We start from the raw sequence: 143859 nt of genomic DNA, 5'->3' as shown, positions 1-143859 counted from the left end.
ACCTGACGAGCTGTTGGAGTGTGAGCAGGGTAATATTTAGAGAAGGGATTCAGGGAAACCGGTTATTTTTATACAGCCGGACTTGAGTCCTGGAAATAGGAAGTACAATGCCTGCACTTTAAAGGAGGGGTTTGGGATATTGGCAGTTTGGAGGGATATGTTGTGTATCTTTATACGTATATACTTCTAAACTGTTGTGTTCTGAGCACCTCTGCAAAAACAGTGATTATGTGTGAGTGAGGTGAAAGTGATGAATGATGATGAAAGTATTTTCTTTTTGGGGATTTTCTTTCTTTTTTGGGTCACCCTGCCTCGGTGGGAGACGGCCGACTTGTTGAAAACAAAAAAAAATATCTGTAATTTAGAAAGCAATTATCACATCAATAAATGTGTAAATATTGTAAATATTTTTGACAATTAATATTTGCATATTATGTTTTACACATGGAAACTTGGAAAACATAAATAAATACCAGAAAGATGCAAATAAAAAAATTGACTGCTTTTACTTTGCTTTTACTAATAACAATTAATGTTTTCTAACATGCTAGCCATCTCCCACAGAGGTAGGATGACCCAGAAAAAAAGAAAAAAAAAATTCACCATCATTTATAAAATTGCTGTCATGCCAAAAGTTTGCCAGTATCACAATTTAGAAAGTCCTCTAAAGTGTAACATCCTCACCCCTCCTTCAGGATGTAGGCACTGTAATCACCCCCTCCTGAACTCAAGTCCAGTTAACAAGTTTCCCTGAAACCCTTCAGTAATGTTGCCTTGCTCACATTCTAACAGCATGTCAGGTCACAAACACTGCTTGCCTCCACTCACTCCAATCTAATGTGCTCACACAAGCCTGTTGGCAGTTCAAGCCCTTAGCACTCAATATTATTCTGTAAAACCTCAAGCATTCATATAGCAGTGCAGTCTGGATGACCCATAATGAATTTCAATTTGGGAATAAAAACACAGGTAGCAAAGAATCATTTTAATACAACATTTTGCTTATGGTTGGGCTTTATCGAGTGCAGTACACAGGAATGAGGAAATACACTGCCTTGTAATGCAAATGAGCATCATGAGGTCAGGCTCGGAGAATGGCAGATCACACGAGATCATAAAATGAGAGAGCAGGTCACATGTTAAGTCATTAAATTGTAAGATCAAGCCTGGTGAGATCAAGTATTAGTGTATTCTACTACCAGTGTTTTTATTCCCACTTGTTGGCTTTTATCATTGTATAACTAAATCTTTTCTACAAACAAATAAAAGAGTTACATATCATAGTTGTTTGAACTGAGCAATGAATTAGAGGAATTAAGACTTGGATCCAAATATTCTGTAAAGGGACACTGCCTTATTTTCTTATTATATCATGCATATTACATATTCTTAAGACTACAGTCACTAATGATGGTTATGTAACATTTTCTTTATGTTCTGTTTAAAAACTGAGAGAAGAAATAAATATGAATCTTATAAATTTATCATGAAAGGTGTGGTTTAATTACCTGAGTTAGAATGAGCTCTAGGACTTGATCATTTTCCAGCTGTCTTGTGTCATCCATTTCTTCCTGAGAGGAAAATGGCTGAGTAGATCCTGGTTGGGCTTTAGGCTCTGCATTAAACTGTCTATAATATACTTGTTTGTAGTATGTACCAGGATCTGATAAAATAAAAACCTATATATGTATCTTAATAAATTTGAAACACAATCATGCTGGCATGATACAAAAATGTATAATTACAAATACAACAGTAAATAAGTACCCTCAACACAATTTATTTAGGTTTATCCACACCCATTCTCTATTACTGACAAATTATATTACATTTTAGTGAAACAAAATCTGCATACTGGACATAATGTACTAATTACTGGAAGTAATATAATATCAAGGGTACCCACAAATATGTACTAGTCACTTATGTGTGACTGCATAGGTCGAGTCTTAGCTACTGGTCCTGCCTCTCAATTTGCTGCTTGCCAGATTCACACCCTCCAAGCTTTGTGGGCTCTATCATACCTGCTCCTAAAACTATATATGGGGCCTGTCTCCACCACTTCTTCATCAATATCATTCCTGAAGAAATACTTCCTGACATACCTGTGGCTCATCTGTGTCATTAACTTCCAGCTGTGTTCCCAAGTTCCTGTTTCTCACCTCTCAAATAGCCTGTCCCTGTCTACTCTATTAATTCACCTAACTGTTTTGTATGTTGTTATTATATCTACTCAAAGACAAGACAAAGATTTATTTCAGTATGATACAATGTATGTACAGAGATGGGCGACATTTAGTTGTACATGCAAAAAGCCCATAGTTATGCAAAGCATTTTGGGCAAGCTGCAGATCATTTCTGGTTCTTCTATCCTCCAATGTTGCAAAATTCGCTTCCATTACCCTCTCCTCATAGCACATGCCTCTTGACTCAGGTATGAGCCTTGCTGCATACCTCTGCACATTCTTCAAGTATAATACAGTACAAATTTTAAGGAAGTCTACACACAGACCTACTTGAAGCTATTTATGGTTACTATAATTGAAATTCCAGCAACAGTACGTGGGTACTTATATACAAACCAGGTCGTTTTGGTTGTCCAAGTGCATGATAAGGGAAATTGTGTTTGTTGTCAGAAGAGCTGGTGAAGCACTCAAGGATGAGTTGACCAAGACTGGTGAGGCCTGTGATGCTGCTCACCTCAGGAGGACGCTTTGCTGGAGTTAGTATTACCGTTCTATCCATGCTGCTTCTGGAAGGATATCAAAGCCTAAGATGAAACCTTTTCTCTAAAGATACTTAACACATATGAGGTGCTATGAAAAAGTTCTTGACTCGAATTATTGCATGATTCCTGGATGAAATGAGATGACCATACTGTGCAGTAAACTTGTGTAGAAATGTGGTGAGTTTCAGTATTGTTGGCCATTCCATTGAGGTTAGACAGGCATTTTTCTTGTCTTATTGCATTGTGATTTTTTTTGTGTGTAACAATGAAATTTTGGGTGCGTGTGTGAAATTCTCTTTCAAGCTCGGTAAAAATGACTCGTGAAATTCACTAAATGCTCCAGCAAGAATTTGGCAACAATGCAATGTTCCAGACATAGTGTTTTGAATGGTTTTCTTGATTCAAAACAGGATGAATATCAGTTGAGGATGATGAACACTGGTTGTCCCTCATCAAAAACAGGCGCCAATACTGAAAAAGTAAGGAAGGCGACTCACAGACTCTTCTCAGTGTAACCAGGTCACCACAAGTGATGTGGGAATTTCTCATGGGTCATGTCAAAGTATTTTGGCCGGATATTTCAACACGAGATAAGTGGTTGCGAAATATGCGGCCCTACTTGCAGACTCAAGCCATAAAATACATCATTATCAGGCCAATACAATCAAAGTTTATTCTCTATAAAGATTACAATGTTGAATTTACAGAATTTGGTTGTTGTGTGGTTTACATATAGTTAAATAATGATTACAGAGTGTACCACTAGAATCGGGCAGTCACCTCTCCCCTCCCGTGATAGCACAAGTAACCTAATGGAAATAAGTCACTTTGACTATTTTTTGAGTTATCCTAGGTAATCTACACATATGCTGCTATGTATGATAAGTTATGTAACTATGTGAAAACTTTCTTTCTAGCTGTTTTAACTTTTAAGGTTTAAATAATAAAATATTACAAGGACCCCAATGGAAATCAGTCTGACTTTTTGGGGGGTTATTCTGGGTAATTTACACTATGTATGTTAATTTTTTATTTTATTTAAAACTATGTACAAAATACATATATAGGTATTATAGTAATAAGGTACAATAATACAGGTTATGAACAAAGAATCTTCACTGGCATAACTCCAGTCATTATAATTGTACATATGTGTACCTAAATAAACTTACTTCCTGGGAGACTAACTTTCTGATGTGTCATTCATTACCTTCATTATTTACTGTGCTGTGATTGGCTGGGAGTGCTGCACCACGTGCTTCTCTCACCAAACTAAATGTTTTCATTTTTTTTTATGTGCTGTATAGTCCTTGTGGCTTAGCGCTTCTTTTTGATTATAATAATAATAATAATTCATTTTTTTATATCTCTCTAACCAAATTTTTGCACAAGAAATAATTGTTTCCAGGGTATATATAACGTACGTATTTATATTTTTTTACATTATTAAATAATGAGTGAGTTCTGACCAAGACCTAATCTCAATGTTAGCAATAAGAGTAATAATGATGATGATGATGATGATGATAATAATAATAATAATAATAATAATAATAATAATAATAATAATAATAATAATAATAATAATAATAATAATAATAATAATAATAAGAAGAAGAAGAAGAAGAAGAAGAAGAAGAAGAAGAAACTTTATTTCCGTAATCCAGGAGGCAGATGCTATTGGAAATAAATCATGCTTTTTGCCTTTTTTAAGTTATTCCATTACAAACCTTCAAATTTTAGCAAAACTGTAAACCAAAAAAAGAAAGTAAAAATAATATTTTATATTCTTGAGATTTGCAAATTTTGTAAATATTTATATACAGGGTCGTTGAAGAGTCTTCACTTACAACAATGATTCTGATTGGGACATACTAGCGGAAAATTTGTAACCAGGCTGCTGAATGGTCGATGTGTCCGTTCTCATTTGCTTGGAGGATTTAAAACACTGGAGGAGTGTGTGTCTTAGTTGTAATTAATTGTTTTTTGGAGGTATTTGGCACTACTGTACTTCAGATTTAGTTGATATGTAAAGTAGATTGTCCTGTTTCCTGACAAACCTTACCAAACCAACCACCCAGAGGAGCAGACACAATGTAGATTTACTAGAAGCTGTGTATATATAACAAGTTATTCCCAATTTAAGGAATTATTCGTGATATTATCTTTATTTTTAAAAGTACATGTACAAGGTATACAGGCCTAGCTAACACCAGTGACATACTACTAATTAGTCCAATACGAAGAAGGGTGAAGATAGGAGGAGTTTGAAGTAATCAGTCCCTCAGCTTGGGGTTGATGTGATCAGTCCATTAATCTTGATAAGAATTAAGCATATGCTGTATGGTTTTGAACCATTTATCTACATTTCTGTCAGACACAGCAACATCTTGGGATCTTAATACAGGGAATTACACACTTGCCTAACCTATAGGCATGACCTACTTCCACATGTGGATTTGTCCAAGGTGACACTGCGTATGACTGCTTCACCTCACCCGTCTGCAGTATATAACCCCTTTTTTGCACATATGCTGTATTCAGAGCCAGGTTAAGATTTTATACACCCTTGGGTTACAGGTACTGTAGGGCCCCCTGTGATACTTTCAAAAGGAAAAAAAATAATCACAGCAGTCAGCAGTTCATCATATACATGATGTAATAAGATAAAATAGATAAGATTTTGTTCTGATTTTTAACTCCGGAAGGTTAGTCACCCAGGATAACCCAAGAAAGGCAGTATGTCATTGAGGGGACTTTGTCTTATTTCCATAGGGTCCTCAATCTTGTCCCCTAGGATGTGAACCATGTCAGTTGACTAACACCCAGGTACCTACTTGCTTGCTAAACGAATGGAACAACAGGTGTAATGAAACATGCCAAATGTTTCTACCCTTGCTGGGGATCAAACTACAGACACTCAGTGTGTGAAGTAATAGTGTTGCCTATCAGGCCATGGTGCACATACTATAATTAAAAACTTACAGTAGTAACTGTGAAGACTTTTAACTTAATCTCTGGAGGCCCTGAAGCTGGCAGAGGCCCCTGGGCTGCAACCCCCAAAGCCCATGCTTTAATCCAGCCCTTGCCGTATTCTTATCAAGATTGATGGACTGATTACATTGACTCCAGGATGGGGGACTAATTAGCTCAAGCTCCTTCTGATCTTCACCATTCTTTTTTGTACTGGAATGATGAAGACACTGTGGCAAAAAATTTCCACAATTAAGGTACCAAGTGTTGCACATGTGCTTAATTTATCAGCTTGTTGGTTCTCTGAACCATTTATTTACATTCCTTTCCTTGCATTGAATTGATTACCTCCCAGTCTCCCATTCCCAAGCATGGGTTGAAATGTTGGGCATGTTTCCTTACAGCTGCTGTTCCTGTTCACCTAGCAGGAAGTAGGTACCTGGGCATTAGTTGACTGGTGTGGGTTGCATCCTGGGAGACAGTATTGAAGGACCCCAATGAAGGACACAGTAAGGACACAGTCCTTAATGATGCACTAACTTTCTTGGGTTATCCTGGGTAGCTAAATATCCAAGCAAATCTTATCTTACCCCTTTTGGTTTGCTGCTGCTCCTGTGAGTGTACTGATAATTATAATCCACTGTAACATGAGAATAGTTCCAACTAGTCTTCACAGTATGGAGGAAATAGTTTACCAATATGTTAGGACACACAAGCAATTAATAAAACATTATGGCTATGTTTCATTCTCCAGGAGCTTTGCCAGGCCATAATAAATGTTTCATTAGATTCTCATATGTCTTTTTGCTATCGTGGAAGAAATAACCACCACCATTCAGAACTTAAATGGTACAATGATTGTGGAGGCCCCAGCGGTAATAAATTATAGTACTTGGCTTTTCTTTTAATGCTGTATGTTAAATCTTCAAAATTGCATTCTTATAAATAATATTGTCCTTAATTTGAGCATTAAAAATTTAGGTTATTGTATATGATTGCTCCTCTGCTGATTTCAGCTATTAATTATAATTTGATTGGACAATACGTATTAAGTTTGTTTTACAGCTCAAATATTAGTGTGTTGTGCAAATGGTAAAACTGTAACCTAAGAAAACCCACCTAATTCAACAAAAAATAATCTAACATAACTGATCCATCAGTGGTATTGGCGTATCTTTATCTCTTGTAATAATTCCCCCTTTTGGAAAAAAGCTATACTGTACAGTATTTACTCAATTTTCCTATTTGGAAAATAAATTATAGACCTTAGGTTAAAATGCTTTATTTTTAATATTTTATGAAGCATTGTTGTCTAGATTTTTAAATGAGTGCATTTTGCTGCTTGCACAGAAAGGATGGCTCCACATCAAAAAGATAAAACTGACACATCAAAGATGGGAATTGTAAGGCGCCTTTACAGGAACCTAACACAAGATGTAGCAAAAATGAGAGATCACTTGAAACAGCTAAATAAAAAGATGAGATTTTTGCAAGTTGAAGCCCTTCTTCATCAAGCTCAGCTGTCATTGGAACATCCAGATTTTCGGTATGTGTATCTGTTGTGGCACATAAATGGAATTGTTTGTATAAAATTAACACTTAATTTTTCTTAATCAGTATACCTATTATACTGTATTGATGAAATTTTATGCTGTATATGATGAAATTTTTTAGTGGGTTCTTTATGGAGGGAGGACAAACCATTGAAGATGAGCACATTGTAAGTGGTTTGAATTTGAACAGTGAGAGGAAAGTTTAATGTGATGTTATTTGGAAAAAAACAAATGCATTTCATGTTGTGAAAAAGACACTAATGGTATTTAAGTTCTTTATTGGTATAGCATTTAACCCTTGAATGGGCTTTTTCAAGTACTGTACATGTACAGTAGTTGAAATGTTGTACCAATAAAGAACTTCAAAGATAGCTATCATTGTTCAGTATCTATTGGTACCCATTGTCTTTTTGCTTGTTGTACATCCCATAAATTGAAAAATTACTATAGAATTTAGTTAAAAATGGGCTCTTTCTATATCAATATCAATATTAAGCAAATTAGAACAATAGTTAACAAAATGTGTCAAAAATTATTTAAATTATTTGTTCAAGTAAATTTTCCTATTGATTGCAGTTGCAGAATTCATGTCAGTTCCTGTGAATTAAAGTTGCACTGTACATGAGAGGTGTATAACTTGTTTTATTTGTTTTATCCTGATGACATTAATTAAGCATTATTCAGTAAGATTATGGTGAAATGCCTTTACTAGTCATTCTGTTGAAAGTTTGCACTCAGATGTTGAAGTACTGTACTGCATTGTTGGTTTGTGGATATATACTTAAAAAAAAACTGTAATGTTAAACTATGCAATTAATTTCACTTGCTTGTCCAATATAGAAACTCACAATCCATGCCATAGTAGTGTGTATAAATATGTGTGGATGTACTTTAACTGAATGTTACTGCTAAAGGGTTAATCACTTCTCCATTGGTGTCATTCTCATTACAGTACGTATGTACATGTACATATGTGTATCCATAATCATTACAGTTTCAATATTTTTGCTATTATTATTATTTTGCAGTATTATTATTATTTTACAGTACAGTATTTAGAATCACACTTGACAAATTTTGATTAAATTCACATTCAAGTCTATATTTAACCCTTAAACTGTCCAAACGTAGATCTATGTCTGCGCGCGTAGCGCTGTGACCTTGATTTTCTCGTAAGAAAGAATGTAAAAAAAATGTAGATCTACGTTTGGAGCACTACACAAGTGAATGTAGATCTACGTTTGAACAGTTTAAGGGATAAATAATTTTAATTGTGTGAAAAAAGGCTTCACAAATGATAATACCCTATTTTGTTATTTGTAACCACTGATAACTTGTACAACACGAATGCATTTTTTTTTTTTGTGTATGTGTGTGTGTGTTTAAGAAAACTAAATATAAATTTACATAATATATAGTGATTGTGTTTTTATCATTTAAGTGGCTACACTGATGAAAGTGAGAATAAGAGAACAGAGAACAGTACTTGCAGACAGTCCTGCAGTTGTCAGTCAGTATGTAAATATGTGTACATCTTATGTAGATATAACAGGGCTTGATCATGTCAGTCAAAAGCTAAGAGGTGGCATCGAGAGCAGGAGTATCTCACTATCCCCTCCCTCCATACACTCAAAAAGGCAGTGAAAACAAATTGTTTAATTTTAAGTTGTATTGAATAAAAGCTTTTAAGATCCAGTATATATTGATATGGTATATGATAAGCTATTTCTCAATGTTTACTGTATTACTTTATATCAAATGTTTCAGAACTCTTGGACCCAAGCATAGGAAACTACAGCTTTGCCAAGAACGTATAGAATTATTGCAGAAAAGACGAGAAAATCAGAAATTAGTGTGTCTTGGTACATTAGTGAAAGTGGATGTGGCTATGGAAAGAATAGAGGGCATGGATGAGGGCTTGGAGGATGAAGAACAGGATAAGCAGACAAGCACTGGCCAGATTACTGAGAAAGGTGTTATGAAGCTGTGGTCAGTGGAAGGGACAATTGGAGAACATATCTTTTCCTCAACTTTTTTGGCTAATTACAATGTAAGTTTAGAGCACTTGTGCATATGGCAGGTTTCCCATTTTTACCATTATTTCTGGTTCCCTGAAATGAAATATCCCCATTAATCCTGCAAAATGCAAGCAATATACTTCCCACCTTAAGGATTTAATTTTGCATAACAAATTTTTCTTAACTGCTTCGTAAATGTTACCTCGCTCACATTCCAGCAGTGGGTCACATTCCAAAAACCACTTGTCTCCACTCCATTTTAACCCGTAAACGGTCCAAGCAGATCTACGTTCACATGTGTAGTGCTACAAAAGTAGATCTAAGTTTTTTTACATATTTTCAAATGTAGAAAAACAAAAAGATCTACTTTTTTTACATTCAAATGTTGAAAAAACGTATATATACGTTTGGACCGTTTACGGGTTAATACATTTTCACATGCCTGTTGGGTGGTCATGGCCCAACCACTCAAAATCTCCTTCACCTTCTCTCCCTTCAACCCTTCCTGGAACAATGATTCCTTCTGTCATCCACTCTGGAATTTATATGTGTACTATGTACTTTGTAGACCTGACTGATCAAGATGACGTGGACTGCTTTTTGTTACTTGGCTCAATTATTCAGCTTGTTTCTTGCCTCTGGCAAGACAGTGATGGAGTGAGTGATGATGAAAGTGTTTTTTCTATTTCAAAGTCACCCTGTCTCAGTGGGAAATGGCTGATGTGTTTAAAAAAAATATTTTTTATAATCAGGGGAAAACACTAAATTGGTAAGGGCCATACAATGCCTGGGAAATGTATGGAAATCTGGTTTGATCCAAGGAAGGGTAGGGTAGCTCCAATTCCTTGGTTCAGTGGCTCCTCATCAACACAGTGCCTTATTCCTTCTCGAAGGGTGAGCAATCTGAGGTAGAGAAAATGAGGCTTGGCTGTAATCATAGGACTGAAAAATTAATAATCTGGAATACTCTTATTCCTAAGCATTTCTGTTTGAAGAGGTTTAATTTTGCTTTCATTATTCATGTGAGAAAATAGCCTATTTTCATGATTTGCAGGTTGACAATCCTCGTGGTAAGATAGATAAAGTTGGAAACTTGCTTTTAAGTCCATCAGGTGGTGGTGTTCAGAAAATGATAACACCGGCAAGAGTTTCGCAGCCAAAATTTGTCAATCAATTCATAAGTGACCTTAGTTTCTTTCAGGTAAGTAATATATATGTTCTTACATACTAATTACATAGTCAGATGAATGCTAAATACAAAATTGCTTTTAATTCTTTAGGCTGAAAATCATTCTTTAAAACATAACTTAAGAGATGCTCTCTGGAGTGGATTTTTGTAAAATACAGGGAAACCGGTTATTTTCGTATAGTCGGACTTGAGTCCTGGAAATGGGAAGTACAGTGCCTGCACTTTAAAGGAGGGGTTTGGGATATTGGCAGTTTGGAGGGATATGTTGTGTATCTTTATATGTGTATGCTTCTAAACTGTTGTATTCTGAGCACCTCTGCAAAAACAGTGATAATGTGTGAGTGTGGTGAAAGTGTTGAATGATGATGAAAGTATTTTCTTTTTGGGGAATTTCTTTCTTTTTTGGGTCACCCTGCCTTGGTGGGAGACGGCCGACTTGTTGAAAAAAAAAAAAAAAAAACAAGTGCTGATTCTCCATGGGGAAGTGGAAAAGAATCCTTCCTCTGCAAGTCGTGTGTGTCTTAAGAGGCAACTAAAATGCTGGGAGCAAGGGCTAGTAACCCCTTCTCCTGTATAAATTACTAAGTGTAAAAAGAGGAAAAACTTTCCTTTCTTATTTTTCGGGTCAAGCTGCCTTGGTGGGAGACGGCTGGTGTTAAAAAAGAAAAATCAATGGTGATATTGCTGTTGGTGAGTAATCTGAATTGTGATGTAAGGACCCTTCTGGCAAGCCAACAATTAAATGAATGATGGTGAATGTGTTTCCTTTGGGTTACCCTGCCATGAAGGGAAATATCTGTTGAGGTAATAAGTGCTGAACTTCTGTAGTGTGAATACTGACATTTTTATAGGAAATAGCACTTTTAGGAACAATATATTGAAAAATATATTAAAAATTTAATAACTTTGAGTTAGAGGGTAAGACATTTTCTGAAAAATGATTACAAACCAAGAGAGAGGATGTGAAAATTAATATTTATATTGATCACTGTGAATAATTATGGGATATTTTATCATTGTGGAATGTGATTGGATTAGTGTCAGAAACATTGAACGCTGAGATACAAGGAACCATTTTGACAAAAATGCAAGTAGTAGAATAAAAAGATATGTAAATTTCAGCCTCAGATGTCCTCTTAGCAGATAATCTGTTGAAGAGGATCTCTGTGGTTGGAATATACACTTCTCTGCTGAAGAGGGCCTCTAAGTGAGGCAGAAATATACAGTACAGTGGACCCCCTGTTTACGATATTATTTCATTCCAGAAGTATGTTCAGGTGCCAGTACTGATCGAATTTGTTCCCATAAGGAATACTGTGAATTAGATTAGTCCATTTCTGACCCCCAAACATACACATACAAACTCACTTACATAAATACACTTACATAATTGGTCGCATTGGTAGCTGATCGTAAACCGGGGGTCCACTGTATATCTCTTGTCTATTTCTGGTGACGTGTATGTAAATTAACTAGGATAACCAAAAAAGTCAGGGACTTATTATGTAAATGGGCAAAAACAGTGAATGATTGCTTATTTTACTCCTTTATTTTGGATGAAATAATTTAATTTCATGTTTCTGGATGTTTTCAGATACTTCGTGATGAAAGGGAGGAAACAGTCAGCCATCTTGAATCTGATATCCCTAATCTAGAAATTGAACGCATCTTAGAACCACTGGTGATAAAGTTCCTTCCTACACATGACCATGAAATAAACATCTTGTGGGCCATTGTCTGGGACTCCAGGAATAACAGATTTAAATATAGAATTGCTGTCAACTGTGATGATGAAGGCAAGTCTAAATTTGTATGTATATGCAGCCCTGTATTTGAAATTTTTATTCTAATTACTGTGGTAGTAGACATCATGGAATTATGCTTTTTTTCACTTGACTGTAATCAAAATTTATTACTGTACACATGATAGTTTACACTCTTAATAGAGATTTGAAAACAAAATCAAAGTTCCTGATATAAAAAAAAAAAAAATTACATGACTGGGTAGTATTTTGTGTCTTTGGTTATTTTCACTAACATTATTTGTGATTTTTATGTAGCTGAATTTGGAATAATGAAAGGAGTTGAGAACCAACATTAATTAGATATGTCATAGGGCTTATGATTTCAGTGATTAAATTGTATAAACTGCATAGTATATTGTAGAGTTCATTTTATATGATGTACAAAGCTCTGAAGGAAACCAGTTCATACTTGGCAATGAAAATATATAAAAACTTTACCTTTCATTTATTTTTGCTTGGGTGTCACTTATCTTTTAGGTCATTTTAATTTTTTGGTTTATTTTTAAATAGTACTGTAATTACCTTTTTGTGATTACCTGATTTTTTAATTACTGGAGTTGAGCTATACTTGTGGTATCCCATCTTCATTAATATATTTATCGTATAGCACTTTTAAATTTCCAATGATTGTAGCACCTTTCCCTTTCAATTTATTCCAGTCTTACATTACTATTTGTAAAGAAATTTCCCTGTATCCCTTCGGTTCCATTTTATCTTATGGTAATTTACATCTGTGGCCTCTTGTTATCTCTGTTGAAGTATTGAAAACTTTATTCATTCATATCCTAATACAGTGGACCCTCAACTAACGATATTAATTAACCCTTTGAGGGTTTCGGACGTACTAGTACGGCTTACGACCCAGGGTTTTTGACGTACTAGTACGCCTAAATTCTAGCGCCCTCAAATCTAGTGGGAGAAAGCTGGTAGGCCTTCATATGAAAGAATGGGTCTATGTGGTCAGTGTGCACAGTCTAAAAAAAATCCTGCAGCACACAGTGCATAATGAGAAAAAAAAAACTTTGACCATTTTTTTGGAATAAATCGGTGACTTTGCAGTGTATTTTCGTATGGTATTTATTGTTGTATTCTACTTTTCTTGGTCTCATTTTATAGAATGGAAGACATATTACAGAAATTGAGATGATTTTGACTGGTTTTACAATGAAAGGTACCTTGATTTTGAGCTCAAATTAGCAGAAATGTTCGATTTTTACCAAATTTCAAAAGTAAACAAATCGTGCCAAGCGTGCAATACACGTCAACTGGTGAGTCTAATATTCTTTCACAAGTGCACCAATAATATTTATACCATTTTTTACACTAATGTAGTAGTCTGCATAACAGTAAATCTTATATTTTTTGTGAGAATAAAAATTCAAAGTGGAAAGCAAAAGAATATAAGAGGGGCCTTGAGACGTGACTAATGACTAGAGGAAATGTCATTTTAGTGCCAGGAATGTCTTTCTTGTTTATTCTGGACCCTATTCGGAAATTGGCATCTTTTGAAATTTGTGTGAAATTGGCAAAATTGCTAAATTCTGACCACTGTACTGGATAGTTGAATTTCATAAATGGGTGGTTTCTTGCACCCATTCGATAGAAAAAATGGAGTTCTAGCGAAATAGTCATGTTTTTTGTCGACTAGTACAGTGGAATTGGCCGAAAATGGGGCTTAAAGTGGGCAAAATCGCCGATGCATAAACATCGCCGAGACCGCTAACTTTGCAAGAGCATAATTCCGTAAGTTTTCTATCAAATTTCAAACTTTTGGTGTCTTTATGATCGGGAAAAGATTCTCTATCTTTTCATAAGAGAAAATAATTTTTTTTTTTTTTAAACTTGGCCGACCCTGAGAATGAGTTTCGGAGAGGGCCTGTCGACCCTCTAAGGGTTAATTGGTACCCAAGAATGATTATCGTTAGTCGAGTTTTTTTAACGTTAGTCGAGGCAACATGTTAGCATTAACATGTATCGTTAGTCGAATTTAACGTTAGTCGACGCCATCGTTGGTCGAGGGTCCACTGTATACTGAATGATATTATAAATGGTATACAATATTGATGAATTTTTGAGTAAGAGATGTGCAACACCAAGTTATCATTAGTGTTGAAATGTTTCCCCTGCACTGCAGGCATCCCCTTTAACCTCTTCCTTGAGGAGGGGTCTGAATGGATTTGGGCATTTAAAGAAGATGGAGCAGATTAGGTTGACAAAGAGTACCAGTTACTTTTTGGATGGCATTTGATTGGTTATTAACATACCTGGAGGGTATTCCGGGGATCAACGCTCTGGCGGCCCAGTCCATGACCAGGCCTCCTGGTGGATCAGAGCCTGATCAATCAGGCTGTTACTGCTGGCCACATGTAGTCCAACGTACAGACCACAGCCCGGCTGATCAGGCACCAACTTCATGTATTTGTCCAGCTCTCTCTTGAAGGCAGCCAGGGGCCTATTGGTAATTCCCCTTATGCATGGTGGGAGGCTGTTGAACAATCTTCGGTTCCAGACACTTATGGTGTTTTCTCTTAGTGTACCAATGGTGCCCCCACTTTTCATTGGGGGTATTTTGCACTGCCTGCCCAGTCTTTTACTTTCGTAGAGAGTGATTTCCGTGTGCAGATTCGGGACCGTTCCTTCTAGGATTTTCCAAGTGTAGATTATGGTATCTCTCACCTGCATTCCAATGAGTACAAGTCAAGTGTTTCCAAGCATTCCCAGTAGTTGAGGTGTTTGATGGAACTTATATGTGCAGTAAATGTTCTCTGTACACTCTAGATCAGCAATTTCACCTGCTTTGAATGGGGATGTTAATGTACAGCAGTATTCCAGCCTAGAGAGAATTGATTTGAAAAGGGTCATCATTGGCTTGGCATCTTGTTTTGAACGTTCTCAATATCCATCCTATCATTTTCTTTGCTGTTGTGATTGTGGCACTGTTGTGATCCTTGAAAGTGAGATCCTCAGACATTACCACTTCCAGGTCCCTCACATTATTTTTTCACTCTATTGTATGATCAGAGTTTGTAGTATACTCAGTTCTGCTTATTATCTCCTCCAGTTTTCCATAACAGAGTAGTTGGAATTTGTCTTCATTGAACATCGCATTGTTTTCCATTGCCCAATGAAAAACTTGGTTTATATCTTCTTGGAGGTTAACAGTGTCCTCTATAGATGACAGTCTCACACAGATCCTAGTATCGTCTGCAAAGGATGACACTGTGCTGTGGATTACATCTCTGTCTATATCTGATATGAGGATGAGGAACAGAATGGGGCGAGTGCTGTGCTTTGTGGAACAGAGCTTTTCACTATGGCAGGTTCTGATTTAACTCTTTTTACCACTACTCTTTGTGTTCGATTGGTTAGAAAGTTGAAAATCCATCTCCCCACTTTGCCAGTTATTCCTTTGGCACGTATTTTGTGCGCTATTACGCCACGATCACACTTGTCAGATTATTATTATTATAATCAAAAAGAAGCGCTAAACTACAAGGGCTATACAGTGTACACTTGTCAGAGGGTTTTGCAAAGTCTGTGTATATTACATCTGCATTCTGTTTTCTTCCAGTGCATTCAAGACCATATCATAGTGATCCAGTAGTTGGGAGAGGCAGGAGTGACCTGCTCTGACCCCATGTTGCCCTGGATTGTGCAGATTTTGGGAATCCAAGTGGTTTGCAATCATGCTTCTTACCACCCTTTCAAAGATTTTTATGATGTGGGACGTTAGAGCTTTTGGTCTATAGTTCTCGGCTAATGCTTTGCTGCCACCTTTATTGAGTGGAGCTATATCTATTGTATTTAGTGACTGGAATTTCACCCATGTCTAAGCTCCTTCTCCATACTATACTTGGGCATGCAAAAGGGGTTTCTTGCAGTTCTTAATGAACACAGAGTTCCACGAGTCTGGGCCTGGGGCTGAGTACATGGGCATGTTGTCAATGGCTTTCTCAATGTCTATTGGAGTTAGGGTAATAGAAGAGAAAAGAAAGTGGAGTCCAGGAGGTTGCCTTAAACACCAGTGCTTACTGATAAGAGTACATGAGATGTTATTTATATCTTGGTATATCCCATTAAAGCTTGATGTAATAGGTAATATGGATGATAAAGAACAAGTTAGCAGGTGAAAAGATTATGAGATGTAAAAAGATGTCAGGAAGGCAGAATACAAAAGGGGGGAAAAATAAAGTAAAATGAATGGTTGAAGGAATGCACAAGAAAAGTGAATGATTTAAAATTAAAAGTACATTACAATACAGTACTCTATTATATTATAAATTTACATGTAAATTTTTCTTCCTAACAGTGCCCATACGATACAGCAGCTCAAATGAAGTGTACCCATTCCTAAGTGGACGTAAACAGCTTCGGGAAAGGCAAGAAGTAGTTGAGTTTATTGAAGCATTTTTAGATTTGTAAAGAGTACCAGATATAGTTTTATGCATTTGAAATTGCCATATAGTTTTGTGAAGGAAATGATACATTCTCTCACGTGTAATGCAATAATTTTTATTTACTTATTTTAGGCTCTAATTCGATACCTCTCATATCAAATCGAATTAGGTAATATTATTACCATTATATTCATTGTGGAGGGAGGAAGTGCTAAATCTATAGGGGTCATGCAGCACCTGGAAATATGGAAGGCATTCTGGTTTTATTCAAGTAATTAGATCAAAGTTAAGTACAATAATAGTGGACATGTCTTGAGATTTTTGTGTGTAGCAGAGCTGTGATTTTCTTTAATTTTACTGTTTTTTTTCTCAATTCCTTGCACTTTTTTTAAATTGTTTTGATTTAGTAAATTTTGTATTCTTTCATTTTCTTCAGCAATTTAAAGAAATCAGTCACACAATATAATACCTTTCAGATGTCCATGAAAAGTTCCAGTGAAACTGGTCATTTATTTGTTTTCATTAAACATATCCTATTTCTACAGACCCATGTTTTAATTGAAGATGAATCTCGAGGTAATTTTCCATATTGCCAGTGGTTTATCATACATGGTATTTTTTCACATTGAAATTCATAATCTACTTTGCAGTATAGAGGTGTGCCAAAGTATTAATATCAGTAGGTACTGTATCTGCCAATTTTGATGGTATCTGCCTCTAAGTCACTATAGGTATTGGCAAAAATTCTGGTATCCTCCCATTCCCTATTGCAAAATCTTTCAGCAAACCAGCCGTATCCCACTGAGGCAGGGTGGCCCGAAAGGAAAAAACAAACATTTCTCCTTTTAAATTTAGTAATATATTCAGGAGAAGGGGTTAATAGCCCCTTGCTCTCAGCATTTAGTCACCTCTTATGACACACATGGAAAATATTACAAAATATTATGTATAATTTATCCAAGAACCCCATGCATAACCTTCATACATGTAAATAGCTTCATTCCCTTTCGTAAAAATGGTCTAGTAATTATTTGAGCAAACATTGATCCTTGTGGCACTCCACCGGTCACAGTGCCACAGGATCGTTTCTTTTTTCCTTTTTTTACGGTATATTTTTCTTGCAAGGGGCTAGTAACACCTTCTGTATAAATTACTATATGTAAAAGGAAGAAAAACTTTTGTTTCTTCTTTCTCAAGCCACCTTCCTTGGTGAGAGAGACACGTTTTAAAAAAAAAATTCTTGTAAAAGTTTTTAGCCATTAATAACTACTTTTATTCAGTTTTTAATGTAATTTCCAAATTGTCTTATAAAAAAAAAATCACCTAAGTTAATTATGAAATATTAATATATGTAATATATCCAATTTGGGCTTTTATTTCCTTTCATAATAACAGCATTATAGATTTTTTTTTTCAACAAGTCGGCCGTCTCCCACCGAGGCAGGGTGACCCAAAAAAGAAAGAAAATCCCCAAAAAGAAAATACTTTCATCATCATTTAACACTTTCACCACACTCGCACATTATCACAGTTTTTGCAGAGGTGCTCAGAATACAACAGTTTAGAAGCATATACGTATAAAGATACACAACATATCCCTCCAAACTGCCAATATCATTATAGATATACAAGATTTTATTGCTTTAAACCAGACTGTTTATCACTAGTGTTATTTCACTTAGGGTTATAATATATTTTTAGTAGTTTTCCAATTTTACTGCCACATTGGCTTAAGGTATATTATTATTATTATAATCAAAAAGAAGCGCTAAGCCACAAGGGCTATACAGCGCTGCAGGGTAGGGAAGGAAGCAAGGGAATTGGATGGCAGAAGGGAGGGGAGATGATCAGCAGGTTACAGAAAACAGCGGGGCAGGGGATAGTATGGGGGTAGAGGGTAGCAAGAGATACAAGTAGAAAGGGCTGAAAGTATCAGAATTTGTGAAGTAAGTCAGTCGTTGTCAAAAAGTCAATGAGAGAGTCCGGATGAAAGGTGGGTCCATCAGCGAGAAGGGAAGGTAAAGAGAGAGCAGCGGGGCGAAGACGACGACAGAGGTAAATTCTGCGTGCTCGTTGATAAAGTGGGCAGTCCAACAGAATGTGGCTGACTGATAATGGAGCTTGGCAATTCTCACAGAGAGGAGCAAGACGCCTCTCCATGAGATATCCATGAGTAAGACGAGTATGGCCAATGCGAAGACGGGAGAGAGTAGTCTCCCAACCTCGACACTGGTGATAAGAAGACGGCCAGCTTAAGGTATATAATTTAAGGAATTTTCTGTTTTTAATGTATGTATAACTTTAGCCATTTTTTATTTAATGTATTTGCCAATTTTCCCTCTCACGGAAGATTTAAAGATGAGCCAGAGTGGATAGTAGTTTATTTTTATTACTGTATTGGTAATTATTCATTCATCTAGTTATTAACACTTTCTTCCAGAGCCTTTAGTTTTTAATACACGTACTTCACTGAAATTTTTATTTATTTTTTCGCACAATTTCTCACATAAGGTATTATCATCTAGGGAAATCTGTAAGCTAAGGGTCACACAGTAAATTGGAGGTTATCAGGTTTGATCCAAGGAAAGGGAGGATAGGTTAACTTTTATCAAGGTACTTCCCTGAAGGGAATTGTCATGACTTTAAACTATGTATTTTACTGTTTGCACTTGTTTTTACAAATTTTATTTTGAGGTTAAGGTTTTCATGTTTTCCATATTATAGTCTGATCTTGGCCGACTCGAGGAAAATGTGTACAGGCCCATGTTACCATGCCAACACAAAAATCTCCACCAGATACTAGTCAAATATGAATCTGCTTGACATAAAATTGTTTGATTTTCAATGGTGAAAACTTCAGAAAATGCCCCTTACCTGCAGTCCATTACTTTGTGTTTTCATATGCCTAGCACTGCCTGTTTGATGATGTGCTGTTGGAATGGGAGCAAGTTAACATTTGTGAAGGAATTCAGGGAAACCATTTAGCTGCAGGGGGAAGTACACTGTTTGCATTCTGAAGGAAGGGGAGGGATATTTGCAGTTCAGAGGGGCATCTGAACTCTAGTATTGGTACACCTCTGGCAAGTGTGTGGAGTGAGTGATGGTGTTTCTTCTTTTTTTGGGTAACCCTGCCTTTATAGGAGATGGGTGGTGTGTAAAAAAAATTGCAGGACTGTACATGGGAAATTTTGCAGTATGTCAGGAAATAATGAGAATTATATTATAAATTTTATTATGCATCATAATATATATAAAGAATTATGTTTAAATAGCTATTAGTCTGGTGGAAAGAGTAAAACTTCGTATGACTAGAAATGCATGTAATATGTACAGGTTTGAAATAATTTTTCTATTGGAGGTTGAACATGCATGTAATTTTCCCCCAAACTGTATATTATGATGAGTCATCTCCTAGTGTACAGTACTGGAAACCAACAAGTCTCCACAGGTTATTAATAAATATGTTAGATTAATCCATTTACCAATTAAACAATAGTTTACATAAGCTACTAAAAAAATATGGGTTGAAGAAGATATGATATGACAGGGCTAAATATGCTGTCTATGGAATTTTATTCAAAAAAAAAAAAATTTTTTTTTGTCCAAGGACTACAAATTCACACAGATAAGTCAACAGAAGATATATAGAGAAGCAGTGAGGCACGATGTGAATTTGGATGGGTGATATCTTTTATAATGGGATTTAGTCAGGTGGAATCATTGAAGCTTTAAAATTAGGTTTGGCCAGCAGATTGACTGCAGCTCCTCCATGTAGCTTTTTGTAACAGCACTGTCAAATCTGGTGAGAAATTCAGAATCCATATTTTAGAAACACTGAAACATTGGCCAAATTTATTCTCACCAGACATGATACTACTATTATGTAAAACTAAATGAAGGAATAGTAGTCAACCTATTGGCCCAATCTAATTTTAGTACTCCAGTGATTTCACTCAAAACAACAGACAATGTCTCCCGTTCTACATTTGCCTCACTACTACATACATACTTATTAAAAAAAAAAAAAAAAGTCGGCTGTCTCCCACCGAGGCAGGGTGACCCAAAAAGAAAGAAAATCCCAAAAGAGAAATTATTTTCATCATCATTCAACACTTTCACCTCACTCATACATAATCACTGTTTTTGCAGAGGTGCCCAGAACACAACAGTTTAGAAGTATATACGTATAAAGATACACAACATGTCCCTCCAAACTGCCAATATCCCAAACCCCTTCTTTAAAGTGCAGGCATTGTACTTCCCATTTCCAGTACTCAAGTCCGGCTATATAAAAATAACCGCTTTCCCTGAATCCCTTCACTAAATATTACCGTGCTCACACTCCAACAGCTCGTCAGGTCCCAAATACCATTCACTTCTATCTAACATGCTCATGCATGCTTGCTGAAAGTCCAAGCTTCTCGCCCACAAAACCTCCTTTACCCCCTCCCTCCAACCTTTTCGAGGATGACCCCTACCCCGCCTTCCTTCCCCTACAGATTTATACGCTCTCCATGTCATTCTACTTTGATCCATTCTCTCTAAATGACCAAACCACCTCAACAACCCCTCTTCAGCACTCTGAATAATACTTTTATTAACTCCACACCTTCTCCTAATTATTTTATTTTTTATTTTTTTTTATTATCACACTGGCCGATTCCCACCAAGGCAGGGTGGCCCGAAAAAGAAAAACTTTCACCATCATTCACTCCATCACTGTCTTGCCAGAAGGGTGCTTTACACTACAGTTTTTAAACTGCAACATTAACACCCCTCCTTCTCCTCTGCATAATATTTAAACCACACATTGCCCTTAGACAGGACATCTCCACTGCCTCCAACCGCCTCCTCGCTGCAGCAATTACAACATAAGCTTCACACCCATAAAAGTGTGTTGGTACTACTATACTTTCATACATTCTCTTCTTTGACTCCATAGATAATGTTTTTTGTCTCCACATATACCTCAATGCACCACTCACCTTTTTTCCTTCCTCAATTCTATGGTTAACCTCATCCTTTATACATCCATCCACTGACACGTCAACTCCCAAATATCTGAAAACATTCACTTCTTCCATACTCCTCCTCTCCAATTTGATATGCAATTTTTCTTTATCTAAATCATTTGATACCCTCATCACCTTACTCTTTTCTATGTTCACTTTCAACTTTCTACCTTTACACACACTCCCAACCTCGTCCACTAACCTTTTCAACTTTTCTTTAGAATCTCCCATAAGCACAGTATCATCAGCAAAAAGTAACTGTCAGTTCTCATTCTGTATTTGATTCTCCATAATTTAATCCCACCCCTCTCCCCAACACCCTAGCATTTACCTTTACAACCCCATCTATAAATATATTAAACAACCATGGTGACATTACACATCCCTGTCTAAGACCTACTTTTACCGGGAAGTATTCTCCCTCTCTTCTACACACCCTAACCTGAGCCTCACTATCCTCATAAAAACTCTTTACAGCATTTAGTAACTTACTACCTATTCCATATACTACTTGCAACATCTGCCACATTGCTCCCCTATCCACTCCACCATATGCCTTTTCTAAATCCATAAATGCAATAAAAACTTCCCTACCTTTATCTAAATACTGTTCACATATATGCTTCAATGTAAACACTTGATCTACACATCCCCTACCCACTCTAAAACCTTGCTCATCCGCAATCCTACATTCTGTCTTACCTCTAATTCTTTCAATAATAACCCTACTGTACACTTTTCCTGGTATACTCAGTAAACTAATTCCTCTATAATTTTTACAATCTCTTTTGTCCCCCTTCCCTTTATATAAAGGGACTATATATGCTCTCTGCCAATTCCTAGGTACCTTCCCCTTTCATACATCTGTTAAACAAAAATACCAACCACTCTAACACTATATCCCTCCCTGATTTTAACATTTCTGTCATGATCCCGTCAGTTCCAGCTGCTTCACCCCCTTTCTTTCTATGTAATGCCTCACGCACCTCCCCCCACACTCACATCCTGCTCTTCTTCACTCCTAAAAGATGGTATACCTCCCTGGCCAATGCATGAAATTACTGCCTCCCTTTCTTCGTCAACATTTAAAAGTTCCTCAAAATATTCCCGCCATCTTCCAATACCCCCATCTACTAACTCCCCTACTCTGTTTTTAACCGACAAATCCATTCATTCCCTAGGCTTTCTTAATTTGTTTAACTCACTCCAAAATTTTTTTTTATTTTCATTAAAATTTCTTGACAGTGCCTCTCCCACTCTATCATCTGCTCTCCTTTTACACTCTCACCACTCTCTTCACCTTTCTTTTACTCTCATAAGCTACCTTTTTCTCTTTTATCACACCCTTTGCTTCATCATTCCACCATTCACTCCTCTTTCCTCCTGCACCCACCCTCCTATAACCACAAACATCTGCTCCACATTCTAATACTGCATTTTTTAAACTATTCCAACCCTCTTCAATCCCCCCCACTACTCATACTTGCATTAGCCCACCTTTCTGCCAATAGTTGCTTATATCTCTCCCAAACTTCCTCCTCCCTTAGTTTATACACTTTCACCTTTCTCTTATTTGTTGTTGCCATTTTCTTCTTGTCCCACCTACCTCTTACTCTAACTGTAGCTACAACTAAATAATCCGATATATCAGTTGCCCCTCTATAAACATGTACATCCTGGAGCCTACCCATCAACATTTTATCCACCAATACATATTCTAACAAACTACTTTCATTACATGCTATATCATACCTTGTATATTTATTTATCCTCTTTTTCATAAAATATGTATTACTTATTACCAAACTTCTTTCTACACATAGCTGAATTAAAGGCTCCCCATTTTCATTTCACATATCTTTGTGTGCACTTATCCCTGCTGGATGAAAGATCTTCCCAATGAAATGTCATAAATCACACATTGAGTGTCCTATTCATATACTTGTCGGTATATTTACCACATACGTATACATGATGGGGCTCAATCACATCAATCAAGTGAAGGTCAGCAGGTGGGACCGAGCTGAATTGTAATTCCTTTCCCCTTGTAAATTCTTAATTTGACAATTTAAATTTTTTTTTATAAATGAACAATTTGTTATAACACAACTACAGATGCATTTTGTCATCAGATGCTTATTTAAAAAAAAAAAAAAATATATATTTTTTTTTTTTTTTTTTTTTTTTAAAAAAGTCGGCCGTTTCCCACCGAGGCAGGGTGACCCAAAAAAAAAAAAAAGAAAGAAAATCCCCAAAAAGAAAATACCTTCATCATCATTCAACACTTTCACCACACTCGCACATTATCACTGTTTTTGCAGAGGTCCTCAGAATACAACAGTCCAGAAGCATACACATATAAAGACACACAACATATCCCTCCAAACTGCCAATATCCCAAACCCCTCCTTTAAAGTGCAGGCATTGTACTTCCCATTTCCAGGACTCAAGTTATATATATATATATATATATATATATATATATATATATATATATATATATATATATATATATATATATATATACACACACACACACACACACACACACACACACACACACACACACACACACACACACACACACACACACACACACACACACACACACACACACACACACACACACACACACACACACACACACACGTAAACCTATGTGCATCATGCGGCAGTTATGTTAATCGTTAAGGTGTGAAATAGTTTCAGTATGTATTTGACACACACACACAAACACTTTTGCTAAAAATGATAAGCGATTCCATCAGACTGTTAGAAAAAGACAAAATGCAAACACTGACTTTTCAGTTCTGTGACCATGGTCACTCCAAAATGTGACCAAGGTCCCAGGACCAAAACTTTTCCAGTAAAATATCCTAGTGGTACACTGTCTTTTTTCACCAATACTTGTTGTTCTAATTTCAACAGATATTAAAACTAAAATATCCTCAACCCATTTTGTATAATTGTCTATATCCATTAAAATGTTTCTCTACTAATAATTTATATCACTTGGCACAAAGTTTTGTCAATTAGTATACATGAAGTACACAACAATTTAGGGAAAAACAACACTATATATGATGATAATGATATGGCATTCTGATAAGATTAAATTTTGTAAACATGAAGACCCAATAAAGGATAATAGTGTATTTCAATTACAGCATTCATAAAGAACCTTTTAAGTAAACTATAGATGCTCTTTGACTTGTGATATTTTTTGCTGCATGAAGACAGCAAGTCCATAACTTGTATTCATTTACTCACGTTTCAATACTGCTATTTACTTATTTACAGTAATTGTTTATTTACTTAGTGACATTTATTTATTTATTTAGCACATCATATTCATATTTGACTTACAGTGAGTTTGTCAGAACGTAACCCCATTGTAAGTTTAGGAGCACCTGTACAATGCAATCACATCTTGCCTGAAGGATATCATTTAGCATAGAACTATAATCTGTACACTTCTATAATTCACAAGAAATTTTACAAATACAATGCAGCTACAATTGTCTTAACCTCCCAACTGGCTTAAAGGATCTAAGGTGTTTTTCATCTTTTGCAATTTCATAACCCCATACTTTCAGTGCTCTACGGCAAACTCTCTGGATGCTTTTAACTTCTTCCCAAGGTAGGTCTTGCTGCCAGTGAATTGGAGCTGTCTTAGAGTCACGGAAAGTACTAGAAGTTCCTCCTATCTTTTTTTTTGTATGAGTGTCAAGAAACATTTGCACCAGAGGATGGTAGTTAAGGTGAAAAAAATCAAACAGTTCTTTAGTCTTGTTGTGAGCCTGGAACGAAAGATCCTCATACCGGACAACTCTGTAAAAATGAAAATATGTTTGTATATATACTTGTGTCTGTACATGTATATTGTACAGTATATTATTTACAAAAATTAAAAAAAAAAACTTAAGTAATAATATAACTGTCATTATATTAAACTGCATTTTCATTACATAATTTATCAATGAAAAAGTGCAAAACTCTTTCTGATCATGAAGCTCTGAAATTTGAGTGAATGAGGAAAATTTCACAATTTAAATTAAAGAATATATTAAGGTCTTTTCACCATGGACTGAACTTTGAAGAAAGCTAAGCATATTCCATGGAAACACCCCACCTCAACCGTAAAGGTGACCCAGCTTAGGGTCAAAGGGGAATATTGCTATGCTGTATGACCCTTATGGATTTACACTTAATTATCATTATAATAATATATTTTTAACCTAAGTAGTTGACTGCAGTAGGTTAACCCGTAAACGGTCCAAACGTATATACACGTTTTTTCAACATTTGAAAGTATGTAAAAAAAAGTAGATTTTTTTTTATTTTTTTACATTTGAAAATGTGTAAAAAAACTTTGATCTACTTTTTTTTTTGTTATATTTGAAAATATGTAAAAAACAACGTAGATCTACTTTTGTAGCACTACACACATGTGAACGTAGATCTGCTTGGACCGTTTACAGGTTAAAAGACAGCAACCACCCAAGGAGGTATTACTGTCCTGCCAAGTGAGTGTAAAATGCAAGCCTGTAATTGTTTTACATGGTGGTAGGATTGCTGGTGTGTCTTTCTGTCTCTTAAGCATGCAAAATTTCAGGTACATCTTGCTACTTCTACTTACATTTAGGTCACACTACACATGCATGTACAATTATTTTTTTATTATCACACTGGCCGATTCCCACCAAGGCAGGGTGGCCCGAAAAAGAAAAACTTTCACCATCATTCACTCCATCACTGTCTTGCCAGAAGGGTGCTTTACACTACAGTTTTTAAACTGCAACATTAACACCCCTCCTTCAGAGTGCAGGCACTGTACTTCCCATCTCCAGGACTCAAGTCCGGCCTGCCGGTTTCCCTGAACCCTTTCATAAATGTTACTTTGCTCACACTCCAACAGCACGTCAAGTATTAAAAACCATTTGTCTCCATTCACTCATATCAAACACACTCACGCATGCCTGCTGGAAGTCCAAGCCCCTCGCACACAAAACCTCCTTTACCCCCTCCCTCCAACCTATCCTAGGCCGACCCCTACCCCGCCTTCCTTCCACTACAGACTGATACACTCTTGAAGTCACTCTGTTTCACTCCATTCTCTCTACATGTCCAAACCACCTCAACAACCCTTCCTCAGCCCTCTGGACAACAGTTTTGGTAATCCCGCACCTCCTCCTAACTTCCAAACTACGAATTCTCTGCATTATATTCACACCACACATTGCCCTCAGACATGACATCTCCACTGCCTCCAGCCTTCTCCTCGCTGCAACATTCATCACCCATGCTTCACACCCATATAAGAGCGTTGGTAAAACTATACTCTCATACATTCCCCTCTTTGCCTCCAAGGACAAAGTTCTTTGTCTCCACAGACTCCTAAGTGCACCACTCACCCTTTTCCCCTCATCAATTCTATGATTCATCTCATCTTTCATAGACCCATCCGCTGACACGTCCACTCCCAAATACCTGAATACATTCACCTCCTCCACACACTCTCCCTCCAATCTGATATCCAATCTTTCATCACCTAATCTTTTTGTTATCGTCATAACCTTACTCTTTCCTGTATTCACTTTTAATTTTCTTTTGCACACCCTACCAAATTCATCCACCAATCTCTGCAACTTCTCTTCAGAATCTCCCAAGAGCACAGTGTCATCAGCAAAGAGCAACTGTGACAACTCCCACTTTGTGTGTGATTATCCTTTAACTCCACACCTCTTGCCAAGACCCTCGCATTTACTTCTCTTACAACCCCATCTATAAATATATTAAACAACCACGGTGACATCACACATCCTTGTCTAAGGCCTACTTTTACTGGGAAATAATTTTCCTCTTTCCTACATACTCTAACTTGAGCCTCACTATCCTTGTAAAACCTCTTCACTGCTTTCAGTAACCTACCTGCAACATCTGCCACATTGCCCCCCTATCCACCCTGTCATATGCCTTTTCCAAATCCATAAATGCCACAAAGACCTCTTTAGCCTTATCTAAATACTGTTCACTTATATGTTTCACTGTAAACACCTGGTCCACACACACCCTACCTTTCCTAAAGCCTCCTTGTTCATCTGCTATCCTATTCTCCGTCTTACTCTTAACTCTTTCAATAATAACTCTACCATACACTATACCAGGTATACTCAACAGACTTATCCCCCTATAATTTTTGCACTCTCTTTTGTCCCCTTTGCCTTTATACAAAGGAACTATGCATGCTCTCTGCCAATCGCTAGGTACCTTACCCTCTTCCATACATTTATTAAATAATTGCACCAACCACTCCAAAACTATATCCCCACCTGCTTTTAACATTTCTATCTTTATCCCATCAATCCCGGCTGCCTTACCCCCTTTCATTTTACCTACTGCCTCACGAACTTCCCCCACACTCACAACTGGCTCTTCCTCACTCCTACAAGATGTTATCCCTCCTTGCCCTATACACGAAATCACAGCTTCCCTATCTTCATCAACATTTAACAATTCCTCAAAATATTCCCTCCATCTTCCCAATACCTCTAACTCTCCATTTAATAACTCTCTTCTCCTATTTTTAACTAACAAATCCATTTGTTCTCTAGGCTTCCTTAACTTGTTAATCTCACTCCAAAACTTTTTCTTATTTTCAACAAAATTTGTTGATAACATCTCACCCACTCTCTCATTTGCTCTCTTTTTACATTGCTTCACCACTCTCTTAACACCTCTCTTTTTCTCCATATACTCTTCCCTCCTTGCATCACTTCTACTTTGTAAAAACTTCTCATATGCTAACTTTTTCTCCCTTACTACTCTCTTTACATCATTCCACCAATCGCTCCTCTTCCCTCCCGCACCCACTTTCCTGTAACCACAAACTTCTGCTGAACACTCTAACACTACATTTTTAAACCTACCCCATACCTCTTCGACCCCATTTCCTATGCTCTCATTAGCCCATCTATCCTCCAATAGCTGTGTACATCTTACCCTAACTGCCTCCTCTTTTAGTTTATAAACCTTCACCTCTCTTTTCCCTGATGCTTCTATTCTCCTTGTATCCCATCTACCTTTTACTCTCAGTGTAGCTACAACTAGAAAGTGATCTGATATATCTGTGGCCCCTCTATAAACATGTACATCCTGAAGTCTACTCAACAGTCTTTTATCTACCAATACATAATCCAACAAACTGCTGTCATTTCACCCTACATCATATCTTGTATACTTATTTATCCTCTTTTTCTTAAAATATATATTACCTATAACTAAACCCCTTTCTATACAAAGTTCAATCAAAGGGCTCCCACTATCATTTACACCTGGCACCCCAAACTTACCTACCACACCCTCTCTAAAAGTTTCTCCTACTTTAGCATTCAGATCCCCTACCACAATGACACTCTCACTTGGTTCAAAGGCTCCTATACATTCACTTAACATATCCCAAAATCTCTCTCTCTCCTCTACATTCCTCTCTTCTCCAGGTGCATACACGCTTATTATGACCCACTTTTCGCATCCAACCTTTACTTTAATCCACATAATTCTTGAATTTACACATTCATATTCTCTTTTCTCCTTCCATAACTGATCCTTCAACATTACTGCTACCCCTTCCTTTGCTCTAACTCTCTCAGATACTCCAGATTTAATCCCATTTATTTCCCCCCACCGAAACTCCCCTACCCCCTTCAGCTTTGTTTCGCTTAGGGCCAGGACATCCAATTTCTTTTCATTCATAACATCAGCAATCATCTGTTTCTTGTCATCTGCACTACATCCACACACATTCAAGCATCCCAGTTTTATAAAGTTTTTCTTCTTCTCTTTTTTAGTAAATGTCTACAGGAGAAGGGGTTACTAGCCCATTGCTCCCGGCATTTTAGTCGCCTCATACGACACGCATGGTTTACGGAGGAAAGATTCTTTTCCACTTACCCATGGACAATAGAAGAAATAAGGTAGAACAAGAGCTATTTAGAAAAAGGAGAAAAACCTAGATGTATGTATATATATATATATATATGCATGTGCGTGCCTGTGAAGTGTGACCAAAGTGTAAGTAGGAGTAGCAAGATATCCCTGTTATCTAGAGACGGCCAACTTGTTGAAAAAAAAAAAAAAAAAATATATATATATATATATATATATATATTATTTTTTTTTTTTTTTTTTTTTTTTTCAACAAGTCGGTCGTCTCCCACCGAGGCAGGGTGACCCAAAAAAAAAGAAAGAAAATCCCCAAAAAGAAAATACTTTCATCATCATTCAACACTTTCACCACACTCACACATTATCACTGCTTTTGCAGAGGTGCTCAGAATACAACAGTTTAGAAGCATATACGTATAGAGATACACAACATATCCCTCCAAACTGCCAATATCCCAAATATATATATATATATATATATATATATATATATATATATATATATATATATATATATATATAATCTATATATACACACTATATATATATATACACCCTTCTGGGTTTTCTTCTATTTTTCTTACTAGTTCTTGTTCTTGTTATTTCCACTTATCTCCATGGGGAAGTGGAACATAATTCTTCCTCCATAAGCCATGTGTTTACCTGGAGAGAGTTCCGGGGGTTAATGCCCCCATGGCCCGGTCTGTGACCAGGCCTCCTGGTGGATCAGAGCCTGATCAACCAGGCTGTTACTGCTGGCTGCACGCAATCCAACGTACGAGCCACAGCCCAGCTGGTCAGGTACCGGCTTTAGGTGCCTGTCGTGTGTCGTAAGCGGCGACTAAAATGCCAAGAGCAAGGGGCTAGTAACCCCTTCTGTATATATTACTAAATGTAAAAGGAGAAACTTTTGTTTTTCTTTTTGGGCCACCCTGCCTCGGTAGGATATGGCCGGTGCATTAAAAGAAAGATATATAAATGAATGTTCAAGCTGTTGGAGTGTGAGCAAGGTAATATTTATGAAGGGATTCAGGGAAACCAGTTAGCTGAATTTAATTTCTGGAGGTGAGAAGTACACTGCCTGCATTCTGAAGGAGGGGCAGGGATATTGCAGTTTGGAGGGGCATCTGAGCTGTAATGTTGCCATGCCTCTGTGATGGTGAAAGTGTTTCTTCTTCGTTTTCGGATCAGCCTACCTTGGTAGGAGAGAGCTAGTATGTTAAAAAAAAAATTAACCATTTCAATAAGAATGATTAACCTGAGCCCTGCAAATGTCTGAATATATGCCATACTAACCTGAATGAATGTGGAAACTTTCTTTTGAAAATTTGGGCAGTATTGTAATCACTAACTAGATCATTACAAAGTCTCGCAGGTTCGTCACAATCAGGATTACCAGGGCACCAGTCTCGGTGATGACGGGACTGCATGGTGCCTCGGGGGTCACGAACTAGCAACAGTACCTGCACCCCCAGTCTGAAAAAAACTTTTAGTTTAGGGAAGGGAAAGGGATAATTTTCTTCACTTGTATGTATAAATTTGGCCTACAAAGAGTTGGTTACATTTAATGCAGTACTACATGACCCTTTAGGATTTAGCACTTAACTTGATTATAATACGAGTTTACATTTAATAGTTCCGCACTGATGTATCACTTGTCCTGGCTAAGCTAGAGTATCATTAATTGTGCAAAAACTCTTAAATCATTTATATAAATATAATTTTGTAAATTCATTACTAGTGCAACTTTCTTAGCTAACGAGATATTGAGGCCTAGTCCCTGGTCCCACTGTTTATTCATGACTGCTTCCCAAATCTTACCTCAGTGGAGGTTCCTTGATGCTAATGAAGACCACTAATGAAAGAATTTGATTTTTCTTCCACTTTGCTAGCATCTGATTGTTTCTCATTCCTCAGTGCTAACCCTAAATATAATACTGCCTAATGGATTCTTATTCCACTTCCCCATGGAAGTGGAATAAGAATCTTTCCTCCGTAAGCCATGTGTGTTGTCAACTAAAATGCCAGGAGCAATGGATTAGTATCGTGCATACGTGTGCTTGTGGGTGTATGTACAATCGTGTATGTGCGTGTGTACTCACCTATTTGTGTGTGTGTGTATGACCCAACAATTAACGTTTGCACCGATAACTCGTTACAAGTGTGACTAGGTGTGGATGTGTGAATTGCTCATTACTTTATAATTTGTTCATGATTGTACCCATGTATAAACATAGTAAGTAAATTTACTTACATGATTCATTACCTCTGTAACTTGTTTAGCTATCAAAACTTTGGGGCCCAGTCCCTGGACTCATTATGTACCTCTAATCTGTAAATACCTTTGTAACTTGTCATGATTGTGACTAGATCTACCTGCAGGGCCGGATTAAGAAGTCTCCGGGCCCTAGGCTATTCAGATTGGCGGGGCCCCTTTGAGTTACGGGTAAGCGAAGCGACCCCTTCCAGCTTGGGGGTGGGGGGGGGGGGTCGGTGTGAGCCTGTTTAAGGTCTAATTAAATACATTCTGGCTATTTAGATTAAATTTAATAGGGAAAGTACATCAAGACAACCAAAACCATTTACCAACAGCCATTATAACTATCTTGTTAAATCATGCATTTTAAAGAGAATAAACTCAAGACAGCATAGTATTACTAGATTAGGCTATTAAAGTAGTGACATCATGTACCTATTATATTCAGCATAACCACTACAGCACTATTATTCCCTTTATAAATCACTGACCATTATTGTTATCATTGCATCATGCATAAGACTATCAAATCATATAAACTCAAGAAAGTAAAGAATTGTTTATATTCACAGGCACTTCTTAAATAAACTTTTTTCTCGATTTCATATTGGCAAAATCATCAATTATATTCTGAAAATCAATATTTCTTGTTAGATCAGACTCAATGGTCAACAAGGCTAGGTTACACAATTTGTCTTGGCTCATTGTTGAACGGAGCTGGTTTTTCACTCTTTTCAAAACAGAAAATGAACGTTCTCCTTCACGGTTAGTAGCTGGAAGTGTTAGGTAAAGGCGATACACTATGTCAACATTAGGGAAGGTTTCTGAGATACCTGCATTTCTTAAATGTTTCAAAGCAGCTGAGGGCGCACATTTTTCAGGTGGAGCTTTAATCTGATTCATATACCCAGAAAAATTAACTATTTCTTCAACAAATGTGTCCTGAACATCTGCTGAAAGGTGTTGCTGCAACTTTAATGCAGCTTCTCTCAATTCTGCATCTGGCATAGTAGTAATTTTGAACAGAAATCCAAACTTGTCATTGAGATTCTGGTAGATTTCTTTTCTGTTCACCAATTCTGTAATCAGTGAATCCAGAATGACGAAGTATGTAGCTGTCTTACATTTCTGCCTTGGTAGCAACACAATTTCATTGTCTGGCTGTTCAAAATTGCGTTTCCTCTTCCTTGACCGCTGATGATCAGCCCGGTAACTGTAGTCTTTCACCAGCAGTTTAGCTTTCTCTTCAAACATTTCAAAAGCTTCATCATTGCGAAGTGAGCTTACAAATTCCACTAAGCCTGCATAGAGGTTAGCATAAGTAGCCATTTCAATTTCAATTTTCTGAAGTGTCTTGTTCGTGGCATTTAACCGTTCCAGTATACAGTCCCAAAGCACACAGAGTAAGGCCAATTCAAAATCTTCCAATTTTGATGCTAAGCTGGCTGCTTCGCTTCTTATAGTTGCTGTCTGGTTTTCATCCTCTGCTATTTGGATCAAAGCAGAACGTATTTCAGCAAAGCTGTCTTTCAAAGCATGTGTTGCATCATGCTGCGCTGACCACCTTGTTGTTGATAATGATTTGATGACATCTCCATGAATGGTTGACTTGAGTATACTCCACCGATGCATTGAAGCAGAGAAAAAATTAAAGAGTGCTTGTAAAAGTCCAAAAAATGAAACTGCAGTGACACAACACTCCGCAGCACATGACCCAACAAGATTAAGAGAATGTGCTGAGCAGGGCACATATTCAGCAAGTGGGTTGATTTGCTTGATACGGACTTGCAATCCATTATATTTACCCGACATGTTACTTGCATTGTCGTAGCTCTGGCCACGGCAATCCATAATAGAGAGATCATGTTCAAGCAGAGTATCCAGTACTACACTCATCATTGTTTCTCCATCATGGCCTGAAAGAGGAATGAATTTTATAAAGCGCTCTACAGGCTTACCACTGGAGTCGACAAAGCGAACAATGAATGTCAATTGATCTGTATGTGAAATATCTGGTGTTGAATCTACACTTATTGCAAAGTATTTTGCAGTTTTCACAGCTGCTATGATGTTATTGAGGACCTTCTTAGTCATCAGTTCAATCAATTCATTGCATATAGTAGATGACATGTAAGATACAGTGCCTCTTCCTGCATTCCCAAGGCATGACACATGATTTGCTAAGAATGGATCGAATTGTGCTAACAGTTCTATGATCCCTAGGAAATTGCCATTGTTTTCCAAACCAAAAACCTCATTTTCTCCACGGAAAGCAAGTCCTCTTAGAGCTAAGAATTTTACAACAGCAACAACTCTTTCTAGAACTTTTCTCCAATAAGTGCGCTCTTTTTCAGTTTGATTTTCCAAATGAGAATCCAATAAGCCTTTTTTCTGTGCACGAAATACACTGGCTAAAATGCAGCTCCTGTGAGTGGTGCTGTTTTCATGTTCCTTGAAACGCTTGGAATTTTTCCAGTCATTGAACCCCTGTGTGAAGGTATTTTCTTCGGTAGAAAATAGCTTGCATGCTGAACAGTACACTTTTCCTGAGTTTTCAGAGTATACCATCCATGATCTTTTCAGTTTCTGAATTTGCAAGCTTCCTATAAAACATAGATGACTTTAAACAACAACGACTTCCATCATCATAAATCCTTGCTGATTTCCTAAAGTCAATGTTCAGAGTTTGACTGAAGTTTTCTGCAATGAAAGCATTATGTAGAGAATCTGGGATTACAATTGGCCATGAGGCAGGATCTTTTAAGACAAATCCTGTGGATGAAATGTCCATTGAGACATTGAGAGGAGACACAAAAGAAGTAGATGTTGGCTGAGAAATAATGGAGGAAGGGCTTCCTGTATGATCTGACGTATCTGCAGATTCAACTGTACTGGTAACATCAGAAACTGTTTTCGTGAGCATGTCTGTGATCTTTCTGCAGCTTCCTACATCTTTCTTTTTCTGTTCTTCTTCTTGAATTTTCTTCTTTCTTTTCTGTGACCCACTCGCATAAGAACGTCCAACATCACGTTCACGAGATGCCATAATGAGGATGTATCACTGTCTGTAATCATGCAAATACAGATTTTTCATTATCAATTATTATTAATTTTTTAATAATTAATTTTTTTTTCTGTCAATTGGGGGGATATGGCCCTTGTAGCCCACTTTCCTCTGGCTGCGCATCTAAAAATTCAAAACGTCACCAGAAAGGAGTCATATACAGAACTTTTACCATAGATTAGGTTAGTGATTTGGGCTACGAATATTTTACTAATTCATCCTCCTTGATCTCCAATTTACTTAAATAGAAATCATACTGAGTCCAAGAACAATGCACAATGGTATTTATATTACCATTTTCATAACTAAACATATATACACTGCAATAGAGAAAAAAGAAGTCCCACTTAGGATCTTCATTGACTTACATAAAGCTTTTGATACAGTTGACCATGACTTGCTCCACGTAAAATTGTCACACTATGGTATTAGAGGGCACTCCCTCAACTACCTCAAGTCATACCTCAGCAACAGAAGCCAATATGTGTACGCAAATGGGGCAAGCTCTTCCGCTCAACCAATTACAGTTGGTGTCCCACAGGGAAGTGTCCTTGGCCCTCTTCTCTTTCTCCTGTACATAAATGACCTACCAAATGCTTCGCAATTACTCAAACCCACACTTTTTGCAGATGACACTACATACGTCTTTTCTCACCCGAGCCCAGTCACGCTAGCCAATACTGTAAACACCGAATTACAGAAAATATCTACCTGGATGAGGACTAACAAACTTACACTAAACATTGACAAAACCTACTTCATTCAGTTTGGTAACAGAGCAACAGATGTACCTCTTAACATAACGATAAACAGATCACCTATCACAAAGTTAACAGAGGGAAAATTCTTAGGAATCCACCTTGATAATAGACTCAAATTTCATACACATATACAACAAATTTCTAAGAAAAAATCCAAGACTGTAGGCATACTATCGAAGATATGGTACTATGTTCCACAGTCAGCCCTCCTGGCCCTTTATCACTCTCTTATTCACCCCTATCTCACCTATGGAATTTGTGCATGGGGCTCAACAACAATTAACCATCTCAGACCACTAATTACCCAACAAAAGGCTGCAGTTAGAATGATGATAAATTCTCACTACAGGCAGCACACTCCACCAATATTCAAAACACTCAACCTACTCACCATACAAAACATCCATACTTATTACTGCACCTATTACATACATAGAACACTTAACTCTGATATTAACCCTCCCCTCAAACATCTTGCCAACCTCAACAGAACACATGACCATAACACAAGGCACAGATCACTCTTTGATGTTCCTCGTGTCCATCTCACGCTATGCAAAAACTCAATGCACATAAAAGGCCCTAAAATCTGGAATTCATTACCTGTAAATATAAAAGAAACACTACCTGTTTATAAATTCAAGTCTCTTCTCAAAGATCACTTACTCAAAACCAAATAAATACTGAATAACTGAACCTTATAAATTGTATATCCTATATGTTACTCACAATTATATCACACAAATGTTAAACCTAGGACCCAATCTAACTTTGTTATTTTTTTAAATACACTACCTAACAGAATACTCCATTCGACTGAATGTACAGCAATGCATGCAACCATATGACCTGTCTTTGTAATACTCATTTGTGCTTTATAGTTATCTGTTTACAGTAATGTTTTATCACTGATTTCATCATTGCTTAGTTAATTTTAAGCCAGCCCGTAATGCTATGCATATAAGTGGCTTTGGCATGCTGCTCTTACCTGTATTTTTTTGTACCTCTGTATGTATGCTATAAACTAATCATTATGTTTTGCATGATATATGGCCTACCACCATAGATAAGGACATGAGAATTAAAGAATGCAGGGACAATTTTCAGTTTCACCCAACCAACGATTTTCTGATGTGGCTTATGTGTTTCTGGGGAAACATGTAGTAAATTAATTGATGTTCTACATCACTTCCGTCGCAACTTGAAAACTAAGCATTTGCGACGGAAGTGATGTAGAACATCAATCAATTGAGATCTGTTATTGAAATGATAAAGACTTAAAGACAGGACAAAGTGCTTTTAAAACCTACAAACGGAAGTCAGTTTGCGTTTTTAGGTTTTTCTTTATAGTATTTTTACCAAAAATGCGTCTTTACTGGTCCATGCGTCTTTACTGGTCAAGTAACCCTATCAGGTACCTCCCTTAACATTTAGAGGCGAAAACAAACATTTATCCATACACATCAATGTCTATCAACAACACTTCAGTTAATTTGTCACAGTACAAGTCTAGATAACGTGTAATTACTACAGAAAATTGGAGAGGAATCTCTCATACTCACCCATTAGCGGGTGATGTAAACAAAGGCGTGTTGAGTGTTGCCATCTATGGTTAGGTTTATTTATTTTTATTTTATTTCATTATTTATTTTTGTTTTGATTAATTTTTAAAAATCAATTTTACTCTCCAAACACTTGAACTTTTTAGGTAGGGACCCCTTTGCACTTGCACCATATGCGCAGTCTTGGATGAGCCCCTGAACCCCTTGGACCGCGGGGCCCCCAAATGCACGGGGCCCCCAAATGCGCGGGGCCCTAGGCAAATGCCTAGTTTGCCTATGCGGTAATCCGGCCCTGTCTATCTGGAGTTCATTACCTTTGTAACTTGCTCAGCTATCAAAACTTTGGGGCCCAGTCCATGGACCCATTATGTACCTCTGTAATCTTTTGACTACCACCTACAGGGTGGGTATGGGGTCCATAATAAAGATATTAAACCAACTAAACTTTTCCCACACAGCTTATTAAAAATTAAAAGAAGAAAACCTTTAAGATGGGATGTTAAAATGTGTGTGAATGCCGTGCCGATAATAAGAAAAAGATAATTGTAACTTCCAAACTACGAATTCTCTGCATTATATTCACACCACACATTGCCCTCAGACATGACATCTCCACTGCCTCCAGCCTTCTCCTCGCTGCAACATTCATCACCCATGCTTCACACCCATATAAGAGCGTTGGTAAAACTATACTCTCATACATTCCCCTCTTTGCCTCCAAGGACAAAGTTCTCTGTCTCCACAGACTCCTAAGTGCACCACTCACTCTTTTTCCCTCATCAATTCTATGATTCACCTCATCTTTCATAGACCCATCCGCTGACACGTCCACTCCCAAATATCTGAATACGTTCACCTCCTCCATACTCTCTCCCTCCAATCTGATATTCAATCTTTCTTCACCTAATCTTTTTGTTATCCTCATAACCTTACTCTTTCCTGTATTCACCTTTAATTTTCTTCTTTTGCACACCCTACCAAATTCATCCACCAATCTCTGCAGCTTCTCTTCAGAATCTCCCAAGAGCACAGTGTCATCAGCAAAGAGCAGCTGTGACAACTCCCACCCTGTGTGTGATTCTTTATCTTTTAACTCCACGCCTCTTGCCAAGACCCTCGCATTTACTTCTCTTACAACCCCATCTATAAATATATTAAACAACCACGGTGACATCACACATCCTTGTCTAAGGCCTACTTTTACTGGGAAAAAATTTCCCTCTTTTCTACATACTCTAACTTGAGCCTCACTATCCTCGTAAAAACTCTTCACTGCTTTCAGTAACCTACCTCCTACACCATACACTTGCAACATCTGCCACATTGCCCCCCTATCCACCCTGTCATACGCCTTTTCCAAATCCATAAATGCCACAAAGACCTCTTTAGCCTTATCTAAATACTGTTCACTTATATGTTTCACTGTAAACACCTGGTCCACACACCCCCTACCTTTCCTAAAGCCTCCTTGTTCATCTGCTATCCTATTCTCCGTCTTACTCTTAATTCTTTCAATTATAACTCTACCATACACTTTACCAGGTACACTCAACAGACTTATCCCCCTATAATTTTTGCACTCTCTTTTATCCCCTTTGCCTTTATACAAAGGAACTATGCATGCTCTCTGCCAATCCCTAGGTACCTTACCCTCTTCCATACATTTATTAAATAATTGCACCAACCACTCCAAAACTATATCCCCACCTGCTTTTAACATTTCTATCTTTATCCCATCAATCCCGGCTGCCTTACCCCCTTTCATTTTACCTACTGCCTCACGAACTTCCCCCACACTCACAACTGGCTCTTCCTCACTCCTACAAGATGTTATTCCTCCTTGCCCTATACACGAAATCACAGCTTCCCTATCTTCATCAACATTTAACAATTCCTCAAAATATTCCCTCCATCTTCCCAATACCTCTAACTCTCCATTTAATAACTCTCCTCTCCTATTTTTAACTGACAAATCCATTTGTTCTCTAGGCTTCCTTAACTTGTTAATCTCACTCCAAAACTTTTTCTTATTTTCAACAAAATTTGTTGATAACAGCTCACCCACTCTCTCATTTGCTCTCTTTTTACATTGCTTCACCACTCTCTTAACCTCTCTCTTTTTCTCCATATACTCTTCCCTCCTTGCATCACTTCTACTTTGTAAAAACTTCTCATATGCTAACTTTTTCTCCCTTACTACTCTCTTTACATCATCATTCCACCAATCGCTCCTCTTCCCTCCTGCACCCACTTTCCTGTAACCACAAACTTCTGCTGAACACTCTAACACTACATTTTTAAACCTACCCCATTCCTCTTCGACCCCATTGCCTATGCTCTCATTAGCCCATCTATCCTCCAATAGCTGTTTATATCTTACCCTAACTGCCTCCTCTTTTAGTTTATAAACCTTCACCTCTCTCTTCCCTGATGCTTCTATTCTCCTTGTATCCCATCTACCTTTTACTCTCAGTGTAGCTACAACTAGAAAGTGATCTGATATATCTGTGGCCCCTCGATAAACATGTACATCCTGAAGTCTACTCAACAGTCTTTTATCTACTAATACATAATCCAACAAACTACTGTCATTTCGCCCTACATCATATCGTGTATACTTATTTATCCTCTTTTTCTTAAAATATGTATTACCTATAACTAAACCCCTTTCTATACAAAGTTCAATCAAAGGGCTCCCATTATCATTTACACCTGGCACCCCAAACTTACCTACCACACCCTCTCTAAAAGTTTCTCCTACTTTAGCATTCAGGTCCCCTACCACAATTACTCTCTCACTTGGTTCAAAGGCTCCTATACATTCACTCAACATCTCCCAAAATCTCTCTCTCTCCTCTGCATTCCTCTCTTCTCCAGGTGCATACACGCTTATTATGACCCACTTCTCGCATCCAACCTTTACTTTAATCCACATAATTCTCGAATTTACACATTCATATTCTCTTTTCTCCTTCCATAACTGATCATTTAACATTACTGCTACCCCTTCCTTTGCTCTAACTCTCTCAGATACTCCAGATTTAATCCCATTTATTTCCCCCCACTGAAACTCTCCTACCCCCTTCAGCTTTGTTTCGCTTAGAGCCAGGACATCCAACTTCTTTTCATTCATAACATCAGCAATCATCTGTTTCTTGTCATCCGCACTACATCCACGCACATTTAAACAACCCAGTTTTATAAAGTTTTTCTTCTTCTCTTTTTTAGTAAATGTATACAGGAGAAGGGGTTACTAGCCCATTGCTCCCGGCATTTTAGTCGCCTCATACGACACGCATGGCTTACGGAGGAAAGATTCTTTTCCACTTCCCCATGGACAATAGAAGAAATAAAAAAGAACAAGAGCTATTTAGAATAAGGAGAAAAACCTAGATGTATGTATATATATATATGCATGTGCGTGTCTGTGAAATGTGACCAAAGTGTAAGTAGGAGTAGCAAGATATCCCTGTTATCTAGCGTGTTTATGAGACAGAAAAAGAAAACCAGCAATCCTACCATCATGCAAAACAGTTACAGGTTTTTGTTTCACAGTCATCTGGCAGTACGGTAGTACTTCCCTGGGTGGTTGCTGTCTGGATGTTATAATGAAAAAAGCTGGATGTCCTGGCTTTAAGTGAAACAAAGCTGAAGGGGGAAGGAGAGTTTCAGTGGGGAGAAATAAATGGGATTAGGTCAGGGGTTTCTAATAGAGGTAAGGAAGGAGTAGCAATAATGTTGAAGGATCAGTTATGGCAGGAAAAGAGGGAATATACATGTATAAATCCAAGGATTACGTGGAGTAAAATAAGGGTTGAATGTGAAAAGTTGGTTATAGTAAGTGTGTATGCACCTGATGAAGAAAGAAGTGAAGAGGAGAGGGAGAGCTTTTGTTGAGTAAGTGCATGGGGAGTTTTGACCCAAGTGAGAGAGTACTTGTGGTGGGGGGCCTCAATGCTCAAGTGGGTAAAACTGTTGTGGAGGGAGTAATAGGTAAGTTTGGGATGCCAGGGGTAAATGAAAATGGGGTAGGGGGGTGCTTTAACAGAACTACATACAGAAAAGTTTGGTAATAAGTAATACTGTACATATTTTAAGAAAAAGAGGATAAATAAGTATATAAGACATGATATAACACGTAATGAAAGTACATAGTTTGTTGGGTTATGTATTGGTGAATAAAAGGTTGTTGGATAGACTTCAGGATATGCATGTTTATAGAGGGGCAGCAGATATATGTGATCATTACTTAGTTGTAGTTACAGTTAGAGTAAGAGGTAGATGAGGCAAAAGGAAAATGGCAACAGCAAGTAAGAAACAGGTGAAAGTTTATAAACTAAGGGAAGAGGAAGTTAGAGAGATATAATCAACTATTGGGAGAAAGGTGGACTAGTGCAAGTATGGGTAATGGGGGGGGAGGTTGAAAAGGGGTGCGCTAGTTTTAAAAAGGCAGTGTTAGAATGCGAGGCAGAAGTTTGTGGCTATAGGAGGGTGGGTGCAGGAGGAAGGAGGAGTAATTGGTGGAATGATGAGGTAAAGGGTGTGATAAAAGAGAAAAAGGTCATCTATGAGAGGTTTTTACAAAGCAGAGGTGATATAAGAAGGGTGGAGTATATGGAGAGTAAAAGAGAGATGAGGAGAGTGGTGAAGGAATGCAAATGATAGAGTGGGTGAGGCGCTGTTAACAAATTTTACTGAGAAAAAGAAAAGATTTTGTTGTGAGATCAATAGGTTAAGAAAGCCTAAGGGATGAATGGATTTGACAGCTAAAAAACAGAATAGGGGAGTTAGTAGATGGGGAGTTGGAGGTATTGGGAAGATGGTGCGAATGTTTTGAAGAACTTAAATGTTGATGAAGAGAATGAGGCAGTAATTTCAAACACTGGCCAGGGAGGTATAACATCTTTTAAGAGTGAAAAAGTCAGATGTGAGTGTAGGGAGGTGCATGAGCTCATGCATTAGGTAGAATGAAAGGGGGTAAAGCAGCTGGAACTAATAGGATCATTACAGAAATGTTAAAAGCAGGGGGATATTTATTTTTTTAGTGGTTGGTACTTTGGTTCCTTTATACAAAGGGAAAGGAGACAAAAGAGACTAAAAAAATATAGGGGAATAAGTTTACCGAGTTTTATATCAAATTGGGGAGGAGGAGTATGGAAGAAGTGAATGTTTTCAGAAACTTGGGAGTTGACGTGTCGGCGGATGGATTTATGAAGGATGAGGTTAATCATAGAATTGATGAAGGAAAAAAGGTGAGTGGTGCATTGAGGTATAAGTGGAGTCAAAAAACGTTATCTATGGAGGCAAAGAAGGGAATGTATGAAAGTATAGTAGTACCAACACTCTTATATGGGTGTGAAGCTTGGGTTGTGAATGCAGCAGCGAGGAGGCAGTGGAGATGTCCTGTCTAAGGGCAATGTGTGGTGTAAATATTATGCAGAAAATTCGGAGTGTGGAAATTAGGAGAAGGTGTGGAGTTAATAAAAGTATTAGTCAGAGTTCTGAAGAGGGGTTGTTGAGGTGGTTTGGTCATTTAGAGAGAATGGATCAAAGTAGAATGACAAGGAGAGCATTTAAATCTGTAGAAGGAAGGCGGGGTAGGGGTCGTCCTCGAAAAGGTTGGAAGAAAGGGGTGAGGGAGGTTTTGTGGGCGAAGGGCTTGGACTTCCAGCAGGCGTGCATGAGTGTGTTCGATAGGAGTGAATGGAGACGAATGGTATTTGGGACTTGATCTGCTGGAGTGTGAGCAGGGTAATATTTAGTGAAGGGATTCAGGGAAACCGGTTATTTTTATATAGCCAGACTTGAGTCCTGGAAATGGGAAGTACAATGCCTGCACTCTAAAGGAGGGGTTTTGGGATATTAGCAGTTTGGAGGGATATGTTGTGTATCTTTATACGTATATGCTTCTAAACTGTTATGTTCTGAGCACCTCTGCAAAAACAGTGATTATGTGTGAGTGAGGTGAAAGTGTTGAATGATGAAAGTATTTTCTTTTTGGGGATTTTCTTTCTTTTTGGGTCACCCTGCCTCGGTGGGAGACGGCCGACTTGTTGGAAAAAAAAAAGTTTAATGAGTATACCAGGTAAAATGTATGGTAGGGTTATTATTGAAAGAATTAGAGGCAAAACAGAGAGCATGATTGCAGATGAACAAGGAGGCTTTAGAATGGGTAGGGGATGTGTAGACCAAGTGTTTACATTGAAGCATATAAGTAAATATTTAGATAAAGGAAGGGAAGTTTTCATTGCATTTATGGATTTAAAAAAGGCATATGATAGGGTGGATAGGGAGCAATGTGGCAGATGTTGCAAATTTATGGAATAGGTAGTAAGTTACTAAATGCTGTTTTTATGAGGATAGTGAGGCTCAGGTTCGGGTGTGCAGGAGAGAGGGAGACCACTTCCCAGTAAAAGTAGGTCTTAGACAGGGATGTGTAATGTCACCATGGTTGTTTAATATATTTATAGATGGGGTTGTAAAAAAGTAAATGCTAGGGTGTTGGGGAGAGGGGTGGGATTAAATTATGGGGAATCAAATACAAAATGGGAGTTGACACAGTTACTTTTTGTTGACGATACTGTGCTTTTGAAGATTTTAAAGAAAAGTTACAAGGGTTAGTGGACGAGTTTGGGAGGGTGTGTAAAGGTAGAAAATTGAAAGTGAACATAGATAAGAGTGATGAGGGTATCAAACGAGTTAGGTAAAAAAAAAAACTGGATATCACATTGGAGGGAGGGAGTATAGAAGAAGTGAACGTGTTCAGATATTTGGGAGTTGACTTGTCAGTAGATGGGTTTATGAAGGACGAGGTTAACCATAGAACTGATGAAGGAAAAAAGGCGAGTTGTGCAAAGATGGGAATGTATGAGAGTATAGTGGTACCATTACTCTTATATGGGTGTGAAGCATGGGTTGTAAATGCTGCAGCAAGGAGGCTGGAAGCAGTGGAGATGTCGTGTCTAAGGGCAATGTGTGGTGTAAATATTATGCAGAGAATTCGTAGTGTGGAAACTAGGAGGAGGTGTTTACCTGGAGAGAGTTTCGGGGGTCAACGCCCCCGCGGCCCGGTCTGTGACCAGGCCTCCTGTGTGGAGTTACTTAAGTATTATTCAGAGGGATGAAGAGGGGTTGTTGAAGTGGTTTGGTCATTTAGAGAGGATGGAGCAAAACAAAATAACTTGGAGGGTGTATAACTCTGTAGTGGAGGGGAGTAGGGGTAGGGGTCATCCTAGGAAAGGATGGAGGGAGGGGGGGGTAAAAGAGGTTTTGTGTGCAAGAGGCTTGAACATGCAGCAGGTATGTGTGAGTGTTAGGAGTGAATGGAGACTAGCTGTTGGAGTGTGAGCATAACATTTTGTGAAAGGATTTAGGGAAATGGGTTAGCTGGACTTGAGTCCTGGAGGTGGGAAGTACAGTGTCTGCACTTTAAAGACGGGGGTTGGGATAATGGCTGTTTGGAGTGACATCTAAACCATCGTGTCTGTGTGCCACTGCAAAGGCACTGATTATATGTGAATGGCAGTGTAAGTGTTTCTTTTTTTGGGTCACCCTGCCTCGGTGGGACACGGCCGACGTGTTGATGACAAAAAATAATATGCACTTTCATTAAGCCAGAACTGCAAACTTATACTTAAAAAGCTTACACTCTAATATACTCTAGCGCTTCATTATGATTATAATAATCTAATATATGTACATTTGCCCAGTAAAGGATTTCACTCTTATAATTTGATTTTTCCATAAATGAAGCTTTACTCGTGAACTAACGTTTGTGTTAAGAAAAACCTGTTATTCAATAGCTTACGAAACCATTATCAGCATAAACCTCTACATTTCAAGTGCCATACACACACGGGTCATACAACACCTAGGGAATTTGCAATAATGAGATGACTCAAGAAAAAGAAGGGTAGTTTCAGTAACTCAGGTCAAGTGCCGTTTGCTAGCATCAGGGCACTTCCCTCGAAAAGCTCAAGGCTAATAAAGTACTTTTAATTCTAATCATGGGGACTTGTTAAAACTGTATGGGTCATTCAGTATAAATCTGTAATTAAACAACACTGATATCTAAATCGAAGCAATACTGAAGACAGAACTCACGTTTTATCCTCAAGCAACTCTTTAGTGAGGTTGAGTCTCAATCTCACTGTCTTCACTGACTGAAATGGGAAGAGCCTGCAAAAAGGTGCAAGAAAGTCAGGCTGCCAGCACAACTCCGGGAAAGACGAACAATAATTCCAGAGCCGCTCGTTGTGGGAGAACAACCACGGATGATCTGGCCCAAAGGCTAGATAATGCTCTGAAAATAATGAATTATTATTACATTCATGAAGGAGGGAGGAGCACTAAACCAGTAGGGGGTCTACAGCACCTGAGAGAATGGAAGGCAATCTAGCTTAATCCAATGAATGGGGATTTGTCCAGTTCCTTGAGTCAAGAGAACCTCACTGGAGTTAGATGTTATTGATCTGTGAGGGCATGGAAGTCAGTACTGTAATTTGATGTATGCGAGTATACTGTAACCTGTTCAAGGTAACTTTATAAAACTTACATACACTTCTTTGTATAAATATCAACGCTGTATGATGCTGGTGGGTTTAGCGCTTGGTTTTGATTACAATAATACAAATACAAACTTTATTTCTTTGTATAGTATACAATGTAAAGTTTACATGTTATAAAAGCTGTTAAGCACAAAGAAAGACACTAGAATGCCTGAACATTTCGAGCAGATAATAATAATTTGTGTAAATATAATTATTGTAAACATAGATAGGGTAAATTAAGGTGTGTGGACAGCAAGTTGGCTCCTTAGATGATCCATATTAAAATCACTTCCCTTTCGAACTGTTAAACTTATTTAAAATGTAAGTGTTTTATTATATAAATTACAGAATTATCTAGTTATGTACAGTTTTGAGTTTTATTTATTATGGTTATCAAATGTGCAGAAAGCTAGTGTTCAGCTTGTGTAGGTGCAGGTGACCACTCTCCGCCAGGTCCAGATTAAGGCATGGACTTCAGTAGTTGCAGCTCAGGGGCCTCCGTCAGCCGGAGGGCCTCCTGAGATTAAGTGAACAGTGTTCACGGTTACTGCTAAGTTTATGATTATAGTATGTTATTACATCACGTATATAATCAAATGTTGACTGTTGTGACTATTTTTTTCCCCCTCGACATCACTTGGAGCCTCACAGTACCTATAGCCCAGGGGCCTACAAAATCTTAATCCAGCTCTGCAGTCACAGCACCCACTCTAGTCAATCACAGAGAAAAATTATACTGAGTTAATGTAAGCAAGACTTTTTTTTTAGAATTCATAGGATTGCATCATACCGCAGTAAAACTTAATTTATATTTGTATACTTAATAAATATTAATTAATATTTTATTGTGAATTTATTTACCATTTTTTGAAGTGTTACTTATTTGCATACCCCTATATACTCCCTCAGTATCTGCAAGAGATGCATAACTCATCACTCAATAATAGAATCCTGGGTTTGCAGCCCAAGGGACCCACAACCAAATCCTTTACAAGGTTTGGTACTAGTAATAGTTAAATGAAGGGTCCTAGACCAAGTTTGTGTAATAACCCATATTAAAACATGGGATTGAATAGTACACTATATAACTAGTGTGGGTATAGTTCCCTAGGGAATGAAATGTCAAAAATATGTTTACAGATTTCAAAGAGATCATGCTCGTATTTGCAAACCTACAGCGCATTAAAGATTATGAAATACCAGATTTTTACAGCTTCCCCACAACAAAAATTCAGCACATTTGTACTCTTCATGGGTAAGCGCCTATATCAACTCACCCATGTCAGTGTAGTTGCAAGTGAGAAGATGTTGCAAATTGTGGATTGCTTGTTTTGCATCCTTCCCATACCGCACCTGAGAGATACCGAAGTCCAGAAGTGGCTCATAGTGATAGAAGTTTGCTGGGTGCGACTCTAGTATATCACCTGTGGGTAGAACATTAAGCTATTACTGTGTAGTATATCACCTGAGGGCGAATATTAAGATAATACTGTGTGTAGTTATACAGTGAGGTCTTCTAAAATGAATATGGTTCTTTAATAAAAAAATAACAATGGGTCAAAAAAAAATTATTCCTATATGTGATATATTGCAAATGTATGGAACAAGCGATAAGTTACTAAAAGCACTAAAACAATTTTTATGTGGAGAGTGAGGCTCAGGATAGGGATATATAGGAGAGAGTGAGATTATTTTCCAGTAAAAGTAAGCCTTAGACAGGGGGATGTGATGGCACCATGGTTGTTTAACCATTTATAGACTGGCTGTAAAAGAAGTGAACGCTAGTAATGAGAAGAGGTGGGAGATTAAAGGATAACCAATCTGGTACAAAGTGGGAGTTGTCATAGTTGATTTTTACCGATGACACTATTCTTTTGGGAGATTCTGATGAAGAGTCGCAAAGGTTGATGGAGGAATTTGGGACGGTAAGTAAAAGGGAATTAAAAGTGAACATAGGAAAAAGCAAGGTAATGAAATTACGGGGGGGGGGAGACTGGAGAGAAGGAATATAAAGGAGTAAATACATTCAGATATTTTGGGATAGACTTGGGGGGGGGGGGATGGATGGGGCTATGAAGGTTGAGGTGATCCATGCTGTCGAAGAGGTAAAAAGGTGGGTGCTACATCGAGACATCTGTGGCAAGATTATTATTATCCTAATCAAAAGGGAGCGCTAAACATCTGTGACAAAAAAGTTATTTATATACGGAGGTAAAATATTTAATGTACCAGAGTACGGTGGTGCCAACACATATCTGGTTGTGAAGCATGAGTTGTAAATGTTGCAGAAAGAAAAATCTGGTCTGTTGCTCGTGTGATGGACCATGTTCAAGGGGTCGCGTCTTGGCTGGCCCCAGTGTGTTCTTTGTTCTAAAAACCACTCGTTTTCGTAGTTGCAATTGATATTATATACAGTGTGTATGTGTACAATAAATAACACAGTTGATACCGAGATATAGAGATCCTGGCATATCGTGTGGGTAGACCTACTCAAACACTGACATATGCATTCGTTACACTTTCCAAAGTTTCCTAGCACACTGCAAACTAAAAATAATATTTGCACATACCAATAAATGTTGAGCCAGAGCGCCAGGTTGTGATGACGAGGCTCCTCACAGGACGACCTCCAGACTCCATCGCCAGATCATTCATATTCCTGAACGAACGCCACATCATAGACTAGATTAATTATTTTCTCATTCTTGCATACACACATACGAAGCAATATAATATTTTTATTCTCCTGAACACATGCTACAAAATAAACTACATTATTAATGGTGTTAATGCTGATTTATACTAAAAAGCATTCACCTTCCCTGGATCAAGAGCTTTTCTGGTATCAATACACTTTCCTAGAGGATACCAGTGTTATGCATACTATGCTAACAAACGTAAAAAGTATTGTCAATAGCATTAATAACATCATCAATAACACAAACCCAACTCTAAGGATAGCAGAAATTTGAAAACCCGTTTTGACTTAAGTGGATATAATGTGCCATGGGATAGAAAGAAGTCTGTGGCTTTCTATATTTTCACCTTTATAGACTGAATGACTCCTAAGGATTTCGCGTTCCCCCAATAAATGTACAAGATTTTATAATATATATTTTTATTCGTTAAAATCCATTTTTATATTTTATGGTATCTAGCGTGTTGGCAGTATTGCCATTTTTTAATGCATAACAATATTAAGAATTACATTACTGTAATGTATCTGGTATAATACTGCTGGAAGACTAAAAATACAGATCAGTCGTATAATCATACTTTGCCTTAAGTTTAGGATGGAATTTGTAGCCCTCCATGGCCTGGGTTAAAAGTTCTCGTTCCCTGGTGAGAATGACTTCTATCAAGTTCTCTTCAGTGTAAGATGTCGCAGCTTCCGTCAGTAACTGCTGCCGTAGACCTGGCACAATCTCCGCTTGACCACCAGGATTAAGGTTAGTCTCGTTTTGACTTGTACCAGCTCCTGGCTCATCATATGTGCTTGCTCTAGGGCCTGTGCTTTCCACTTGACCCACATCAAGGCTACTATCCTTCGATAGACCTACTCCATTGCCTGTATTTTTCACTTTATTTGCACCAAGACCTCCAGCCTTCATTAAACCCGCATCAGGGCTTCCATCTTTCGCTAGACCTGCACTAGGGTCTGCATGATCATTTATACCAACGTTCGCCCTGGAGTATGAGCTTGCCAAGTTCCTTGACCCTGTGTCTTCCTCTGGACCTGTGTTTTGCTTTTCTTTCTCTTCCAGTGTTGCATTCTCTCTCGCCTCTCCTTCCACTCCATGGCTTACATTCTCGTCTGAATCTGTTATCATAAAGAATGTGGGTTAGATTACAAAGAGAATTGGTAGACTTGTGGATAGACGGGAAGAGAGAAGTGGTAGGCTTGTGGATAGACGGGAAAAAGAGATTGAATTTTAAAAAAAATCAGTAACTTTGCCAACTGATATAACATTGTACAATGAATAATAACAGGTAAATAAGAGCTAATATAATGAAGAGAGGTTTTAATATGAGCTAAATAATAAAATACAAGTGATGATATTAACAAAATAATTGTAAGTACTGTAACCATGCTGGTGAGGGGCTCACTCAAAGAATAAAAGCTGACATATCAAGTCAATACATTTTTATTGACTTTAGCTATGGTAGCGCAATATAAAAGCTATACTCTGTGCGATTTTGAACATTATATTTTTTTGTATTGCTTTGAAAATGTAATTTGAATAACAATAGTGCTTAAGCCTTGGCGTTGTATAATCCCAACGGGTTTAGCGCTCCCCCATAATAATGATAATTAAACCTTGATGAGATGGCGTGATACAGTCCATGATATTTGACACTGCTGACTCACGAAATCGTAATGACACGATTGCAAACAAACCATACCACGGGCGGGATTGAACCCGCGTGTCATTACGATTTCGTGAGTCATGTTGACGGCATTGAGGGGACTTGAGCTAGAGTTCGTCACGGCCACGCAAGCTGGAGATTCGTCTGCAAAAACTTGCATTTGTGGTCACAGTGGTGCCTATGCTAACCTTTCTATGGTGTAGAAATATACATAGTTGGACGAATCTTATCGTGGCTAGCTGGTCCAGTGGCTAACGCGACGGTCTGGAGTTTTGAGACTGACCGCGGGTTCAATCCCGCCCGTGGTATGGTTTATACTTGACACTGATGCAGGGTTGTTTCTCACCCCACAAAGTACTGGTATGTATCAAGGCTTTTGTGTGTTTTCTAATTCATTCCAGTGTAGACAGATAATGTTGACCCCGTAATATATGTTACAGGTTGATCGTATACAATTATCAATACATGTTCACTTGATGCGAACATGTATTGATCGCATGCATTTATCAATACATGTTCGCATCAAGTGATGTCCAATATGACTAAGCGTAAATCAGCTGACTTAATCACGTGTTTGCTAAACCTACAGAAGCCACCTGTGGCGAAGCATTTTCCCTAATAACTGTATTGAACTGTATACAAGTATCTTTATCTACATCTTATCTTCTACAACCAGATGAGACAAATATAAGAGAGCAGCTGGATGTATGATAGACCTGCCTAGCATGGGCCGGTACGCCCTCTGCAATGCTCCTCTCTTGTTTTGTCCTGTAATATACACCAAGACAACCCTCCACAAAACGGTGTTAACAGACAAATGTAAGTAGCACATACCAAAATGAAACCGAATGAATTTATGGCTGCTGAGGGGTACGCTCTCGGCCGTTTCTTCCTGGGCTGTATACAAACTTTGGTAATCCTGTTGGAGTGACAGAATAAGAGGTGATACTATCTTTAGCTGCTAGTGTTTACCTCTCAGCCATACACTTATTATAGCAGTCAACATGATCAATTTTAGACAGTCTTTATTTAATATGAAAACATTGATAGTTTCAATAGTGACATACAAAAATGTTAATTTATTTTATAATATAGTTTAGTAACTGTGGTCATTATTCAAATGAAATAAAATTAAATGCGAGAGACCAGAGTGTGTGATTTCGAGTTACACTTGAAATCACACATCACAAGAGGATTTAACCCATTCACTAGAGTTTCAACACTTGAGACATACTGTAAATCACAGCTCCGTAGCTTACATGGATGCGCCTGGAGGGGTAGAGAGGTGGAAGGTCTGCTCTTGTGCCTGGTCTGACAGGTGTGGTCAGGTCTGACTGGTTGATGACTAAAAAGAGACAAACCATCACTGACAGGCCAACCAATAGCGTCCTCCCCGTGTGTCTCCTGTTGGATAGGACAAATTTATATGGATGGCATGCAAGATAGGCTAAAGGCAAACCCATACAGCTGTTTCGGTACTACTCTTAAAAAAAGGAACTATACAACTAAGATAACAGCTTGTGTGCTGAGCAACACCTTCCCTGCAGGACTCCACTCCAGAGGTACGACGGCCCGGGTAGTCATTGCAACACTCAGGAATCTTACAGGATATTGATATCCAGAGCACAAGCACCACCACGTCGACACACCGCGAATTTTAAGTGCTTGAAGATATGCTGAAGTATCATGTGGGTGAGTGGCGCGTTGTCTTGGTGTATGCTACTAGAACAACGAGATAACTGGGTCTGGTATATCCAGCTCTTCACTTTCTCCGTTAGCTTTCATTAAACTCTCGCTCTCGCTCGACCACACTCGCCTAAGACGACACTCGCAGCAACTTCCTTCGTTTTCACCTTGGATTTTCGCCATAAGCTTCTTTAACAAATCTGGGGAGTAACTTGTACCAACTTACTCTCGCCCCTCCCACCTCTCCTGACTTACTCTCTCCCCTCCCACCACCTCTCCCGACTTACTCTCGCCCCTCCCACCTGACAACTTCTTACTGAAACACATTCACATTGTTTTTCCATCATCATCCTCTTCATTCCTACTTCACCCGAGAGAAATTTTCACCTATTCACCTTCCGTCTATACAGAAACCTGCTAACCACAAACTTCACCCCAGACACACATTCTCACGGCACCTTCACTTTCCCTCAACACATTCTTCAGGAATGTGTCGAGAGCATGACACATGCATGTCATGCCTTCACTCAAAGTCTTGACACATTTCCTAATACAATCTATTATACTTAGGTATTTGCTGATTACCATTCGCTTTCACACGTTATATAAAACTCACTCGCATAGATACACAGATAGACAGCAGATAATAATCAAGGGTCGACTTCAGATGATTGATCTAGGAAGGACTTTGAAGTTGCAATCTGGTTGGAATAGGAGACTAGAGGACTTGTTGTGAGGCAGCACTATTATTTTCCTTTGGGGGCTTAAGCCCCCCTTACCCCCTCTGGAGCCGCCCATGATATAATTGGCTACTGAATTTCCACAGTAACTGCGAAGTAATGAAGTAAAACCCAGAAAGTTTTACCAATTTGTAAGAAAATTTATTACAAGATTCATAAAACAAATTGAACATTGTCACCATCGTAGACAAAGGAGAAAAAAATATGAAATTGAGAATGCTGGAGCCGAAAGGAAATTCAGCTTATATACATTAATAAAAAAAATGCATCAGTTTACAGGATACTACACTTAAAGCTGCAAAAAAGGTTTTAAGACGATAAATTAAATCGGCCTAGGTTAAAAACCTCCACTGTTAAACACGGCATTAAAACAGGCATGCTTAGAGTGTTTATTGAAATGTGACGTCCCTTGTGAAAATTTGTGTGGACTGCCTCCAAGTGAGTCGCCTACCCTGGCAAACTCTGTTGACACCGAGCTCTGAGGTGGGTACCTCAGCCTCACAAGTGGCTTATAGGACAGATTTTCACAAATGATTGATGTTGCAAGAAAACTCGCCTGCATGCACGTATAAAGGACTAACTTACTTGGTGTTGCAGCATATATCATGATCTTCAACTTCCCTAAGCTTAGCCTTAGCCCCTTTGGACTTCCCCTCAGAAACCACGTGCAACAGGGAGCCTTAATTCCTGCAATATTCAATCGTTATTAGTGACCTGCCTGCACCTCAGAAATTCCTATATCCAAGAGGGTATGTATCCCCTAGTATAACTATGCAGACACGGACACTAGCTTCCAGACTGCCAAGAGACACTGGTACTTACTGGGCATCCTCTGCCAGCTGCAACACAGGCCCCACAGATAAAACTCACTCACAATCTCCCCAGACACTGGCCAGAAATCTACGAGATAAAGTGGAGGTCTTGTCTTACTGTATGGGCCTGACGGAGGTCATCTACGGTACATCGAGGTGCCTCTACCAGATTTCCCCAGGTCTCAAATGTGAAGACACGTGGGGGGCGCCGTCTGCTGATCACGGCACATCTTGTCCAGTTGGTGTCTGTCTTAAGAAGAACGAGCTGGTCTCTCTTCCAGACCCTCGTGTCTTCGTTCAAACTAGGGCTGCCATTTCTCCCTAGCTAACTTATCCTAGTGTTTGCCTACATTATCGGCCTATTACTACCTATGTTAAGGTCTTAGGTCTACATTATTATTGTCTACAGTTGCCTTAGTAAACCTAGTATTAATATACTAACAGTAAAACTACATACTCCTTCCCTGAAGGGTAAATTTATAAATTAAATAAATGCCTACCAACAATCCACGCCAACTAGAGAGAATGCTGTTTGTTTGGGAGGGTTATAAGGGCCACCCAGCTCAGCCGTCCCATTATAGCTATGCTGGGACCCCTTCGTACGTCGTATCTGTCCTGTGGAACTTTAGGGACCAAATAAATTTCCACATCCCTAGCGAGTGGCCGCAGCATAGGCAAAGTTACCAGCTGAAGGACTCTGTAAGACGTGCAATACTGTATTCCGTTTGTAACATAATTAAGGACTGTCATTTAGGATATTATACTCATGATTGTTTGGTTCGATCCTTGAGTAAGAGGTGCCAGCGTGGAGTTCATTTCTAGAGAAGCACAGAGTTGTAGAACATTCAGAAGTTTTCCACCAGACTACTTCCAGAGTTGAACAGTCTAAACTAATGCTAAATGTTACGACACGGGAGGAGCAAAGACAAACAGGAGCCATTAGCGCAGTGTACAAGATATTCACAGATGAAGAATACAACTTTATTTGGAATATTCTTTTCCGGAGGATAGTAACCCAGAGTAGGAACCGTAGGCTCTTCCCTGGATTGTTACCCACAACAGTTGACAAACTTCTAGGTATCTATTTAGTGGAAGGTGAAAACCGAGAACAAAGAGGTTAGAAAACTTTACCTCGGTTCTAGTCCTGCTCTGCACCAAACCGGGGCTCTTTCTGTTGCGATCCGAACGTTCTATCACGGAGCCGGAAGGCGCTATAATACAGACATGCTGATAGTATCTAATGGTTATTATTATAACTATAATTTTTAAAGGGGTGAACTGGTAAACCAGTGGAAGGCCTCGGTCAGATGACCAAAAGCTCTATCTGCGTCAGGAAGCACTTGTCATGTTTCCTAACCAACCTGCTTACCCTAACCTAAGGCTGGATGGGTGAGAATAGAGACGACCATGATGAAAACATGGAGGTTTTGGAATTTCCTGACCACAAGTACCTGGTGGTCAAAAAGGGCGGCAGTCTATGGAAAGCCACTCACACAACATCCCTCCCTGGAACCAAGTAGGGAAGACGAGACAGTTTTTAATGTCGAAAAGTCACAAGAATATTAGAAAAAAAAATCAGCATACGGCTACTAAAGAGGTGAAATAAGCAAGGAGAAATCTTAAAACTTGTCTCATATCATGGCTTTCAGAGGTTCAATTGAGATCACTAAAGACTGGAGGCGTACAGCAGAACCGAGAATGTCATGAGGCTGGTCCGAGAGCTGTAGATCATCCCCTTTGCAAACACAACTGGATCAAATGAAAGTAGAAATTATAATGATACTGGAAACACGGAGGAAAGAACAAGTTTGCCTGAAGAAGGTTTCGGGGGTCAACGCCCCCGGTCACTCCAAATGATTCCAGGACCGAAACGCATCTGATAAAGATGTCCTAAGTGTATGCACTTGTCATTCACAACCAGGCCAGTACACACTAACAGGCAGAGACTGGCTGACAAGTGGAGACTGGCTGACAGATAGAGACTGGCTGATAGGCAGACTAGCTGACAAAGTCTGGCTGACAGACTGGCTAACCGGAAGCACAAGGTCAGGTGTAAATCACCAGCACAATGCCAGCTGTAAATCACCAGCACAATGCCAGCTGTAAATCACCAGCACAATGCCAGCTGTAAATCACCAGCACAATGCCAGCTGTAAATCACCAGCACAATGCCAGCTGTAAGTCACTAGCACAATGCCAGCTGTAAATCACCAGCACAATGCCAGCTGTAAATCACCCGAGATACACCACCTGTAAATTTCTAGCAGGAATGGAACTCAATCCCACTAAAAACCGACTCAAAGTTCTAATATTTACAAAAGACGCTGAGATGAGACGAGCCTATAAAACACAATAAGCATTAAACTTAAGATTGCAGCAATAGAAAAGACCCTACATGTAAATTACACGTTAAAATTATTTGCATAATTTGAAACAAATGTAAATTGCTAGTGACTAAAATGTGTAAATCAGTGCGAGGTCTCCGTTGAAAAAAAATCTAAGCCGGAAAAACCAAGAAATACATAATTAATGCAGAATTCCTAGAGGATGGAAGCATGGCAAGGCGAGACAGAGGTCGGATCTCCCGACTCACAGTCGGTGTTATCCGACTGGTGTGGGGCTCATCCGAGGACCTTAAGAATGCCGACAATAATAAACCACATTGCTTGGATTTTACTGATTATCTTGGGTTATTATCCCTCCTGGGTTAGTCACCATCCTGGGCTAATAACCCAGTAAAATCTGTTGTAACCAATCTTGTAATGGATTATAGAGGTTACAAAAGGCCTACCAGACTCTTGTAATGGATTATAGAGGTTACAAAAGGCCTACCAGACTCTTGTAATGGATTATAGAGGTTACAAAAGGCCTACCAGACCTCAGTGGATATATCCATCTTTGAATATAAATCTGAGTCGGTTCAAAGATTGTAATATTTTTCGTCTAGCGTGGATTGATCCAGTCGACACATGGAATGGATTAATTTTGTTTCAGATATCGTATTAAAATTTTAGTGATGGTACAATATTGGTAGTGTAATAAACACTAGTCAACGAGAACGAACAAGCCAATTTAGAGATATAAAACATGAAAATGAAGAGGCAGGTCGTATATTTCGACCTCTGAGATCCTCTTCAGCAGGTGAAGGCCCTAGCCAGCAGGGCAAGAGGACCTCAGGAAATACAAATATACCAGCCCACTTTTAATTTCCTGCTTCATTAAGTCTCCAACTGGATTTCCCCCGTGCAATGACAATGTTAAATTGTCAGTCAGTGGAGGATAATATTTTATCGTGAGGCTGTGTATGTGTACTCACCTAGTTGAGGTTGCAGGGGTCGAGTCCTAGCTCCTGGCCCCGCCTCTTCACTGGTCGCTACTGGGTCACACTACCTGAACCGTGAGCTTTATCATACCTCTGCTTAAAGCTGTGTATGGATCCTGCTCCACTACATCGCTTCCCAAACTGTTCCACTTCCTGGCTACTCTGTGGCTAAAGAAATACTTCCTAACATCCCTGTGATTCATCTGTGTCTTCAACTTCCAACTGTGTCCCCTTGTTGCTGTGTCCCATCTCTGGAACATCCTGTCTTTGTCCACCTTGTCAATTCCTCTCAGTATTTTGTATGTCGTTATCATGTGTGTGGGTGTGGGTGTAATCACCTAATTGTGGTTGCAGGAGTCGAGACTCAGCTCTTGGCCCCGCCTCTTCACGTATCGCTACTAGGTCCTCTCTCTTTCTCTCTCTCTCTCTCTGCTTCCTGAGCTTTGTCACACCTTGTCTTAAAGCTATGTATGGTTCCTGTCTCCACTACATCACTTGCTAGGCTATTCCACTTCCTGACGTCTCTGTGACTGAAGAAATGCTTCCTAACATCCCTGTAACTCGTATGAGTCTTCAGCTTCCAATTGTGACCCCTTGTTTCTGTGTCCCCTCTCTGGAACATCCTTCTCTGTCCACCTTATATATTCCATGCAGTATTTCGTATGTCGTTATTATGTCTCCCCTGACCCTCCTATCCTCCAGTGTCGTCAGGCCGATTTCCCTCAATCTTTCTTCGTAGGACATTTCCCTGAGCTCTGGAACTAGCCTTGTTGCAAACCTTTGTACTTTCTCTAATTTTTTGACGTTCTTGACCAGGTGTGGGTTCCAAACTGGTGCTGCATACTCCAGTATGGGCCTGACGTACACAGTGTACAGTGTCTTGAACGATTCCTTACGAAGGTATCGGGACGCTATTCTCAGGTTTGCCAGGCGCCCATATGCTGCAGCAGTTATCTGGTTGATGTGTGCCTCTGGAGACTTGCTCGGTATTATAGTCACTCCAAGATCTTTCTCCTTTAGTGAGGTTTGCAGTCTTTGTCCACCTAGCCTATACTCTGTCTGCGGTCCTATTTGCCCTTCCCCAATCTTCATGACTTTGCATTTGGCGGGGTTGAACTCGAGAAGCCAGTTGCTGGACCACGTGTCCAGTCTGTCCAGGTCTCTTTGTAGTTCTGCCTGATCCTCATCCGATTTAATCCTTCTCATTAGCTTCACATCTGCAAACAGGGACACTTCAGAGTCTATCCCTTCCATCATGTCATTCACATATACCAAAAATGACACTGGTCCTAGGACTGACCCCTGTGTGTGTGTGTGTGTGTGTGTGTGTGTGTGTGTGTGTGTGTGTGTGTGTGTGTGTGTGTACTCACCTAATTGTGGTTGCAGGGGTCGAGACTCGGCTCCTGGCCCCGCCTCTTCACTGAGTGCTACTAGGTCCTCTCTCTCCCTGCTCCAAGGTGTATGTGTGTGTGTGTGTGTGTCTACTCACCTAATTATGGTTGCATGGTTCGAGTAACAGCTCCTGGCCCCTCCTCTTCACTGGTCGCTACTAGGTCAGTCCCCCTGTTCCATGAGTTTTATCATACCTCTTCTGTGTGTGTGTGCAATTTACAAAATATCTCAAAATAAACAGTCACATATGCAGTACTAACATCCAGTATAATTTACGGAGATAAAATGTCCACAAAAGACCTTGCTGTAGCCACACTTCTAACACATTTTGAAACATCTGTTTACGCGGAGCAGCAGTTGCACAAGTTTGGTGCAATGCCAGGCCCGTACGTTTTATTATAAGTACAAGCTATTTACTCAGATAATTATTGTGCCTCGAGAATAAGTTATGTTGGTGGAAGTGCGTGAAGAATGATATCAAGAAGGTGAGGTACATCGTCCTTGAGCACTGTGTGTGTGTGTACTCACCTATTTGTACTCACCTATTTGTGGTTGCAGGGGTCGAGTCCTAGCTCCTGGCCCCGCCTCTTCACCGGTTGCTACTAGGCCCTCTCTCTCCCCGCTCCATGAGCTTTATCAAACCTCGTCTTAAGGGAAATCGGCCTGACGACACTGGAGGACAGGAGGGTCAGGGGAGACATGATAACGACATATAAAATACTGCGTGGAATAGACAAGGTGGACAAAGACAGGATGTTCCAGGGAGGGGACACAGAAACAAGAGGCCACAATTGGAAGTTGAAGACACAAATGAGTCAGAGAGATAGTAGGAAGTATTTCTTCAGTCATAGAGTTGTAAGGCAGTGGAATAGCCTAGAAAATGACGTAGTGGAGGCAGGAACCATACACAGTTTTAATCTTTCTTCATAGGACATTCCCCTTAGCTCTGGAACTAACCTTGTTGCAAACCTTTGTACTTTCTCTAGTTTCTTGACGTGCTTTATCAAGTGCGGGTTCCAAACAGGTGCTGCATACTCCAGTATGGGCCTGACATACACGGTGTACAGTGTCTTGAATGATTCCTTACTAAGGTGTCGGAATGCTGTTCTCAGGTTTGCCAGGCGCCCATATGCTGCAGCAGTTATCTGATTGATGTGTGCTTCCGGAGACATGCTCGGTGTTATACTCACCCCAAGATCTTTCTCCTTGAGTGAGGTTTGCAGTCTTTGGCCACCTAGCCTATACTCTGTCTGTGGTCTTCTGTGCCCTTCCCCTATCTTCATGACTTTGCATTTGGCAGGATTAAATTCGAGAAGCCATTTGCTGGACCAGGTGTCCAGTCTGTCCAGGTCTCTTTGAAGTCCTGCCTGGTCCTCATCAGATTTAATTCTCCTCATTAACTTCACATCATCTGCAAACAGGGACACTTCTGAGTCTAACCCTTCCGTCATGTCGTTCACATATACCAAAAATAGCACTGGTCCTAGGACCGACCCCTGTGGGACCCCGCTCGTCACAGGTGCCCACTGTGATACATCATTACGTACCATGACTCGTTGTTGCCTCCCTGTCAGGTATTCTCTGATCCATTGCAGTGCCCTTCCTGTTATATGCGCCTGATGCTCTAGCTTCTGCACTAATCTCTTGTGAGGAACTGTGTCAAAGGCCTTCTTGCAGTCCAAGAAGATGCAATCAACCCACCCCTCTCTCTCTTGTCTTACTTCTGTTATTTTATCATAAAACTCCAGAAGGTTTGTGACACAGGATTTGCCTTCCGTGAATCCGTGCTGGTTGGCATTTATACTCCTGTTCCGTTCCAGGTGCTCCACCACTCTCCTCCTGATAATCTTCTCCATAATTTTGCATACTATACACGTCAATGACACAGGTCTATAGTTTAGTGCCTCTTTTCTGTCTCCTTTTTTGAAAATGGGAACTACATTTGCCGTCTTCCATACCTCAGGTAGTTGCCCAGTTTCCAGGGATGTGTTGAAGATTGTGGTAAGTGGTACGCACAACATATCTGCTCCCTCTCTAAGGACCCACGGAGAGATGTTGTCCGGTCCCATTGCCTTTGAGGTATCGATGTCCCTTAGCAGTTTCTTCACCTCCTCATCTGTATGTATGTCGTCCAACACTTGTTGGTGTATTCCTTGTTGGTGTCCCCATCTGGTCTGTCCCCCCAGAGTCCTTCCTGTCTCTACTGTAAATACTTCCTTAAATCTCGTGTTGAGCTCCTCACATACCTCTTGATCGTTTCTTGTGAGTTCTCCACCTTCTTTCCTCAGCCTTATCACCTGGTCCTTGACTGTTGTCTTCCTCCTAATGTGGCTATACAGCAGTTTCGGGTCAGATTTGACTTTCGATGCTATGTCGTTTTCATACTGTCGCTGGGCCTCCCTCCTTATCTGCGCATACTCGTTTCTGGCTCTTCTACTAATCTCCTTGTTTTCCTGGGTCCTATGCCTCCTGTACCTTTTCCATTCTCTGTTGCACTTAGTTTTTGCCTCCCTACACCTTCGGGTAAACCAAGGACTCGTTTTGGTCTTCCTATTATTTCTGTTTCCCTTGGGAACAAAACTTTCCTCTGCCTCCTTGCACTTTGTTGCCACATATTCCATCATTCTGGGGATGTCTCCTTGATTCTTTCATGCCACTCCTCATACTTATTTGTTATTCCATCTGCATTTGTATACCATACCTTCAACTTCTTTTCTAAGACTGTGGTCTGGGAGGTGTATTGGGGTTGGGGAAGTGGGAGACCTGATAAGGAACTATGGGTGGTTGCTGTGGGGGTGGAGTTTGTAATGTAGTGGGTGGGGGCATTGGATATGACATGGGTGTTTTGGTTTAGAGTGTTTGGCTGCACTGGGGTTGACCTGGTTGTGTGTGTGTGTATGTGTGTGTGTGTATGTGTGTGCGTATGTGTGTGTGTATGTGTGTGTGTGTATGTGTGTGTGTATGTGTGTGTGTGTATGTGTGTGTGTGTGTATGTGTATGTGTGTGTATGTGTGTGTGTGTGTGTGTGTATGTGTGTGTGTATGTGTGTGTTTATGTGTGTGTGTATGTGTGTGTGTGGTGTGTGTGTGTGTGTGTGTGTATGAGTGCGTGTGTATGAGTGTGTGTGTGTGTGTATGAGTGTGTGTGCGTGCATGAGTGTGTGTGCGTGTGTATGTGTGTGCGTGTGCGTGTGTGCGTGTGTGTATGAGTGTGTGCGTGTACTCACCTAATTGTACTCGCCTAATTGTGGTTGCAGGAGTCGAGACTCAGCTCCTGGCCCCGCCTCTTCACTGATCGCTACTGGGTCCTCTCTCTCTCTGCTTCCTGAGCTTTGTCATACCTCTTCTTAAAACTATGTATGGTTCCTGCCTCCACTACTTCACTTGCTAGGCTATTCCACTTGCTGACAACTCTATGTGTGTGTGTGTGTGTGTGTGTGTGTGTGTGTGTGTGTGTGTGTGTGTGTGTGTGTGTGTGTGTGTGTGTGTGTGTGTGTGTGTGTGTGTGTGTCAACAATCAATATTTGCACCAATAACTCACTACAGTTGTGACCGGGTGTGGAAGTGTGAATTGCTCATTACTCTAATTTGTTCATGATTGTAGCCATGTATAAACGTAAGTAACCATTCTTTCAGTATTCATTACCTTTGTAACTTGTGAGTTCATTACCTTTGTACCTATGGAAATAAATGGTATAAAATACCGACACAATGGAAATATAAACACATATGCAATATAATGTGATCCTTTATTGACTACGTTTCGCCCACACAGTGGGCTTTTTCAAGTCACAAACAGAACTGACTTGACTTGTGACTTGAAAAAGCCCACTGTGTGGGCGAAACGTAGTCAATAAAGGATCACATTATACTGCATATGTGTTTATATTTCCACCTTTGTACCTAGTTCAGCTATCAAAACTTTGGGGGCCCAGTCCCTGGACCCATTACGTACCTCTGTAATCTGAACATTAAAATGGTATAAAATACCGACAGGTTGTTAGGTAAGACACATATGCAACAGTTAGGTATCTTTATTTCGAAACGTTTCGCCTACACAGTAGGCTTCTTCAGTCGAGTACAGAAAAGTTGATAGAAGCAGAAGATACTTGATATCTTCTGTAAAGATACCCAAGAGTTGCACATGTGTCTAATTTATCAACATGTCGGTTCTCTGAACCATTCATCTACAAATCTGTCAGGCACTGCAACTTCTTGGGATCTTAATACTTAGGAATTCTTCGCTTGCCTAATTCTTGGGCACAACCTACTTCCACATTGAACAAATGTGATACGACCTTTGACTGCTGCACCTCTCCTGCCATACGGTTTATAAGCTGCATCTCCGCTGATATGTCGTACTCTATTAAAGACTGATGGACTGAACACATCGACTCAAGGTTGAGGGACTGTTTACCTCATTCTCCTCCTGTTCTTCAAGTTTCTCCTTCGTATGGACTGATGAAGCCACTGTGTGGCGAAACGTTTCCTCAATGATGATTCCCAAGTGTTGCACATGTGTCTAATTTATCTACATCTTCCTGTGTAAAAACTGACAAAAAATAGTCATTAAATGAGGAACACATTTCCAGTTCATTATCCGTCAGCTGTCCATTCCCAGTTTTCAGAGGTCCTACTTTTTCCTTCACCTTCGTCCTATACACTTGAAAGAACCCCTTTGGATTAGTCTTTGATTCATTAGCAACTCTAATTTCATAGTCACGTTTAGCCTTTCTAATCGCCTTTTTTACTTCTCTTTTAAGCTGAACATATTGGTCAGTAAGGTTAACCTCTCCTTTTCTGATGCGCCTATAAATTCCCCTTTTCTCCCCTAATAGATGCTTTAGCCTCCTGTTAACCCATTTGGGATCGTTATTATTAGACCTAATTTCTCTCTGGGGAATGTATATACTCTGGGCACTGTGTACATTATTAAGAAAACAATCAAAAGCAGATCCCTTCATATTCATAAGTATGATTATCGTCAATAAAATCATTAGCTATATAACCCCAATCAAGATTAGACAGATGTTCCCTAAGTCCATTATAATCGGCAGAACGAAAATCAGGGATTTTTACTGTATTATCATTATTATTGCATTCCCAATTAATGCTAAAAGTGATGGATTTGTGATCACTTGCGCCAAGCTCTTCAGTGATCTCCAGATTATTCACGAGTGTTTCCTTATTTGACAAGACTTGGTCTAGCAAATTATTACCCCTGGTAGGCTCAGTTACACTCTGTTTCAGAAAACAGTCCTGAACTGTTTCCATAAAGTCACTGGACTCTAGATTACCTGTCAAAGAATTCCAGTCAATTTGACTAAAGTTAAAGTCCCCTACTATGACTATGTTACTGTGTCCAGAAGCCCTAACAATTTCGTCCCAAAGAAGTCTCCCTCTATCGTGATCCAAGCCTGGAGGTCGGTACATTACACCTAGAATTAGTTTTTCTTGACCCTCCACGAACTCTACCCAAACAGACTGTTACTGCTCCATCTATTTTTATACCTGTTTTTATGCAACAATTAATATTTTCTCGAACATACAATGCAACTCCTCCCCCCTTCCCATTACATCTATCCACATTGAACAACTTAAATCCCTGAATATTACACTCAGCAGTCATATCCCGACTCTTTAAATCATACCACGTTTCAGTTAATGCAATGATATCAAAGTTCCCAGCACATGCTACCAAACGTAGTTCATTAATTTTATTTCTTGCACTTCGACTGTTAGCATAAAATACCATCATATGTTTTTTCTTCTGCACATTTTTCCTATTCATCTTTGTTTTTACACAATTTCTGAAATTATCATTACCCAGAGTTACTCCATGACAGTTACTATTAAGATTCTTAATATCAGAGCATAAGTCAATATATCCATACTCATTATTTATCATTTCTAAACCCATACCTCTAACTAATCCTAGTTTAAAGTCCTAACAACCCCCTCAACTGAGTTAGCAAGAAAACCCACACCTGCCCTGGATAAGTGAACCCCATCCCTGACATACATGTCATTTCGGCCATAGAAGTTGTCCCAGTTGTCAATGAATGGTACTGCATTATCCTTACAGTGTTTATCCAGCCAACAATTAATACCAATTGCTCTGGACAACCATTCATTACCAACACCTCTTCTTGGCAAAATGCCACACATAATAGGGCGCCTCCCCTTCTTCCTAATTATGTCTATAGCTGTCCTGAACTTTCTAACTAAATCCTCACTTCTACGCTTGCCTACATCATTGCCTCCAGCACTGAGGCAAATAATAGGATTGATCCCATTACCGTTCATGATGTTGTCAAGCCGGCTAACAATGTCCTCCATCCCAGCCCCAGGAAAGCAAACCCTCTGTCTCCTACTCCTGTCCTTCAAGCAGAATGCCTTATCCATGTATCTAACCTGGCTATCCCCAACAACAACAATATTCTTACCTTCCTTGTTGTCGTTCGTCGTGACGATCCCAGTAGTCGACTCACATTCGTCGGGTAGCACCGAGAATGCGTTGGAGGTTTCCACAGGAGTTTCCACAGCAGTCTCTTTCTTCTTCATCGTTTCTGGCTTTCCATTCGTCTTCTTGATCGTCAACTTCGTCGTCCCCTGCTGTCCAGCCACTGACCACGATCCCTTCTTGACCTGAGGACTCGAAACAGGAGGACTACTACGAATCCTCTTGTTTTCTTCGGTCAATCGCCGTATCTCCATCTTCGCTACCCTCAATTCTTCCTTAAGTTGCTGGTAAAGTTGCTCGATGGAGGGCATCTTGGTTCAGTCCACGGGGAGCACACAAGACACTTCTTCACAGAGTTAAGTACAGGTCACCACTGAGTTAAGTACAAACATTACAGGTCTCCCCTCATTCTTCGTCTAACAAGTGAATGTAACTTAAGAGTCTTCAATCTTTCTTCATAAGGAAGATTTCTAATGCTATGTATTAATTTAGTCATCCTATGCTGAATGTTTTCTAACGAATTTATGTCCATTCTGTAGTATGGAGACCAGAATTGAGCTGCATAATCTAGGTGAGGCCTTACTAATGACGTATAAAGCTGCAGTATGACCTCTGGACTTCTGTTGCTTACACTTCTTGATATAAATCCCAGAAGTCCAAAAGTTATTTTACAGCTCTATACATCAGTTGTGAGGCCTCACTTGGATTATGCCGCTCAGTTTTGGTCTCCCTACTACAGAATGGATATAGATTCATTGGAGAATATACAAAGAAGGATGACTAAGATGATAAGAAGATAAGAATTGAGGAACACTGCAGAAGGCCTACTGGCCCATACAAGGCGGGTCCTTATCAAAATCACCCTTTCCCAAAACTACCCAAGAATTTACTCCCAATCTCTTCTTAAAGCTACACAGGGTCCTAGCCTCGATTACTCTGCTCGGGAGATTGTTCCACGCATCGAGGGAGGGGGAGTTAGGGGGTAAGGTAGAGAGAGGAAGTGAGGGAGAGAGAGAGGAAGTGAGGGAGAGAGAGAGGAAGTGAGGGAGAGAGAGAGGAAGTGAGGGAGAGAGAGAGGGGACTGAGGGAGAGAGAGAGAGGGGACTGAGGGAGAGAGAGAGAGGGGACTGAGGGAGAGAGAGAGAGGGGACTGAGGGAGAGAGAGAGAGGGGACTGAGGGAGAGAGAGAGGGGACTGAGGGAGAGAGAGAGGGGACTGAGGGAGAGAGAGAGAGGGGACTGAGGGAGAGAGAGAGAGGGGACTGAGGGAGAGAGAGAGAGGGGACTGAGGGAGAGAGAGAGTGGGGACTGAGGGAGAGAGAGAGAGGGGACTGAGTGAGAGAGAGGGGACTGAGGGAGAGAGAGGGGACTGAGGGAGAGAGAGGGGACTGAGGGAGAGGGGGGACTGAGGGAGAGAGAGAGGGGACTGAGGGAGAGAGAGGGGACTGAGGGAGAGAGAGGGGACTGAGGGAGAGAGAGGGGACTGAGGGAGAGAGAGGGGACTGAGGGAGAGAGAGGGGACTGAGGGAGAGAGAGGGGAGTGAGGGAGAGAGAGAGAGGGGGGACAGAGCGAGAGAGAGAGAGGGGACTGAGGGAGAGAGAGAGAGGGGACTGAGGGAGCGAGAGAGAGGGGACTGAGGGAGAGAGAAAGGGGACTGAGGGAGAGAGAAAGGGGACTGAGGGAGAGAGAGAGAGGGGACTGAGGGAGAGAGAGAGGGGACTGAGGGAGAGAGAGAGAGGGGACTGAGGGAGAGAGAGAGAGGGGACTGAGGGAGGGAGAGAGAGGGGACTGAGGGAGAGAGAGAGGGGGGACTGAGGGAGAGAGAGAGAGGGGACTGAGGGAGAGAGAGAGAGGGGACTGAGGGAGAGAGAGAGAGAGGGGACTGAGGGAGAGAGAGAGAGAGGGGACTGAGGGAGAGAGAGAGAGGGGACTGAGGGAGAGAGAGAGAGGGGACTGAGGGAGAGAGAGAGAGGGGACTGAGGGAGAGAGAGAGAGGGGACTGAGGGAGAGAGAGAGAGGGGACTGAGGGAGAGAGAGAGAGGGGACTGAGGGAGAGAGAGAGAGGGGACTGAGGGAGAGAGAGAGAAGGGACTGAGGGAGAGAGAGGGGACTGAGGGAGAGAGAGAGAGGGGACTGAGGGAGAGAGAAAGGGGACTGAGGGAGAGAGAGAGAGGGGACTGAGGGAGAGAGAGAGGGGACTGAGGGAGAGAGAGAGGGGACTGAGGGAGAGAGAGAGGGGACTGAGGGAGAGAGAGAGGGGACTGAGGGAGAGAGAGAGGGGTGTGTGGGAGAGAGAGAGGGGACTGAGGGAGAGAGAGAGGGGACTGAGGGAGAGAGAGAGAGGGGACTGAGGGAGAGAGAGAGAGGGGACTGAGGGAGAGAGAGGGGAATGAAGGAGAAAGAGGGGTGTGAGGGAGAGAGAGGTGAGTGAAGGAGAAAGAGGGGAGTGAGGGAGAGAGAGGTGAGTGAAGGAGAAAGAGGGGAGTGAGGGAGAGAGAGGTGAGTGAAGGAGAAAGAGGGGAGTGAGGGAGAGAGAGGTGAGTGAAGGAGAAAGAGGGGAGAGAGAGGTGAGTGAAGGAGAAAGAGGGGAGTGAGGGAGAGAGAGGTGAGTGAAGGAGAAAGAGGGGAGTGAGGGAGAGAGAGGTGAGTGAAGGAGAAAGAGGGGAGTGAGGGGGAGAGAGGTGAGTGATGGAGATAGAGGGGAGTGTGGGTGAGAGAGGTGAGTGAAGGAGAAAGAGGGGAGTGAGGGGGAGAGAGGGGAGTGAAGGAGAAAGAGGGGAGTGAGGGAGAGAGAGGGGAGTGAGGGAGAGAGAGGGGAGTGAGGGAGAGAGAGGTGAGTGAAGGAGAAAGAGGGGAGTGAGGGAGAGAGAAGTGAGTGAAGGAGAAAGAGGGGAGTGAGGGAGAGAGAGGTGAGTGAAGGAGAAAGAGGGGAGTGAGGGAGAGAGAGGTGAGTGAAGGAGAAAGAGGGGAGTGAGGGAGAGAGAGGTGAGTGAAGGAGAAAGAGGGGAGTGAGGGAGAGAGAGGTGAGTGAAGGAGAAAGAGGGGAGTGAGGGAGAGAGAGGTGAGTGAAGGAGAAAGAGGGGAGTGAGGGGGAGAGAGGTGAGTGAAGGAGAAAGAGGGGAGTGAGGGAGAGAGAGGTGAGTGAAGGAGAAAGAGGGGAGAGGGGAGTTAAGTAGAGGGAAAGTTATTTTTGAAGTCTCGTTTTTGTTAGCGTGTTGCCAGGTCCAGGACCACTTTTTGCCAGGTCCAAGAGCACTTTTTGCTAGGTCCAGGACCACTTGCTGCAAAACTCACGAGGAGATGAGCTTGTAATGAAGGCCACTTATCTGGCCATTACCGGACAGAGGATCGAGCCTTCACAAACTGTGCTAAATAATCCAAATGGGTTTAGCGCTTTAAATAAACAAGCATTTCGTTGCAAGGTTCACGAAAGCTCCTGTTGCTGTTGCAAGCTTCCAGGAACACTCTTAATCCCCCTCTCTCTTCTCTCTTCTCCTCCCTCTCATCCTCTCCCACTCTACCATCTCCTACTATCTTTGGGGGGAGGAATGTTGTTGTACTGGGTAGGTGGGTAAGCCAGGACAAGATCTTCATCAGTGACCAATAAGTTAAGCTAAGCACATCTGGAGGTTACCTGGAGGTTATTCCGGGGATCAACGCCCCCGCGGCCCGGTCCATGACCAGGCCTCCCGATGGATCAGGGCCTGATCAACTAGGCTGTTACTGCTGGCCGCACGCTGTCCAACGTACGAGCCACAGCCCGGCTGATCCGGCACTGACTAGGTATCTGTCCAGCTCTCTTGAAGGCAGCCAGGGGCTTATTGGCAATTCCCCTAATGCTTGATGGAAGGCTGTTGAACAGTCTTGGGCTCCGGACACTTATGGTGTTTTCCCTTAGTGTGCCAATGGCGCCCCTACTTTTTATTGAGGGTATTTTGCATCGCCTGCCCAGTCTTTTACTTTCATAGGGAGTGATTTCTGTGTGCAGATTTGGGACCATTCCTTCCAAGATTTTCTAAGTGTAGATTATGATATATCTCTCCCTCCTGCGTTCCAACGAGTACAAGTCAAGTGCTTCCAAGCGTTCCCAGTAGTTAAGGTGCTTGACAGAACTTACACGTGCAGTAAAGGATCTCTGTACACTCTCTAGATCTGCGATTTCACCTGCTTTGAATGGAGATGTTAATGTACAGCAGTATTCCAGCCTAGAGAGAACAAGTGATTTGAAAAGGATCATCATTGGCTTGGCATCTCTCGTTTTGAACGTTCTCATTATCCATCCTATCATTTTCTTTGCACGTGCGATCGTGGCACTGTTGTGATCCTTGAAAGCGAGATCCTCAGACATTACTACTCCCAGGTCCCTTACATTATTTTTCCACTCTATTGTATGGCCAGAGTCAGTAGTATACTCTGTTCTAGTTATTATCTCCTCCAGTTTTCCATAATGGAGTAGTTGGAATTTGTCCTCATTGAACATCATATTGTTTACCGTTGCCCACTGGAAAACTTTGTTTATATCTTCTTGGAGGTTAACCGCGTCCTCAGCAGATGACAGCCTCATGCAGATCCTAGTATTATCCGCAAAGGATGATACGGTGCTGTGATGTATATCTCTGTCTATGTCTGATATGAAGATAAGGAATAAGATGGGGGCGAGTACTGTGCCTTGTGGAACAGAGCTCTTCACTATGGCAGCCTCCGATTTAACTCTGTTGACCACTACTCTTTGTGTTCGATTTGTTAGGAAGTTGAAGATCCATCTCCCCACTTTCCCAGTTATTCCTTTAGCACGTATTTTATGGGCTATTACACCATGATCGCATTTGTCAAATGCTTTTGCAAAGTCTGAGTGTATTACATCTGCATTCTGATTTTCTTTCAGTGCATCCAAGGCCATATCATAGTGATCCAGTAGTTGTGAGAGGCAGGAGCTACCTGCCCTGATCCCATGTTGCCCTGGAATGTGCAGATTTTGGGAATCCAGGTGATTTACAATCCTGCTTCTTAGCACTCTTTCAAAGATTTTTATGATGTGGGACGTCAGAGCTATTGGTCTATAGTTCTTACTTAAGTGACTGTGGAATTTCACCCATGTCCAAGCTCCTCCTCCATAGTGTACTTAGGGCACGCGAGAGGGGTTTCTTGCAGTTCTTAATGAAAACAGAGTTCCACGAGTCTGGGCCCGGGGCTGAGTGCATGAGCATGTTGTCAATAGCTTTTTTCGAAATCTATCGGAGTTAGGGTAATGTCGGAAATCTGGCATACATTTATGGAGTCTTGAGGCTCATTCATGAAGAAATCATTTGGGTCGTCGATCCTCAGACCGATTAGTGGTTCACTAAACAGAGTCGTACTGGGATTTCAATATTTCACTCATTTCCTTGTTGTCATCTGTGTAAGTCCCATCCTGTCTGAGTAAGGGCCCGATACTAGATGTGGTATTTGCCTTGTTTTTGGCATATGAAAAGAAATATTTTTAATTTCTTTCAATTTCACTAATAGCTTTAAGCTCCTCCTGTCTCTCCTGGTTCCTGTAAGAGTCATTTAACTTAAGTTCGATAGTTTCCACTTCCCTGGTCAGCGCCTCCTTTCGTGTATCAGATATTCTAGCACTCCTGAGGAGCTCAGTGACTCTTCGTCGTCTTCTGTAGAGGGAGCATCTTTCTCTCTCCAGTTTACTCCTGCTCTTCTTCTTTCTTAGGGGAATATGCCTAGAACATGCTTCAGCTGTCAGGAAGTTGATCCTTTCAAGGCACTGGTTTGGATCCATGTCATTTAAGACATCTTCCCAACATGTTTCGTTTAGGACATGGTTTACCTGGTCCCAGTTGATGTTCTTGTTGTTGAAGTTGTATTTTGTGAAGACACCTTCACAGGTACATGCATTCTGCTGATCAGGACCCCTATGCATGTACGTCTGGACTTCGATTAGGTTGTGATCGGAATTAGTTGTTTTTTATATTCTTACGTCTCTTATCAGGTCCTCATTATTTGTGAAGATAAGGTCTTTTACATATTTCAAATTACGCTTAAAATATAAACTTTCCACACCTCTTGCCTCTTTCTAACTCTAAGCTTTACTAAGCCCCTTATTCACTTATCTCCCACCTCGGCTAAACCTTCTAATCGCCTCTGACCTTCCCCTTCTAACTGTAACGTCTTCTGAACCCACTGTTCACCTGCCCATCCCTGCCGCAGTCAACTGAGCAAGGACAACCACTCACTGGATAACCACTGACTGGACAACAACTCACTGGACAACTCACCCATACCCCCTTGACGCCCAATATAGCCTACACAGTGGTAAGCTTGGCTGTTCGTCATGAAGAAAAAAACAATGCCACTGGAAATTAAAGAGAAAGTCGCCAGACACGAGAGTGAACAACAAACACTATCCAGTTGTAGTGGTCAAGGTCTCTCCATCTCGGTCTCTGATATATACTTATCAATCTGCCTCTAATACATCCTCTCTCCATTCCTCTCTCCCTCTCACACTATCTTTGTAGGGTCAGTCATCCTTCCTCCCAGAGAGTCTTACACACTTGATCTAACACAAAACAGGTTAAAATAATGTCAGACTGATGCTGTGACATGACCACTGGAAGTTTAGTGCCTGCACTCTGAGTAACTTAGTTATGAGCCAACTTGAGGTGCACAAGTGAAGGACAAAAAAACACACACAGCTGCGACTAACACGTCGTAAACTTTTGTGTAGAGCGTCATCAAGTTATGAGGTGGCCAGTCCCTCATCTTTGAGGGACTGACCACCTCAGAATTACATTACTGTCTCCAGTGTCATAATCGCCCGTATTCAACTGAAAAAGCCTGCTGCGCAGGAGAAACGTTTCAGCAATAAAGATACCCAGGTGTTGAACATGTCTTATGACCTAATGAGTATTGTATACCAGGGGTCTCCACACTGCGGCCCGCGAGCCACATGCGGCCCGCGGGCCACATGTGGCCCTCCACAAGATTTTATGCGGATCGCAGCAACTTTAAATATTTATAAATAGTAAACTAATAAACTCTCATGTTCAGTCACTTAAAGTTAAGGATTTTGCTGCTTGTAACAATTTATATGTCAATTTTTTTCCAAATTATAGTTCTAATCTTTTCATTTTTCAGAAATATTCTTTACTTACGAAACGAAAAAAGGAAAATAACAGTGAGTGAGTGAGTGTGGCCTTGTTAATAAAGTACGGGACGTAAAGTACTTTGTACCAGCAGGTGATAAAGCCTTGTGACGTATACCACGAAACTATTACAGTTTTGAAAGAGTACTTTCAAATTCAAATTCAAAGTTAATTCTCTATAAGGATTACAATGCTGAGTTTACAGAAATTTGGTTATTGTGTGGTTTACGAGTAGTAAAATAGTGATTACAGAGTACCACTAGAACGCTTAGCATGGCTAGGCATTTCGGGCAGACTTAGTTTTATTCTTTAGATTGATTTTGCCACCGAAGTGGCTAGTTTATTGTGCACCCCATATCCATCCTGTGGACGGTAGCGCGAGAGCATATGGATACACAAAAGGCCTAGGAACTAGGCCCCAAAGGGTTAACAGGAATACATATGGATTTATATCTACATATCTATAGTTCACTTATCTGTTACAAGCAAATTTAGGAAATTTGCTTAGTATATCTGGTATCTTATAGGTTATTATACTGTCTGTCTCTGTATTCCTCAATAAGTGGACAATTAAGCACATATTTATTCTTAATTGTAAAATATTACAAATTATGAGGTAAGTTGGTATTATGGCTAAGTGACTAAATACTAGTTTGTGAGTTTAGCAATGTAAATGCTTTTGTTTTGGCACAGTACATAGTTTCAGTATTGGAGTATCACAGGATTCATTATTTTAAGATTGAGATTAATATTTCTGTTTATGGTCAAATGAGTCAGTAAGTGTAAGTGTGAACCACCAGGTGGTATTCGTGTAGTTAGTTGACAGGGTGTATCAGGAGATAAGATGTTTTCTAATGGTAGTTTTGAAGGTGATGAATGTGTCTGCAGTTCTAGAGTTCTCAGGTAGGGTATTCCAGATTTTAAGGCCTTTGACATACATTGAATTTTTGTAAAGGTTTAGTTGGACACGGGGAATGTCGTAGAGATGTTTGTGTCTGGTGTTATGCCTGTGGGTTCTGTCACAACTATCAAGAAAGCGTTTTAGGTCAAGGTTGATATTAGAGTTTAAGGCCCTGTAGATGTAGATTGCACAGTAGTAAGTGTGGATGTACTGAACAGGGAGTAAGTTTAGGTCTATGAAGAGTGGGGGGGATGTGTTGCCAGGGATTGGATTTAGTAATTATTCTTACTGCAGCTTTTTGTTGGGTTATTATTGGCTTTAGGTGTGTTGCTGCAGTTGATCCCCAAGCACAAATAGCATAGGTGAGGTATGGATAAATAAGTGAGTGGTATAGTGTGAGAAGGGCATTTTGCGGCACGTAGTATCTTATCTTGGAGAGGATCCCAACCGTTTTGGATACTTTTTTGGTTATATGCTGGATATGGGTGCTGAAATTCAGGTTGTTGTCAAGGTATAAGCCTAGGAATTTTCCCCCATTATTTCTGGTAATTAGAGTGTTGTCAATCTTAATGTTAATTTGTGCATCTCCTGCTCTGCTACCAAACATAATATAGTAGGTTTTGTCAGTGTTAAGCGTAAGTTTATTGGCTGTCATCCAAGTCGATATTTTGATCAGCTCCTCATTCACAGTGGTGTTGAGGGTGGCAAGATTAGGGTGAGAGATGACATAAGTCGTGTCGTCAGCAAAGAGAATGGGTTTCAGGTGTTGGGATACGTTTGGAAGGTCATTGATGTATATGAGGAAGAGCAGGGGACCAAGGACACTTCTCTGCGGAACTCCAGTATCAAGTGGCCGTGTTGCTGATGCTGTCTCTTTAATGGTGACATACTGATACCTATTAGTAATGTAAGATTTGAAATAAGCAAGCGCATGGCCTCTTATACCGTAATGATCAAGTTTGTGGAGTAGGATGTCGTGGTCTGTGTCAAAAGCTTTTCTTAGGTCAATAAAAATTCCTAGTGGATATTCCTTATTTTCCAATGCTGTTTAAAGCAGATCTAGCATTTTTATGATTGCATCATTAGTGCTTTTATTTTTCCTGAATCCAAATTGACAGGGGTTGAGTATGTTTTGAGCCGTTATAAATGAATACAGTCTCCTGTGCACGAGTTTCTCAAAGATTTTGGATAGCAATGGTAAGTTAGATATTGGCCTATAGTTGTTTAAGTCTGTAGGGTCACCACCTTTATGTATTGGTGTAACCCTTGCCATCTTGAGTAGTTTCGGGAAGGTGCTAGTCTCTAGTGACTTGTTAAAGAGTAATGAAATAGCATGCGAAAGGACATGGGCCGCTCGCTTGTACAGTAATGGTGGGACATGAGACAGATTCCCCGAGTTATTTTTAAGTGACTTTATAATCTCGGTGACTTCTGTGGGCTCAGTTGGTGCAAGATAGAAGGAATTAGGGAAATTCCCATCTAGGTAGTCCCCGGCATGGGCATTGGTATGTGGGATTTTACTGGCGAGATTAGATCCTATGGTTGAGAAGAAGTCGTTTATCTTGTTAGCTGTGTCAGTGGGATGTAGTGGTGTTTCATTAGGTTTAGTTAGGACAATATTCTTGGTTTTTCTCAGTTTGTGGGTCCCTAGAATCTGAGAGAGTGTTTTCCAGGTCTTTTTTATATCTCCTCTAGTGTCTGTGAATCTACTGGAGTAGTATAGTTGTTTGGCTTTCTTTATTACTTTGATGAGAGCTGATGAATAGTGTTTAAGAATATCTTTGTGTATTAAGCCTTGTCTATATTGCTTTTCATATTGGTGTTTCTTGTCAATGGATTTCAGAATGGTGCTGGTTAGCCATGGGCAACCAAGCCGTTTGTTTGTGATCTGTTTCGTTTTTATAGGACAATGTTTGTTGTATAGTCTAAGTAATTTGTTAAGAAAAATGTCTGTCCAGTCATCAATACCATTGGCCTTGGAGAATTCTGTAGGCCAGTCAACAGTCTCTAGGTCAGCTGTGAACTTCCTTACTGAGGCCTCGTCATGGAGTCTAAATGAGACTTTGTTGTATTCAAGTGGTGGTTTACTAATGTTTGTCAGGAGGAAGGTAGGGTAGTGGTCTGTAGTGCTATCTGTGATTATCCCTGATTTAAGGGGGGCTAGTAATATTGGTCCATATGTGGTCTATTATGGTTGCACTTGTCTCAGTGAGCCTGGTTGGTTTAGTTATTGTTGGTATGAGAAGTGTGTTGTTCATATTGTTGATGAAATCAGTTACAGGCTGATCATCTAGTAAGCCAAGGTTGATGTTGAAGTCTCCAGCTAAGAGAAGGTGGTGCTTATTCATTTGTCTGTTTGTTATTAGTGACTTTAATTTCTCAATGAAATTTGGGATGTTTGTGTGAGGTATCCGGTAAATGGCACCGATTGTTATAGGCGTCTTAAGGTTTTTTACAGTAAAATTAGCAAAAATGTATTCCACATATTCATCACTAAAGCAAGTGGTGCTAATACAAGATAATTGGTTAGAGTAATAGATTGCAATACCACCCCCAACTTGGTTTGGTCTGCAGTTGTGAATTGCTGTGTATCCTGGTAGAGGGTAGATATCTATTGTGTCCTGCTTAAGCCAGGTCTCAGTAAGAATAATGCAGGAGAAGGGTGTCTTTAGTGATTCAAGGAGTGCTAGGAGGTCATCATAGTGTTTGCTTAAGGACCTGATGTTGTAGTTAAGTACTGATAGACTTTTAGCATTGCTTAGGATAGTGCTGGCTTGTGATGCTGTGTAATGAAGGCAGTTATTTTCCAATAGGTTTTGATTGGGTGTCAGATTATGGAGGTTTAGATCAGGGTCAACGTGATCAATCATCTTCTAGGTTTAAATTCACAGGAACACAGCGTTCGGAAAAAACAACTGAATCACTGCAACGCAGGTTACTTTCCCAACAAAGTTATTTTTGTGTAGAAGAGAGCTGAAATGAAGCTTTAACCAGGGCAGTTACAAAGTAGGTTATGCGTTAGCTAAAAGAGGAAAGCCATTCACCGATGGAGATCTGATTAAAGAGTGTGTGATGGAAGCAGTGGCAGAGTTATGCCTAGAAAAAGCAAATCTGTTCAAAATCCTCAGTCTTGCGCCAAATATTGTTGCTCGTAGAATTGCAGATGTAGGAAGAAATATATTTCGTCAAACTGCAGACAAAGCACGGAATTTTCGGTTTTATTCTCTCGCATTTGATGAATCGAATGTGAGAGACACATCACAATTCCTGGTAGTCATCCGTGGCGTTAACAATGAATTTAATGTCACACAAGAATTAGCATCAATGCTTAGGATGCACAGCACAGGAACCGGAGAAGACATTTTCAAAGAATTGCAAAAAACTATTAAAATATAACCTGGAATGGAATAAGCTGCAATGCATGACAATTGGAGGAATATTATCACAATAACCCTAATTTTTAAATAGGGTGGAGGGGTAAACCAGCGGAAGGCCTCAGTCAGTTAACCAAAAGCTCCAGCGGCGGGTCATCATATGCTTAAGACCAGCGTCAGGAAACACTTGCTCTGGTTCCTGACCAACGTTACTTATCCTAACCTGATGGAGGAAAGAATATGTCTGAGGTGAAGAAAGGTTTGGTTGGACAAACTACAAGAGGGTGTTAGGATGGTGGACTCTCAAAGCTCATGTTACAGCATTGAGTTACCCATCAGCAAACATTGTGCGGAAAATATGTGGATATGTGTTGCGTTCTGAAAGCTGTTGTTTCAACAGTAAATTTCATTCGATCTCACGGGCTTAATTATCGCAATTTTCGTGATTTTCTGAAAGAAACTGATTCTTATTTCGTTGACTTGCCTTATTATGCAGCAGTTCGATGGCTTAGTTGTGGGAAGGTTCTGTCACGGGGTTTACAGACAGGAAACTGATTAATTTCTCAGAAAAATCGACCCAGAACCACTTTTACCAAACGTTGACGAGCCAGATGTGACGAGCCATATGAATTATTTGACTCTAAAGTTGCAAGGTGAAACAAATATAATCCGTAATCTATTAAGGCATGTAACTTTGCAAAAGCATTTGACAAATGCGATCATGGCGTAATAGCCCATAAAATACGTGCTAAAGGAATAACTGGGAAAGTGGAGAGATGGATCTTCAACTTCCTAACAAATCGAACACAAAGAGTAGTGGTCAACAGAGTTAAATCGGAGGCTGCCATAGTGAAGAGCTCTGTTCCACAAGGCACAGTACTCGCCCCCATCTTATTCCTTATCCTCATATCAGACATAAACAGAGATATACACCACAGCACCGTATCATCCTTTGCGGATGATACTAGGATCTGCATGAGGCTGTCATCTGCTGAGGACGCGGTTAACCTCCAATAAGATATAAACAAAGTTTTCCAATGGGCAACGGTAAACAATATGATGTTCAATGAGGACAAATTCCAACTACTCCATTATGGAAAACTGGAGGAGATAATAACTAGAACAGAGTATACTACTGACTCTGGCCATACAATAGAGTGGAAAAATAATGTAAGGGACCTGGGAGTAGTAATGTCTGAGGATCTCACTTTCAAGGATCACAACAGTGCCACGATCGCACGTGCAAAGAAAATGATAGGATGGATAATGAGAACTTTCAAAACGAGAGATGCCAAGCCCATGATGATCCTTTTCAAATCACTTGTTCTCTCTAGGCTGGAATACTGCTGTACATTAACATCTCCATTCAAAGCAGGTGAAATCGCAGATCTAGAGAGTGTACAGAGATCCTTTACTGCACGTATAAGTTCTGTCAAGCACCTTAACTACTGGGAACGCTTGGAAGCACTTGACTTGTACTCGTTGGAACGCAGGAAGGAGAGATATATCATAATCTACACTTAGAAAATCTTGGAAGGAATGGTCCCAAATCTGCACACAGAAATCACTCCCTACGAAAGTAAAAGACTGGGCAGGCGATGCAAAATGCCCCCAATAAAAAGTAGGGGCGCCATTGGTACACTAAGGGAAAACACCATAAGTGTCCGGGGCCCAAAACTGTTCAACAGCCTCCCATCAAGCATTAGGGGAATTGCCAATAAACCCCTGGCTGCCTTCAAGAGAGAGCTGGACAGATACCTAAAGTCAGTGTCGGATCAGCCGGGCTGTGGCTCGTACGTTGGACTGCGTGCGGCCAGCAGTAACAGCCTTGTTGATCAGGCCCTGATCCATCGGGAGGCCTGGTCATTGACCGGGCCGCGGGGGCGTTGATCTCCGGAATAACCTCCAGGTAACCTCCAGGTATGTCAAGGCATTCAGGGCAAAATTGATGATATTTGAAGGACAGATGAAAGTTTCTAACTGGGTTCATTTCTTATATTGTGAAAAATTTCATGAAGAAAGTGAAGCAGAATTTCCGTCTTCATTTGGAAAAGAAATCATTATTGACTTACAAAAACAATTTCGGAAACAATTTTTTTGATCTTGATGGACAAAAAACAGATGAAATAAATCTTTTTCAAAATCCGTGTAACTTCAAACACTACCAAGTCAGTTTCAGATGGAAATTATTGACCTCCAATCAGATGTCACGCTAAAACAAAAGTATAAAGAAGGAAATCTGATTCAGTTTTATAAATCCTTACAACCTGAACACTTTCTAGATACGAAGCGATTTGCTTGTGGATTCGTATCAGTTGTTGGTACAACGTAACTTTGTGAACAAACATTTTAAAAAATGAAGTATGTTAAGTCCAAATATCGCACAAATTTACCTGACGAGCATTTGAAGTCCATTCTAATAACTGGCTCCTCAAGCTTGACACACCAGTTCAGTAATATTTTGAAATTTAAAACCCAGTTTTATTATTCCCATTAATCTTGTGTCAGCTTTTCTTATATTGTCAGAACACAGGTTGGTGTTTGACATTTCTACTCATCAACTATCATTGCTCAGTGTCAGCACAGTAATGTTTCTTCGTAATTGTCACATTTCTCTCTTGTTCTGAATCATATCATGATGAATACAAAAAGGATCCAAATAAAACTTATTCATTTCAGTTTTATTCATTCATTTATATTTATAAGACTGACTTTTTTCTTTGGCCCCGAAAATGTGTAAAATATACGATGCGGCCCTCGTTGTGTAAAGTTTGATGACCCCTGATTGTTTTTTTTTTTTTATACAGGGTTTGACAAGGTTTGGTTAAGGATCCGAAACTTTATTGACAAGCTATTGATAAGTCAGTAATATAATAATGTTGACTGAGTGAGCGGCTTCATTAGTTCTCCTGTAACGAGTAATTAAGTCATTCTGAGGAAGAAGTAAGTCCTTAGATGTTCGAGAGGTGAAAAATGGTGGGGGAGGTGAAGGAAGAGAGATGGAGGCGGTGAGGGAGAAGAGAGATGGCGATGGTGACTGGGGGGAAGAGAGATAGAGACAGTGAGGGAGGGGAAGAGAGATGCAGGCGGTGAGGGAGGGGAAGAGAGATGGAGGCGGTGAGGGAGGGGAAGAGAGATGGAGGCGGTGAGGGAGGGGAAGAGATGGAGACGGTAAGGGAGGGGGAAAAGAGATGGAGAGAATATCGTGCCTCTCATAGCCTTCACAACTTCCTCGCTCACCCAAAAACTAGATGTGTTCTTGCTTCACCCTCCCTTCTCACCTCCCTCTTTCTTACTCATTCACCCTCTCTCTTCCTCCCTCCTTCCCTCCGCACTTTCTTCTAATTCGCCTTCCGCTCCTGCCTACCGTTGCCCTCTCTTTCCTTTCCAATATTATTTCTATCATCTCTGTTCATCCTTCCTTCCTTTATCCTTCCCTTCCATCATTCTTCCCTCCCTCCCTCTCATAAGGTCACGAGGGCAGAAAGTGACTCAACAGGTTTAATGTTGATTCACAGAGTTGAGGAACTGCCTTGAGCACCCCTCCCTCCCTCCCTTCCTCCCCCTAGCCCTCCCCTTATATATTTCTCCATCTCTCCATCTTTCACACCCCGTTCTCCCTGTTCTTCCCTCTCTTCTTTGTATGACGGTAGAAGGTATGTAGATACCAACAACACGGATACAGGAACAAGTCTGGGTGCTGGGACTGTGGTCACTACACTTGGAGTGATCAGGATGGAAATGTGTCCAATAAAGTTGTCGTGTCGTGTCGTGTCGTTGTCCTAGGCCTGTACCTTGACAACAACCTGAATTTCAGCACCCATATCCAACACATAACCAAAAAAGTATCCAAAACAGTTGGGATCCTCTCCAAGATACGATACTACGTGCCGCAAAATGCCCTTCTCACACTATACCACTCACTTATTTATCCATACCTCATCTATGCTATTAGTGCTTGGGGATCAACTGCAGCAACACACCTAAAGCCAATAATAACCCAACAAAAAGCTGCAGTAAGAATAATCACTAAATCCCATCCCTGGCAACACCCTTCCCCCCACTCTTCATAGATCTAAACTTACTCCCTGTTCAGTACATCCACACTTACTACTGTGCAATCTACATCTACAGGACCTTAAACTCCAATATCAACCTTGACCTAAAACGCTTTCTTGATAGTTGTGACAGAACCCACAGGCATAACACCAGACACAAACATCTCTACGACATTCCCCATGTCCGACTAAACCTTTACAAAAATTCAATGTATGTCAAAGGCCCTAAAATCTGGAACACCCTACCTGAGAACTCTAGAACTGCAGACACATTCATCACCTTCAAAACTACCATTAGAAAACATCTTATCTCCCTGATAAACCCCATCAACTAACTACACGAATACCACCTGGTGGTTCACACTTACACTCACCCATTTGACCATAAACAGAAATATTAATCTCAATCTTAAAATAATGAATCCTATGATACTCCAATACTGAAACTATGTACTGTGCCAAAACAAAAGCATTCACATTGCTAAACTCACAAACTAGTATTTAGTCACTTAGCCATAATACCAACTTACCTCATAATTTGTAATATTTTAAAATAAAGAATTAAACTAAGTCTGCCCGAAATGCCTAGCCATGCTAGGCGTTCTAGTGGTACACTCTGTAATCATTATTTAACTACATGTAAACCACACAACAACCAAATTCTGTAAATTCAACATTGTAATCTTTATAGAGAATAAACTTTGAATTTGAATTTGAATTAAGTTCTTCCTTCTTGTCTTCCTCCACTCCTGAGAGATTCTCTGAGTCCTGACCCACACTAGGCAAGTCTTCCTTAATGTGAACGCTGCAAACACTTCCGTAAAGTTCAGGATATTAAATGAAATGTTTCTCCATGTGTAACTTCTTCAGTACTAATGACGCTGGAAGCCCTGTGGCGGAAAGTCTCATTTAAATATGTCTTAACCTGTACACAAGTGCCTGCGTCCACATTTTTTTTTTTTTGGTATCGGTACACCATTTGCTTCCAAGTTTACCAAATCTTACTCCTCTCATATTTCTTCAATCAATTTTTGAAGCTAGCGAAGGCGCTAGCTTCTTGGCAGATTGTTTTCCCTGGTCTACAGCTCTTTCCAGACGAGTTCTTCCCTACATCCTTTCTTAATCTATTCAGCTTGGATCCATTGATTTGAGTTATTTCTTAAGATATTCTCAACACCCTTCACACCTGTCTTTCACTTATTTACTTCAAATCGCATCTGCCCTCATTCTATGTCGTTCATGCGAGTGCAGGGGTCCAGGGTTCCCAATCTTCATGTACCTGGAGAGGGCTTCGCGGGTCACCCCCCCCCCATCCCGCGGGGTCCGGTCGTATGCAAGATTCCTTGTTCAGTGAATTAATTTTCTCCAAGCTCCCTAATACATTTAAATTCATTTTACAGTATGGGGACCAACACTGAGCTGCTAAGCTAAGCGAGGCCTCACTAACGATGTGTCGACCTGTAAAATAACTACTGGACTCTCGTTAATTACACTTCGTGATATAGATCCAAGCACTCTGTGGTAGCCTTACTGCGGATGCTTAGGCACCGCTGTCTTGCCTTCAGATTTATGCTTACCATGACTCACAGGGTCTTTCACATTCTGTATGATCAAGTTCCGCATTTAGTTTACAAGTAGTGAGACTCTCGATAAGTTAGTAAATGAGACACCTGTGGAACATTTGGGTATCTTTATTCTGGAAACGTTTCACCAGCCAGTGGCTCTTCAGTCCAAAGCAGTTTTCTGCACTGGACTGAAGAAACCACTGTGTGGCGAAACGTTTCCAGAATAAAGATACCAAAATGTTACACAAGTGTCTCATTTCCCGAAGATTAAGACTTTGCACTTTTCCTCAGTGAACTTCTGCCACTTTTCAGACCAATGCCATCTTCCTGTGACTCTGTCGGCCTATTTTTATGGTATCAGGGAATTTCTTATCATATAATTCCATCAACAAGAGCATCAATATAAATTATGAGCAGCGAGGGACCAAAAACTGATCCTCGAGGACATTCTACAGAACAATTCTTTAATAATAAGATTTATATCTTTTTTTTTCCTCTAGACAGAGTTCTGAACAAAGTTTATTTAAAACCGAGCTCTAAAATAAGCTGTTAAGATCAAAACGTCAACTATGAAGATTGGTTTGGCACAATACATTTATCATAGAGCAAAAGATGACAGAGACAGTGAAGAAACCAAAGACAGGCGGAGACCTGCTCACGGAGGACAAGGAATTATACGAAGAAATTACATACGTCACTGTCTTGACAAGCAAACATGACCACACCTGTTATGGCGGACACACACACCACTTCTAGCAAACTTCGCATTAACAAAAGGGGTAATTTTTTTCTCTCATTCTGGGTTCCGTGGGCGGCCGGAGGAGGAGGGAGGGGGGGGGGAGGGCTGACCTTTCAGGTATCTTCTTTTCCTCATGGAAATTTTCAGAGGTCTTAGGTGTTTCTACACGGGTAATATTCCACAACTTATCTGTATCGCATAACTCATTATTCAAGATACTGTAGGTTCAGGGCTCTCACTACCTCCCTGTGAAAGACTCCGTAGATATTTTTTTTTTTTTGGTAGATTTCCCAGTTGTGTGTGGAAGATTCCTGATAAACTAATATACTTTCTAATAAGCAACGTATATTGTAAGTCCATCACTTGGATATCTTTACTGTACAGTTCGACAATACTACTGGAACACTGCTGTATACTAACGGCTCCCTTCAAGGCAGGCGAGATTCCTGAGCCGGAATACGTACAGAGAACTTTCACTGCCTTTATACATTCAGACATCTGAACTACTGGAAACACTTGAAGTTTCTCCAACTGCATTACCTGAAACATAGACGAGAAAGGCATATCATAATTTACATCTAGAAAATCCTGAAGGGACTGGTCCCAAACATGTGCACCGAAATCATTCCGATCGAAAACAAGAGATTTGACAGACGATGCAACGAGTACTCCAAAGAGAAATCTATTAGTGTCAGAGGTCCTCGACTTTTCAACGTTCTTCCTTCGTTTATAAGAGAAACTACCAACAATTATCTGGCTATCAAGAGAAACCTGAACACATTCCTCAAATCAGTTTCTGACCAGCTGGGCTGTGGTTCGTACGTTGGGCTGCGTGCAGCCAGCAAAAACAATCTGGTTGGTCAAATGTTAATCCAGTGGAAGACCTGGTCTGGGATTGGGCCTAGGGGACAATGACCACCGAAAACATCCTTCAAGTATCCTTCAGGTAAGTGTTACACACGGATCTTAGTCATCAACTTGTCGGTACTGGAAACCAATAAAAAAAACTTGTCAGAGTTAACATATCAGAAGCAGCAGAACCGGAAAAAAAAAAACATATTTCCTTGGATATCGCATTAAGGAGCGGTAGCTCAAGAAAAACCGCTTGACAAATTCTTCAAACAAAACAACAGACACGAGAGCGGTCAAACTATCTGTTCTCCTAACATTCAATAAGGCAACAGACGGGAAGCATTATATACAGACCAGTATCACTGACATGTATCTCGTGCAAGGTTATGATGAAACAAGACTAGTGGAACACCTTGAGAACACTCAATATAACAGAGCACCAACAAGGATTCGGGAATGGAAAGTTTTGCCTTACGAACATAACAGACACATGACATGCTGCCAGAGGTCACTGGTACGGCTGATGGGAGGAAGAGACGGATTGTTTGCATAATCCTCGACTGTAAGAAGAATTTAGCCAGTACTGCATATAAAATTGATTGCCAGATTGAAGCAGCAGGCGAGGGTATTGGGAAACATATAATGTACAATGTATGAAGGGCAGGAAAGAGTTATAGTGAGAGAAGGAGCATCAGTAGGAGCTAAAGTAAACAATAGTGACCTGGTCTAGGCCCTATACTGTTTATGGTGTTCGTGAACTACCACTCAGGAGAAACTCTCATACAGAGCTGTGTTCGCAGATCAAAAACGGCTTGTGAAGAGAATATAAACATAAGACTGAAAGATACCACAAAACACTCTGAATAGGCTGCATAAATCGTCTACGATGCGATTACTAGAGATAAAACTCAGTAAATGTAAAATAATGAAAATTGGAAAAAGGAGGAAAACCTGAGGCATTATACCCAGAGAGCAAATCACAAAATAAAACAACGAAAATTTTCCGAGAGTAAACAACAGGCCCATTTTTTGCCCTCGAAAGAGTAGCACCAGGAATGTACTGACGCCAGAAACTTTAATCGGGAATCATTTCATGCACTGTTCACCACATATGTTAGATAAAACTTAATTGTTAAACTTTTATCTAGTATAAAGCACTTACGAGAAGCCTACACCTATTACGGAGGTTATGAAATGTGCCTCTGGCGATATGCTTGGTACTATGTTCACCCTCTAAGTCTTCCGTCATGAGTGAGATTTGAAGCTTCTGTCCCTAGAATTAGAGAAAGAATTGACATTTGTGACTAAGTAAGCATTACAACTCAGAAAAGGTACGAAGAAGGAGCACGAACTGATTACATTACTATTAAGGAACAGGTGAGACATGATCACGACATACAAAGTTCTCCAGCAGCATGGACAAAGACCAGGATGAAGGGAAGATGGGAGAGTAAATAAAAGTTGAACACTCAGCTCAGAAACATTACTAAACACTTACGGTAATAGATAAAACCAAACTTTTCACAATTATAAAATTAAACTACACACAAATCCCGTAAGTTAGCAGAAAGTGACGAGGCGAGCAAGGAGCAGGAGCTCAACACCCTCATACTCTTCTAGGCAATCGCACACATGGTCCCTAAGGAAGATGATGGGTCTCCTTATACGAGGGTGACCATGGGGAGAACACTTAAAAGCTTGCCTTCTAATGTACACAGTGCGTAGGCAGTGTGTTTATGGGGTGAGGCGGGAGACTGAGTAGCCTTGTTTGAAGGGGATTACAATGTCAACCTGAAAGGCTGTTTTCATGCACAACCCACTCCCCTCCATCTTATCCCAACACCTGTGGCACCCCCGCCACCCCAACACACACCACCTGGGACTAGGCTTCACCAGAGCTCATGTCGTCACTAAGGCCATGCCTCGTCGGGCCCTTGCAAACTTCAGGCAGCCATGAGGGATCGTGCTCACTGACACCTGCACAAGGGGCAGAACTGGAAATTACTTGCCTGATACATAATGCAGGAAGGAGGACTCCAGCCACTGGAAAAGGTCATCTCTTTACGTGAAACAACGGCTGAGAGATGACTTCACCTTCGAGTCAGCAGACTAGGAGTAACTACGCCCACAGTGGTCGTGTCACAGCCTGATATCACAGAGCACTAATAGGTAGTGATTTTTTTTATTTCAGTGGGGTGTGCAGTCTAGCTCCGATAGACTAGCGGATGCTTAACATATCATTATTTGGCAGAGACACGTGTCAGGAAGCGCTTGTTCTGTGTCCTGAGAAATAAACCTCCACCATCATCAGTGGTTGTGTCCACAGTTTTGACGAGTGAAAAGCCAACTTCAGTTTCTGATTGGTGCCTCTTGTATAGACCGAGATTGTTTAATAGGCCAACGTTAGTAGTACGGACAGTTGGTCAGATTATTCCTTAGGTAAAAGTCGCCTGACACGTTTCTTTTGAAATAAAAATAACATTTTAATTTAGTGACCCTTTATCGTGGTGCGAGAGAAACAAACATGAGTTTATTCGCATTACTGTAGATAGAGGCGCCCCAAGACACGTGTGAAAGTGAGATGATTTGTAACCCTGGAGGTTACCTGGAGGTTATTCCGGGGATCAACGCCCCCGCGGCCCGGTCCATGACCAGGCCTCCCGATGGATCAGGGCCTGATCAACTAGGCTGTTACTGCTGGCCTCACGCAGTCCAACGTACGAGCCACAGCCCGGCTGATCCGGCACTGACTTTAGGTATCTGTCCAGCTCTCTCTTGAAGGCAGCCAGGGGCTTATTGACAATTCCCCTAATGCTTGATGGGAGGCTGTTGAACAATCTTGGGTCCTGGACACTTATGGTGTTTTTCCTTAGTGTACCAATGGCGCCCCTACTTTTTATTGGGGGCATTTTGCATCGCCTGCCCAGTCTTTTACTTTTGTAGGGAGTGATTTCTGTGTGCAGATTTGGGACCATTCCTTCCAAGATTTTCTAAGTGTAGATTATGATATATCTCTCCCTCCTGCGTTCCAACGAGTACAAGTCAAGTGCTTCCAAGCGTTCCCAGTAGTTAAGGTGCTTGACAGAGCTTATACGTGCAGTAAAGGATCTCTGTACACTCTCTAGATCTGCAATTTCACCTGCTTTGAATGGAGATGTTAATGTACAGCAGTATTCCAGCCTAGAGAGAACAAGTGATTTGAAAAGGATCATCATTGGCTTGGCATCTCTCGTTTTGAAAGTTCTCATTATCCATCCTATCATTTTCTTTGCACGTGCGATCGTGGCACTGTTGTGATCCTTGAAAGTGAGATCCTCAGACATTACTACTCCCAGGTCCCTTACATTATTTTTCCGCTCTATTGTATGGCCGGAGTCAGTAGTATACTCTGTTCTAGTTATTATTTCCTCCAGTTTTCCATAACGGTAAACATCATATTGTTTACCGTTGCCCACTGGAAAACTTTGTTTATATCTTCTTGGAGGTTAACCGCGTCCTCAGCAGAAGACAGCCTCATGCAGATCCTAGTATCGTCGGTGGTCAGGATAAGGTAGTCAGAAGTATCATTAATGATATACGTTACCGACAAGTTGATGAGTAAGATATTGCAACGCTTAAGTATCCATTTACGAAACTTCTCGCCTGTCAGAAGGCTCCATCAGTGGAATACAGAGGTGATGACAATACTGGAGACAGTGGAAGTGGCGAGGTAGTTTTGATATGATCAGTCCCTCAGTCTTTATAGAAGGCCGTCAGTCCCTTAGTAGCCTGCTATTTAAAACTAACTTTCCAACACACTCACGTGGTAAAATGGGATGACTTCTCCACGGTAGGTATCCACCCTTTTTTCTGCGGCTTCCCAGAGTTGACCACTCCAGCTGGTCGAATGCAAACATAAAATTTGTTGGGTGCCCACTTCTGAGGGGCATCAAACAAACTTTTGCTTAAGAAGTAAGCAACACCGCAGCTGGGCGACTAGCCTAAAGAGTCAAGTTTCACTCTCACCCAGCCACTGCTCTCTGAGTACCTAATCTATTTTTAAAGTCTTCAGACTACGTCACTACAGTTTCTTCCACTCAACTATATATTAATCAGACCAGTGCTTGTGAATATCCGAATTTGATGAATAAAACTGAGAATCGGTATTGTACATCATGTATATCACTGTACATCATGTCAGGTGTTAATGCACTCTGACACGCGCTCTCCTGGGTGTAGGCATTTAAGCGCATTATTTTGAGGGGTTTCAGTTCTCTGTTAGTCAAAGTACAAACTTTCTCGCATTAAGTTTGATTACATGCTCCATATGGTTTATGAATGCTGCAGCTATTATCTAAAACTTACCTAAATTCAACCATACCCTGCTGAAATATTGAGAATTATAAATAACTCAACCGCATATAAACTACACTGTAATGTTTTTGTGACTCTTTATATCCATATAAACAACTTACAACTGTTGCCAGATTATTAATATTTTATATAGTTCATGAACACTAACTTTACTTAACTATCAAAACTTTGGGGCCCAGCCTCTGGACACTTCATAAGCCTCAAGTCCTTTGACTGCCTCCCACTGGAGAAGTATGGGGTGCATAATAAACCTATTGCAATAAGGAAACTTTCTCATCACTAGATCACTCATTGAGACATTACATCAGCCAGATTTCAGAGGTCAACATTAACTAATCTGAGGCATAGTAAAAACAACCTTGGTGTAGACCACAGCTGTGTAATAGAGGAAGTTTCTCTCTGGGCAGAGTTCTACCATGACACGACACACGCGGTCCAGAGTAAAGGTCTGCTGGTCACCGAGTGTTTTATAACCACACTAGTTGACAACACTTACCAGCTAACACTCCAGTCATCTTGAAGGTCCTCAAGTGTCCTCACAATACTTTTTTTTATAAGAAATGTCACTCCTGATAATTTCACAAATTAGCTACAATTCCCATCTATCTTTATATATCTATATGCATTAATTTTTGATATAAAGAAATATAATTGAAGATCCCATCAGACGTTGACCAGCTCTACCTGGAGTTCATTACCTTTGTACCTTGTTCAGCTATCAAAACTTTGGGGCCCAGTCCCTGGACCCATTATGTACCTCTGTAATCCTTTAACTACCGCCCACAGGATGGGTATGGGGCCCATAATAAACATATTAAACTAAATTTAAACTAACGTTTCACACCTTTGAAAAACTAGTGTCCATAATTTTGAGTAACTAGAAAAAGATTATCGAGCGAAATTCAGAGGAAATAACATTAACTCCGTTATGCTTTTTTTTTATTTTAGCCCAGACTGACAGGTTAGACAAGTTCTTGGTTCACAATGAGGCGAGTAGGTGTGTGGGGCAGGAGGAGCCTTGTGCCAGGATACATTGAAGGATATCCAGTGTTGGGCAGGGAGAGTGAGGGAGGTGAAGGGAGAGTGTGGGATGACTGAGGGAGAATGTGCAAGGAAAGAGTAAGTGACGGAAGGATGGAAAGAGAGAGAGAGAGAGAGAGAGAGAGAGAGAGAGAGAGAGAGAGAGAGAGAGAGAGAGAGAGAGAGAGAGTCATCACATCACAGTGAATATTGTTAGTCTGTTCATTTTAAGTTTTTTTTCAAAAGTACCATGTTAAACTTGTCTGTTGTAGAGCAACCTCACTGACTCTACTGTATCCCATGTTGAAGCAACCTCACTGACTCTACTGTATCCCATGTTGAAGCAACCTCACTGACTCTACCGTAACCCATGGCAAGTCTTGCTGCTGCATGACATCAAGTGCCTCCATTCAGTGAACAGAGGATCGAGCCTTCAGCGCACCCCGAGCTGAATAGCCCACACGGGTTTAGCGCTTCACCATTTTTAGTGACCGGCGAACTGCTGCTGGAGCCAGCAGGCAGAGCCCAGGTGAAGAACAACAGTGGATATTATAAGTGAAAGTGAACGTGCGCTCACGGCAGTGAGTGAATCACTCGGCCACGACCAGTGTGCTTGCAGTTAACACAGAAATAAACGCTAGTAGTTTACATCTAGCCTCGGTCGACTGCCAGTAATACACAATAAAGTATAAACGAAAGTAATATATACAGATGGATGGTTCAGTTTCTGGATCCATTATGTGCCTCTGTGACGTTGAGGTACAGTCTCTGGACCCATTATGGGCCTCTGTAACGCTCCGATAGTCTCTGGGCCCATTAAGTACCTCTAATTATTTGACTATCGTCCACAGGATGGGTCTGGGGTACATAATAAATATATTAAACTTACACAACGAGGAAAAATTTTTTCGTTATTAGGTTAGAAAGTAGTCTAGAATCAAAATCTAACCTATTATAGTTTACCACACCGCCAGTAAATGCAATAATGCGTGAATGGAGAAACACTGCCAACTGACTGGCAGATAGACAGTTAAATAATCATTATTTTTTCATAGTAATGTGACAGTCATTTTCTTGACGTTCTTAGCAGCAATGATAGACTGATGTTCATGAAGAGTTCAGGCTGACACAACGAGGGACGTACAGTGACGTATGTAAGGACAGATACTACATGCTTATACCTTTCTCTGGTGGTATTGACGATCATGCTCATCCTGCGGATGGCAGTCACACCTGGACCCATTACGTACCTCTGTAATCTGTAAATACCTTTGTAACTTGTCATGATTGTGACTAGACCTACCTGGAGTTCATTACCTTTGTAAATTGTGAGTTCATTACCTCTGTAACTTGCTCAGCTATCAAAACTTTGGAGTCCAGTCCCTAGACCAATTATGTACCTCTGTAATCTTTTGACTACCGCCCACAGGATGGGTATGGGGTGCATAATAAAGATATTAAACTAAAACTAAACTGTGGTAGTCACATCATACACGTCCTGTGGTAGTCACACCATACACATCCTGTGGTAGTCACACCATACACATCCTGTAGTAGTCACATCATACACATCCTATGGTAGTCACACCATACACATCCTGTAGTCACATCATACACATCCTGTAGTTGTCACATCATACACATCCTGTAGTAGTCACATCATACACATCCTGTAGTAGTCACATCATACACATCCTGAAGTAGTCACATCATACACATCCTGTAGTAGTCACATCATACACATACTGTGGTAGTCACATCATACACATACTGTGGTAGTCACATCATACACATACTGTGGTAGTCACATCATACACATACTGTGGTAGTCACATCATACACATACTGTGGTAGTCACATCATACACATACTGTGGTAGTCACATCATACACATACTGTGGTAGTCACATCATACACATACTGTGGTAGTCGCATCATACACATCCTGTGGTAGTCACATCATACACATACTGTGGTAGTCGCACCATACACATACTGTGGTAGTCGCACCATACACATACTGTGGTAGTCGCATCATACACATCCTGTGGTAGTCACATCATACACATCCTGTGGTAGTCACATCATACACATACTGTGGTAGTCACATCATACACATACTGTGGTAGTCACATCATACACATACTGTGGTAGTCACATACACATACTGTGGTAGTCACATCATACACATCCTGTGGTAGTCGCATCATACACATCCTGTGGTAGTCACATCATACACATCCTGTGGTAGTCACATCATACACATCCTGTGGTAGTCACATCATACACATCCTGTGGTAGTCACATCATACACATCCTGTGGTAGTCACATCATACACATACTGTGGTAGTCACATCATACACATACTGTGGTAGTCACATCATACACATACTGTGGTAGTCACATCATACACATCCTGTGGTAGTCACATACACATCCTGTGGTAGTCACATCACACACATCCTGTGGTAGTCACATACACATCCTGTGGTAGTCACATCATACACATACTCTCAGTAGTAGTAACTGGTTACTACTACTGAGACTGGTAACTGGTTACTATCGCCGAGCTCTCAGTAGTAGTAACCAGTTACCAGTCTCAGTAGTAGTAACCAGTTACCAGTAACCGTCCGTAGACTCAACGACCAACCGTCTCTGCCTGAGTCACGGTCTTTCATACTGTGCTGACCTCAGCAGTATTCAAAGGCCCCCTCACATAGGGTACTGCAGCCGGCTAGTCAGTATTACGAGTGTAACCAAGGAGATAGGTACGGCTGGCAAGGGCTCACTCCACATACAGCAATTATACGTAATAACAGCCTACGTGAGTATTTCTTCCCTAATCCACGTATCGAACTCCCACATGATAATACTGTGGTAGTCACATACACATCCTGTGGTAGTCACATCATACACATACTGTGGTAGTCACATACACATCCTGTAGTAGTCACACCATACACATCCTGTGGTAGTCACATCATACACATCCTGTAGTAGTCACACCATACACATCCTGTGGTAGTCACATCATACACATACTGTGGTAGTCACATCATACATATACTGTGGTAGTCACATCATACACATACTGTGGTAGTCACATCATACACATACTGTGGTAGTCACATCATACACATACTGTGGTAGTCACATCATACACATACTGTGGTAGTCACATCATACACATACTGTGGTAGTCACATCATACACATACTGTGGTAGTCACATCATACACATACTGTGGTAGTCACATCATACACATCCTGTGGTAGTCACATCATACACAAAGAATGATAATGTGCACCAAGGCATGAAGCATCACGTATCAACAGTTGGAATAATTTAAAAAGGTGCAGGCTACATAGACAAAGCCAGCAGACCTAGAGTAAGCAGCACCAGTGTGGAACCCACATGGAATTTGGTGCATCAAACTGTATTGAACACTTTTCAATACAAGGTCAGTACTCGTATAAAGACGGAAACTTAGATTCTCTGCTAAAGAGGACCTCCAACGGAGGTCGAAATACAAAATCAATACTTGTTTCCGTCTTCATGTGGATAAAAAGTTGAGAGAAAGTTGTGAGAGTTGCCACCTGACTGGAGGTGGAGATGGAGGTACATGACTGGAACTACAGCTAACCCAGATTGATGCCAAATCCATTCGGGCTTAGCGTCATGAAAATCATATTTGAGAGAGAAGAGGGATTAAGAGAGAGATTTGTTATTTCAGCTTTCTTCTAATGAATGACAAGTGTTTGAGGCTTTACTGTTAAGGTCAACGTTTTCCGGACACCCAGCCTCTCACATCTTCAAGAACAGCTAGAGGAAGTTGGCAGTTACACCTCACGACGGGCAATTAGCAGCACCTCTACTCTAGTTGTACTGTTTTCCAGGACATCACACCATTAGCGATCATTCAGTCTTCGGCTTACATTTTCAACACATCATCGCAACAATTACACACTAGAGAAAGAAAGTGTACCACTGTAGGATATACAAGTCATCTGGCTTGTTGACATTTCTGTTCCACAGATGCTGCAGCTTCCCTCTCTGCCCTTCATGTCACAACGCCTTGGCTGCAACAATACCATAACTTCAACAATACCTTAGCTGCAATAACACCATAGCTGCAACAACAGCAATACCTTAGCTGTAAGAATACCTTAACTGCAACAATACGCTGAGTGTAACAAACCGCAATCCTACAAATTGTAAATAAAATGTTTGGTCAGTGGCGAGACATTAGCAAGGAGAGAGTAGAAACAGTGAAAGGCTGTAGTATTATCAAAGTAGTGCCACATAGGGGATGCAGAATGTTGATAGTGCCAGGTGAAGGGACAGTGAAGGTTAGGTAGTGCCAGATGAGGGGACAGTGAAGGTTAGGTAGTGCCAGATGAGGGGACAGTGAAGGTTATGTAGTGCCAGATGAGGGGACAGTGAAGGTTAGGTAGTGCCAGATGAGAGGACAGTGAAGGTTATGTAATGCCAGGTGAAGGGACAGTGAAGGTTATGTAGTGCCAGATGAGGGGACAGTGAAGGTTAGGTAGTGCCAGATGAGAGGACAGTGAAGGTTATGTAATGCCAGGTGAAGGGACAGTGAAGGTTATGTAGTGCCAGATGAGGGGACAGTGAAGGTTAGGTAGTGCCAGATGAGGGGACAGTGAAGGTTAGGTAGTGCCAGATGAGAGGGCAGTGAAGGTTAGGTAGTGCCAGATGAGAGGACAGTGAAGGTTATGTAGTGCCAGGTGAAGGGACAGTGAAGGTTATGTAGTGCCAGATGAGGGGACAGTGAAGGTTATGTAGTGCCAGATGAGGGGACAGTGAAGGTTAGGTAGTGCCAGATGAGGGGACAGTGAAGGTTAGGTAGTGCCAGATGAGAGGGCAGTGAAGGTTAGGTAGTGCCAGATGAGAGGACAGTGAAGGTTATGTAGTGCCAGGTGAAGGGACAGTGAAGGTTATGTAGTGCCAGATGAGGGGACAGTGAAGGTTATGTAGTGCCAGATGAGGGGACAGTGAAGGTTATGTAGTGCCAGGTGAAGGGACAGTGAAGGTTAGGTAGTGCCAGGTGAAGGGACAGTGAAGGTTAGGTAGTGCCAGATGAGGGGACAGTGAAGGTTAGGTAGTGCCAGATGAGGGGACAGTGAAGGTTAGGTAGTGCCAGATGAGGGGACTGTGAAGGTTAGGTAGTGCCAGTTGAGGGGACAGTGAAGGTTAGGTAGTGCCAGATGAGGGGACAGTGAAGGTTATGTAATGCCAGATGAGGGGACAGTGAAGGTTAGGTAGTGCCAGATGAGGGGACAGTGAAGGTTAGGTAGTGCCAGATGAGGGGACAGTGAAGGTTAGGTAGTGCCAGATGAGGGGACAGTGAAGGTTATGTAATGCCAGGTGAAGGGACAGTGAAGGTTAGGTAGTGCCAGATGAGGGGACAGTGAAGGTTATGTAGTGCCAGATGAGGGGACAGTGAAGGTTAGGTAGTGCCAGATGAGGGGACAGTGAAGGTTAGGTAGTGCCAGATGAGGGGACAGTGAAGGTTATGTAATGCCAGGTGAAGGGACAGTGAAGGTTAGGTAGTGCCAGATGAGGGGACAGTGAAGGTTATGTAATGCCAGGTGAAGGGACAGTGAAGGTTAGGTAGTGCCAGATGAGGGGACAGTGAAGGTTATGTAATGCCAGGTGAAGGGACAGTGAAGGTTAGGTAGTGCCAGATGAGGGGACAGTGAAGGTTAGGTAGTGCCAGATGAGGGGACAGTGAAGGTTAGGTAGTGCCAGATGAGGGGACAGTGAAGGTTAGGTAGTGCCAGATGAGGGGACAGTGAAGGTTAGGTAGTGCCAGATGAGGGGACAGTGAAGGTTAGGTAGTGCCAGATGAGGGGACAGTGAAGGTTAGGTAGTGCCAGATGAGGGGACAGTGAAGGTTAGGTAGTGCCAGATGAGGGGACAGTGAAGGTTAGGTAGTGCCAGATGAGGGGACAGTGAAGGTTAGGTAGTGCCAGATGAGGGGACAGTGAAGGTTAGGTAGTGCCAGATGAGGGGACAGTGAAGGTTAGGTAGTGCCAGATGAGGGGACAGTGAAGGTTAGGTAGTGCCAGATGAGGGGACAGTGAAGGTTATGTAATGCCAGATGAGGGGACAGTGAAGGTTAGGTAGTGCCAGATGAGGGGACAGTGAAGGTTAGGTAGTGCCAGATGAGGGGACAGTGAAGGTTAGGTAGTGCCAGATGAGGGGACAGTGAAGGTTAGGTAGTGCCAGATGAGGGGACAGTGAAGGTTAGGTAGTGCCAGATGAGGGGACAGTGAAGGTTAGGTAGTGCCAGATGAGGGGACAGTGAAGGTTATGTAGTGCCAGATGAGGGGACAGTGAAGGTTATGTAGTGCCAGATGAGGGGACAGAAGGTTAGGTAGTGCCAGATGAGGGGACAGTGAAGGTTAGGTAATGCCAGATGAGGGGACAGTGAAGGTTAGGTAGTGCCAGATGAGGGGACAGTGAAGGTTAGGTAGTGCCAGATGAGAGGACAGTGAAGGTTAGGTAGTGCCAGATGAGGGGACAGTGAAGGTTAGGTAGTGCCAGATGAGAGGACAGTGAAGGTTAGGTAGTGCCAGATGAGGGGACAGAAGGTTAGGTAGTGCCAGATGAGGGGACAGTGAAGGTTAGGTAGTGCCAGATGAGGGGACAGAAGGTTAGGTAGTGCCAGATGAGGGGACAGTGAAGGTTAGGTAGTGCCAGATGAGGGGACAGTGAAGGTTAGGTAGTGCCAGATGAGGGGACAGTGAAGGTTAGGTAGTGCCAGATGAGAGGACAGTGAAGGTTAGGTAGTGCCAGATGAGGGGACAGTGAAGGTTAGGTAGTGCCAGATGAGGGGACAGTGAAGGTTAGGTAGTGCCAGATGAGGGGACAGTGAAGGTTAGGTAGTGCCAGATGAGGGGACAGTGAAGGTTAGGTAGTGCCAGATGAGAGGACAGTGAAGGTTAGGTAATGCCAGATGAGGGGACAGTGAAGGTTATGTAGTGCCAGATGAGGGGACAGTGAAGGTTAGGTAATGCCAGATGAGGGGACAGTGAAGGTTAGGTAGTGCCAGGTGAGGGGACAGTGAAGATTAGGTAGTGCCAGATGAGGGGACAGTGAAGGTTAAGTAGTGCCAGATGTGAGAACAAAATGTCAGACTGGTAGTTTCAAACTTTGTAAAGTACTTAGACTAGACAGATCATCAAAGAACATCAAAGGTAAAAGTAACAACAAACTTTTAAGTAAAAATCCACAACTCAAATGCTAATTACATCAAGCTAAATTAATCAGCATCAGTATATTTCATCAAACTCCCAATGTCAAAAAACTCTTCCAGAAGTTCCCCGAGATCCCTACAGGCTCCCCGACCATCAGAAGACTTGCTGTACAAGTCTCGTGTGTTCTGATGATCAGTGCATCTGACATTGTTCTGAGAAATTTTCAATATATTTGCAAGTATTTGTTCATTCAGGTCAGCGTCTTCAAAAAGATCTGTACTCGCATCTGTGTCACGACACATTACAGTCAGTACAGAAAAAGTTGATAGTTTGTGGTGACAACCTTTCTGGAAATATGCCATGACTTTGTCCACTGTAAGTAACGCATTAAGACAAACTTAGTTTTTTCTGTGTACTCACCTAGTTGAGGTTGCAGGGGTCGAGTCCAAGCTCCTGGCCCCGCCTCTTCACTGGTCGCTACTAGGTCACTCCCCCTGAACCGTGAGCTTTATCATACCTCTGCTTAAAGCTATGTATGGATCCTGCCTCCACTACATCGCTTCCCAAACTATTCCACTTCCTGACTACTCTGTGGCTGAAGAAATACTTCCTAACATTCCTGAGATTCATCTGTGTTTTCAACTTCCAACTGTGTCCCCTTGTTGCTGTGTCCCATCTGTGTGTGTGTGTGTGTGTGTGTACTCACCTATTTGTACTCGTCTATTTGTGGTTGCAGGGGTCGATTCATAGCTCCTGGCCCCAACTCTTCACTGATTGCTACTAGGTTCTCTCTCTCCCTGCTCCATGAGCTTTATCATACCTCGCCTTAAAACTATGTATGGTTCCCGCCTCCACTACTTCACTTTCTAGGCTATTCCACGGCTTGACTACTCTATGACTGAAGAAATACTTCCTAACATCCCTTTGATTCATCTGAGTCTTCAACTTCCAATTGTGACCTCTTGTGTCTGTGTCCCATCTCTGGAACATCCCGTCTTTGTCCACCTCGTCTATTCCGCGCAGTATTTTATATGTCGTTATCATGTCTCCCCTGACCCTCCTGGCCTCCAGTGTCGTCAGGCCGATTTCCCTCAACCTTTCTTCGTAGGACAATCCGTGTGTGTACTCACCTATTTGTACTCACCTATTTGTGGTTGCAGGGGTCGAGTCCTAGCTCCTGGCCCCGCCTCTTCACCGGTTGCTACTAGGCCCTCTCTCTCCCCGCTCCATGAGCTTTATCAAACCTCGTCTTAAAACTGTGTATGGTTCCTGCCTCCACTACGTCATTTTCTAGGCTATTCCACTGCCTTAAAACTCTATGACTGAAGAAATACTTCCTACTATCTCTCTGACTCATTTGTGTCTTCAACTTCCAATTGTGGCCTCTTGTTTCTGTGTCCCCTCCCTGGAACATCCTGTCTTTGTCCACCTGTGTGTGTGTGTGTGTGTGTGTGTGTGTGTGTGTGTGTGTGTGTGTGTGTGTGTGTGTGTGTGTGTGTGTGTGTGTGACCTAATTCATGTCTGCATAAATAATTCATTACGATTGTGACCAGATATGAACATGTAAACAGTTCATTGCCACAGTAAGTTGCGGCACAGTCCCTGGACCCATTATGTTCCTCTAAACTTTTGACTACCGCCCACGGGATGGGTATGGGGGTGGAAAAATAAACACAAAAGCAGTGTAATGCGTGCCTTTATCGACAGCTTTCCGCCCACACAGTGGACTTTATCAAGTCACAAACAGATCTACCCGGGGAAAGAGAACATATGGTGTGGAGAGCCAGGTGGAGAATGTTAGCTAAGCCGGATTGATGTTTATTCTTCTATCGTGTTGGTATTTTGTACCATTCATCCCCATGGGTATTAACTGCATAATAAAGATATTAGACTAACTGATGACAATCTACATCTCAACTTGTGAGTTTTGAAGAAATTATTATCTAATTAGGTGGGTTACTGACATTATTATCCAGCAGGTTGGTCATCAGTCCTGGTCATGGACCGGGCCGCTGGGGCGTTGACCCCTCGGTACTCCCTCCAGGTATACTCCAGGTATAACTGCCTCCCGATTAGTGGACGGAGGCCTGAACCTTCACTTCTCCCAGATCTAATTGACCCACACGAGTTTAACGCTCCATGGAGAGGATATTATTATTACAGCTTTCTGTGAATTTTAAAGGCAGGATGGACACAACAGAGGCGCCTTCACTGAAACTGGTTCAGGAGAGAAACTCCTTCAGGTTGAAAGTAAGTTGAAAATATAAAAAAAAACATGACACGAGCGAGAGAGAGACAGAGACAGAGAGACAGAGACAGAGAGAGACAGACACAGACAGACACACACACAGACACACACAGACAGACAGACAGACACACACACACAGACACACACACACAGACACACACACACAGACACACACACACAGACACACACACACAGACACACACACACAGACACACACACACAGACACACACACACAGACAGACACACACACACACACACAGACACACACACACAGACACACAGACAGACACACAGACACACACACAGACACACACGCTCCAGGGATGGGACACAGAAACACGGGGTGACAATTGGAAGCTGAAGACCCAGATGAGTCAAAGGGATGTTAGGAAGTATTTATTCAGCCATAGAGTAGTCAAGAAGTGGAATAGCCTAGCAAGTGACGTAGTGGAGGCAGGAACTATACATGGCTTTAAGATGAGGCATGATAAAGCTCATGGAGCAGGGAGAGAGAGGACCTAGTAGCACTCAGTGAAGAGGCGGGGGCCAGAAGATGAGTCTCGACCCCTGCAACCACAATTAGGTGAGTACACACACACACACACACACACACACACACACACACACACTTAAAGACAGATAATAATAGAGAGAGATTGATAGAGAGAGAGAGGGAGAGAGAGAGAGAGAAGAGAGCAGAGAGATTATTATTACAGTCCCTCGAGCACTATACCCTCATGGATTATACTGCCCCTATGCAATGAGACTTCATCACATTTGGTCCTGTATATTGTGCAAAGCAACAGCACACAAGCAACCTCAACAATGCAAAATTCTCTATTGGCTTCCTGTACACATGTATACTATGTCCAGACACAGGCAATATATACAAAGTGGGCAGTTCACAGCTGTTTTGCACGACTGATTATTATCAGTTATTAAAAATACCGAGAATACCCCACTCGGAGAGGGTGTATAATACACTCGGCTGACTCGGCTCCTCTCAACTGTATGTTGTATTTAATGTGTCTGAGTGTCTCCCATCTCCAGGTGCTGTGTGGGTCCTATGGGTTTACCGCTTCCCATGACTATAACAATATTACGACTGATGGGCGCAGGGTTAACCCATTTCTCCATCCCCCCGAGGCTTTCCAATGATTATATAAATAATAATAATAATAATAATAATATTAATATTGTTATTATATTCACGAGGAAGCGGTAAAACCGTGTCAGACAGTCCCTGGGGTATGGGAGGTTCACGTTAAAGACAGGGAATTCAAGACTCCTTCACCATAATCAAAGGTTTCAATATGAAATACTCTCATAACTTTTTTAGTGCATTGAGACATCAACGCTGGGCATGACTAGTGGCATTATGATCAACACTGGGTATGTTGGCATTATGATCAACACTGGGTATGTTGGCATTATGATCAACACTGGGTATGTTGGCATTATGGTCAACACTGGGTATGCTCGCATTATGATCAACACTGGGTATGCTGGCATTATGATCAACACTGGGTATGTTGGCATTATGGTCAACACTGGGTATGTTGGCATTATGGTCAACACTGGGTATGTTGGCATTATGGTCAACACTGGGTATGTTGGCATTATGGTCAACACTGGGTATGCTGGCATTATGGTCAACACTGGGTATGTTGGCATTATGATCAACACTGGGTATGTTGGCATTATGATCAACACTGGGTATGTTGGCATTATGATCAACACTGGGTATGTTGGCATTATGATCAACACTGGGTATGTTGGCATTATGATCAACACTGGGTATGTTGGCATTAAGGTCAACACTGGGTATGCTCGCATTATGATCAACACTGGGTATGCTGGCATTATGGTCAACACTGGGTATGTTGGCATTATGGTCAACACTGGGTATGTTGGCATTAAGATCAACACTGGTTATGCTGGCATTAAGGTCAACACTGGGTATGCTGGCATTAAGGTCAACATTGGGTATGTTAGCATTAAGATCAACACTGGGTATACTGGCCTTAAGATCAACACTGGGTATACTGGAATTAAGGTCAACACTGGGTATGCTGGCATTAAGGTCAACATTGGGTATGTTGGCATTAAGGTCAACATTGGGTATGTTGGCATTAAGATCAACACTGGGTATGCTGGCATTAAGGTCAACACTGGGTATGCTGGCATTAAGGTCAACACTGGGTATGCTGGCATTAAGATCAACACTGGGTATGCTGGCATTAAGATCAACTGGGTATGCTGGCATTAAGGTCAACATTGGGTATACTGGCATTAAGGTCAACACTGGGTATGCTGGCATTAAGATCAACACTGGGTATGCTGGCATTAAGATCAACACTGGGTATGTTGGCATTAAGGTCAACACTGGGTATGCTGGCATTAAGGTCAACACTGGGTATGCTGGCATTAAGATCAACACTGGGTATGTTGGCATTAAGGTCAACACTGGGTATGCTGGCATTAAGATCAACACTGGGTATGCTGGCATTAAGATCAACACTGGGTATGCTGGCATTAAGGTCAACACTGGGTATGCTGGCATTAAGGTCAACACTGGGTATGCTGGCATTAAGATCAACACTGGGTATGCTGGCATTAAGATCAACACTGGGTATGCTGGCATTAAGATCAACACTGGGTATGCTGGCATTAAGGTCAACACTGGGTATGCTGGCATTAAGATCAACACTGGGTATGCTGGCATTAAGATCAACACTGGGTATGCTGGCATTAAGATCAACACTGGGTATGCTGGCATTACGATCAACACTGGGTATGCTGGCATTAAGATCAACACTGGGTATGCTGGCATTAAGATCAATACTGGGTATGCTGGCATTAAGGTCAACATTGGGTATACTGGCATTAAGGTCAACACTGGGTATGCTGGCATTAAGATCAACACTGGGTATGCTGGCATTAAGATCAACACTGGGTATGTTGGCATTAAGGTCAACACTGGGTATGCTGGCATTAAGGTCAACACTGGGTATGCTGGCATTAAGATCAACACTGGGTATGCTGGCATTAAGGTCAACACTGGGTATGCTGGCATTAAGATCAACACTGGGTATGCTGGGATTAAGATCAACACTGGGTATGCTGGCATTAAGACTGTTCCTGATTTCTTTTACATTTATAGTTTTAAACCATGAAAATTACTCGTTTGAGCTTAAATATAAACTTCATACACATTTATATGTTTGTGATGAAGGATCACGGACGTGCATGACGTCATCTGCAAACATCTCTCATAATTTTAATTAATGTTGCTTCTAAAAGAGTGAAATCAGCGAGCTTGAGAAAGTCACATGTTCAACTTGGTTTACTAGTCAGGTTTATCAATGATACAGGTTTACTGGCATGGAACAGACTGGTTATAAATGACCATAATTTTTAAAGGGGTGGACCGGTAAGCCAGCGGAAGGCCTCGGTCAGATGACCAAAAGCTCCAAAGGCGGGTCATCATCTGACTAAGACCCGCGTCAGGAAACATTTGTCCTGTTTCCTGACGAACCTTACCTAACCTAACTGGCATGGATGTGTACCACGTGTAATTTAACACCCAGTCACCTTACACTCACACTCTTTCTCTCTCTACGTGTGTGTGTGTGTGTGTGTGTGTGTGTGTGTGTGTGTGTGTGTGTGTGTGTGTGTGTGTGTGTGTGTGTGTGTGTGTGTGTGTGTGTACTCACCTATTTGTACTCACCTATTTGTGGTTGCAGGGGTCGAGTCATAGCTCCTGGCCCCGCCTCTTCACTGATTGCTACTAGGTCCTCTCTCTCCCTGCTCCATGAGCTTTATCATACCTCGCCTTAAAACTATGTATGGTTCCCGCCTCCACTACTTCACTTTCTAGGCTATTCCACGGCTTGACTACTCTATGACTGAAGAAATACTTCCTAACATCCCTTTGATTCATCAACTTCCAATTGTGACCTCTTGTGTCTGTGTCCCATCTCTGGAACATTCCGTCTTTGTCCACCTCGTCTATTCCGCGCAGTATTTTATATGTCGTTATCATGTCTCCCCTGACCCTCCTGTCCTCCAGTGTCGTCAGGCCGATTTCCCTCAACCTTTCTTCGTAGGACAATCCCCGTAGCTCTGGTGAAGGTCACGTCAATAATGGAAGGCAGGGATGTCCTCGGATTGAGATTTCAAGGAAATGAGAAACCTTATTATAGTGTGACACGTCACTCAGCTCCCTGGGTTGTTAATGATGTTTCAGCAACTGGGTGGCTGTGTTGGGGATGTGTAGTGGCTAATGGCCAGTGGCTGATCATGTAAAATGTACGCCACTCCCCTTCAAAAAAAGGTTTGCTTTGCAAAAAGAACTTTTGATTTTATTCTATGGTATCCTAGGTATAAATGGCCATTGCTTCTAGACATCTACTTCTGTTGGCCTTTTTGATGATGTGGGCGTCCTGCCAAGCCATAAATGTGTGAATGTTCGTCTCTGTAAACAACAGACATTTGTGCTGCTAGTCCTGCCTGGGGGCTGGTTTTCCTGTTTCCTGGGTGTTAATGTCAGATGATTTTCCTGTGTACTGTTTAACACTACCTGCTCAGTTAACAATACCGACTCCTGCACTAGTGTTTTGTTTCTGTTCTAGTTATTTCTCTTATGGTTTTGGATGTGACAACTCCTACAGCGGTGCCATTTGAAAGCCTGTCTGATCATATCAACTATTTTCCCCATTATAAAAACACTGACGTGTGTGTCGATGTTATCGTTTTATAGGTGTTCAGTACTTTCTAAGCCCGTTGTCTGAAATTCTGGATACAATGTCATAATTTCGTGAAAGCTGGACCATTCTTCACCTGTACATGGATCTGACCCATACCTATGAATTAGGGAGATGAAAGGTTGGTGTGGGTGCTTGCGAATGTTACCGTGCATGCGCATGCGAGCTTGCTTAATTACCTATTTGTAGCTGGGGGAAAACAGAGCTACACATGAGCGCGCGAGTTAATTACCAGTTTTTAGCTGCAGGAACAGAGCTGTGCTTGAGTGCGCGTCTCTGTACACCCAAATAGGCATCTCTCAGTATAGATGCGCAGTGTAGTTTGTCTTTATTTAAGTGACTGAAGTATTCTTGATGCTGGTGCACAAACGAACTACTTAACACAAATTCAATAAATATACTTTGAACTTTGACTAATTAGTTACATAACAAAAAGTTAGATCAGCGTTGACAATTCACGAGTCAAAATGGCCTCCTTAGCAACTCGTGACGAACGAATTTGCGCAATATCTGAAAAAGACCCAAGACACCAATAACTACATTATCAGTAATTATTCGACTGGTGATAGCGATGCAACCCTCTGACGTACACAAACTCACCATCACAACGGCAGCACATAGCATCATATGTTTTGTTTTCCTCTCCAAACAAAAAAAATATTTTTCATAAATACTGACACGAAGACTAGGGTAAATTCATTAAAAAGATATCATAATCAATTAAATTTAATTTATGAATAGTTAACATGGTTGTATATAATATCAACCCTGGACCCATCGTGTACGTCTGTAACCCTTTGACTACCTCCCACAGAATGGGTATGAGGTGCATAATATATTTAACTAACCCAAATGGTGCGGTTAATTATCAAGAATAACACCGCCACCATAACATGCATGAAAATATGGTACATTCCCTTGAGAACCACACAACACATGGTAAAACACAAACATGATGTCATACAAGTGGATGTGGAGGAAGTCATAACACTGAGCAACCAGTGACAAAACATCAGTACATTCGATGTAAAAAAACTGTAAATATTTGTGGTAAACACTTCCTTCACTAGGCCAGAAATGCAAGTCCAGGGTGTGTTACTCACCTTAGAGAGAGAAAGTCCATTGTCCAGGATCCGTCGTAGCACTCGCTTTTCGAGAAATATTAACAGTCTGAACAGCACGTGGGTGATTTCAAAGGGATCGCAAACACCAATCTCACCCGCCTCCCTGGATCTCCCTACTTCACATATTAGGCGTTCACTAAGATAGCCCAGAGCTTCACCAAGTGCTACACGACATGCTCAGAGTGGAGGTAGCGTCGCTGTCGGTGCAGCACGTCCAGTGTGCCAGACTAACCCAGCAAGACTGACAGAAAGTTACCTCGCTCACCTGCCTCACCATACCTAATTTTATTTATTATTATTTTTATTATTATTATGATTACTATTACTGTTATTATTATTATTATTATTATTATTATTATTATTATTATTATTATTATTATTATTATTATTATTATTATTATTACTGTTATTAATATTAAGTTATTATTATTTTTAATATTTCAACTTTGAAGCGCTCAACCCGTAAGGGTCATGCAAGGCCTCGGGAGTGAGAATTTATCAGAGTTGAACCGGTGTTGAGGGTAATTCTAATCCCATGGATCAAGAGCCCTCCACCAGCATCAGGGCTCCCCAACACTATCACTAACACGATGGCCAAAACACCCAAGTTTTTTCTTTAAATGTGTTAAGAAACCAACGCTGTCTATGAGTTTTCTCTTTTTTCACTGCAGGTACAGGGGGAGAGTGAAGGTATTAATACTGCAGGTACAGGGGGAGAGTGAAGATATTAATACTGCAGGTACAGGGAGAGAGTGAAGATATTAATACTGCAGGTACAGGGAGAGAGTGAAGATATTAATACTGCAGGTACAGGGAGAGAGTGAAGATATTAATACTGCAGGTACAGGGAGAGAGTGAAGGTATTAATACTGCAGGTACAGGGAGAGAGTGAAGGTATTAATACTGCAGGTACAGGGAGAGAGTGAAGGTATTAATACTGCAGGTACAGGGAGAGAGTGAAGGTATTAATACTGCAGGTACAGGGAAAGAGTGAAGATATTAATACTGCAGGTACAGGGAGAGAGTGAAGATATTAATACTGCAGGTACAGGGAAAGAGTGAAGTTGGTGAAGGTATAGACGCTCAGTCGTTAGAAAGTTATCAATTCGGGAGTGTGCTGAAGTTATACTGTGTTCTCTGGATGTGCTGTAACTAATGAGCATAATTAACTAGATGTTTTTTTCGGCCGCTGCGAGATCTGAGAAAGGTATCCCCGTGTTGCATAAGATAAGAATTTGCTCGGATTGTTAACCGCGGAGGGTTAGTTACCCAGAATAACCCAAGAAAGTAAGTGCTTCATCGAGGACTGTCTGTCTTATTTCCATTGGGGTCCTTAAATCTGTCCCCCAGGATGCGACTCACACCAGTCGACTAACACCCAGGTACCTACTACATGCTTGCTAGGTAAACGGGGCAACAGGTGTAAGGAAACACGCTCAATGTTTCCACCCCTGCAGGGGATCGAGCCACGACCACTCAGTGTGTGAAGAGAGAGTGTTGCGTACCAGGCCACGGGACATTCCAGTGCCCAACTCGCTGCAGGAATAATACAGAAACAAAAAACAAGCACATAAGTTTCTTTATATGTGCGGGTTATTTGTGTATTGTTCCAGTCACGGTATTATGCTAGTTTATTCTTCAGAACAGAGATACAAGTTTTTTTTTTTTTAAACAAATAAGTTTTCCAGGCTAAGATGTCCCAGTGAAGCTAATTATTGGCGTTTCAGATATGTAACTAATCAGGAGCTTTTACAAGTTATCACATGGAAACTAACACCTTAATTTTTTTTTGTATAAAAAATGACACATTAAGACATACATAAGATAAAATTTTGTTGGGATTTTTAACCCCGTAGGGTTATCCACCCAGGATAACCCAAGAAAGGCAATGCATCACTGAGGGACTGTCTGTCTTATTTCCACTGTGGTCCTCAATCTTGTCCCCCCAGGATGCCACCCACGCCAGTCGACTAACATTCAGGTACCTACTTGCTTATTAAGTGAACGGGAATAAAAGGTGTAAGGAAACATGCCTTACTCTGTGTGTGAGGCCAGAGCGTTACTAGGCCACGGGACACCACATGTGGAAAATACTGTATATATTTTCCAGAAATTCAGTATTTATATGTAAATAGATGGCCATACTGTATTTAATAATATTTATGTCATAGAAAACGGAAAGCCTGCGTCTGTGTAGAAGGAGACTCGCCATCTTGGTTTTTGAATTTGTATTAGAAACGTTGGTGAATGGGGAAGAATTTTTCGTGCTCTAGAGGTTAAAATTGTGCTGACACCTCTCAAATAGGAGGCGAAATTGGTGGATATGCATTCCTGGGTAACTTGAGATATCAGACGACTGGACAAGACAGCTCCAGGAACCTCAGATAAGCTCTCTAGATTTGTGTATAATTCTGGCCAGTGTTTTCATAAATTTAGTTAGTGAGGTTTTTCTGAGTATGATACACATTAATCTCCAGTCAAATTGGTGAGTGATATTAAGATATATTTTCCTTCTGTTATGTAATTGTGTATATATATAACCATTTATTATTTTTAATATACAGTCCACAAATTTATATATTTACCAGTATTCCTGGTGTATATTTCATTTAATTAATAGGTCCAGAGCAACTTGTGGTTATGACAGTGGTAGGTATCGAAGGGGGACATTTTTTGCCACCTAGGTGTCCCAAATTCCTACTTGTCTATGTAACATTGATAAATAATAATCTTTGTTATCATTTACTGTTATGTACATAATTAGTTACATTCAGATAAATGCAATTTTCCAAATTTAATTTGCCCGTTGGTCCTTCTTGAACCGGAGGTAATTAGTGAAGTCATTAATTGGTTAATTACTTAATAATTACATGTGAAATGACAGAAGGAGGTGGATGTTAAGTTCACAAATTTACTTAATGTGTAGTGGATTATAATTATTACAATATTAATTTTGATAAGTCAAGTCTGGCTAAGTTTATATTAATTTGTATAATATTAATTTGATAAGACAATTCTGGCCAAGATTTATATCAGTGTATGTGTAATTGATAAGCCAGGTGTTGCTAATTATATTAATGTGTATAGTATTAATTTTACTTAATGTGTAGTGGATTATAATTATTACAATATTAATTTGATAAGACAATTCTGGCCAAGATTTATATCAATGTATGTGTAATTGATAAGGCAAGTGTTGCTAATTATATTAATGTGAATAATATTAATTTTGCTATGCCAAATTCTGGCAAGGATTTATATTAATTTGTATAATAATTTTGATAAGCCAAGGCTGGTTAAGGTTTGTATTAATGTACATTTAAAATTTATATATAAATTTCTTACATGTGTAATTGCTAAGCTCAAGTGTAGCTAACATTATTAATGTGTATTTAAAATTTATATTACAATTTTTACATGTAATTGCTAAGCTCAAGTAGCTAGAATTTATTTAAAGGTAAGTTGTACTATTTACCTTTATAAAGTGCATAATTTAGTACATAATCAGTGTTATTAAGTTGAATTTAATACATTGCATCATGGCTGAAAATGAGGAAATTAATATAGAAGACAAACATATGGAATATAGAGTAAAGAAAGCATCAATACAGGCTAGGAAAGTTCATGTAACCAAGGCGTATAATAAGTGCTTGGAATTAATGAATCAAGAAACCGTGAATACTGATGATTTAAAATTGTATTTAGATGCTTTAGGGAATAGATATGATTCTTTCTTGTAAAAGTCAGGCCTTGAATAAATTAAAATGTGTAAACCAGGCACTTGGTCAGTCTGCTCCAACAAATAATATGTCTTTGCCAAAACTCCCAGAATTGTGTTTGCCTGTGTTTAATCCTGGAGAAAATTAGGAGGAATTTTGGTCAATTTTTAAAGCAGCTGTGCATGACAGGAGTGACCTAGCCTGTGTAACTAAATTATTTTACCTCAAAGGACAGGTAAGAGGAGATGCTCACATACTCATACAAGCCTTTCCCAATGTAGATGACTCTTACAAGGAAGCAGTTGACTTGTTGAAGGTCACTTATGGTAATATAGAACAAAATAGGTTGGATCTAGTGAATATTATTGTTAATTTAAAATCTCCAGATCATACTTACAAAGGTTTACAGCAGTTTAGAGTTAAACTGAAGAGCACTCTCAAAACTTTAAGTAATAAATATAATCTGAAGGAATCAGACTGGTTATTGAGTACCATGGTACAGAATAAATTAAGCTGTAAAACACTTGAATGGCTCTCGAATAAATATCACAAGGGTTATTTTGATATGGAGGAAATAAGACTAGGTCTACATGAATTAATTGTTCAGTTGCAGACCAGCCAACCAACTCATTTTAAAGATGCAACACATAATAACTCTGAGGTATCTGTCAAGTTTCACAAAGGGAAAAATTATCCCAATGGTAATAATCAAAATTCATTTCCTAAAAATAGCTGCATAGGTGCATATCAAGTAGCAAGAATCAGAAATAATGATTCTCAACAAGGTAAGAAGAATAAGTACCCTCCTAAGAGTAGCCCAGTTAATAAGAAACCAGTCAAAGAAAGGAGAGATTGTCTCTTCTGTAAGGGTACTCATTTTTCTAAGAATTGCAATGCATGCAATTCATGGAATGATAAAGTTGAAAGATTGGAGGAACTTGACAGATGTATCAGGTGTTTGGGTAATCACAATGTAAAGGATTGTTATGCCAAATTAAACTTCTGTTATCAATGTCACAAAGGAAGACACCATATAGTCATGTGTAAGGGTCTATATGACAATGTTGATAATAATGATAATGTTGACAATCCTGACACAACAGTGGCTAATGTAAAAATTGCTGCTAATGTTAATAATGATGGTTTTGCTGAAGTAGCCTTACCTGTGTTACAGGTAAAAATTGATGATAAAAGGCATAAATAAAAAAATGTAAATGCATTATTAGACCAGGGATCCCAGCATACTTTCATAAAACGTAAATGTCTTGATGGTATGATGGGAGATCCCACAACTTTAAAATTATCTGGTTTTCTCTCGGATAAAAGGGCTCAATTGTATGACACTGTTTATGTAACTGTCAGGTTGGGCAATGAGAAAAAACGTGTTAATGCAGTAATTGTAGATAGACTTGAAGAGAAAATATCTACAGTAGGGCTTAGTAAAGCTACAGAAAGACTTTCACATAATGTAAATTTAGCACCTTCTTGGGTAAGTGATGATTCTGTAGGCCCAATAAATATTTTGATAGGTAGTGACTATTATGCCTCCTTTGTAAAGGGTATGGTAAAGAAATGTGGTGTCACCCTTTTGAAGACTGCAGGAGACCATGTAATGTATGGTAGGATTCCTCGTAATAATAATTCATGACTAGAGGAAACTACAAATACCATAACTGTGTGTCTTACTCATGAAGTCGTGCCCCAGTATAATTCTTCCATAGAGGATGGTGTTGAGCCAGTGCATAAATTGTGGGAAGGTTTCTGAGATACCTGCATTTCTTAAATGTTTCAAAGCAGCTGAGGGCGCACATTTTTCAGGTGGAGCTTTAATCTAATTCATATACCCAGAAAAATGAACTATTTCTTCAACAAATGTGTCCTGAACATCTGCTGAAAGGTGTTGTTGCAACTTTAATGCAGCTTCTCTCAATTCTGCATCTGGCATAGTAGTAATTTTGAACAGAAATCCAAACTTGTCATTGAGATTCTGGTAGATTTCTTTTCTTTTCACCAATTCTGTAATCAGTGAATCCAGAATGACGAAGTATGTAGCTGTCTTACATTTCTGCCTTGGTAGCAACACAATTTCATTGTCTGGCTGTTCAAAATTGCGTTTCCTCTTCCTTGACCGCTGATGATCAGCCCGGTAACTGTAGTCTTTCACCAGCAGTTTAGCTTTCTCTTCAAACATTTCAAAAGCTTCATCATTGCGAAGTGAGCTTACAAATTCCACAAAGCCTGCATAGAGGTTAGCACAAGTAGCCATTTCAATTTCAATTTTCTGAAGTGTCTTGTTCGTGGCATTTAACCGTTCCAGTATACAGTCCCAAAGCACACAGAGTAAGGCCAATTCAAAATCTTCCAATTTTGATGCTAAGCTGGCTGCTTCGCTTTTTGTAGTTGCTGTCTGGTCTTCATCCTCTGCTATTTGGATCAAAGCAGAACGTATTTCAGCAAAGCTGTCTTTCAAAGCATGTGTTGCATCATGCTGCGCTGACCACCTTGTTGTTGATAATGATTTGATGACATCTCCATGAATGGTTGACTTGAGTATACTCCACCGATGCATTGAAGCAGAGAAAAAATTAAAGAGTGCTTGTAAAAGTCCAAAAAATGAAACTGCAGCGACACAACACTCCGCAGCACATGACCCAACAAGATTAAGAGAATGTGCTGAGCAGGGCACATATTCAGCAAGTGGGTTGATTTGCTTGATACGGGCTTGCAATCCATTATATTTACCCGACATGTTACTTGCATTGTCGTAGCTCTGGCCATGGCAATCCATAATAGAGAGATCATGTTCAAGCAGAGTATCCAGTACTACATTCATCATTGTTTCTCCATCATGGCCTGAAAGAGGAATGAATTTTATAAAGCGCTCTACAGGCTTACCACTGGAGTCAACAAAGCGAACAATGAATGTCAATTGATCTGTATGTGAAATATCTGGTGTTGAATCTACACTTATTGCAAAGTATTTTGCAGTTTTCACAGCTGCTATGATGTTACTGAGGACCTTCTTAGTCATCAGTTCAATCAATTCATTTCATATAGTAGATGACATGTAAGATACAGTGCCGCTTCCTGCATTCCCAAGGCGTGACACATGATTTGCTAAGAATGGATCGAATTGTGCTAACAGTTCTATGATCCCTAGGATTATTATTATTATAATCAAAAAGAAGCGCTAAGCCACAAGGGCTATACAGCTATGATCCCTAGGAAATTGCCATTGTTTTCCAAACCAAAAACCTCATTTTCTCCACGGAAAGCAAGTCCTCTTAGAGCTAAGAATTTTACAACAGCAACAACTCTTTCTAGAACTTTTCTCCAATAAGTGCGCTCTTTTTCAGTTTGATTTTCCAAATGAGAATCCAATAAGCCTTTTTTTCTGTGCACGAAATACACTGGCTAAAATGCAGCTCCTGTGAGTGGTGCTGTTTTCATGTTCCTCGAAACGCTTGGAATTTTTCCAGTCATTGAACCCCTGTGTGAAGGTATTTTCTTCGGTAGAAAATAGCTTGCATGCTGAACAGTACACTTTTCCTGAGCTTTCAGAGTGTACCATCCATGATCTTTTCACAGTTTCTGAATTTGCAAGCTTCCTAAAAAACATAGATGACTTTAAACAACGACGACTTCCATCATCATAAATCCTTGCTGATTTCCTAAAGTCAATGTTCAGAGTTTGACTGAAGTTTTCTGCAATGAAAGCATTACGTAGAGAATCTGGGATTACAATTGGCCATGAGGCAGGATCTTTTAAGACAAATCCTGTGGATGAAATGTCCGTTGAGACATTGAGAGGAGACACAAAAGAAGTAGATGCTGGCTGAGAAATAATGGAGGGAGGGCTTCCTGTATGATCTGACGTATCTGCAGATTCAACTGTACTGGTAACATCAGAAACTGTTTTCGTGAGCATGTCTGTGATCTTTCTGCAGTTTCCTACATCTTTCTTTTTCTGTTCTTCTTCTTGAATTTTCTTCTTTCTTTTCTGTGACCCACTCGCATAAGAACGTCCAACATCACGTTCACGAGATGCCATAATGAGGATGTATCACTGTCTGTAATCATGCAAATACAAATTTTTCATTATCAATTATTATTAATTTTTTAATTACTATTAAAATTTTTTTTCTGTCAACTGGGGGGATATGGCCCTTGTAGCCCCCTTTCCTCTGGCTGCGCATCTAAAAATTCAAAACGTTACCAGAAAGGAGTCATATACAGAACTTTTACCATAGATTAGGTTAGTGATTTGGGCTACGAATATTTTACTAATTCATCCTCCTTGATCTCCAATTTAATTAAGCAGAAATCATACTGAGTCCAAGAACAATGCACAATGGTATTTATATTACCATTTTCATAACTAAACTAATCATTATGTTTTGCATGATATATGGCCTACCACCATAGATAAGGACATGAGAATTAAAGAATGCAGGGACAATTTTCAGTTTCACCCAACCAACGATTTTCTGATGTGGCTTATGTGTTTCTGGGGAAATATGTAGTAAATTAATTGATGTTCTACATCACTTCCGTCGCAACTTGAAAACTAAGCATTTGCGACGGAAGTGATGTAGAACATCAATCAATTGATGTGCTTTTAAAACCTACAAACGGAAGTCAGTTTGCGTTTTTAGGTTTTTCTTTATAGTATTTTTACCAAAAATGCGTCTTTACTGGTCCATGCGTCTTTACTGGTCAAGTAACCCTATCAGGTACCTCCCTTAACATTTAAAGGCGAAAACAAACATTTATCCATACACATCAATGTCTATCAACAACACTTCAGTTAATTTGTCACAGTACAAGTCTAGATAACGTGTAATTACTACAGAAAATTGGAGAGGAATCTCCCATACTCACCCATTAGCGGGAAAACACAGCTGTTTTGATGTAAACAAAGGCGTGTGGAGTGTTGCCATCTATGGTTAGGTTTATTTATTTTTATTTTATTTTATTTCATTATTTATTTTTGTTTTGATTAATTTTTAAAAATCAATTTTACTCTCCAAACATTTGAACTTTTTAGGTAGGGACCCCTTTGCACTTGCACCATGTCTTGGATGAGCCCCTGAACCCCTTGGACCGCGGGGCCCCCAAATGCGCGGGGCCCTAGGCAAATGCCTCGTTTGCCTATGCGGTAATCCGGCCCTGACTACACCGGAAGAGAATTAATTTGGAGGAATTCCGTGCAGTGTTAGTGGAGGCAGAAAATCGTATAAATAATAGGCCTCTCTCGTACATGAGTAATACACCTGATGCAGATGTATTAACACCTTCTCACCTAATATGTGGAAGGAAATTGGAAGCTGCCCCTGTCTATAGAGATAATCCGGAAGAAAGTGATGAAGATTACAATGATGGGGCAGTGTTGTGTAATAAATTTAAAATGTTAAATAAAGTAATTGATCATTGGTCTAATGTGTGGCGTAAGGAATATCTTCTTACACTATGTGAACACTTTTATGGAGCGACAGAGGCAGTAAATCGACAGACCATTCAACCAGGTGACATTGTGTTAATTGACACTGAACAACATCGAACATTGTGGCCTCTGGGCAAAGTATTGACATTGTACCCAGATGCACAAGGTGTTGTCAGGAATGTCAAAGTGTTGTGTCGTGGCCAGGAAAGTTTACGCACAATTAATAAATTGATTCCCTTGGAGTTAGGTGTTCAATCAAACGTAAATGAAAATCTGAGGGAAAGTGACACGAGTGATATGGAAGATAACGCTGACCAAGTGATGCCGGAAAATGAAATCGTAGTAAGACCTACTAGGAGAACAGCCACTCAAGCCAGAACCAGCTGGAATAGTCTCCTAAAGGAAGGAGTAATTTGAGTCGTTTAGCAACGAACTCCGGCCGGCCGCAGTGTGGAAAATACTGTATATATTTTCCAGAAATTCAGTATTTATATGTAAATAGATGGCCATACTGTATTTAATAATATTTATGTCATAGAAAACGGAAAGCCTGCGTCTGTGTAGAAGGAGACTCGCCATCTTGGTTTTTGAATTTGTATTAGAAACGTTGGTGAATGGGGAAGAATTTTTCGTGCTCTAGAGGTAAAAATTGTGCTGACACCTCTCAAATAGGAGGCGAAATTGGTGGATATGCATTCCTGCGTAACTTGAGATATCAGACGACTGAACAAAACAGCTCCAGGAACCTCAGATAAGCTCTCTAGATTTGTGTATAATTCTGGCCAGTGTTTTCATAAATTTAGTTAGTGAGGTTTTTCTGAGTATGATACAACTTAATATCCAGTCAAATTGGTGAGTGATATTAAGATATAGTTTCCTTCTGTTATGTAATTGTGCATATATATAACCATTTATTATTTTTAATATACAGTCCACAAATTTATATATTTACCAGTATTCCTGGTGTATGTATATTTCATTTAATTAATAGGTCCAGAGCAATTTGTGGTTATGACAGTGGTAGGTATCGAAGGGGGACATTTTTTGCGACCTAGGTGTCCCAAATTCCTACTTGTCTATGTAACATTGATAAATAATAATTATCTTTGTTATCATTTACTGTTATGTACATAATTAGTTACATTCAGATAAATGCAATTTTCCACACCACACATTCAAACTTTCCACCAAGAAAGACCTACTTTAAAAGTGTCAAGCCAGACTGAAGAGGCATTCCGTAGCTCTCACAGACCCATATCCCATAATCCATCAACAATAAGTTGCATTATTAAGTTATCGGAGTTGAAGGTTAGAAGCCAATCGGATTAACCACTCACAAATTATCGTGTCAAAACTAGTATTTTAATTTTCCTAAATTCTTCAATAAAATAAAATAGCCATTTGGGACCAACAGGCTAAAATTAATCCAAACTTTTCTCTAGGTAAGACCGATCAGCTGTTTAGTAACCTATTTAAACTTTAGATACATAACATTCGAATTTATTATAATGTCCTTGAGGGCAGACTGATAAAGACAAACTTTTGATAAGGAGAGACATTCTCAAGTTATTTCATGGAACATAATTTGTTTAATAAAATATAAATAAAGTTTCCTTTGAGAAAAACACATCAGCACTATTTATTTATTTAATTTATTTATTTAGAAATTTTAGCATACATACAGAGGTACAAAAAAAATACAGGTAAGAGCAGCATGCCAAAGCCACTTATATGCATAGCATTACGGGCTGGCTTAAAATTAACTTAAGATTAACTAAGCAATGATGAAATCAGTGATAAGACATTATTGTAAACAGATAACTATAAAGCACAAATGAGTATTACAAAGACAGGTCATATGGTTGCATGCATTGCTGTTCATTCAGTAGAATGGAGTATTCTGTTAGGTAGTGTAGGATCGACACCATGCCTAACCCTTCTAGGGTAGGGTAGGTGCCTGAGCCCGAGCCTTTAGCTCATAAGACTGTCATTCCCATTTGCCCCCTTGGGGCGGGGATGGCAGACCAGAGAGGCCTAGCTTGTGGCTAGGCCTGGGGACAGTTGGTCCCAAAGATGAGGAGGTACTTGTGCCTCCTCCCATGGGAGACTTATGTCTCAGACACTCCCTAAAGAGGGAGCCAAGGCCGGGCCACCACTTGGAAAAGGCCCGGGCCGGGAGAATACCGGCTAATCTTTAATAATAAATAATAATAATAAGGTAGTGTATTTAAAAAAATAACAAAGTTAGATTGGGTCCTAGGTTTAACATTTATGTGATATAATTGTGAGTAACATTTTGGATATACAATTTATAAGGTTCAGTTATTCAGTATTTATTTGGTTTTGAGTGAGTAAGTGAACTTTGAGAAGAGACTTGAATTTATAAACAGGTAGTGTTTCTTTTATATTTACAGGTAATGAATTCCAGATTTTAGGGCCTTTTATGTGCATTGAGTTTTTGCATAGCGTGAGATGGACACGAGGAACATCAAAGAGTGATCTGTGCCTTGTGTTATGGTCATGTGTTCTGTTGAGGTTGGCAAGGAGATGTTTGAGGGGAGGGTTAATATCAGAGTTAAGTGTTCTATGTATGCAATAGGTGCAATAATAAGTATGGATGTTTTGTATGGTGAGTAGGTTGAGTGTTTTGAATATTGGTGGAGTGTGTTGCCTGTAGTGAGAATTTGTTATCATTCTAACTGCAGCCTTTTGTTGGGTAATTAGTGGTCTGAGATGGTTAATTGTTGTTGAGCCCCATGCACAAATTCCATAGGTGAGATAGGGGTAAATAAGAGAGTGATATAGGGCCAGGAGGGCTGACTGTGGAACATAGTACCGTATCTTCGATAGTATGCCTACAGTCTTGGAAATTTTCTTAGAAATTTGTTGTATATGTGTATGAAATTTGAGTCTATTATCGAGGTGGATTCCTAAGAATTTTCCCTCTGTTAGCTTTGTGATAGGTGATCCGTTTATCGTTATGTTAAGAGGTACATCTGTAGCTCTGTTACCAAACTGAATGAAGTAGGTTTTGTCAATGTTTAGTGTAAGTTTGTTAGTCCTCATCCAGGTAGATATTTTCTGTAATTCGGTGTTTACAGTATTGGCTAGCGTGACTGGGCTCGGGTGAGAGAAGACGTATGTAGTGTCATCTGCAAAAAGTGTGGGTTTGAGTAATTGCGAAGCATTTGGTAGGTCATTTATGTATAGGAGAAAGAAGAGGGCCAAGGACACTTCCCTGTGGGACACCAACTGTAATTGGTTGTGCGGAAGAGTTTGCCCCATTTGCGTACACATATTGGCTTCTGTTGCTGAGGTAAGACTTGAGGTAGTTGAGGGAGTGCCCTCTAATACCATAGTGTGACAATTTTACGTGGAGCAAGTCATGGTCAACTGTATCAAAAGCTTTACGTAAGTCAATGAAGATCCCCAGTGTATATATGTTCTAGCATGTGTATAATAGCATCATTAGTATTTTTATTAGGCCTGAATCCAAATTGGCAGGGGTTGAGAATGTTTTGGGAGATGAGGTAGGAGTAGATTCGTTTATGAATTAATTTTTCGAAGATTTTTGAGAGAGGGTGTAAATTGGATATTGGCCTATAGTTATTCAACTCTGGTCTCCTCCTTTATGGATCGGGGTGACCCTTGCTATTTTGAGAACTGTAGGGAAGGTGGAGGATTCAATGGATTTGTTAGTGTTGCAATGATTGGTGATAGTACTTGTGACGCTTTTTTGTATATAAAGGGTGGTAAGGTATTTAAATCTCCTGCCTTGTTTTTCAGTGCGTTGATAATAAGGGAGACTTCGTATGGGTTAGTCGGAGCTAGGAACAGTGTGTTCGGGTAGTTGCCAGTGAGGTAGTCATTTGGTGGGGTATCTGAGCTTGGGATTTTATTGGCGAGGTTTTGACCTATAGTGGAGAAGAAATCATTGAGTCTGTTTGCTGTTTCTGTTGGTGGGAGTTGGGGTTCATCTGATTTTGCTAATTTTATTTCGCTATGTCGTGATATCTTTTTTGTTCCCAGAATTTCTGATAGGGTCTTCCAGGTCTTTTTTATATCACCTCGTAAGTTGGATAATCTGTTCTCATAATACAATTTTTTTGCCCTTCTTGTCAGGCTGGTTAGGATTGACGAGTAACGTTTTGTTTGGTCTCTGGTTATGTGACCCATTCTGTACTGTTTTTCATATCGGTGTTTTGTATTTATGGTTTTGAGAATGCTGGGTGTTAGCCAGGGACTGTTCAGTCTCTTAGCTGTCATGTTTAGTTTTTTTAGGGCAGTGCTTGTTATGAAGGTATTGGGTCTTTTTTAGAAAATTATTAAAACATTCGTCAATATTTGTATAGGTTTCTAGCTCAGTGTGCCAGTCAATGTTTGTTACTGCTGTTGTGAAGTTATTAATGGCTGCCTCATTGTGAAGTCTGAAGGTGACTTTAGTAGTGTCTTGGGGTATTTTACCAAGAGTTGTTATGAGGAAAGTAGGGTAGTGGTCTGTGGTATTATCTGTAATTATGCCTGATTTTAAAGGGGATATGGTGTTGGTCCAGATGTGGTCAAGTAGGGAAACACTAGTCTCTGTAACTCTTGTAGGTTTTGTTACTGTTGGTAGCAACATGCAGTTACTCATTGTGTTTGTGAATTCAGTAAAGTGTGGGTCCTGGTCTTGCAGGAGATTTATATTGAAGTCACCTGAGAGTAGTAAGTGATCTTTGTTCATGCGTGCATCAGTTATCATACTTCCTAGGTTTTGACTAAATTGGCTAATGTTTGATTGTGGAACTCTGTAGATGTTTATCACTGTGAGAGGTTTTTGTAGGTATTTGGATTTGAATTTAGCTATTATATATTCCCCATGTTCATCCCTTGTGCAAGTATTAGTGATATATTCTAGTTGGTCTGAGTAGTATATAGCAGTGCCACCCCCTTGTTGGTCTGACCTACAGTTGTGTATGGCTGTGTAACCAGGAATGGCATAGACATCTGTAGTATCAGGCTTTAGCCAGGTTTCAGTTAGTGTAATGATGGACATATTGGCATGCAAGGAATTTAGTATTGCTAGGAGGTCATCATAATGCTTGCTTAAAGATCTGATATTGTAGTTAAAGATAGTTATGTTGTTGTTGGCTCTGAGAAGTGCCTTTGATTGTTCTGCTGTGTAGTAATTACAGTAACTGTTTGAATCATTTAAGTCATTAAATAAGAGGTTGGTATCAGGATCAATGCTTGTAATCATAAGATTTGTAGTGAATCTATAGTTAGAATTAAGTAAAAAAAAGTAAATATTCTAAAGCTAAAAAAATAGCACCTGAATTATTTAACAAATGTAAAAATAATGAGCTAAGGTAGTTTTTTAAAGCTAAAATAAAGGAGACAATATAAAAGGGACTAAAATAATTTGTGGTGAACAAATAAAGTGATGATCAAATAATGGAGCTTGGGAATATGATAGTAGGTAGTACTTTAAAGGTAATTCTTTAAAGTTAGAATTATAATATAAAATTATAATATAAAAGGGACTATATAAGTTGTGGTGAACAATAAAGTGGTAATCAAATAAATGAGCTTTGGAGTATAATGGCAAAATAGTGAACTTATTAACTTTAGCACTGGGCAGAAACTATATTCTTCATCTATTGTACAAAACCCAACAATTTCAAGCTTCTTAACTAGGTTAGAAAAGCTAAGAAATTTACACTTATGAAGCCTAAACCCAAAAGTTTCATCTGATTCCTAATATAAATCAACCCGTTAAAGATTTAAGCCATTCAAAAGAAGCATACTAAATGTTTAATTGAAAGTACTGTTGTACCATTTCGAAATGAAAACTGGCAAAATGGCACCTACACACTCCACTGACAATGCTTTATAAGGTAATCATATGGAAACCAGAATAGGGAATAACTCATGTAAAATTGAGAAGAGGGAACCTCCACATGCCATCTGTTACAAGAATCCTTCACTAGTTATAGTACACCATGGTTGAAAATTTTAAGCTGATTTGAATAGGACTTCAGAAGTTAAAACTAGAGTCCTTGGAGGAAGGTAGTGAAAGACAAGACAACTGTACTTACGAGTAATAACTGACGCCTTCAACACTGAGAGCTTACACCTGACATGGCAGAGATTTGTCAGCTGTGATGTTATTTCTTTAGAAGAGTTAAGGTCAAAGAAACTATAAACCTTTTCCAACTAGTCGTACTGAAACGGAATCTAGATCACCTAGAACAATCAGAATCATTAAGTTATTGTAACTGTGTTGTGGTCAATCCACACTCAGTGGGCACTTTATTAGGTACATTCGTACACCTGTTTGTTAATGCAAATATCTAATCATCCAATCACATGGCGACACCTCAATTCCTAAAAGCATGCAGACATGGTCAAGAGGTTCAGTTCTTGTTCAGACCAAACATCTGAATGGGGAAGAACTGTGATCTAAGTGACTTTGACCATGGAATGATTGTTGATGCCAGACAGACGGGGAGGTTTGAATATCTCAGAAACTGATCTCCTGGGATTTTCAAGCATAAAATCTCTAAGAGTTTACAGAGAACGGTGTGAAAAACACAAAACATTCAGTAACCAGTAGTTCTGTGGGCGAAAACGCCTGGTTAATGAGAGGCCAGAGAATAGCCAGACTGGTTCAAGCTGACAGGTAGGCGACAGTAACTCAAATAACCACACGTTACACAGTGGTATGCAGAAGAGCATTTCTGACCACACAACACGTCAGGCCTTAAATTCGAAGGTATCCAAACCAATCCTGAATGTTGGGAATGGATTAAACAGCTTTGGCCACAGGGCTCCTGCACATGCCACTTTTTTTTAAATCTGGCCCTCGTTACTACACACAGGCATTCAAAATTTAAATCCAATATGATAAGAGGTTCTCCAGTTATGAGCGAAATAAAATTGAAAAGGAGGAGGAAGATACCTAGGAACATTTCAAAGACAAAATAAAGGACCCCAGTGAAAATAAGTCATTTTGTCTGACATTTTTTGGGTTATTCTAGGTTCTCTACACATATGCTGCTGTGTATGATAATCTATGCAATTGTATTTGTGTTTACCTGAATAAACTTACTAAAGTATTGTCCATAGACTGTTAAATATTGAAGTCTATACAGATATTTACACTTTCTTTGTCAGATAACATGATTCGTTTTCTATAATCTCTAGGATTAACTAAAAGCATATTCCATTATTGACTGGCGAGATGTTATAATAATAATAATAACAATAGTAATAATAATAATAATAATAATAATAATAATAATAATAATAATAATAATAATAATAATAATAATAATAATAATGACATTCCAGAACACTCCTGGTAATGCAGAGCATCACGGACACCATTAACAAATTTATTAAAAAGGTGAAATTGTCAGGTTCATCAGCACAAAAAAAAAATGGGATCGTAGATCGACACCATGCCCAGCCCTTCTAGGGTAGTGTAGGTGCCTGAGCCAGAGCTTGCAGCTCACAAGACTGCCATTCCCATTAGCCCCCTTGGGGCGGGGATAGCAGACCAGAGAGACCTAGCTTCTCCCTACGAGCCCTGTGAGGGCGGGGAATGTGGCTAGGCCTGAGGACAGTTGATTCCAAAGATTCAAATTCAAAGTTTATTCTCTATAGGGATTACAATGCTGAGTTTACAGAATTTGGTTATTGTGTGGTTTACATGTAGTAAAATAATGATTACAGAGTGTACCACTAGAACACCTAGCATGGCTAGGCATTTCGGGCAGACATAGTTTAATTCTTAATTTTAAAATATTACAAATTATGAGGTAAGTTGGTATTATGGCTAAGTGACTAAATACTAGTTTGTGAGTTTAGCAATGTGAATGCTTTTGTTTTGGCACAGTACATAGTTTCAGTATTGGAGTATCACAGGATTCATTATTTTAAGATTGAGATTAATATTTCTGTTTATGGTCAAATGGGTGAGTGAGTGTGTGAACCACCAGGTGGTATTCGTGTAGTTAGTTGACGGGGTGTATCAGGGAGATAAGATGTTTTCTAATGGTAGTTTTGAAGATTAGATTTAGATTAGATTTGAAGGTGATGAATGTGTCTGCAGTTCTAGAGTTCTCAGGTAGGGTGTTCCAGATTTTAGGGCCTTTGACATACATTGAATTTTTGTAAAGGTTTAGTCGGACACGGGGAATGTCGTAGAGATGTTTGTGTCTGGTGTTATGCCTGTGGGTTCTGTCGCAACTATCAAGAAAGCGTTTTAGGTCAAGGTTGATATTGGAGTTTAAGGTCCTGTAGATGTAGATTGCACAGTAGTAAGTGTGGATGTACTGAACAGGGAGTAAGTTTAGATCTATGAAGAGTGGGGGGGGGGGTGTTGCCAGGGATGGGATTTAGTGATTATTCTTACTGCAGCTTTTTGTTGGGTTATTATTGGCTTTAGGTGTGTTGCTGCAGTTGATCCCCAAGCACAAATAGCATAGGTGAGGTATGGATAAATAAGTGAGTGGTATAGTGTGAGAAGGGCATTTTGCGGCACGTAGTATTGTATCTTGGAGAGGATCCCAATTGTTTTGGATACTTTTTTGGTTATGTGTTGGATATGGGTGCTGAAATTCAGATTGTTGTCAAGGTATAGGCCTAGGAATTTGCCCTCATTATGTCTGGTAATTAGAGTGTTGTCGATCTTAATGTTAATTTGTGCATCTCCTGCTCTGCTACCAAACATAATATAGTAGGTTTTGTCAGTGTTAAGCGTAAGTTTATTGGCTGTCATCCAAGTCGATATTTTGATCAGCTCCTCGTTAACAATGGTGTTGAGGGTGGCAAGATTAGGGTGAGAGATGACATAAGTCGTGTCGTCAGCAAAGAGAATGGGTTTCAGGTGTTGGGATACGTTTGGAAGATCATTGATGTATATGAGGAAGAGCAGGGGACCAAGGACACTTCCCTGCGGAACTCCAGTATCAAGTGGCCGTGTTGTTGATGCTGTCTTTAATGGTGACATACTGATACCTATTAGTGAGGTAAGATTTGAAATAAGCAAGCGCATGGCCTCTTATACCGTAGTGGTCAAGTTTGTGGAGTAGGATGTCGTGGTCTGCTGTGTCAAAAGCTTTTCTTAGGTCAATAAAAATTCCTAGTGGATATTCCTTATTTTCCAATGCTGTGTAGAGCAGATCTAGCATTTTTATGATTGCATCATTAGTGCTTTTATTTTTCCAGAATCCAAATTGGCAGGGGTTGAGTGTGTTTTGTGCCGTTATAAATGAATATAGTCTCCTGTGCACGAGTTTCTCAAAGATTTTGGATAGCAATGGTAAGTTTGATATTGGCCTATAGTTGTTTAAGTCTGCAGGGTCACCACCTTTATGTATTGGTGTAACCCTTGCCATCTTGAGTAGTTTCGGGAAGGTGCTAGTTTCTAGTGACTTGTTAAAAAGTAATGAAATAGCATGTGAAAGGACATGGGCCGCTCGCTTGTACAGTAATGGTGGGACATGAAACAGATTCCCTGAGTTATTTTTAAGTGACTTTATAATCTCGGTGACTTCCGTGGGCTCAGTTGGTGCAAGATGAGGGGGTACCTGTGCCTCCTCCCATGGGCATTCTCAGACACTCCCTAGACAGGGAGCCATGGCCGGGCCACCACTTGGAAAAGGCCCGGGCCGGGAGAATACCTCCATAGCTGCCTCGGACTTTACTCTGTTGACGACTACTCTCTGTGTTCTGTTAGTGAGGAAATTATAGATCCATCGACCGACTTTTCCTGTTATTCCTTTAGCACGCATTTTGTGCGCTATTACGCCATGGTCACTTGTCGAAGGCTTTTGCAAAGTCTGTATATATTACATCTGCATTCTTTTTGTCTTCTAGTGCATTTAGGACCTTGTCGTAGTGGTCCAATAGTTGAGACAGACAGGAGCGACCTGTTCTAAACCCATGTTGCCCTGGGTTGTGTAACTGATGGGTTTCTAGATGCGTGGTGATCTTGCTTCTTAGGACCCTTTCAAAGATTTTTATGATATGGGATGTTAGTGCTATTGGTCTGTAGTTCTTTGCTGTTGCTTTACTGCCCCCTTTGTGGAGTGGGGCTATGTCTGTTGTTTTTAGTAACTGTGGGACGACCCCCGTGTCCATGCTCCCTCTCCATAGGATGGAAAAGGCTCGTGATAGGGGCTTCTTGCAGTTCTTGATGAACACAGAGTTCCATGAGTCTGGCCTTGGGGCAGAGTGCATGGGCATGTCATTTATCGCCTGTTCGAAGTCATTTGGCGTCAGGATAACATCGGATAGGCTTGTGTTAATCAAATTTTGTGGCTCTCTCATAAAAAATTCATTTTGATCTTCGACTCTCAGTCTGGTTAGCGGCTTGCTAAAAACTGAGTCATATTGGGACTTGAGTAGCTCACTCATTTCCTTGCTGTCATCTGTGTAGGACCCATCTTGTTTAAGTAGGGGCCCAATACTGGACGTTGTTCTCGATTTTGATTTGGCATAGGAGAAGAAATACTTTGGGTTTCTTTCGATTTCATTTATGGCTTTTAGTTCTTCCCGCGATTCCTGACTCCTAAAGGATTCTTTTAGCTTAAGTTCGATGCTTGCTATTTCTCTGACCAGTGTCTCCCTACGCATTTCAGATATATTGACCTCTTTTAGCCGCTCTGTTATTCTTTTCCGTTAGCCTTGAATCATTAATAATAATAATAATAATAATAATAATAATAATAATAATAATGGGATCGTAAAAAACCGGCAATCGTGGAAGTTCATTAGGCACAAAAAAAAAGAGAAATAGGCATAACAGTGGCCGGATTAAAAAGTAGGACACCATGCTAGCCTCTCACTTCATTCACGACGATGAAAACTGAGTCCATTGTCAGTACAGAGGATGTATATACTATTCCCAATAATTATAATCAAAACAATGATTTTTAAATAGGTTGAGGGGGTAAGCCAGTTGAAGGCCTAGGTCAGATGACCAAAAGCTCCAGCTGTGGAGTTCATTACCTTTGTAACTAGTTCAACTATCATAACTTTGGGGCCCAGTCCCTGGACCCATTATGTACCTCTGTAATCTTTTGACTACCTCCCACAGGATGGGTATGGGGTGCATAATAAACATATTAAACTAACTACCAATACAGAGGATATATACACTGAGAGGTCTATTTCTCCCAGGGTATATACCTGGAGTTTACCTGGAGAGAGTTCCGGGGGTCAACGCCCCCGCGGCCCGGTCTGTGACCAGGCCTCCTGGTAGATCAGAGCCTGATCAACCAGGCTGTTACTGCTGGCTGCACGCAAACCAACGTACGAGCCACAGCTCGTACGTTGAGAGTTTACTTTAATCCTTATTTTAAGGAAATAAGTCAATTTCTCTGACGTTGTTTTGAGTTGTTCTACGTAAGTTTCTAATATGTTACTTTATAAAACAATTGTAATAATTTCAAGTGTATATAAGTGGACTTACGTGTAAATATACCTAAATAAATTTACCATGTATACTTAGCTTAAACCATGTTAACCAACCAACCAACCGAGTCATGAAGCATTAATTAATTTTAGACACCCTAAACGTCCATTACAATACTGAAAACCTTATAGAGCAGAATTTTCTCACTATACAGTATATATAATGCAAAATGTATTGAAAGTACTAACCCATTTTCTGCAAACTACCAGAAAACTGGTCTGTATGTTATGTTAATGTCTAGGGTTTATTACCTGGACTTCAGCAATGAGAGTCGCTACTCTCACCGCTGGGCAACGACGACTAGTGCAAAATTAATATCAGTATATGAAGGTAGATGTTATTTCAGAAGAGGACACGCAGAAAATCTGCGCTCTGTAATAACATCCTCCTGGACAGACTCGAACGTCGACTTCCTGAGACAAGAGAGATCTCTATCCCAGTTAGTCCACCAAGGACTGGTCTGTAGATAAAAAAAAAAATCCTTCACAGCACCTTAGAGTCGATAGGCGTTAAACCCAATTAACCAAGCAACAAGTCAGAAGAAACAAACGAAAATACTGACAAAGTTCACAGCAGAAAGTAACCGGGGTCGAGCCAGAGCCTGTACAGGCAAGTCCTCTAACACTCGCTGATCCTGATACAAAAAAAAAATCAATGAAGGAGGAAGCAGAAGTTCAGTTAATATTTAAGTGTGAATTTAGGTGGGAGAGTGTGGCCGGGTACATATTACATATTTGGCACCCCAGATGCATTCCCTCAGGGTTTATCATCTTTTCGTGAAACTTTTTCGTCCATACTGGGTGGTACAAACAGGCCTTCAGAACGACAATTGCTGCTGTTATGAAAATTACTGAGACTATTTGCAGGATGAAGCCTATAATCATGGCTTCGCAAAGGCTGCTGAAAGTAGTGATGGGGTAGATGTGGCACGCCAGGTAGTAGATGAGAGCTATGAAAGATGCCGAAGCCAGGAAGCGAGCTGCCATACCATGCCCAACAGGCAACGGCAGCCACTCATGCACAGGCCAAAGACTTCGCCTCTCGCTTCGTCTTTCTCCGGATTTAAGTGACAGACATGGTATACCTTCACACACAGTCATTGCTACTATGGCTATAACAAGGTTTATTGTGACTTTTACAAAGATCGTCATAATTTTATTGACTTCGTGTGTGAGGCAATCATCAGGACGCAGGAGAAAATAGTCCTGGTACAGGTGCGTCCACACAAACACCCACAGTGCCAGGCCAAACACGTAGGTCAGCGTTCTGTCCACCTTGTGAGTTCTGACGTTACGAGGTAAACATATGAGGAACCAAGGAATCCTAGAGAAGATTTTGCGCGCTATCTGATGCCAAAGGTTCTCCCTCCAGGTATCGCGTTCCTCTACGGAGGTTCTGTGGAACACCGTGGAGGACGTGACATGGGAAGGAGGTCCCAAAAGTACCACCTCCTGCCTAACTAGGTCCCTTACCACCACACGATCAATGTGCCACGGTGTCAACACCTCATCCTCTTGCTTCACAATTACCTCTTTCAACTGTCCACTCACGTCCCCCGATCTTACCAAAATGTGTAACAAATGATCGAATGATATACAGCTACCTGGATATTGTACACATGTTGGCTCTGTCCAGGTGCCATCAAAATTTAAAGCAACTGATATTCTGGATTTTGCCCTAATTTTTCTCAGTGAGATGTAGATAAAGAGAATGCATTTGACGTTTTGATTCTTATGACTGGGATCCTCTAACGGGTCGAATTATCTTCTATCGCAGAAGTCACATAGGAGAGCGATAACGAATCCTAGAACGAAGAGAAATCCCAGTAAGAGAAACACTATTACTGACACTGGGAGTAATTTGTCCGCTGAGGGTGTGTTTAGGAACGGAGGTTCGGCTACAACCGAATACAGACCTGGGCCGGTGCACTCGCAAGTGATACTATCATTCTCAGGAAGGCTGGTACACAGAGGGGCCGGAGTGAAGCGCCAAACGACCGGGTCAAATTTGACGCACTTACCTGACGCCTGCAGTAGCTTCACGCCCATGCTCACGTTAAATGACTGATCAATTTGCGTGAGCACATGGTCAGGAAAACCCGAAATTAAGCTTGTGTAGGCTAATTTGATTTCCAGATGCAAATTTCTTCCCCGGTCACGCATGTTTTTGACCAGGAACGAATGTTGCCCGCTCAGATTCTTTTCTGTCACAGGGACTATCTCAACATCCCAGTAATTCTGTTTCTCTCCGAGCGGAAGACAAGTCTGTCCAAGCACCTCGTCCTCTGAAAATGTGAGGTGAAGAAGGGGCAGATACACGTTTGGTGTTATACCCTTTCCTTTCATTTCTTGAGAGGAGGTGATGATGGTGAGCAGCGTTGCCCCTCGGCCTGGAACCTGTAACATTATACTTTGGGAATCATTGGTCAGAATCCTCCAGCCACACTTGGAGGAAACGTAATCAGTTTTCACGCAAGACATGTTGCCTGTCAGGGTAAAGACTGTTTCGTGGGCGTATGGTTCTGTAGCCGCTCTGGGAAAGCGGTACACAACGGGAAAATCTGACGTCTCATCTCCACCGAGGAGAGAAAACTGTAGAAAATCAGATATGAACGGTCCCTGGTGTTGTCCTCGAGGGTTAAGTGTAGTTAGGACTGTGACAAAGAGGACGTCTTGGCCAGCGTCCGCCACACCTCGAGGTAGTCGTACTTGTACCTTGCTGATATTGACACTCGTACCCGCGGTGTCCTTCGGCATCATTCTCCAGGCAGTAAGTATCACTTGTGGAGTGACCAACCTAAGTTCATTCCCATATTGTCGGCTCACCAGTAGCCGATCACTAAGGTGCCTCAGCGTTTCTTGCAGCTGAGCAACAACATGGTGCTCCAGCTGAACGCTTAGAGTGGGCTTGAGGTGCAACATGGCTAAGAGGCGTCCCCATATCTGTAGCGCCTGCAGAACAACACCCTCTACCTGTGGTTCCGTGTGTAGTCTGCCAGAATGGGACAAATAGCTACGAGAGAGTGTCACCAGCAGGCTGGCTGCGGCGTCTATCTTCCGGGGGCTGGCGGGGTACCTGCTATCGCCCACCAACATATCGGTGATCGCTAAAATGTGTTCTGTGCCATAGTCAGTGACATTCGAAGCAAGTTGCAGTAACACTTTGAGAAGAGCCACATGCACCTCCTCGACAGCCTGATCAGTTGAGGTTAATCCTTCCATGGCGAAGGCTATCAGCCTGGCACCTGTTATGATTGTCTGGACCTCCAAGCGGCTCAGCAGAACCTCGATGGAGTTCGTACTTCTCTCGACCTCCATGAAAGATACGACGGAAGGAGGCTTCAGGTACAACCTAGCCACGAAGACGTTGGAACTCAGTTGAAGCTGATTCACGACACGAACCGTCAACCAGAGGTCGCCGGATGGGAGCAGTATGCCTTATGCGGTAGAGGTGTAGGAACTGTGGGCGAGGTACTGGGTGACTGTCGAGTTGTCCGCTCCTGAGTGGAAAAGCTAGTAGAGGAGTGGACCACCTTGAGGGTCCTGCCAGCCATGACAGTCCAGCTCGAACAGCGTCTCGTAAGCGACGAGCGTCTGTTCAAGGGAACCTTTTGAGGGCACGATCGAGCATGTCCCGGGAATGGGCGGGGAGTAGCTTCGGAAATCTACACCCACCTCCGCCCACTCGTTCTCTACTACACCACTCCCCGTGGCCCCCACCACTACACACAACCATCCATAACGAATGAAAATATTTAACCGAATCATGAAAATTTTGATAAAAAAAATTAAAACGATAATTTTAACTATAGTAATTCTGCTTACTGACTCGGTCAGATCAAGAATGAAGGATGGAGCATTGAACTTCCTTAGTTACGCGACATCACTATAGTAGTGACTTCAGGCACTGAACAATGGAGCTGTAAACTTTCCTGTTGTTGGCTTTACAGGTGTGGTTATGTCTCTCCCTCTTACCCCAATTATGAGGCATCAGCATATACTGTAAGTGGCTGTGAGGGATGAGGGCAACGTTCTGCATTATGGTCTTCAACACAGGAGTGTCGGCTTGTGAAGAGGTTTGTGTTACAGTTCAGCCTGAGTCCCAGCAATGAAGTTAATTCATTATCCTTAAAGCTTTTCGATTTGCACGTCGATCGTTAATGTTAGTTTAACATCTTTATGAGGCACCCCAATGACATCCCGTGGGAGGTAGTTAAAAGACTGCAGAGGTTACATGATGGTCCAGGGACTGGGCCGCAGTGTTTTGATAGCTGAACAAGTTAATCCTGAAGTTTACGTGAACATTTATACCAAGAACACTTTAATCCTTAAAATAGGTTTTAAAGTAAACTCTTTGTATATAGGCTATTTGTTTGTTAAATATTGTGTGGATGTGTTTCATGGAGTCCTTTGTGGGACTCAACTTTATGGGCGGCTTGTCACTTTATTACCACACCAGTCTAGCAACATTGTATCACAGTGTAATGCTCCTAGTGTATACACCCCTCATTGTAGTGGTCTGAGCGTATACACCCCTCATTGTAATGCACCTAATATATATACACCACTCGGTACTAAATCTTAAGTTCACCCTTCAATAGTGAACCATAGAACTTCCTAAGTAACCAGCACAGTGATGATACAAACTAGAAGTTTCGGTTCGTGCTGGACTATTGTGATAATGATAGCTGTCCAGCACAGACAGAAACGTCGTCTAGTTTCACCTCCAATTTATATAAGGTTCAGTTGTGAATTATTCTACCCACGGTATTTAATTAGCTTAATATTTTTTATTATGCAGCCCATACCCATCCTGTGGGTGGTAGTCAAAAGATTACAGAAGTACATAATGGGTCCAGGGACTGGGCTCCAAAATTTTAATAGATGAACAAGTTACAATGGCAATGAACTATTTACATATTTATATCTGGTCACAGTGGCAATGAATTATTTATGCAGATGTGAATTACGTCACGCACGCAAAAAAAAAAAGTGGTAATGCGTTATTTACAGTGGGTAAAGCTGTATAGCCCTTGTGGCTTAGCGCTTCTTTTTGATTATCATAATAATAATAATAATACAGTGGGTAAAGTCAGGGTATTTTTCCAGAATCGTTTGTAATATACCACTGTGGGTAAAATACTTTGACATTTCTCGAGCATTTCTGAGTGAGTTGTCTCTGAATGCATTAATTTTATCACATTGTATAGCATATTGACCCAAGGTATGGCAATTGTCTATCAGGCAAAGTTTACATTTCGCTTGGTCTACATCTGCTGGTATTGTGATGTACTGTATATAGCAAGCATAGAATTCACTGCGCATTAGAAGTCATGTCAGAATCCCGCGGTTTTAAATTAAGCCTTGCTTTAACCTCAGAGACATCATTCATAGTCATGTATTGGACTGATGAAGCCACTGTGTGGCGAAACGTTTCCTCAATAAAGATTCCCATATGTTGTACAAGTGTCACAATCTTCAACTTGTCGGCTTTCAAAACCATTCATCACAAATAACGAAAGTGTTTTGTGATTAAAAAAGTAGTGTCATTTTTTGACTATGAATATATTAAGAACGTAAGAATAATGGAGCATTACAGTAGGTCTACTAGTAGGCCTATGCTAGGCAAGTATAACTCACACAACCGTCCAACCTGTATATAATGCTATCCAAGTCCTCGCTCCATTCTAAATGGTTATAAATATGACCATAATTTTTTAAAAGGAAGTGGACCAGGAAGCTAGCTGAAGGCCTCAGTCAGATGACCAAAAGCTCCAACGGCGGGTCAGCATCTAAGACCCGCGTCAGGAAACACTTATCCTGTTTCCTGACGAACCTTACCTACCTTAACCTCGCTCCAGGACCCGCGTCAGGAAACACTTGCCATGTTTCCTGACAAACCTAATACCCACCTTTCCCTGCAGTTAGGCTACCTTATGATTTTGTTCCATTCATCTTCCACTCTGTTGATGTGTATGCAATCTGAGCAACAGTGTAGAGTGTATGTACACCTGGAGGGGTGTATATCTCAGTTTATATACACTTAGTTTATTTACAATGCCTCCATCCTTGGGATTAAAGTATTCTTGTTAGATAACATGGAATAGGAGGAGAAATTTTTTCCTGGATAGAGGCATGGTTGACAAATAGGCAGCAGAGAGTTTGCATAAATGGGGAGAAATCAGAGTGGGGAAGCGTCACGAGCGGTGTTCCACAGGGGTCAGTGTTGGGCCCCCTGCTGTTCACAATCTACATAAACGACATAGATGAGGGCATAAAGAGCGACATCAGCAAGTTTGCCGATGACACCAAAATAGGCCGTCGAATTCATTCTGACGAGGACATTCGAGCACTCCAGGAAGATTTGAATAGACTGATGCAATGGTCGAAGTGGCAGATGCAGTTTAATATAGACAAATGCAAAGTTCTAAATGTTGGACAGGACAAGAACCATGCCACATATAAACTAAATAATGTAGATCTTAATATTACGGATTGCAAAAAAGATTTAGGAGTTCTGGTTAGCAGTAATCTGAAACCAAGACAACAGTGCATAAGTGTTCGCAATAAAGCTAATAGGATCCTTGGCTTCATATCAAGAAGCATAAATAATAGAAGTCCTCAGGTTGTTCTTCAACTCTATACATCCTTGGTTAGGCCTCATTTAGATTATGCTGCACAGTTTTGGTCACCGTATTACAGAATGGATATAAATTCTCTGGAAAATGTACAAAGGAGGATGACAAAGTTGATCCCATGTATCAGAAACCTTCCCTATGAGGATAGACTAAGGGCCCTGAATCTGCACTCTCTAGAAAGACGTAGAATTAGGGGGGATATGATTGAGGTGTATAAATGGAAGACAGGAATAAATAAAGGGGATGTAAATAGTGTGCTGAAAATATCTAGCCTAGACAGGACTCGCAGCAATGGTTTTAAGTTAGAAAAATTCAGATTCAGGAAGGATATAGGAAAGTACTGGTTTGGTAATAGAGTTGTGGATGAGTGGAACAAACTCCCAAGTACAGTTATAGAGGCCAGAACGTTGTGTAGCTTTAAAAATAGGTTGGATAAATACATGAGTGGGTGTGGGTGGGTGTGAGTTGGACCTGATAGCTTGTGCTACCAGGTCGGTTGCCGTGTTCCTCCCTTAAGTCAAGGTGACCTGACCTGACTAGGTTGGGTGCATTGGCTTAAGCCGGTAGGAGACTTGGACCTGCCTCGCATGGGCCAGTAGGCCTTCTGCAGTGTTCCTTCGTTCTTATGTTCTTATAAAAAGGACACATGTGCAATTAATGCGACATTTTTATTGTGGCATTGATGTCCTTTTATTTAACATATTGTCGGTAATTCTACAAACATTATTACAATTTGGCGAATTAATAAAGTATTCTTTTTTGGCGGTGAACAGGTCATATGTAGCCTTAATGACCCTTGTATGTCGATAGGCTTTAAACTTAAATAATCTCACCAACATTCGGGTTCGAATCTCCTCCGGTACGGCTGAAAAACATTAAGGACGTGTTTCCATAAGACACCTGCTGTCCTTGTCCCTGTTCACCCATCAGTATAAAATGGGTACCTGAGTGTTAGTCGACTGGTGTGGGTCGCATCCTGGGACAAAAATGACCTAATTTGCCCGAAATGCTCAGCATAACAAGCGGCTTTCTATATAGTAGTGTCACTGATGTCAGCTATGGCCTGTATACCTTGTACATGTACTTGTAATAAATAACGATATTATTATTATTATTATTATTATTATTATTATTATTATTATTATTATTATTATTATTATTATTATTATTATTATTATTATTAGCATAAGGGTGTAACATTTCAGCGCTGTTCTAGACTTTTTAGCTATTTCTCCCTATTTGTAATACTTCATTCCACTTTCACTAACCATAGGTATAACTACAGTATATATAACGTTGGTACATAATTTTTCTCAAGTTTTAAAATCATTTGAGATGGGTTCACAAACTTTTTTGTTTTATTTTAATCAGGGGGTGAAGCGCTCTACATATAAGGGTCATATAGTGCAAGAAATGGGAGGGAAATCAGGTTGGATTCAAGGAAGAAGAGGATAAATCTAGTTCCTTGGATCAGTTAGTTCAAGGATTTCGGTTTTCTTTCAGAGTGTTAAAACAAAGAGAAGAATATGTCTTTGCTCATTACCGTGAAACTTAGTACCAGGTCGAGACATCTTGGTCAGCCGGTGCAAAAAAATCACAGTACCGTGGCTACAACACTTCAAAACTAACCCATTACTCTTAAGAGAAAACTAGACAACGTTTTAGTCCGTCTCGGACCACCATCAAGCCACAACTGGTTCAAAACAGATCGAAACATCATCCACAATGAGAGAGAGAGCAGGTATACTCCAGGCTAGAGGTGGGTTGGGGTGGATATTACTGGGCAGAAACCAGGGAGGAGACGGCAGCTGTATCCTAGGCTCCCAGCAGTGATTCCCCAGCCATCAAGGTGGGAGGCTGTACTCTGCTCGTCTCCTTGTTTTGTTGCTGCTCCTGCTTTCACAGGTAAATACCTGTGCATTGTTATCGCCACAGCAGATCAAGAATAAATTCATTATACAATTGTTGTGTCGTACATTTCTTGACATTTCAGACGTTTTGTGGAAGTGCGTTTATGGACTGACCTGAGAACTTCTAGGAAATCTCTGGCTGGTGCTTTATTTTGAAATAGCAACATTCAGTATATTGCAATATTACCGTCATATTTACACAGTGATGGACAAATTTTAACGTTGCTTTCCTCCTTGTAATGAGTCACTCCTGGCTACAAGGGATTTCCACGTTTTGAGGATTAATTTGCTTACTGCTTCAATATATTAGAGACGAATAAGTTAGTGACTTACCTGTTGCAAGCCCTTCAAGGAGGGGGGTTGCCTTGATTCTGACGAAGGGCTCTTGATCCAAGGAATGAGTTCTGTCGTACTCATATCGAACCTGATTACTTCCCATTCACTTAAAACGCTGTTTAACCGCTTATGTGTTTAGCGCTTCCCCATGAATATAGTAATAATAATTCTAATCACATGGTAATCCCTGATGTAATTGCTGATTATAATGTACAAGAGAGCCGCTGTTTCCGTAGTAACAGTTAAGGTCTATCGATGCTCAGGGCTATTAACGCGACAATTAACAGTTACCATTCTTTGATATAGCAACATTGTGAAAGTACCATCATCTATATTTTACAAATGAGAAATCTACGAAACCCACAGTGGCTACTGGTACTCTGGGTTATTATACATGCTAGTCTGTTCTGGCAAATATAGCATAGGACGCCCTCCGTATTCCAATGGGATTTACTAGTGATAAGTAGTATGTTCCAACAAGTCTAAATGACTTGAGTTGCTCAGACATGGATAATATTATCTACCATGAGAGTTTATCACATAGGTGGAGGACTAAAAACTAGGCTACTCTAACACATTCCACATACATGAAGCAATGGCAGTTTATAACAGGGAATCCCTTAAGGAGACTTCACTAATCCTGTCTTTTGAAAACAAGGAATTAGACATAACCTCCACTTCCTTGGATCGAACCTGGTTACCTACCATTCCCGATTTCATGAAAAATTCTTAAGATTTCTTTATCCTACCACCAATATCTGTATTTTTTTAAATACTTTGTTTTAAACTATACATTTTCAATAAGAATAACGTGTGACATTGCCAATATTTCAAACATTTCCTCCAGCTTCCCAGAAGTTGGTCATGTGACCACGATATACCCAGTTATTCTTTTCATTAGTTAGTTAATGATATTTCCATCCCATTCACACCAGTTTCAGACAGGAAACGTTTTATCTCATAGCACCGTTGGGGATTTAGGTTATCCCATAGTTTTGACACTGGACATTTATAGCTGTAAAAATCTCTTTATATATAAAAATAAGATTCAATCCTTGACTTGCGTTGATTTTTTATATATTTATGGGTGTCTAGGATTCTCCTTATTGCATAATTTTCTGCTATTGAATCCTTCCGCACCACTAGGAAAATTGAGGTATAAAGCACATACGTATATGCTTTTATATTACTTATCGCTTCTTTCATGCACCACTAGGAAAACTGAAGTAGGTACAAAGTCTGATAATCAGTAAGAACGTGAAAAACATTGCCTTAACGGCTCATTTGCAGCCGTAGACTGTAAGCCTCACAAACTAACTCGGAGTTGCAAGGAAGTATAGCTGGCACGCAGCCTACCTCCTGGGCTGTTGACAATATTAGAAATATCTGCATAACATGTGTTAGTATGATAGTGAAATGAACTGAGCTTCCTGATTAGTATGTTAAAGGTCCTGGAGCTCCATACTGAACTAGGGGGTGCGTCTATTTGAAAGGAATCATTAGTGATACTTTTGGCTCGTTCGTCGATGACTTGAGACAGTTTTCTTACTTAAATATATTTAGTTTCATGCTAGAAGCTTAACTTTGATACAAAATATGACCAGTTATTCAAGTATAAGTACTATTTGCGGCATAAAATGTAGTTTTAAAGTCGATGAAGCTAAAAGTTATAATACTGAGCTTTCAGGTGATGTGGTACTGGTTAGGTTACCTGGAGGTTATTCCGGGGATCAACGCCCCCGCGGCCCGGTCCATGACCAGGCCTCCCGATGGATCAGGGCCTGATCAACTAGGCTGTTACTGCTGGCCGCACGCAGTCCAACGTACGAGCCACAGTCCGGCTGATCCGGCACTGACTTTAGGTATCTGTCCAGCTCTCTCTTGAAGGCAGCCAGGGGTTTATTGGCAATTCCCCTAATGCTTGATGGGAGGCTGTTGAACAGTTTTGGGCCCCGGACACTTATGGTGTTTTCTCTTAGTGTACCAATGGCGCCCCTACTTTTTATTGGGGGCATTTTGCATCGCCTGCCCAGTCTTTTACTTTCGTAGGGAGTGATTTCTGTGTGCAGATTTGGGACCATTCCTTCCAAGATTTTCCAAGTGTAGATAATGATATATCTCTCCCTCCTGCGTCAGTCGAGTACCAAATCGCGTTAGGGATTAAACTCTCAGTGCATTTGTATTATGAAGTATACTTCTTGTTGTATACATCTTGTTTATCATACATAGATAACCTAGTTTACCTAGAAACAGGTATACAACCATCAGCAAAGTCAGTACTTGACCAGCCGGGCTGTGGTTCGTACGTCAGTTTGCGTGCAGGCTGTAGTAACTGCCTGGTTGATCAGACCCTGATCCACCACGAGGCCTGGTCTCAGACCAAGCCGCGGGGGCGTTGACCCCCGAAACCCTCTCCAGGTATCCAGGTAATGCTTTGCAAAAGTAGTTAACTACGATATATTACTTGTACAAAGGGTTTGAAAACGTTTAGAATAGGAGACATGGGCGACTTGGGAGATGTCCAAGATCTGCATGCATGTACTGTTGATGATGGTTGTTTAATCTGAATGTGTTGGAGGCTGGGGTATGATTGTGAGTGCGTTGGTAACATTGGAGGTTGAAGAATGAATGAGGGAGTGTGAATGTCGGAGACTGGGGTGTGCAAGAGAATATGAGCGAGTACACGTGAGGGAAAAATAGTGTGTGTTGGAGGCTAGGGGTATGGAAGAATTAGTTGGAGGCTGGGATATGGAATGTTGGTGTTGAGGTGTGAGTGTTGGAGTCAGGGTACGAGGTCACGGGAGTGGTGGTGGCGGTGTGGGCCGAGTAACCTGCCTCACCCTCCACGAATCAAGGTGTGGGGTTTTTCCACGCTTCCTGTTCTGGTGGCGGGACGTCCTAGTGTTTACTTATAAAACCAGCGCTACCCCAGATATATCAGCCACACATTGGTTTTCACTAACCTTTATATAGGAGAAGTATATAGTATAGAACGTTTGAAATACACAGGAAAATTGAGGGTGAAACTTCAGAAAAGGATGGCGGAGACTAGACTTTATACGAAAACGTTTCAAGGTACCTCATGGAACGGAACGTAGGGAAACAAGTGGATTTTTAGGCATGGATTTACCACTAGGCACAAGTGCGATTAAATAGAGAGCTAATATAACGACTTCTAGCTGAGATACCGACTTGTAAGATAAGATAACGACTAGCAAGACTAGGCATCTATTTGCAAGACAAAATAGCAACTGCAAAGACAAGCGAGCAACTTGCGAGCTATGTTAATGGATATTAAGCCAGAAATTAATTACAAAGATAAATAAATGCAGTGTACACACTGAGGCTTAGATTGATTTGCGAACGGGAACATGTTGAAGGTTTATCTAAATTTATAAGTTTCTTAAAGGTTTGTATATAGATTTGATGTATATATATATATATATACATATATATATATATATATATATATATATATATATATATATATATATATATATATATATATATATATATATATATATATATATATATATATATATATATATATATATATATATATATATATATATATATATATATATATATATATATATATATATATATATATATATATATATATATTTCAACAAACCGGCCGTATCCCACCAAGGCAGGGTGGCCCAAAAGGAAAAACGAAAGTTTCTCCTTTTACATTTAGTAATATATACAGAAGAGGTTACTAGCCCCTTGCTCCCGGCATTTTAGTCGCCTCTTACAACACGCATGGCTTACGGAGGAAGAATTCTATTCCACTTCCCCATGGAGATAAGAGGAAATAAACAAGAATAAGAACTAGAAAGAAAATATAAGAAAACCAAGAGGGATGTGTGTATATATATATGCTTGTACATGTATGTGTAGTGTGACCTAAGTGTAAGTAGAAGTAGCAAGACGTACCTGAAACCTTGCATATTTATGAGACAAAAATGAACACCAGCAATCCTACCATCATGTAAAACAATTACAGGCTTTCGTTTTACATTCATTTGGTAGGACGGTAGTACCTCCCTGGGCGGTTGCTGTCTACCAATCTACTACCTATAATATATATATATATATATATATATATATATATATATATATATATATATATATATATATATATATATATATATATATATACGTACATATGTAGGTGTTATGTAAGTTTATGCAAGCTCATATCCATGTACTTTATACATGAATTTTAATTTGTATGTTTATATGGATTTTATATAAATTTTTACAGGTTTTATAAAATTACAGGTACGTACAATAATAGTAACAAATAATTACCTTATTATTAGTGTTTGTAAGCTCTTTATCAAAATTACATAAATATAAATATTAATTGCATAAGCAGTATGCAAGGGATATAGCAGACACTGAATATAGAATACGTCAGGGACATATATATATATATATATATATATATATATATATATATATATATATATATATATATATATATATATATATATATATATATATATATATATATATATATATATGCAAAACAACCACTGTAAAAAAATAGAGAAATTCCAAGCGCTTTCGTGACTACTCACATAATTAAGGAACAATTGTTCCTTGATAATGTGAGTAGTCACGAAAGCGCTTGGAATTTCTCTATCCTTTCACAGTGGTTGTTTTGCATATTCTAAAATCACCTGTTTACTGTGATCTTATTGCATATTACCTGGAGTTTACCTGGAGAGAGTTTCGGGGGTCAACGCCCCCGCGGCCCGGTCTGTGACCAGGCCTCCTGGTGGATCAGCGCCTGATCAACCAGGCTGTTGCTGCTGGCTGCACGCAAACCAACGTACGAGCCACAGCCCGGCTGATCAGGAACTGACTTTAGGTGCTTGTCCAGTGCCAGCTTGAAGACTGCCAGGGGTCTGTTGGTAATCCCCCTTATGTGTGCTGGGAGGCAGTTGAACAGTCTCGGGCCCCTGACACTTATTGTATGGTCTCTTAACGTGCTAGTGACACCCCTGCTTTTCATTGGGGGGATGGTGCATCGTCTGCCAAGTCTTTTGCTTTCGTAGTGAGTGATTTTCGTGTGCAAGTTCGGTACTAGTCCCTCTAGGATTTTCCAGGTGTATATAATCATGTATCTCTCCCTCCTGCGTTCCAGGGAATACAGGTTTAGAAACCTCAAGCGCTCCCAGTAATTGAGGTGTTTTATCTCCGTTATGCGCGCCGTGAAAGTTCTCTGTACATTTTCTAGGTCGGCAATTTCACCTGCCTTGAAAGGTGCTGTTAGAGTGCAGCAATATTCCAGCCTAGATAGAACAAGTGACCTGAAGAGTGTCATCATGGGCTTGGCCTCCCTAGTTTTGAAGGTTCTCATTATCCATCCTGTCATTTTTCTAGCAGATGCGATTGATACAATGTTATGGTCCTTGAAGGTGAGATCCTCCGACATAATATATATATATATATATATATATATATATATATATATATATATATATATATATATATATGTGTGTGTATGTATGTCGTGCCGAATATGTAAAAGATAAGATAAGATAAGATTTCGTTCGGATTTTTAACCCCGGAGGGTTAGCCACCCAGGATAACCCAAGAAAGTCAGTGCGTCACCGAGGACTGTCTAACTTATTTCCATTGGGGTCCTTAATCTTGTCCCCCAGGATGCGACCCACACCAGTCGACTAACACCCAGGTACCTATTTGCTGCTAGGTGAACAGGACAACAGGTGTAAGGAAACGTGTCGAATGTTTCCACCCGCCGGGAATCGAACCCGGGCCCTCCGTGTGTGAAGCGGGAGCTTTAGCCACCAGGCCACCGGGCCACCGGGCCACACCAAACTGGTCAGTTAGCAAGAACTCATTTAAAATTAAGTCCTTTCTAAAAAAAAATTCTTATACGTTTAAAGATATATTTATTTCATTATTGTTAATGTAAAAATTTTTAATTTTGCACCAAAAGAATCTTAGAAAACTTACCTAACCTTATTATAACAAGCGCAATTTATTTTAGCCTAACCCAGCTAAATATATTTTAGATTTGTTTACAATAATTTAATACTAAACAAACACAGTTAAATATATTTTTTTCGTTAGGTTCAGAATGATTTTGGCGAAATTATTGCATACACAAATTTTCACTTGTCCTACATGGCAAGATGAGCGTTGCTGTTTAAGCCAAGATCGCAAATTCTGCCTATTCGGCACGACACACACACACACACACACACACACACACACACACACATATATATATATATATATATATATATATATATATATATATATATGTATATATATTATATATATATATATATATATATATATATATATATATATATATACGTATATATATATATATATATATATATATATATATATATATATATATATATATATATATATATATATATATATATATATATACATATATATACATATATATATATATATATATATATATATATATATATATATATATATATATATATATATATATATATATATATATATATATATATATGCCTGGAGAGGGTTTCGGGGGTCAACGCCTCCGCGGCCCGGTCGGTCTGCGATCAGGCCTCATGGTGGATAAGGGCCTGATCAACCAGGCTGTTACTGTTGGCCGCAAGCAAACCCCACTTACGACCCACAGCCCCGCAGATCAGGTACTGACTTTAGGTGCCTGTCCAGTGCCTTCTTGAAGACAGCCAGGGGTCTGTTGGTAATCCCCCTTATGCATGCTGGAAGGCAGTTGAACAGTGTTGGGCCCCTGACACTTATTGTGTTGTCTCTTATCGTGCTAGTGGCGCCCCTGCTTTTCATTGGGAGGATGTTGCATCGTCTGCCGAGTCTTTTTTCATTGGGAGTGATTTTCGTGTGCAAGTTTAGTACTAATCCCTCTAGGCTTTTCCAAGTGTATTTAATCATGACTCAACCGCCTGCGTTCTAGGGAGTACAGGTAATTCAGGTGTAATAGTGAGAAATGTAATAAATTTGATTTTACAATAACAATAATAATAATACTTATAATAATAATAATAATAATAATAATAATAATAATAATAATAATAATAGAGTTATCCTTTAACATGTAGTCCTCTAGGACAGTTTCCCATTATACATAATCATTGTATATTATTATGTAGTGCCCAGTCTCTGGGCCCATTATGTAGTGCCCAGTCTCTGGACCCATTATGTAGTGCCCAGTCCCTGGACCCATTATGTAGTGCCCAGTCCATGACCCTATTAAGTGATGCCGAGTTCCAGAACCCATTATGTGCTTCTGCGCTCATTTTAGACAACCACCCACACGATGGGTAGGTGTCTATTACCCAGAGAATGGGCATGGGGTGGCTATCAAAACTTTAAAACCGATTTTCTTGAGGATAGTGAGTTAAGCTAGCATTGTTATGAAGCATTGTGAAGAATAGTGAGTTGACGCAGCATTGTTATGAGGCATCATAAAACTGAGTTGAAGCAGCATTTTACCTCACAAGCAACATAATTACAGTCCAGTTGATTCGTCCTCAAGGTGATCAACTCTGGGGTGAGATCAGCCTTCCTATTACCTGCATCGGATAGCAAGGAGTTGAATCCTTTTCTGTCACTAAGTAAAGATTGCATGTACACCGAGAGATGTATATTTCAGTGTATATTTGTTGAGACGTGTGAATCTCGTAGTGTATATACCGAAAGATGTAATTTTCATTGTATTTACAGCGAAAGGCATTTTTCTTAATACGTATACCCCGAGAGGTATTTATTTGTGTATATACACCGAGTTGAATATTTCTCAGTATATACACACCAAAAGTTGTGTATTTCGCAGTGTAAATATACCGAGAGCTATGTATTTCTAAGTGTATATATGCCTAGAGATTTTTTTATAGGAATTAAAACACCCTTGTAGTTCAGAGGTTTTAATTTTAATGAATCATATCATACTTACTCGGACTTAGAGGAGGATAAGTCATGGTCCAGGAAAAATCAAGTAGTGAGGTTTATTTCCGTGGAATTTTTAGGTTCTTAACCCAAGGATGAGATTGGTAGCAGTCTGCTAACTCCTAAGTACCTATTTACTGCTAAGTGAACATGGACAGGTGCTAGATTTATTCAGTCTCGGACCTCCTAGTAACCGGGTACGTTAATTGTGAGGTAATGCTCCACCGACCCTCCTAGTAACCGAACCCTGGTACGTTAATTGTGAGGCAATGCTCCACCGACCCTCCCAGTAACCGACCCCGGGCACGTTAATTGTGAGGCAATGATTCACCGACCCTCCTAGTAACCGAACCCGAGTTACTAGTAACCAAACCCGGGTACGTTAATTGTGAGGTAGTGATCCACCGACCCTCCTAGTAACCGAACCCGGGTACGTTAATTGTGAGACTATTGCTCTGCTATTCCTCCTAGCAACCGATCCCGCATACACTAACTTACTAGGCTAACGCTCCGCCAGGAAGTAATTAGGTTTTATCCAAGGGAGGATAGCTCTAATTCCTTGGATCAAAAATCTTTAACGGGCATTAAGGTACCCTCCCTTGAAGGGATCTCAGTGTGTGCGAAAGGCCGTTAAGACGTGTAGGGTCTCTGCTCCCTTTTAGACCTACTAACTGACGCATCGAGAGGGGGGGGGGAGGCCTTGAGGCGGTGAAGGGCTTTTGATCCAAGGAGTTAAAGCTATCATCCTTTTAGAACAAATTTTATTACCTCCCATTCTGTAAGTTCTGTATGACCTTTGTGGGTTTAGTGCTTCCCCATCAATTTATTAATAATAATAATATCACTGCAGTATCTGCTTATACGTCTGTATGTATGCATGTTTTAGATGTATGAAATATACATGTGTGTATGCATTTCGTGTATATTTAAAAATATGTTGTATATATGTAATGTGTGTGTATGTGAGTTTTATAAACATTTATGTTTTAATTGACTATGTCCACCTTAGGTGTCGGTTGAGTAATGTGTTTCCTGGTGGTGACGGTGTTGGTGGTGGTGGCGTCGCTAGGAGGAAGCTACGCTCAACGAGGAGCTGGTAAGTATCACCTTCACTCATTCAACACTCACTGCTAGGACACTCAGCTTCCATGCATTCATCGTTCACAGCTAGGACATTCAACCTGCTATTAATTCAACACTCTGTGCTAGGATATTCGGCTTCCCATCATCCACATTCCCATCATTCAACACTCAGTGCCAGGACATCCGACTTCCGTTCATTCTCCGTCTTAACATCTGTACTTATTCCAAATACATTAAAAACAGATTAAATATACACTTAGTTTCTCTTTTATCTATTACGTATATGCAGAAAGAGAGCTAGCTAACCCTTGTGTCAGGCAGTTTAATCGCCCACGACACTCAAAGCCTAGGAAAAGGTTCTAACCCATTTGTCCCACTGAGGAATTGGAACGGAAACTTAATATGATTGAAAAGTATTATGATCCACTCAGGAAGGCTACCCCTTCACCTTGTGTTTATATATTACTGGTGAAAGTTATATATATATCTCAGTCCTAACTAGGCTTTCCATTGGTGTTTCCTCAGATACCTCCTGTCAGCGAATATATTGTGTACAAGTCTACAAATTGGAAACTAGAACTGAATGATGTTCTTGACAAAGCTAAAAATCTTTGCAAATTTGTGCGCTTGTTTTGATTTGATTCAGCAGTGGTATGCTGCTTTGTTCTTCATTGTGTTTTAGTATAGAAAAAGAGTAATAAGCGCCGGTCAGTGAAACAGAGGTATCAACTCGGAGATAATTAAAAAGGAAATAAATAATGTACATTTGACCTCTCCCTGAGCTTCTTCAGTAGCTTCCTTCACATACTTAGTGTGTCATACATGTATCATTGGCTGTGATGTTGCAGGTTGTCGGGGAGCCAATTCTCAGCAGGGTACGTGCGGTACCATAGGAGACTGCCCACCCCTCTTTGGTCTTTTAGGGCAGCTGCGTGCAGGGACTGCGCCACCCGGCGCTCTGGACACCTTGCGAAGGTCAATACCTCAGTACTCCGATTGATTGTGTATATAAATATATATATATATATATATATATATATATATATATATATATATATATATATATATATATATATATATATATTATATATATATATATATATATATATATATATATATATATATATATATATATATATATATATATATATATATATATATATATATATATATATATATATGTCGTGCCGAATATGTAAAACTGGTCAATTAGCAAGAACTCATTTAAAATTAAGTCCTTTCTAAAATTTTCCCTTATACGTTTAAAGATATTTTTTTTCATTAATGTTAATGTAAAAAAATTTAATTTTGCACCAAAAGAATCTTAGAAAACGTACCTAACCTTATTAT

At 40.3% G+C, this 143859-nt stretch overlaps 3 protein-coding genes across 9 annotated transcripts in view; 2 read left to right on the top strand and 1 right to left on the bottom strand.

The window, feature by feature from the left end:
* Window positions 1-4543: 4543 nt before the first annotated feature.
* Window positions 4544-17813, top strand: LOC138853316 (uncharacterized). 5 transcript variants are annotated; one of them, XM_070089355.1, is made up of 6 exons: window positions 4544-4684; window positions 7052-7247; window positions 9022-9304; window positions 10327-10473; window positions 12056-12257; window positions 16576-17813. In XM_070089355.1, the coding sequence occupies exons 1-6, from the start codon at window positions 4633-4635 to the stop codon at window positions 16686-16688; spliced, it is 993 nt and encodes a 330-aa protein (XP_069945456.1). In that variant the 5' UTR covers window positions 4544-4632; the 3' UTR covers window positions 16689-17813. The 5 variants fall into 5 exon arrangements, with proteins under 5 accessions (XP_069945456.1, XP_069945457.1, XP_069945459.1 ...); XM_070089356.1 differs by having other exon boundaries at window positions 4567-4720; XM_070089358.1 differs by lacking the exon at window positions 4544-4684 and adding an exon at window positions 4804-4824.
* Window positions 17814-24173: 6360 nt separating this feature from the next.
* Window positions 24174-104190, bottom strand: LOC128693250 (carbohydrate sulfotransferase 4). 3 transcript variants are annotated; one of them, XM_070089353.1, is made up of 9 exons: window positions 103938-104190; window positions 51443-51587; window positions 51018-51102; window positions 49092-49635; window positions 48386-48474; window positions 47093-47239; window positions 45370-45568; window positions 30919-31098; window positions 24174-25506 (listed from the first exon to the last, which is right to left on the bottom strand). In XM_070089353.1, exons 1-9 carry the CDS (start codon window positions 103955-103957, stop codon window positions 25188-25190), a joined length of 1728 nt encoding a protein of 575 aa, XP_069945454.1. In that variant the 5' UTR covers window positions 103958-104190; the 3' UTR covers window positions 24174-25187. The 3 variants fall into 3 exon arrangements, with proteins under 3 accessions (XP_069945454.1, XP_069945452.1, XP_069945455.1); XM_070089351.1 differs by lacking the exon at window positions 103938-104190 and adding an exon at window positions 53540-53688; XM_070089354.1 differs by lacking the exon at window positions 103938-104190 and adding an exon at window positions 53432-53570.
* A 28799-nt stretch (window positions 104191-132989) lies between these two features.
* Window positions 132990-143859, top strand: part of LOC128693251 (phenoloxidase-activating factor 3) — a 27867-nt gene continuing 16997 nt past the window's right edge. The window contains exons 1-3 of the mRNA XM_053782802.2: window positions 132990-133126; window positions 142436-142522; window positions 143358-143484. Of these exons, the coding sequence (XP_053638777.1) occupies window positions 142450-142522; window positions 143358-143484 (200 nt within the window). The 5' untranslated portion in view covers window positions 132990-133126; window positions 142436-142449. The remainder of the gene's footprint in view (window positions 133127-142435; window positions 142523-143357; window positions 143485-143859) is intronic.

This window comes from Cherax quadricarinatus, chromosome 28, assembly GCF_038502225.1.
Source record: "Cherax quadricarinatus isolate ZL_2023a chromosome 28, ASM3850222v1, whole genome shotgun sequence".
In the NCBI taxonomy this organism is placed as follows: domain Eukaryota; kingdom Metazoa; phylum Arthropoda; class Malacostraca; order Decapoda; family Parastacidae; genus Cherax; species Cherax quadricarinatus.
Note: the sequence above shows the minus strand (reverse complement) of the source record. Positions and strands in the feature narration are given on the sequence as shown.

Bases quoted from the DNA above. Each gene is read 5' to 3' on its own strand.
- LOC128693250 (XM_070089351.1), bottom strand. From the start codon at position 53,562: ATGACCTCCGTCAGGCCCATACA. The intron at 45,569-47,092 runs GTGAGTTGATAT...CATTATTTTCAG, and splicing joins TTGCAACTACACTGACATGG to AGCATTATCTAGCCTTTGGG. The intron at 25,507-30,918 runs GTTAGTATGGCA...TCATTTTTACAG, and splicing joins AAGTTTCCACATTCATTCAG to AGTTGTCCGGTATGAGGATC.
- LOC138853316 (XM_070089355.1), top strand. From the start codon at position 4,633: ATGGTCGATGTGTCCGTTCTCATTTGCTTGGAGGATTTAAAACACTGG. The intron at 9,305-10,326 runs GTAAGTTTAGAG...CATGATTTGCAG, and splicing joins CTTTTTTGGCTAATTACAAT to GTTGACAATCCTCGTGGTAA. The intron at 12,258-16,575 runs GCAAGTCTAAAT...TCTTCCTAACAG, and splicing joins TGTCAACTGTGATGATGAAG to TGCCCATACGATACAGCAGC.